General features: G+C 36.3%; 1 protein-coding gene across 2 annotated transcripts; it reads right to left on the reverse strand.

The window, feature by feature from the left end:
- Window positions 1–13,008: 13,008 nt before the first annotated feature.
- LOC149793546 (uncharacterized) lies at window positions 13,009–53,829 on the reverse strand. Of its 2 annotated transcripts, XM_089966415.1 has the most exons (9): window positions 53,688–53,829; window positions 37,348–37,424; window positions 29,204–29,521; window positions 28,740–28,879; window positions 27,889–28,063; window positions 22,291–22,425; window positions 21,389–21,436; window positions 20,000–20,059; window positions 13,009–13,318 (listed from the first exon to the last, which is right to left on the reverse strand). In XM_089966415.1, exons 1-9 carry the CDS (start codon window positions 53,696–53,698, stop codon window positions 13,056–13,058), a joined length of 1,227 nt encoding a protein of 408 aa, XP_089822541.1. In that variant the 5' UTR covers window positions 53,699–53,829; the 3' UTR covers window positions 13,009–13,055. The 2 variants fall into 2 exon arrangements, with proteins under 2 accessions (XP_089822541.1, XP_089822542.1); XM_089966416.1 differs by lacking the exon at window positions 20,000–20,059.
- Window positions 53,830–103,494: the final 49,665 nt, after the last annotated feature.

Here is a 103,494-nt window from a genome sequence, read left to right on the forward strand (position 1 = left end):
TCTAGCGACGGTGATTGCGTCTCCAATTGCCTCAAATTCTTTCACTTCCCTTTTGTTGGTGATGCCTGCCAAACCCAATTTGACACCAGTTCTTCCCCATTTGATGAACAAAGGAAACCCGAAGTCTCCAAGAACTTCTCCAGAAGAGGTGACACCCTCCTCGTCTTCAGCTGCAGTGGCTGCTGCTCACAAAGTACCTGCCCCCAAAATCAAAGTCCAAGAAAGATCGGGCATGCCAAAGAGTTTACTGGATTTGTCCAATCAAGAACTGTTCCGATTTAGTCCTTTGCGATCCCCTCCTGGACGTGTGATGCCTATTACCAAGGTGACGTAACGAAAAATCACTGCCGACGCATTCCAGTATCAAAAGAGACTTGTGACCAAAGGATGGGTCTCGGTGTTTATGTGCTCCTGAACGTCCAAAGATGTCCCTCAATGGAAAAAGAGAATGACAGGCTCATCTTCCGAAAAAACGCTTAACCATGCATCTACTTTACCCCCAGAAAAGTCACAATGGTCCAAAGAAAAATAGGAGCAGCCAAAGGGGATGATTCTTTGGAGATTTTGGAAAACACAAAGTCACCTTTTCATCAAAAAAGACAAAACAGCGTGTGCAAAGTCATCCACGTCAGTGTATTTTTGTGTGTGTGTGCCCTGGAACCGACAAACAAATATGTCACCCCCCAGAAAACATTGTACTTCACTCCTTAAAGGGAAGAAGAGGAAAGGATTTCCTCCTCGTTCAGTCGAACATGGGAACATGTTGTCCGTAATGTCCAAAGCCTCTCCACCAATACGAACCAAACTCATTCCAACAGCCTCCAAAGACGTCATCTATACCGCGGGTGAATGCTGTTTGAAAGTTTTGAAAGATACAATATCTTTGTCTAAACACCAAAAAAATGATTAGCCAAACATCGTCGAGTTCGTCGCCAAATGGTTCAAAACAAAATACCTATCCGTCAACAGAAAAAGATGTTGGTGCAACACGGATGACTTTTACCAGTGTTAAGAACTCTTGCCAAAAGAATAGTAGGACCCACGTTGGGACTCCTGACAAGTGTTCTACCCATGCTTCCAGGAAGATATATGGGACCTCTGGAGTAAAACAATCTCAGACGTGACCATTTAAATCGAATGGAAAGACGAAAACTGACTTTAGTGCCTTACAAACGATGGATGGAATGCTATCGTTGGCAAGAAAAACGGAGCCCGCATTTGCCTCCCAAAACTCATTTGACCCAGATGTCCAAGTTACAACACGAATGGCAGTCGCAACCATTTGTTCGAAACAGAAAAATAGCAAAGGTATGTTCAGCTATTGCAGACGAAACAGCACTGCCAACTCTGAACAATTTTAGGACCCTGTTGAAAAGTCCATCGAAAAACCCACCACCACCGTCCACCTCAGAGGTCAAAAAGACGCAGCGCCACGAATGCTGATGACTGAGGAAGAAGAGGTATGAGATGTCTTTCAAATTCCTAGTAAGATTGCAGCGTCCTTGTTAACCCCTTCCCCAACTCCCAAAGAGAAGAAATTAAAGCTTGGTTTAGAAAGATGATTTTCACTCCTCCTTCGACAGACCTTAAAAAGAAATTAGGGAAACCAGAAGTGAAAACAGAAGAGAAGACCAAAGCCATCTAATTAACACCCCCAACACCACCAATACCCTCGACTTCTAATCCAGTGGCACATCGGACACGTAAAGCCGTATTTAAACCACCATTTCGTCCCATCCAAAGTAGCATCAGCGACGAGTGGGTGACCTATTAAAAACGGAGAAGGTGTTAACCAGCATTTACTGCGATCCATCCCATCATGCAGGATACAAAAGAATTCAGAAATTTTATCGTGCTGCCAACATCCGTCTGAAAGTCTCCGTTTAACTAAGTGCAAAGATGGTTGCAAGAACAAGCCACGTACACTTTACACAAACCCATTCGACGAAAATTTTCCAGAAGTCGCATCCGAGTGGAGGGCATCGATCATCAATGGCAAACCGATTTAGCCGATGTCTCTCATTTGGCCACATACAATCGTGGCTACACATATTGTTTTGTGTCATCCAGGTCTTGTCCGAATTTACCTGGGTCGTGCAATAGACTTCCAAATCGAGCAGTGAGTTAGTGCGTGCCCTGAAACTGGTGTCGAATCAATGTTGTCGTCACCCTCTTCGATGGCAAAGAGGCACCGAATTTCTGAACCACGATTTCCAAAAAGAATGAAATAAACGTGACTTTCATTTTCTTACCACCGAGAGTCCCGAAACCAAAGCTTGCATGGTGGAACGTTTACACCGCACATCGAAAGAACGCATGTGGAAATATTGTACGCATCAACACACTCTCAAGTACATCGACGTATTACCGCACCTGGTCCAAGCATGCAACCAATCTTATCATCGGAGCATCGGATGTGCGCCCCAAGAAGTGACTCACAACAACGAAGTGGCCGTTTTTGAGCGCCTGTTTGGTATGTCCCCGAATTATTTCCTATCACAGGACTAGTGAGTGGCCGTCATCCTGCCGTCTATAAATTGGAAGACATGAACGGGGAAGTGTTAAAAGGAATGTTTTATTAACCCAAGTTACAAAGCATAACCAAAAAAGGAAGACGAAGTGTACAATATCGAAAGCATTCTTGAGCGAAAAACTCGAAAAGTGATCAAAAGCCGTGTCAAAGAATTAAAGCACACTTGAAAGGATATCCTCCCAGTTTGATTCTTGGATCGACGTTTCCCAATTCATTGACTATAAAAAGAAGTGACCATCATGTCCTTTAACACCGCAGTCACCCAGTTCTTCTCTGTAAGATCTACAAAAGAAACCCTTGTGAGTGTGGAGTGGAGAACGTATGCTTAAAACGCACATCGTCTTTTTCTGTCACATAATTGTGGTGTGTTGTGTCATCGGTGAGGAGATTGCCACTTTGTGTTTGCAACAAGGAGACAAAGCAATTGTGGACCATTTTAATGAGCACTTGCATCGGTTACATTTTCCCCTTATCCTTCCCTGAAATAATCCTTGAGCGGAAACAACGGGAGCATTGCGTCCAACGGAAGTTACCCTCCCAGCAGTCACCAGGTCGGCAACGACAATCCTCTTTTAGACACTCATCTCACCTCGAGTGACCCCTCGGACAGCAGAACTATTGCAATATGAACAACAACAACTAATTTTATTTAACGTTACAAAGTGACAGTTCCATGGAGGTGTTTCCCAACAACACGTTATGCTGCTTCACGGTCAGATTAACTCAGGCCATGCAAATGGATCATGAAGTCCATTGGAAAGTTGCTTTGGTGGAAATCATTCACCCTACACAAATCAAAAAATATCGTCCAAAATCAAAACAGTTTTGAGGTCGAAATCTTAAATGACTAAATTCAACAATACTTGATAGAAACAAACTACAGATGCCGCTGAGGGCACTGATGTTTCACGTCACACCTATATCTTTTTCATTCGTCCAGGCATATTATTTTAGGGGCCAACATTTGGTGCACGCAACTGCTGTCAGATTCAAGGCTGCATTTAGCAAAGACTTGGACAAATTCCAAAAAAGTGTCAGGATCGAGTACCATAAAGTGGCTGGTCGCAAATTGAAACTTCAGGATGACAAAGTGATAGGCATTACAATTTGTCCTGAACTGTTTGACATTTCGTATGGGGACATGGAGATGAGGAAGAAAGTAGACGAAAAAACCAAATTAGAAATTGTTTACGACAACATGAGTTTTGAAAAGTGGTTAAATTCCCCGGTAGAAATGAACCAATGACTCAATTTGATTTTTTTGTACTCCGACGTGGTGTAGTACAACGTGGTGGAACACACCTCCATGCCGTTTCTTTGTGTCATTCCCTTCAAAGTGGATTCTGCCACGAACGCTGACGAAGAAGGTGGAAACACCTATCACGTTCACCGCGAATTTGTATATCATCATTATTTACCCGTCAGTAAGTCGTATTTCGACACTGTCGACATTACTATAAAAGGAGATCTGGGACAAAATATTTCATTCACTAAAGGAAAAGTAACGGTGAAACTCCATTTTAGAAAACGATTTTCTAACAACTCGTTCAACAGCGAGGACATGGTTTAGGAGATATGTTGAAATCGCCGTTTCGTTCTGTGGAGCCCGTGTTGAAACCGATGGTTACACAAGGATTGCACGCATTGAATTGACGCAAGGCAAAGAATTTCACCAAAATGTCATCATCGACAAACAAAACCCCAAAGAAACTTACGTGAGAGCAGGCAAAAATGTTTTGATTCAAACGGGCAAAGACATTTTGTGTCGTAGAGAAACTCCTATAAATGCCCTGGACGCTGCCGAGTCAGACATTCCTGCTTCCCTAGCGCCACAGCAAGGACAATGGAGAAAGAGACGACGAAAACATCCTTTCAGAGGACTTCACACGCATAAACCTAGAAAGACTAGTTGGAGAAGAACTATCCGAGACTTAGACGTGTTTGATTGTAAAACAAACACACAGAGAAAAAGAAAAACAAAAATGATGCACAGAGAGTCTTACACCTATTCCTTGTCGGAACTGGATCTGTTTGCCATGCCACCCACCATGATACCGATGCGAAAATCCCAATGGGTCGAATTTCACCCCGTCTCATCTTTGATGGATTCAGCGCCCATTGAGTTTAAAATCAACGGACAACCCGAAGATTACATTAATCTGAATAGCAGTTACTTGTACCTGAATGTCAAAGTTGTAGATAAGACTTGATATAAAATGGAAACCACTGAGAAAGCAGTTCCCGTCAACCATTTTGTGCATTCCTTGTTCAGTGGAGTGGATTTATTCTTGAATAACAAACTTATCACCAGCAGCATGGATACTTTCCCTTACCGTGCCTACCTGGAAGTACCGAAAGTCGCTAAAAACACCCATCTCGATGCCTGCGTGCTTTTGGAACAAGTCGACGCGGACGAGTTGGACACATTAGCAAAAGAGATTGAAAGATTTAAAGAGCAAAGAAGCTAAATCATGAATTGGAAGAGTTTAGAATTGATAGATTGTTTACATCTGGATATGTGATAACAAGGGAAGTATTTGCTGAACAGCGTGGATATCCGCCGGAGACTGAATCGCAGCAGTGCCGCATTTCATTTGATGACTCATGCTACTGACAATCCCAGTGGTGAAATCGAGGAAGCCAGATCAAACGTGAGTCGCGTGGAAGTGTTTCCTACATTCGGAAACGACACCAGCCACACTTTGAGCAGAATGACCACCAAGTATCCGATACGACACGTGGAAATAAAAACTTTCACCATTCCCAGGAATCATCATTCCATGATCAAAGATCATCTGTTCAAAGGACAGACACCCAAACGTTTAATCCTTGGTATGGTGAGCATCGAAGCCTTCAACAGAGCCTTCAATAAAAATCCTTTCAACTTTCAGCATTTCAACGTAAATAAATCAAAGTCAATTGCGATGGCAAGACCTTGTGTTCCAGACTTTTCGAATTTAACTTTAAAGAGAAGAATTGCCTCGTGTTTTACTTGTCCCTGTACGAACCAACACCAGTCACGGTATTACGTACGACGATTATCGTGGAGGCTCTACTTGTGGCCTTTTGATTTCACTCTAGACCAAGCAACAACGAGGAACAATTCCACCCTATAAAATCTGCCCAGATTTGTGCGGAAATTTAGTTTACTGAAGCTCCAGAGGAGAGAGTGAACGTCCTCCTCTATGCCGAAATTCAGTTTGCAAACCGAGTCCCCGAAGATACAGTGAACGTCATACTTTTTGCTGAATTTAATAATACGATAGAAATCAACAGTTTGAGAGAAATCAGACTAGACTATTAGAAGCAATGGATGACGCTTATATCTCTTTGAATGGTGAAGAATCTATGGAAATGGCATTGGAGCATACTGTGGAAGAAGAACGCCAAGACAAAGACGAAAAGGACATAGTGAAGTCCAGATGGCCAGAACAAGAACAACCTTAAGTATCCTGTTTTGCCAGACACCTAGCAGAAACAAATTGCGGAATTGATCAAGAAAGAATGCTATGGATGTCAAAATGATCATGCCAGTCAAATTCGACACGATAAATATCTGATGCTGAGTCAAGAAGAAAAATTGGACGAGTATCTTGACGAAGCTAGGAGTCTCATCTCGGAAGAAGCAGTGTTGCATCCGTGGTATAAAGACTTGCGTGAATATTCCTCCCCTCCATTGATGACTCGTGATCCAACACATCGAAGAACTTTTGGCTCGGAGTGCGGAGACGACGCGACGAAACGGTTACTTCTGAGAGGTTTTCAAGCAAAACGTCAGGGTTAAATTGATGACGTATCATTACCTGTGGGGGAAAAAAACAGAAAAACAAAACAACGCAAAAATGGATATCTGGAAACTGTATTGCCTGTTTAACCACAGTTCATACACAATTTCTTGGAATCAAATAGTGTGTGCTAAAGATGAACTGCCTCGTCGCATACCTCAAGACCATCAAGCTTATGTCATCAACACGGACGACAATCATCACCCAAGACCCCACTGGGTAGCCGCCTACTTTCCTAAAGATGGTTGTGTGAAGTATTTTGATTCGTATGGATTGCTACCTTTGGAAGACGACATCATCGACTTTATGAGAAGAAATGCCCAGACGACACGATTCAATAATGTGAAATTACAAGGCACAGATTCCATGGTATGTGGATAATATTGTGTGTATTTTCTTCATCAACGCAGTCTTGGATATTTTTTAGAACATTTAGTGACTAATTTCGATCGTCACTTTTTAGAAACGATCACAAAGTAGATAGATGGTACTGTGACCATTATGGTCATATTTTGTCTTTAGTTAGAAAACGTATTGTACATCAATGACCCAATGACTTCCATCAGTGGAAGTCTAGCTCAGCTTCGGAACGTTATCAACTTTGTCAAAAATAGATTGTATTTGAAAAATGTTTGCTTGTTTGGAAAAACGTTTTATGGTAAAGTATTGGTTGTTGTTTGAATAAAAATAAAAATGTTGTGTTTTGAAAAAGTGTGTTTTTCGTTTGTTTTCAATTTGTTATCATTGTATATGCTCTTTGACTTCTCTCTATTCCTCAAGTCAACTATCATATCGTTCCAATCCAACAAAAAATCGTAGTGATATTTTCTATCGCGTCCGCGCTTGAACCATATAAAGAGATGCAGTCTCCAGTCTGACCATCTATTGTTGACTCATCCTCCTATGAAGATGTGTTCAAGACTAGCCAAGCTTACGTGAATTTACATCGTGTCAGGAAAAGCCTGATATCCACGCCTGAAGAGATAGAGAATTTCAGAATGTTGCAAGTGACTGAAGGCCTTATAGAAGAGCTCTTCAGGGATGAAATCAAGAAGTAGAAAGAAGAGTGGACGAAGAAGTACAGACTTCAGAAGCAAAGAGAGCTGAGAGAGCAACAGCAACAGGAACATCAGGAACCAGACAGAGGATTTGTCGACTGCCGTGTAGACAAGAAAGAAGCAGGCCTTATCATGTGGGAAAGCCTGTCGCCAGACGGGGACACAATTTTAGACGATAAAAGATTGCTATAACTCCCCGTCCAAAAACAACAGCCCTTTTCAGGGCTACCCCAATACTCTAGAAAATAGATACTAGTTCATTTTCTAATTGTATGTTAGTAAGTTAAACAAATACAAGTGTGTCTATAAGCACTTCGTTTCTTTGTTTTAGCTCCAACATAAACAGAAGTATGTTTATAAGCAATTCGTTTCCGTGGCTTGTCTAAACATTCTCAATATGTGTTTGTGTTTGGAATTGGTGATAGCAAGTACAAAGTGCGCGATTGTTTATTTTAGGTCCGCGCGTTCCATGTCTTTTGTGATAATATGGGTTTTGTACGTTTTGGTAACAGTGGACGTTTTCCTTCATGTCCGCGTTTCGTGGATATAAAGTGAAATCGTTCGTCAGTCTGGCTACCCGTCGTTGATTCATCAACTGAAAGAAGATGAGCAGACTCACCAAGCTTCTTCCACTCCCGATGTACCTGGATGATAGAGGAGACGTTGAACAAAGTGGATAAAGGCTTTTATTCTTATAGCCCCACTCGAGTGAGGATGGAAATAAACGACTTAAGAAAGTCAAAAGAAATGATAATATATCTCCTTAAAGAAGAAAAGGAAGAGAGGGAGGATGAAGAAGACAAAAAGAGGATATAATAATAGAATGTTAAATAGAAAAGGAAGATGAGAAAAAGATGAGGAAGACAGAGGAGGAGAAGGAGAAAAGATGAAGAAGAAAATCAAATTTACTATACTATTGAATATTTAATGAAAACAGCGTTTGATATTCGTCCAGTGAATATACAATTTACTGGAATTATTAGTATTAGGTGACTGTATCCGAATCAGGGAGTTTTGGTTCATTTGAAACGGAAAACAACTAAATGGGATAAATGTTTAGTTACAAATTGCATAAATAAAAAAAGAAGAGTATCGAAAGATGAATTTGATCAGAATGCACAATCATGAGACATATAGCATCAAAATTAAACTTGGAATTGTTATATATAATGTCAAGAGCTTTTGTTTGACAGATGCGCTGATACCTTGCATTATTCCTTTATAATATTTCATAGTGTATACAAGTTTTCCTTTATTTCATGTGGTTTCATTTACATGCCGTTTCTGCTGTAGAACCAAATAGCGCACTTGTTCTCTAAATGTTTTAATTTTGAGTTTACTTTATGTAGGATCACCAAGTGGTGTAAATGCATTTGTGTGTACCTCATGCAGTTATACTTCGTTTAGTTAATAAGTATAGAAGAACATTGTTTCTCATTCATGTTATAGAGGCCTGAAACAAATACTTTTGATTTTATCTTAAGCATGTGTCCATCTTCATGTGCAACACGAGCTACTTTGAAAATCCATTATTCAAAAACGAAAAAGTAACTGATTGTGATACATCGCGAATATAAATTAAATAATGGCTAGAAACTGCAGGGCACAAGTTCTTTCCTTCTAATCGATGTTTGACGACGTATATAGTTAAATACCATCATAAAAATCCTGATTTGATACAATGTGGAAATCGGAAGGTAACAATACATCATATCTCATTTGTTCAGTCAAAAACACTTTTATCAGTCTCATACAGTAGCTTTTTGTATTCTCTCAGGCAAAGCAATATTTTTGCATCCTTTTTAGTGTCAAGCTAGATTTGAGTGTATATATGCTTCTGTTTATATAGATTTATTTATACCACCACTTAATGTTAGAGTGTTTACGTCCTTTCCACTTCTTAAAGGCATCTGTTTACGTAGGTTTTTTACGATTAGAATGCTTTTAGCATATCATTTACATTACTCAACCTCAGTCTGCACATTATTTGACAATTTGAGGAATGTGGCATCTGCTGTAGTTTGCAATGTATTCCTCAGATCGAGTTGTCATTTACGGACATTTTGGTTGCAATGTCCCCTCTCTTTGTGGTAATTAATATTCAATATTTTCTGACTTGCAATACTGACCATTGTTACTAAAGTACGTGCGCGATTAACTGATACATTCGCGCTTTAATGCTTAATTGTTATGTTAGGCTGTATTTCTTAAAATCCTCTCCTTTTCCAGCTAAGAAGAAAAGTGTTAATGGCATTGTAATAATTTATTATTTATCCACGTCGCCCTGAATGACAACCATTATGATGTTTATGATTTGATTGATATGTGATATAAGTTCACCAACATTAGGTAAATCATCTGCTATGTATGTCACTATTTCAAATGCTTGTGCAAGAGTAGATACAGTATTGAACCTGTCTCTTATGACTGTTAACTCGTTTTTGCCTCATCAGTACAGTTGTATAGGTCTGAGGTTCTTTTTCATTATCATTTGGTTCAGTAGCTAATAATACTTTCCTGTGTTTTGTATTCTTTATCTTGGTATCTTCAGAATTATTGCTCCCAAAGGTATTAAATGTTTTGGTATCATTATCAGTTTTTGTATCAATATTCAAAGTACTAATACCTCTCAAAGATATTAGTCAATTACGTTTTTTATGATCCGAACTATTTTCATGACATGGTCGACACACACATACATACATACTTACATACATACATACATAAACATTTCAAAAATCGACAATAAGATATATTCTTTTCAATGAAATAAATTATCAATTAGATACTTGAGACGTGTTGTTCAGAGAAAGTCCCGATTGAATTATAACTCATGTTGCTTATAAATGCTGCGCCGTTTTCCCCTTAATAAAACCATACGAATTTTCTAAACATATATATTTTTCGACTGGTCCACTTTTCATTAAGTTTCTAAACATTTATTTCTAAATCCATATTTTTTCTACCTTTATGTCATTGTTACAATACTTATGTTTAACTTGTTTAACTATATTTTTCTCTTTGCGTCTGTTTTATACATTCATGAGCCTACATGTGTGCTTTCAATTTCAATACAATGAAAAGTTAATCATCAATAGTTTTCTTTCAACATTTATGAGCTGGAACAGGTTTATGCAAGGTTACAATGTTACCGTTGTATATTTATCCATACAATATTCAGTCTACATTTTTGGCTAATCTATTTTCCTGTATGTGTTTAGGTTCTGAATTGACGTCGGGATTTCGAGATGTGTAGTCATTGGCTCAATGACATTCGTGCACAGGTTTAGCTTTCATATTATGTTTTATTTACTGTTCTCTGATGTTCTTATCTAACTGTGGAAAACCATGCCTATATAAATATACCGGACGTAAATAATTGTGCATAAAGGACCTTGTTCCTCTGATCACCATTTAAATATATTTTCCACATGGTTGTTGTGTTCGTAATGAGAAATCCTTGTCCATTATTGCAAACTGTTACTTTAGATACCAAACATTTAACAATGTGTGTACAACATCTCAATGGATGACATGTATGGTACTTGGACTTGAATTTGCCATATTTTCCGTCAAATTGCTAGTCATTGTGTTCTGTTTAATCCAGTGGATGGTATCTCTTTTTAAATCTGGAACTGTAAATATCCCTTACATTCATTGATACATGTTTAATGTGGCCGCTTACAATTTAATGCATTAACTGTAAAATATCAACACAACTGTGTTGTGAAATGTAAGGATTATTTGAGCACACATTAGTCATCTCACTCAAATGATATAAACATTCATATTCAAACACACAAAAACAAAAAAAAATAAACTTTCCAAAAAATGCAGAACAAGAACATGTAATGATTTCCACGACCATTTGGGAGGTGAGAATCACAGCAGGATCAATAACATACCATACAAGAATGTTTTCGATAGAAATATAAATTAGTCTAAATTAGTTAAAACCTTAATTCACGATACGCAAATGCATACATACACAAATGCATATATTAAACTTTGGAAGAATAGTTGTATTGCTGCTAACACAAATATTAAATGTTCTGAGATTAGTTGCGAATATTCTTCTGGGCATTTATAGTCTCTAACACTGGCCAATTTTTTCTGGTAATGCGTTAATCTGTACAGTTAGCATTGATTTCTGGGTTTGCCATTGTATTCATCTGACATTGCTGGCATCAAAACTTGTAAACCATCTAAGATCGCTGAAGTGAATCAGTGGTCAAAGCATTACACTGCTGATCAAAATGCTACTGGTTTGATTCCCACCATATAATTAACCCAAATAATCATTAATAGGCTCTGATTTTGTTTTTACCTGATATTTTAATAACACAAACGTACATTCCAGGTCTGATGGAAATCTGATCAGAAATATGATCTATATAATGTTTATAATCTCAGTGTGTGTGTGACGGGATGATTTGGAACTGTAACACAGCTTCTGCAGTGTGGCAGTTACAGTGTTGTCTAGAGCTGGGGCATCATGCACCGGATATGTAGCATCATGTCCCACCCAGTCACACCAAGCCGACCAGTCCTAACAATAACCTCATAGTGCTGCGCGCAAAGCACGGCAGCTAACAGTTCCATTTGTATCGGTATTTGGTATGACTTCGCCGTGGTTCGAACTCGCGAACTCCCACGTTCGAGGTGGACGCTTTCTCTTCCTAAGCCACCGGTGCGGTTTCCATTATCTCGGCTAATCAGATTCAAGATCACCTTAATAATATTTATAGCTGTCATTCTTTATAAAACTCACCAGATGTTTTGATGTAAATGTATACACCAAATGTAATAAAATCTGATCCGATACATGTCATCCAGAGTGTTCGCAAGATCCGACAACCATTTACAAAATCAACTCATTAATGTATATCAGGTATGTGCAACCTACTGCACGCGAGCCGTGACCTGGTTTTATCCACTTACTTGCATCAAAGCGTACGGCTTTAAAAATAGAATATCCCGTCCCTGCTTTGGAACAAAATTTGAGTTCCAGATACCTGATATATATGCTGCTCATAATGAAACTCTTCAAAACTCTTGATGATGTGAACTTAGATATCAAGGCTGGTCCAAATGGGATCCAAAAAGATGCCTATAGAGTGTACTTCAATATTCAATCAAGGACAGACGGGCGACATATTACGCCCTTTAGATGGTGATACAGGGTCTATCCATTTCCCACATGGCCATTAGCCAAATGTTCTAAAATTCAAACAGGTAATTTCCTTTACTGAGGTATATCATGAGTCTTGAACCTGTCTTGACTTTGCACCAGATATTGTCCACATTCATTCATAACTCTCTTTTACGCAGCTACATGATAGGTCTGCCGATAGTAATGTACTGTTAAGTCTTTTGTTTTTGCAGTTGTGTTCAGTCCTTTATTTTTTCAATTGTTTTGTTGTTTGTTTGTTTGGTGTTTTTTGGAGGATTGTCTTTTGTTGTTTTTTTTTTTTTTTTTGCTTTTGCAAGGAATGGTATTTTGCTTAATATTAAATACTTCAGTATGAATTGATGTCATATTACGTTTACTGATTTATCATGATTACTTGATATATATTTATTTTTCGTTCTTTTTTGTCCCATTAACGACAGGAATTGTGCTTAGAAAGATTTTATTATCTTTTGCAGAATATATATATTCACCAGAACTTACAATATTCAGCCAAAACGTATAGTCATCTTGTCCTTAATTAACATTCTACAGACTGGACACCTTCTTAAGGATATGCTGCAGTTTTCACACGTCACTGCATGTTTACAAGGAATAAGAACCATATTCATTTTCTTGACAAGGCAGATCTTACAAATGGCATCGTGACGCAGTTCTTGGAGCTCTCTCGTAGTTGCAGAATGGGTACTGGGTTGATGCTTATTGGTTGCTTCTGTCTCATATTCTTCGACATTAAAGGAAGTGAAGTCATCTGCAAGATTTTAAACGTTAGAGAAACTATAATAGATATCATATTTATATCAGTATCATATATTTTAAAAAAAAAAGAGTGGCCAAAATATTAATTGATAACGCTTTATTCGTGCAAGTATAAATTGAATTTTGTAGGTTATTAAATGCGTTTCGAAAAAATCATAAGAAATATCAATGAATTGGTAAGCAAGTGAATTGTTAATATTAAAGCCATGCATCACAATGAAGACAAATATGAATGTAGCATTTTAATGCAAACCCAATGTGTCTGCATTTACAACGGACAGAGAAAAATCAGCACTGTGCAAGCATCACGGTTCACGCAATTTCGACTCGATACTATGTTTGTTGATACAGGGGACGTTATGTCATGAGACACATTAATCAAACAGGAATAAACACATTGATCAAAAAGATATATTGAACCTCAGCAACATAACCTCTACCATCTTTGTAAATACGAAAAAAATATAGTAGTGCTGCGTGTAATAGTTATCAGTGGCCTAGCTAAAGAGATGAACATATGTGTTACGTATATTTAATTTGTACTATTTAATTGACCTTTGTCCATAACTGAGGGTTGCAGTTCGGCCTACCATAATTTGTCCTTTTTTGTGAACAACATATTTCAAAGCTAATTCTTGTCTTTTATTTTACAATATATTTTCTAATCCTTATTACATTTACAGATCGTGAATACAACGTCCACTTTTTTAGACATTAAGTATGTTGTATATGGAGGGTTTGTATGAACTTTAATCCAGATTCTGCTACTGGCTTACATCTTTTTATACAGTCTTTTCTCTTCAGAACATTTCATTTAAAATCTTAACGTCAGGTTTAGTGGAATCAATTTGAGTTGTTTCCCGGTTAATATTTGAGAAAATTTTTATTTTATTATTTAAATCGATCATAAAACGTAAAAAGTGCTCATTAATATTCCATACTAATTGACTTTATTGAGGTTGATATGTTTTTTTTAAAGATATTTTGGATTAAGTCATTGTGATATAAAGAGATTGTTCGCACATGGCCCCATGCCAAGGTATTGTTAGATCAGGCATTCAAGATAGGAACTAATTTGGACTACCATTTAATTAATTCAGAACTCTATACTTTTGAACATATGATAGAACTTTTAGGACTTTTTGGAATTTAATTCAAAATACATTAAGTTCCTTTATAATGTCCTCTTTGAATTCTAGGGAAATAAAGCATTTATTGAATTCTGCAATATTTGCTGATTTTCTGTAACTTAGTTTAAAATACATTTTTTAAATAGATACATGTCCTTACAAGAACAAACAAAACATTATCGTGGTTAACATTTTATGGACACCGTTCCAGCTTATTATTGAAGAATTCAACTATTGACACCATGAATATGTCAAATGGGTATAGCTTTCCTGATGCAGAATATATAAAGAAAGAAGCATGTTGTTTCAGCTATTCCGTTTTGTATATAAAGAACATCGTTATGACTGATTTTATCCCCGTGTAGGTGGAATGGAATTTCCTTTCGAAAAATCCTATCCTCCGCCGTCTTACCACTGTACGACCTTAACTATTGACAATACCTTGTTGCAAAGATTCAAATCCAACTTAACAATGCAAAAAACATCAGTCCGTTTATTCTGAGTATATACCCTCTTCCTGGTCAAAACACAATCTGACCAAGTCCACGTTTTTGGTACTGTTTCCTAACCTCCCGCAATATGGAAATTTGATCAGTGGCTGGCTGATTATTCTTAGAGATTTCAAATTTCATTTTGAATGTCTTGGAAATATACATACATCACAACTCTAGATTATATTCAACCTCATACAGTCAGTCAGCAGACTCGCCTATATGCGTGCCCACATACTAAACATGATTCTTTTTTGATCTGGAGATGATATTCTATAGTATTCGTTGGTTTCTTATTAACTTGCATCATATAATCTCAGCGTCGTATGCTATCTAGATGTGTCAGTCACCAACCTCCTACCTTTAATCACTTAGAGAAATTTCCGTGCAATAAACAGAACCCGACAAAGGCAAAAACTCCAAGGAAACCTAGCTTATGTGTAATGTCCAACAGCTGAAACTCATGACAAGCGATTGCGTTCAATAATCAACAAACATAATCAGAGTATAGCATACTGCATATTATATATTCGAAAGTGGTCTTACAGGTATGGCAGTGTTGCAAACGATTGTCGTAATATTAGAGGTTTTACTTTCCGGTGTTTCAACCATCAAATCAGTATAACGTTAATTTCCACTGAAGTCATTCATACTAAACTAGTGAGCGCCATCTATTTGACTAGTTATAAATGTTTGTTATACTTTAATTACAGCTAAAGTACATACCATGTGTGACGCAGGCGGTATTTTATTTCCCATTGTCGTACATTTGTACGCTTATGGAGCAAAAGCTTTAACTCCTAATAGGAGAAGACTTAGTCACATTGCACCTTAGAGACGTGATCAGATATTGTACTTAGTTTTCTTTTGGCCAATAAGCAGATTTCATCGTGTTTTGTAGCATGAATGGAGAATCCTCAGCTAATAAATGTTTTATTAAAACCAGAGTGCGACTTAAAGTAAACAAGTGTAATGTTGAATATATTCCAAGCTCCTCTGCGCCGGTGCTGTCACTCCTGGCACAACTTGCACTGCGCGTCCGTATCTCTTGTCGATATTGTACCATTCGTCAGGCAGATTAGTAAGGAGATGTTAGCCTTAGAGATATTTTCCAGAAGAGATGTTGGACTCCTTCATCTTTGGATATAACAACATTATAATTCCTCTTTTAGGGCGTGATATAGATATTTAATTCATTTTGAGAGGATCTGGGGAAAGCTCCCATGCAGACCTAACCACGTTTGTGTGTTAAGACTGCGGTGTTGTCAAATAAGATTTCACTTTCTTAAATATCATTACACTTGAAACAAGCATGGGCTTCTTCAATCCCCTACTAGTCAAGAAACAAGTATTATCATTTGAGTCAGCACGTTTATCCATTGTTTGGGGTTTTGGACTGATTATTGTGATGAAAGGAGTTAACAGTAATTTCAGAATTTAAATCTGCTTTATCCGATGGTGAGACGAGAGATATGTATCAGTACCTACCTGGCAGAGAGACGGTACCTTTGGATGTTTAATTTTACCAATCCCCACGATGTAACTTTGGGAAGTACGTTGCACTTTCTTTCTGACAGCATACAACGCATTTAAATTGCTTTGATCAGCTCGGTTTCAGATTTATGTGCGTGGCTACAGCGTCCGGTGTCTAAATACTTTGCTTTCATCCCAATTTAAATCGGTACTTATCAACTCAATCGTGCACAAACGTGTTGTGCTTACAGCAGAGACGTAAAAGTCAGAGGTTTAAATTGGAATCACAAAGAAGTCCATGTGATGTTTTGGCGTTGATGACATGGTTGTTAATAACTGGGAGGTCGGACATTTGTTCCATAGTTTGAGAGATTACCTTTTAATGCGTCGGTTCCCGAATTTGTCCACATATATGGTCTGAGCTCCGCTTTATGACTCGACAATTTAGTCTAATCCTTAAAGATGTACGAAATTAAGATTGGGTTAGGCTTTGTAAGATATCTCAACAATAAAGCTGTATATACAGTAGTTCTTCTCAGTAGAAGGTTTCATAACATATGCATTGGGCTCAGTATGGACAATCTCATCAACTAAGCCTATACAGAATTGTCAACGACGTTTCATTTCGAATTGTGATTATGCTCAAAACCTACTCTGAGTAAATGCTGTTTTAGTGCGTAGAGTTATGGCACGTCCAATGATGTATTTTTCAAGTACGCTTTTTAAGCCTCGTACTTAGATCTTGTATCACCGCCTGTCTCACTCACAAGTTGTCTGGGAAGAGCCGGCGATTCATTTTACAGTGACATTCCATAAACGTTCCCTCAAGAACAATTGGACAACTATTAAAGTATTTCCTTTTGTCATTCTGAGAGACCTTTGTAGAAATGTCTGGGTTGAATCATGAATTGCAAAGTCGCCCTTGCAGGTTGAAGTTGTTTTAACTCTGAAGCCGCTGTATACATCATTAAAACTGTGTTGAGACTTAAATATGTTGCTTTTAAATTTTGTTACAATGTACGTTTATTATTTAGCCTAGTCCTGGGGTTTCATAGTTTTTCTCTGTTATGATCCTGCTGAGACTCAGTTAGCTATAAAGGTCCTCAAGCGGTGGGACTTGTCTCATTGATACGTTCCCAGCTGCATATAGGTTCATACTGGATGATGCCTCTCTTCTTTTAGAGGGTGCCAAGACTTCAGTTTATAAACTGGAGGCTGTAAATAAACTGCAGCTGCCTACTGAAAACTTCATGTACGTTTGTTATTCTGCATGACACTTATATTCACCAGAAGCCGTACAGGTTATGAATGACGAAGGATATCTTCGTTTCTTCGGTATACATGCTCTATGGGAGGCACCACACTATTTCTCTGTTATATGTCAACCGTCCCTCACGCTGTCGCTCCCCATCCAAACTTCGCAAATATAGTAGTCTTCACTTATGTTAGCCTAAGGATGGCGAACATGCTTATTTGATGTTGACTGGCAATATGTTTCTCGAAGTTACAGCTATCTCCAGAGTATCTATTTCATAAAAATATGCTATCGGTCTTAACTCGAAAACTTCCGTTAATGAATATGTCATTTGTTGTTGTATAATTTAATACAATGTCTTACATATTATCTGACTGTATAAACAAAACCTTATATACGTGCTTTATGTATGACGGTACTCTAATACTCAGAATCAGACAGGTTGGTCTATTTAACCACTCCTGTTTCTGAATCCAGTTTCTTTGATTTAAGACATAAGTATAAATTTTCATTTATCATTCATTCCATGTTTTTGCGGTTTGATCCTCATATTGGATGGGCCTTAAACTGCATTATCCTTTCTGACTTTGGGTACATGTATCACCACTTAGTCTTATTAATACGGCAGAAAATCCACAATTAATAAAATGTTATTGAAAGTGTTTAGTGGTGAATTGAGAGCTATACCATGTGTTCCAAACGTTGATAGTGAATATGATTGGGTCCTGCTAAAATGATATGGGTCGATCAAGATAGCCTTATAATTCTCTAGGCGTTGGAAGGTTTATTATGATTCCCAGCATTATAGGTTTGTTCTGTAGAAAACAGTTCTTATTTGGGTTTTGACACGAAAGGTTCTAAGCAATGCGTTATTGTAATGCGTCTCTTTGTCTGTCTGTATGTGAAATAAACTGACAACGAACACTGCTAAGCTGGTTTCTGACTAGCCTGAGCGCTGTCAACTCTAAATTAGTCTTGTTCAAAGGCAAATACCAAACACCGACAATACAAACAGGAAACGTACCTAATGATCTACTAAAATATACAAAGACAGGAAAAAGTTAATCGGATAACATTTATCCTGACCTACTATCCAGACTATCCCAAAATTAGGTAAAATCTTCCTGAAACACTGGCCGATCTTGGAAACGTGTGATACGCTAAAGTTAATCCTCCAGGCTAAACCAAGACTACCCTAATACATTAACCAAGACCACCCTTGTCATTCAGTAAATCTGGCACATTTTCTAACATAGCGACTAACGAAAAACTAAACATACATGGTCCAAACAGAATTTGCGAAACAGAGAACGTTATTTATATTTTCACATGTAAGATCTGTAGCCCTCAGTATGTCGGAGGAACTGAAAAGTTACACAAATAGGATCACTCTTTACAGATCTGATTGGATGACAAAGAAGCTGAACCACGTTCAGTTGCAGAACACTTCTCTTCCTAAGGCTACACATTTAGTGGCTTTTGCATCAAAGCGGAGACAGAACTTGCGATGGAAAATTTATGAAGTAATATTCCTTTGATACTAAAGAAAGATTTAAACAGTTGACACTCTTTGAATTTACTAGTAACACTCATATAATTGTTGACCTACATATTACAGGCACTTATCATTTTCCTCTTATAAAATAATAATTCGTGAAAATACCTAATCACATTATTAGAAACACAGTTAATCCAGTGTGCCAATTCTTTATAACAGTATGCATCTAATATTTGGATCCATAATGATATAAATAATTTACTGCATTAACATCGTTTCATATCTTACTGGGGAAAATCATAACTTGCAAAAAGGCTTCTACCTCTGATAAAATGATACATAGCATCAATACATGGGTGTAGTGTCACTGCAGTAATTTGAATATTTGAATATAAAACACAGCAATTGAACCTGGCCTGTTGCGCTAGTACATGTGAGTCAAGGGTAGTCATAATAGCTGATTTGGTATTTGGCTTTTAGCCTAGTGCTAGCAATGAACATTTTAACTTATATATTTAATCAAAGTATTAGGGAGTAAGCGTGCTTCTGCCAATGTGCATGGAAGTGAATGTCACTATTAAATTTTACAGGGATTTGTTTTGCTTTATTTTGCAAATCCACAAATTATGACCTTGCAATCAGACCACAAAACATAATATACACAAATACAGAGACTCACAGTATGTACCATATGTCAAACGATATCAAATGCATGTTTTCATACAGCAATGATCGTTAACGGGTTATACCAAAACTGCACTGGTAATGGAATAGATAACCACACATGGCATAAAATCTGTCCAAAAAGAAATTCAAAATTATTTACCAGATACTTTGATAGGTAAAGACATTGTTGCACCTTTCAGTTCTAACATCGGAGATTCTTCTGGAAAACATATAATACAATCTCACTTATAGACATATATACCTAATTATTAAACATACAATACCCCAATATTATAAGGGAGACGTTGCCTGATTCACAATTTTGTTCTAGTAGCTGGACACAGGTAAGGAGCAGGACCTGGATATGCATTTTAATCGGAGAAGACATAGTATAAACTGGCTTGGATGCACCAAAAAAAGCAAAAAATGTGCAATTTAAACAAGACCCAAGTTTTTAAATGTCAAACAAAATCCTACATTTATACCCAAATTTAATCATAGCGTTTCTTTAACAAATTGATTTTATAAATTGATTTTAAACATTATTGAAGATAAATTCTGTCTTTTAAGGAATAAAGAAACAATACTCTTAATATTGACATCGAAGTGACTTTCACTGTTATAATGATATTGGTCATTTACACTTGAATATGACATAACTGTACGATCTGAAAACGTACAAATAATAAACTTCTAAGTACTTTTCATACCGAGAACATCCTATTATTACAATGAGAATGAAATGTAATGGCTAAGCTTTCAACGATGACATATATATCATGCATTAGCCGGTGATTGTGTCCTCAATGGGGAAGCTATCTTACATTTTAAATTACAAGTGCATTCTATTTAGCACCTGATTAATCTCTACAAAGGGTTCTTGAATAAATGTGTACCTTTTATGGGAAATAAAGGTTACATCCATCCAAGTTTATGCATATGAAGAATGTATGAGCTTTCCAACAATATGGCTATATTTACGTCATCTATGAAACGGTATACAGACACTTTATTAATGTTTTTCTATTGCACGGGCTATATTTGTTTGGACAGGTGATATTTACCCAATGTATGACGTTGCTATGTTACGTGTACTCAAACAATCAACCTACCGTTTATAGAGGAAACCGTCAGAACATAATCTATTAATGACTCTGAAACAAAACGATACCGCCAGTTTATAGTGAAAACATATTTCTATCAATTGGGCATATCCAATCTTCTTAGTTTTCTTTGACCAAATTCAACATGAATAATTCTCCTTTCGAGCACTCTTGAATGCGTTTCACACCCCGTGTGTGAACATGGAAAAATGCACCCGGAACTCTGATATGGCATATATACATCCCCACGGTAGAGGGGTACCCCCAAACTCTCTGTCTCTCTGTCTCTCTCTCTCTCTCTCTCTCTCTCTCTCTCTCTCTGTCTCTCTCTCTCTCTCAATACGTTAACTGGAGAAACTGAATTATATCATATTCTTGAACACTGAGTTAACTATACTATACAAAACTCATTATATTCTATCAATAACTTTAATGTTTAATCTTACCCGTATGTATAGCTTCCTTATCTTTACGAATATCTTGTCTTTCTTCAACTGAAGTAATATATATATATATATATATATATATATATATATATATATATATATATATATATATATATATATATATATAAGGATTATGATAGTGTAAGACAAATCTAATTGTCATCTGTATAGTATATAGATATATAGAGAGACTGATAGATAGCTAGATTAATACGGACGTTTTATATGATTATACAGGAGAGATATAGAATATGAAAACATCATTGAGATTTAAGGAATAGTTTCACTTGCTGGAGTTATACATGCGTTTCTTGTAGAAATATTGATTTAATATCTACTATATTCTAATATGTGCGCAATTGTTCATACGCTGAATACGCCATCGAGGACTAATAAGTTGTAAATGTAATGTCTGTACTATTTGGTTGGAAAATGTAGATATAAGTTCTGCATTTTTTCCGAATGTTTTTATCAAATTATGCATCAAATAATAATTGTTAACGGTTACGAGTAATGTACAATAAGACACTGTTTAAATATTTGTTTGGGGTTTTTTGATGAAAAGAACAAAGCTGATTAAAACCCAGGACATTAGATGTTGGGTATACTTTGTCAGTCAGAGTGGACTATATATTTTCAAATTAATAACATTCTGATGGCCTGCAAGTTCTGTTTTAAGTATGTTTGTGTAATCTAATTGGAGTATTTAAGTCATAAAGCGATATATTAACTAGAAAAGGACAATATATTTATGTCATTTGTTTACCACAGCAAACTCAATAGAATTCACAAACTGAATAGAAATTATTGAAATTTTGATAGTTTATGGCTGTCAGCTTGAAGAACACCTTTTATAATTGACAGCCACATAGTACATTTACAGCATTCCATCGTGTTCTTACCTAATAACCTTAGTTTTCTGAAGACTAAGACAGAAAACGCTGTTGCCACGGAACTCATTATTACACCGATCACCAAAAGAATAAAACTGGTAGGGTCGAACCGTTTGCTCCAATCTGAATCACAGCTGTGGGGGTCTAAAGAAAATAAATGTTAGACCTATGAGCATCAATATCAAGTTTCGTGTAAGTACGAACAAAGCTGGGTTAGAACCATTCCTTTTGCAGTCTTAAAATTTCGAACATTATGGTGAAAGTGATGAAACAAATTAGGACCAATAGCAAAAAAAATCATTATGACTAACTCTAAGGACGCACGCCTTATTGAGATGTTCCTAGGCCATAAATTACCAGCTGACTTTTATTGGACTCTTGAGTTCAGAAACGCAAGGACATATTTGACAGATTGAAAGGTTCATAAATGTACCAAAGACAATTTGGATAACACCGCTGTTTATTTACGTTGATTTTGTGTTCTTTCTGTTCTGTATCTTCCGTATCTTAAACATTCCATGTCATCGTGTTGTTCTACGTTTGATATCTTTTATCGGACTTGATTCATTATATCCATGTGTGAAACTAAATGATTAAACGACAAACAAACAAATAGAAAGGATAAATGAAGATTCAAACAAATAACCGTTTGCAATCAAAACAGTTGAATTGCAAAATTTATTGGAACAATCTAAAATAAAGAAAGCACCAGAAGGTGAACCAGAAAGTAAAACATTTATCAGATCAAGCTGTAATCTTGTAGAATACAATGAAGATATAAATTGATAACATATATGGTAAAGGTACCATTTGCTGAGATGTTTCAGAGACAAAAATGAAACTAAACGTTTAACAACTATTGGAATGATTACAGCCAGTCTTTCTCTATGATACATTCGGTCAACGTTTCAGAAGGAGGTGTCACAAGACAAACTTGTGCTGGTGAAGGTGCGTGTGGAGGCACAATTGGAGGAACACAATTATTTAATAATACTTAGAAAAGTCTGATACTGTTTGCTTAAGCTGGCCAAGTATGAAACAGTAACATTATCAACGATACTTGACAGTGTAACAGAAGCTACTAGATAGAGAATTTTGCTCGTGACGTAACATGCAATTTCACTTATTCTATAATCATTTTACAGGTTGTGTGGCTATTTTAATCAGAGGTTTAAAAATGGAAAATATAAGTGATAGTCGTTAACAACCAATTTTAAAAATAGTAAATTAAAACAACATCTCTAACTATTAGTAAAAATATAGGGCGGCCTTATTTATTTCGTGTTCACTCTCCTTTAAATCATGTATTTTTGCAGGTACAATAATTGCATCATGTTGGTTTATCTTATCATAGTGGCTCTTTACCACGGTTTCCACTTTAATTTTTAGTTCTTGGTTTAACAACATTTTATATATTGTTTCAGGTGTTCTTATTTATTGCTAAAACCTTGCTGTTTTCATCGTGTCACAACCTTGTTCTCCTGCAATTATGTTTGTTTGTTGAACCCTAAACAGTTTAAACAGGCTAAAAAAATATTTCAAGGTTTCATTTGTAATTTTAGTACTTAGCAAGATAATAATGTACGATCCTATGATAAGCTTTAATTCTGAGGCACTTTCATATGTTAATCCTTTGACATATCTCAGAATAAATTAATCCAGACTGGTGCTACAATTAATTATTATATATAGCATCCTAACATCATACTTACATGATGCCAAATCCGTATATTTTGCGACCATTTCTATTGCTCAAGTTATATTATGCCAATTGAGGTAAATGTTTATAGTTCAATGATTACTGTTTTTCTCTAAACCGTTTCTCATTATCAAATCTCAGTGTATGACTATGTTGAATATTGTAACTGTTACAAATTAACTCGTTCTAGATATATTGCTGAATTGAAAGCTTTACCAACAATTAGGCAACGTTACATTTCTCTTACTGACTCCAGTACACATATTATCTGTTAAATGCCAGTAGGACATAAGATAACATGCTGCTGTCGTCAAGACTGCCCAATAAAGACGATGTAGCCAAATTATAATCGTATATGTGATCACTAAATCGTCGCAATCGAATAGTAATGTGCACTTATCCAAAAATGTGTTGTGGTTTCAAAGTCAATAATTTATCTCGATGTAGAATTTTTGTGCGTCTGTAAATGTTTGTGCTAAATGTCATTGGTAAATGTAGTGGTACATTGAAGTATTATATGCTCATTTGTTTCTCCGCTAACTTTACATTAACAGAATAGTTCAGTATTTTATGATAAAGCACACTTTCATATTGCATTGACGTGCATAAAGAAACTATTTTTTTTGTAGACAAACGATGGACGCAGACACCACCACTTTTGATTTTTAAACAAATTATGTGCACTCGCGTAGTGAGAGCTTTACGTTTTGTTTGATCAAAATTGTTTCCGAATGAAGTAAAGCTAATCTTTCGTGGACTGCCACATATCAGCTGTTTTGGCACATTCCGCGTTACCTTGTTTGGTACAATTTTTCGGATTTAGGCTAGCTATTCAATAGACGCCAGAAAGGGTCCTTACAAATGACATACAAGTGACAAGGCATGCACTGTCTTCTTTAGCTGGAAATAAGAATGGCAAACAAATATGCTTACAGTTTTACATCCTGAACTTCCTCAAAATGTACTTTCTTAGTTCTGCAAATCCGAATTACATAAGCCATGTCATAGGTTCTTAATCTTGATTACACATTTCGAAATTGTACTGTAATTTCGAATATAAGTGCAATTACATCCTCCTTATTGCACTCAATATGAAATAAGTAGTAAATTCCAGAGCGTTTCTTTGATAATTGCAATTGAAAGACTTCATATGTTCCCACATTATGAATTCAAACGTTCGTGGACAGAAAAAGAAACAAATCTGCAGATGTCAACACGCTTATCCCTCGCTTCTTCAATCCGATGTATTTCATTTGGAACTGTAACGTATAAATGAAGGCCATAATCACGAAATTTCGTAGAATCGACAAAAATACCAATATCTATTCATTCCACATCAAATGGAAAACTTGTTGCAATGTGCATTCGTTCACAATATGACTCAAATTTTACTTTTAAGTAGACTTAAACGCCATCTTCTTTCGACACTGATGTCTAGCGCGCGACTAAGTTCAAATATATATGGACGGAGTTATGTGCGCATTAATAATGTTGTTGTTATGCGATTATGAATCTACGCTTGTGTATTCAGTTTGTAATACGGCATAAATTCATTTACTTTATTTCCTGTAATGTATTTTGTTTAAATAATTAAGCCTTAGGTGGAATAATAAAATGTGCATATAATAAAAAAGGTTACTGCATTTGAATGGGAAAATATGAACTGGTTGTATTGGATGGATATACTGCATTCTCTGCAGTATTACAGCCGAAAAACTCGTTCATATTTCCCAATACAAATGCAGTGACCTATAATTACAAGATAATAATACTGTACAGTACGTGTTATTTGTTTTGATCTGATTAATCTTACCTAATGGCTATAACTTACTGTGTGATTGTTCATTTCAGTCGAAATAATGTAATATTGTTTATAAGTACCCCTACCAGCAAACGTGCCGCACAAAAATCAGTTATTCAATTGCATGTGTCTTTAATGTTAAAATTATTATCTAATTTGTTGTCTTAAAGTATGTTTATTTGCCTTTTTTAGTAAACTAGTATCGTGGTCACAAACAATAAGTTATGCAAGACTCGTGTACAAAATGGTTTGGTAGTCAATCCGAGGGGTAAATTGATTCGAATCTGTGCTGCTTAAATTCTTTGTAAAATGTTTCAACCCTGAAACATAATGTTTTTGTTTCTTTTCCTCGTGGGACTACTGGTCGACTTAAAACTATGGCTTAGAAACTTGGTAATATTTTTGTTTTAGTGAAAGTAATAATGACTTTACATCCCAATTCTACATACTGTTTTCGCATACGCTAGGTCCATACGTTTATTTTTCTGGATTCTTTTCCTTGAAAGGCACTATTCACTGGTGACAATGTTTGATAGATTTTCAGTTTTGATCAATCAACGAAAACCTACATAGTTAAAATGTTTTATTCATTAATTTTTTTAGAACGATGCTCATTGTATTTTCATGTCAGTTTTTTTATTGCAGGCTCTTGCCTTCCTAGTTTAACTGCGCACAAAACGTCACACAAAACTTCATTTGACTACGATAAGACTTGAGTCATTGGAATACAAGCTGTTGTTTCATATACGTAGGTTATAATCGAATAATCCTCAACAAGATGGAGAAGAATCCATCATATGTTTTTTTTTTTATGAATCTGATGGTGGATGTAGGGGAACCTGGTAATAGTAAAATTTCACTAGTTAGTCATTCAATTATATATGTGTATCCCTTGTTAACTTATCTGCTACCATCCGGCGTATATCTAGTTTCGTTTTTGTCTGGAGCTTGAGACTTCCCTTGCAAGTTACATTAGAACATTGCTAAATCTTTCTGGATTCGTAAATTAACAAGGTCGGTGAAAAGAACTACATTCGATTGCTATATTGTTACCCAGCGTATATATAAACACATTCCGAAATCTGGCTCAGTAGACATCTTAATTTTAAAAAATTGTTATATCACGCAGGAGTTTAGATCAACTAACTTTAATTAGATACATAGGTATGCATGGGTCTTTATGTTATGTTGACATCGAGAATAATATATATATATATATATATATATATATATATATATATATATATATATATATATATATATATATATATATATATATATATATATATATATATATATATATTTCCCTTTAATGTAAGCATGATTAGATAATAAATACAACCCAAGAGGATATGATTTGTGGCAGGGACTAAGTTGGAGCTCCTGTCAAAAGTATTAGACCAGGAGAGTCTGACTTTTATCCTGATTACAAACATGCTTACGGTTTCTGTTTTTACTGAAAATAATATTAGTTTTAGCATAAAGTATGCCTTGTACTTACTTGATATGCACCTCGTATGGTACATATCTCACCAGAGAATGTAGGGAATAAACATTTGCGGTAAATGATGTAATCGATGTTATTCCGTCCATCTTGTCAGTAGCGAATCGAAGTGAGCGATAACTAAGTCTGCGCAATCTATTTTCCTCTCTCCACTAAACAAATTAGAGGGAAGCTAGTCTCCTAGAGGAAGTTTTCTTTACAGATAGATGGCTCAAATTATACCCTTGAAAAGTTTACAGGAGCCAGGGGAATATGTGCGCTTCGACCATGGGCCACCACTAGGGATTCCGACCAAAAGTCTTTAACCTAATTGCTTACCAACAGCAAACATACCAGCCACTGCTAATCATATTTTGCAGTCCACACAATTTAAAGGTCATCAGTAAAAATGTATGTCGTTAAAAAAATTCTCATATTACTTTATTTATCGTTAAAGTAAGATAATTCTTCGGTTTTTGGCTATAGGTGAAATTCGAGATAAATATGTATTGTGGGTGATATCAACAGAATAATGGATAGATCGATATATATATATGTATCTATCTATGTATATATGTTTTTCTATATGCTGAAATTCTACAAGTTTCTAATTGTATTAAATACCTTGCAGCCACATATTGTTGCCGGGTTCAGATTCCCCTTCGATAGCGCTGGGAGACAAGGATGCACAAAATTGATTCGAAGAATCACCAACACAATTCATGGCTTTTCCTTGCAGACAGCAAAGTATTTCCGTACCGTAGAACGATGAATTCATCTCTATATAATTTCCTTCTCCCTGTCATTAATACAAAATTCATGCTCATTTCAGAGACTTTATATACATATTAGACACATTTAATATTACAAGTTTACGTAAGATACAAGTATGTTGTATGAAGTTCGTATCTTTATGTTTTTGATCTTTCCTACGACAACCAGTGATGTCTTAGAAATGAAATATTTCCCGAGGACGAAAAACAGTTATCGGTGGTATTTTTTCTTTTGCTTTTAATTGCCCAGTGCACATATAAAAAACATATGCAAGCAGGTCAGTCTTTAGCTTTGAATAAGCAAAGATTCAATTCTCTCTCTCTCTCTCTCTACATATATATATATATATATATATATATATATATATATATATATATATATATATATATATATATATATATATATATATATATATATATATGTGTGTGTGTGTTTGTGCTTGTGTATGCGTGCGTGTGTGTGTGTGTTTAATCTGTGCTTATTTAAAGCTATATATATATATATATATATATATATATATATATATATATATATATATATATATATATATATATATATATATATATATATATATATATATATATATATACAAGTGTGTGTGTGCGTGTATGTATGTGTGTAAACAGGCTAGTCTTTAGCTTTGAATAAGCAAAGAGTCAATTCTTTATATTTCATTTTTTATTTGATACAATTTTAATTACCAGAAAGTCGAATGTTTTGCCTCTTTTCCATACTACTGACATATGTGGTCCGCCACAATCAGATGATGGGAAGTCGCACATGAGTTTCGAGGTATTTCCCAAAACGCTGATCTTGACCATGCACAGGGCTGTCGGGGGTTCTGTACCAATTCGACATTAATATTAGAGTCTTAGAAAAATAATACTAAATATGAAAAATTGATCCAAACGTTTCACAATTGTATTACCTTGATAAAACATTGCACGAGAACTATATCTTTTGACCAGTTTGACCTTTTATAAAAACATTTATAAATACTTTTACGACACAATAGAATACGCTCTAAATAACTGCTTTTCGAGGGTTGGGCAACTTGGGTTAACCACAAATATTATTCGAAAATCAAACTAAACTGACGAAACGAATATTGACCCCCAAACCACCTTGAAACGAAAGCAACAAACAGAACCAACACATTTCTTACCTGATACTTGCAGAGAAATACTTTGCATGCTCTCGCTTGTGGACCAGGAAAGTACAGGAAGCAAAGTAAATGTTCCTTCGTCATCTAGGGATATATTTTTCAGGCGAATCCCAAACCTCCCGACTCTTTCTATTCTATCCTTATATTGAGGTTCTGCTTTAATGTCATCTTTACCTGACACGTGACAAATTAAGATGTCATTGAAATACCACTCCAGCGTTCTTATCTCTTTTCCCTTTACATCAAATTCCCAGTTCAGGTCCAAAGTATGTCCTTTGCATGTGTGCATTGTCCTTCGGGTTGAAATCCATCGTAGCTCTAAGAGGAAAATAAACTACATATTTATCGAAATAATAGTCTCCGTCACTGCTAACTATCTAAATAGTACTGATGAACAAATTTGTATCGGTTACTCTTTACAATTATAGAGGACAGCACCAAAGTAAGAAACAATTCTTAGTTGTTCCATCAGGATATGTTAATATGAGTCTCAAGCTGGATAGTAGTACGTACTTCTAAACTTACCCTCGCCAGATATGCATATGTATAATGCAGACTCTTTGCAAAACATTTGTGATAGTGCATATACTAATGTTGTATGCAGTGTTGATTTCACTTTAAACAAACATGAATTACGTAACATTTATTATTTAGCAATATTGGCTTTGGATAAGACGCCGTATTTTCGAAACAAGCTGAGCATTAAATCCAATTCAAAACGCTTTCACTTTCAGCAGAATGACAGAGAACAAATATGAGTTTTGAATAGCCTGATAATGATCATTATATTTGTATAATCAGCACGACATGATAAGTAGAGCATCAAGTAAAACACACTCTAAATACTTTAGCTTGAGAGCGTTTTGTAATATAGGCGATTATGTTCTTTTAATTCTTCAGTTATATTTTACTTCAATTTGAGTTAGGTATATATCATATTATCAAACACGTATAAGCAGAAAACATACTCGTGATTCCAGATTTATGAGTGTCGGTAAAAAAACGTAATCGCCCATCAACATGCTAATTAATACCAAACCAAAACATCGCAGATGTTATGTGCATGGTCTTAACCATAATGGCTTCTACTATTTCTTGTAAGCTGAAGGTGAAATCTCATAATTCAACTAGTAAAGTGGTATCAAGTTACTGTGTTGTCTTTTTTGCACCATATGTGGCCTTTCCACCAGTACTCGCCTCTAGCCCCATAGCAATTTTGCCCATAAGTAAGCGCTACCTGTTGATCACTTTTGATTTTGTCGTCGAGGGTGCACGCACCCCACGCCCACACTCGTGATGTGAATGAGCCATTCATGGAGAGTAGAGTCTCATAAGGATGAAAGTGCCCCTAATGGTTTCCAAGAAAGGGCAAAACATCAGCCTGCCTTAAAAAAGGCATTACATGAAAACAAAATGCAAAAACAACATTAATGAAATGATAACCATAATTAAAACAACTGCCGTTTCCAATCTTGATAAAATACCAAAATTCTAACAAGCCGTCGACCGAATTTTTCAATTAGAATGACGCATTAGCCTTCCCTTTGTATAAACATTAGTAATGTGCAACAGATAAAACAGCTCGCAGGGCAGCAGGAAACATACATACCATGTCGAATGAGAAAACCAGACAAATCGAGACCCGTACTTTTACTGAATCAACCACGACCTGTTGTCACTGCTACTTAAACAATAACAACATCAGCAACAATTAAAATTAAAAAATAAGACAATTTGCACGTAAGCATAATATCCAAATACCCACATGCGCAAGAAAAGCTGATTTACTTACGGTATTAGACGGGTATGAATAAAATCGTCCTTTTCACCTCGCATCTGCTATCGCTACGTAAGCGGCGGAGTAAGTTTATGCAAAATATACAGCAATCGCAAAGACCAGAATTCAAATTTTAAAAAATTAGTGGCGAATTGGAAAATCACCTGGCATTTATCCCACTCATTTACGCATTAGGCAAACACCCTGGACAACCATTAACAGATACGATTCCTTTTATTCTAGCGGTGTTACAAAACTTTGGTCACGCAAGAGTCAAAACAAATATTATCCTTGTTGAGCATCTGGTTTTGCCACTTATTTGTGACAAGGATGGATTTAGAACTACTTATCCTTGGATTCACAGTGGTGGTTGTGTAATCCTGAACCACAAAGACAGTATCGCCATCAGTGATGAAATTGGAGGAGACATTATAAAGATTCTCGAAACGTTCGAGAAATCTGCCAATGCGTGATCTGGATTGACTCTCCAAATATATTTGCAAGTCGAGGTCTATATAGGGCAATTTTTTCGTGGTTATATCCGGTCGGTGACAATCAAGACTTGCCTCAAAAATATCAGCTACACTTTGGTAAACACGACTTTGGTGATATCGATTTTCCAGCGCAGGTTACTAAAGCCACACGGAAGAAATTCGAAGCACTTAACCCATGTGTCGTTGTGTTTAGTTATGGCAAAGGCTTTTATCAGATGGCACTATTTCCCCATATACAAAATGGGAGACCTCGAGTTGATTTGTTGTTGCTGAGTGAAATGAAAAATCCGAGTCTTCATCAGAATCGGGATCGATATCACAATACGTATGGATAACAAATCTTTCTCGGGTAATTAACCAACACAGTATGCACGTGGGAAACCAATATTATTGCAGACGTTTAAGCATGTATTTGATACCGATGAATGTCACAGGTCATAATTTTTGCTGAGGTGGGATTAATCAAATACCAAATCGTACAATTATGCCAGAGACTGGTAAAACACTGTCAAATGTAGTACAGTGCAACGAATGATAAAGTTCCGTACATACTCGGATTTTGAATGCCTGAATGGTTCGGTAGAAATAGCTGCCTTTACAAATGTTAATTAGCCCAGCTCTGTTAACTAAAACAAATGCGCATGAAACTGAATTGTGCAAATCGCTTAACAAATCCCGTGCAGGTTGTTTTATGTAGCAGTTCGATGTGATGCAAATACAGAGCCGCCAATCCTTAATGATGTTTATTGTGCCAATGCACTAAACACAGTTGAAGTAATTGTCATATTGGTCGAAGTTACACCAAAATGGATCCGGCAGCAGATCTATTCATCATCAGACCTAATTATGATGGATGATAACATTCGTGAGTTTTCGCCAGCCACACACTGCTGGATTTGAGAAAAGGTTTTCATTTAAAACGAACTAAGTCCTCCACCAAGAACGAGCAACGACCTTCCACTAATAGAGTTTAAGTCCCGGTTCCAAAGTTCGTGGTCAGTGTCAAATTAGAGGTACGTATAAAGGCGCTGCACACAACGCATGTACTTTGAGAATTTACCTCAGTCAAACCAGAATCCCTATGTTGGTTCATAGCTTGCGTGGGTATGAAGGCCATTTCATAATGCAAGCATTGGCAACGGCATCAAAATCGCCGATAATCGTGATAACACCAATAAGAAAAATTCCACGACGTTCTGGCTGGGTCATTTGCACTTCATGAATTCTTTATAGTTTATGAATTCGTCCCTGGACAAGATAGCACTCTAATGACGGAGCATATCCAAATCACTCGTCGAATTGTCCAACCAATGCAGACCTACTGACGAAGAAAGATGTATATTCATGGAGGTACATTAACGACTGGATCAAATTTGCAGAAACTGAGTTGCCCTAGATCAATGCGTTTAATTCATCGTCGTCACCTGAATGTATTTCAGAAAATGACATGGAAAAAATGTATGGTTTGCATTCGAGTGCAAAAACCTTTGAGAATATCGCGATCGGTATGTACGCACCGATGTGTTATTGCTTACTGAATATTTGAGGAATTTCGTGATACTATCATGCAAGTGTAGAAGCCTGATTACTTCTCATCACCGGATTCGTGTTGGATGTATCGTTGTCCAAAATCAAAATGATCAGTGTCTCTTTATCGAGCAATCACTTCGTGGCAGAATATCCATGTCGAATCACAGATACGCTTATGCCACAACCCAAACGATGATGAAAAGGACCACTCTGACCCCAACAGTTACATCATGTATCTATATATAAATAACATTTACCACTGTACCATTATGCAACCACTTCCGTTTGGTGGATTTCGGTGGATCGATCCTGTACACCGTGATCTACACAAACACGTGTAAGAACATAAAAACAGTAATTATGGATACTTGTTTGAGGTTGATCTGGTATATCCTCAGCATTTACACGAGGCACGCAATGATTATATGCTGGCCCCTAAAGCGCTGTCGGTGCCCGATACATGGTTGTCCACGTTTCAGTGCTCGATTGTCGATGAGTTCGGCCGCAAATACACTGAATGCACCAAACTTACAGCAAGTCTTAGGACAAAACTCAAATAGGTGTTGCACGTGCGAATTATGTAGTTATACTTGCGACTGGGTAGGTGTTTAGTAACCCATATTTATCGAGGTTAGGATTTCGTCAGCAATCTTGGATGGCAAAGCACATGTAGACAGATACAGACCTAAGCAAAAGGCCACCAATGACTTTGAAAGGGATTGTATCATACTAATGAAGACTAATACATTTGGAACAGACAATCTTCAAAGGCTAATCGCGGACCAGGCCTAAAATTCGAGAAAAATATTTGATGGTGAGTTTATTGCCGTTCAATTTTAAAAAATAACTAATGCTGACAAAACCAATCCATGTTGGTTCGATGTTGTTGGATTTGTTGCAACTGTTCGTTTACGAGTTTTGCTATGACACGATTCAACTATTTTATCATGATTGGGTTAATTAGCATTTCAGTTGCCTAATATCCAATCATAACAGTTGTATGGTCTGGCCGAGAATAACTCATTTGTATTTTCAGTAAACACTGGCTGAGACTGGCATTCTATTGAATTCCCTCCGGCGCGTACAACATATAATCGATCAATGAAGAAATTCGATAAAGAATCAATTTGGTAATCAGCTAAGACTCCTAAATTTATATACGCGCCAATTAGCCCAGAGTCAGTTCTGTCATCGCTATTAAATCTCAGACGTATGTAATTGGCATTGCAAAGTCATCAATAAGATCAATTAAAGGCTGCCCTGGAAACTTTCCATATAATAAACGATTTATACGTGTTGGATATCATGTCGCGACTAACATCTTGAGAATTACTTCAACGACCCAGCTTAATTTAACCTGTGACGCCATCAGTGGCAGTTGCGAAAGCAGGTCTGAAACGACAGGCGTAGTTGTTCAGTGCTTTATATTTGGGTTTTCGGCATCCTTGGAATGAAGTGATTTGATACCGATTACGCCCGCAGTACCTGTGTATCTTCCATGACATAATAATCGACTGACACATATTTGTTTTTCCTTTCTAGGTCAAGGCGTGGAAATTGTTTAACTGGGCTGAGAATATTGATGTTAAAACTGTACATTAGAGATCGACTTGACATTTAATAATAATGACAACAATAAGTGGCGTGAGAGGATATATGAATCCAGTTCTGTTAGTTAAAGCGAGAAATCCTGTGTAAATGGGATATTACAGAACTGACCTCGATGACACTGTTAGTTGACAAGTTACAACTTTATCAAAGCGTGATGCCCTCATTTATAAACAAGTGGCAATGCGAGTTCTAGATAGCAAAAAAAGTGATATTGTGGATCGACCAAAATAACTGAGCTTCCATGCAGCTTCTTCGCTTCGAGATTGAATAGGGCGATTAGCAACATAAGCACCAAAAACGGTTCCAGTTATATAATCATCGACAGAATCAATGCCGCCTGCAGCTGGTAAAGATATTAATGAGGCAGGTCAACGACGATTGTCAGATTCAACGATTGCAAATCTGGCAAATGGGACTGGATTTAAACTTCGGTTGTAAAGCCTGGACAAATTGATGTGGTCAGTCGAGAACAACTTCAACGTTGTCATTTATCGCATATAACACGGACGCAAACCCATCAACTAGTATTGCGTGACCATTTACTTGACAAAAAAGTACACATCATGTTCTATCTGCACCAAAATATGTTTTTATGGAGATTCAGAATGTATATCGAGATAATAGCCAAGCCCTAGCAAAATGATAATTGACACCATTGGAGCGACTGAAGTTTCTCTGCGGTTAAACGGCCATCAGGAACCATCTGAAGAAATTCGGCGTGACTATGAAGAAGCCTCTCCTCAAACTGCAAGTGCATATCACAATATGTGGTCTTACATCGACCATCGTCAAAAATTTGACACTTGTCTGCAAATTTCCCAAGAACAAGGTACCCGACTTATTAATTTTCACTTGAACACTTAGAGTTGTTCGGTCATTACTTCGTTGGAATGGTGCTAATTAGAGATGTTATGCTGCGATACATTCTGACCAGACACTGTTGTTTGAGGATGCTTGTGGCCGAATGGGTGTGATCGATGTACTTGTGGAGAATTAATAATTTAACGTGTTACATATTTACATAATATTGGCTATCTCAAAGTGATGGCCGGCCGGCCGTACTAAAAATCAATTTTTGAAAATAAATAACGCAATCAAAGCAAGAGTGGTGTCATACTGAAATGTTTTCCATCTAAATAACTGGAAATGTTCCCGTGTAGTTGACCCAAACAAAGCTCGCTGGGCTTAATGCGACCGAACACAAAACACCTCAGTGATTTTAAAAGTATCCAAGTCAGAGGTGGCACAAATGGAAAAGACTGGTGAACTATTCTTTTCAGCAGTTCGGGACTTTTTGGCTGCAGCGGATCCAGCGGTTGTGAAATCTGCAACTTTAGGGGCTGTCGGAACTGTATCAGGAATGATATTAACAAAAAAAAAACAGGTGATCGATCCCTTGTCACCAGCTGTCGTATGAAAAAGAAAAAGCCTTCAATTACCAGGCAGTAGTCGTCGAATACCCTCGGGTAGATGTCCTCGACTCTCTGGTCTCAGTTGATCCGTCGTTGATCCGTCCATTGACTAAACTTAATCTGGTCCCCATGGCATAAGCATTTATACATGTTCGTCGCGTTTTATGCTAAATGTACTTGTATCGATGGTGCCACTGACACGTGAATCTGGCTTAGTCAATCTGAATTCATCAACAGGACCTGGCGCTCACTGGGTCGCATATATGGTGATACCTTAACATAATTGTTATTCTGACTCGTATGGACTTCCACCGCCATTTGAAGTTGATATATATTTACCCAAGTACAGGAAACTTTTTATTCAACTATGCGAGTACAAGCACCGTTGGATAGACCCAAATGTGGTCATCTTGCTATTGAAGGTTTTTACGTACTGGAGCGTTTACCAACCACCGCAAGCACTTATTGATTTCACATTAATGTGCGTTTGATATTATACAGCAATGTCTATTAACATTTACGGACGTGACTCAGATCGACGACACAGTGATGATATCGATGTTGGCTGATTTGTCAAAAAAAGTGCCAAAGGTGGACTAGTTTGAGGTTAATAGTAGTGTTGGTATTGGTGTTGATCCAGGTGAGCTTATGAGTTTTCAAGATCAAACTGACAAACTGAAAACGTGTAATGTAGACATTTAAGATATTATTATCAAGTTGAAAGGCAGCTTCGTAGTATACAACAAAACTTGGTTGAGTTAATGTAACGTCATTGGGTGCAATCACAAGAATATTAATCATAGAAGTTGCAAAATCGTACGAGACGCTACCTCCCCAATGACTGGACCACTCACGTTAGTCAAGTCACGTATGTTGGCGTGTGGTGCTTGTTTTAGTAAATATCGTGAAAGTGGCTTCATATATTTAGCAATCTCTATAATATTTGATGTGCATTTTTTATATTCATTAAAACAATTCTGACATTTGGATTGCAATTGTAATGCAATTATATAGGAGAATTGAAAACATAAATTGTTAATGACTAACGACGGACACAACACCATATAACACCCAAATGGTAATAGTGTTAAACATATCTAATCTCAGTTTAATGTCGAAATGTGTCAGAAATATGAAATATATATATATATATATATATATATATATATATATATATATATATATATATATATATATATATATATATATATATATATATATATATATATATATATATATATATATATATATATATATATATATATATATAATTTATTTTTATTTATTTATATTCTAAAGCACACAAATACGTAGCCTTACCATCTGAGGAACCAATACCCAGTGATGGAGCGATATCCACTAGAATGAAACATACAATGAGATTCGCCATGGAACGTCTGAAAAGAAACGTGTATGTATTGGATAACTTATAACTTTTGCAAAAGCAAGGAAACACCTAATCTAAAATATTAACTAGACATATGAAATTTATTTGTTGAGTGTAAAATATATATTTAAAACATAGATTTAATACTGAAAAAGATAGCGATCAAGCATCAATAAGTACATTTCGGTTCAAAACATTAAGCACGCCAATCGAAATGTGTTTATGCAACGTGTACTCATTGATATATTTATTTGCGAGTCCATGTATTGGAAATGTTAAATCTGCATGCATTACCTATTCATTTACAATCGGCGTAAAAGCACAGCTAAAAGTTATTCGAGCCCTCCTTATTGACAGCGAAAAGAGACGTTGTCTACATCGGTGAAACAGTTGCGCACTCGTATTGTTACGTGATTAATAATAGCATAGTTTCATTTATTGCTATTTAATTATTTTAATTTTTCAGGCATCGTGTGTGTAGTAAATACAAGACTATATTAAACAGAATGTTCATCAGTAGTATAGACTGGTAAAATAGGCGGATATGGGTCTACCATGTTAGAAACGGTGACAAAACTGTTGGTCCTTATTGGAATTCAACACTAGAACAGCACTTTGGGGGTCTATAGCAGCAAGATGTAATATTTACAAGCTGGTCTATAGTTTTCAGATGATTCTCTTATATGGTTCGATATGTAACAGTGTAACATGATAGGTATCTCACGAGGAACATCTGAATAGGTTAGTGTCTGCTGTTCAAATGAAGTACTTATTACGTCGTTTGACTTTGCATGTATCTACTGTCAAACTGTAATATTCTAAATAATTGCTATAGATGTTATTAACTGTAAGCTTTATTTCTATAATATTGAGTATCATGTCAGCAAATATTTAGTTGTGGTGACAAATCCATTAGCATAAAATGTCAGCTCACAATAATTTGACCATGACTTGCGATTCGGTATGGGTAGAATATACATTGTTGCAATTATCTCATCCCGAATATTAACTGTAGGTTTGATTTACGCAATGAACGGATTGAAATGTGTGTGTGTGTGTGTGTGTGTGTGTGTGTGTGTGTGTGTGTGTGTGTGTGTGTGACTGACAGACAGACAGACAGAGAAAAGGTAATGTAGTTAAAGCGTTTTGTGGAAAGAAGAGACTGACTTCCAATTTTGCATTAATCAACATTAAAATGAGCCCCGATTATATACGCGGCAATAAACAAAGAGGGAGTATCAGGAACATATATTTTGTTCATGTACAAATACCAAGAATTAAACATGAACATATTTACATGGCTGACAACGTTGTGAAGTTAGACTAGACTCTCAACAATTTAGTAATATGTCATTTTGGCACCAATGCGCACTTCGATTTTATGCTTACAAAATAAATAAAAAAAACTTATCTTCACATAACTACTTGTTTGTTTTGTCTTCTTTTCTCTTCGTTCCGAGATATATCACTTCCGAACGAAGACAGTATGTGTTATGTGGGGAATTGTCAGATTGTGTTAATGAAGATTATATATATGTACTATCATACAGGTTAGAGAACTTTTAATTCGTACTCTACGGAAATTCGAACCCAGGTCCGCGGCTAAACGTCACCCATCGCCTTGCCTGAACACACGAGCCCATATTCCCTCACGACTAAGCACACATCACCAAAAAAGTATGTTACTCAGTCGGTGTTATACCCACTCGTGTTTACCAGACACATTCGCATGGCGACCTAGTAATTAATTATCATGTATTTACACAGTCCTTCTGGATTCATATGAATGAAATTATGGTATATAAAAGTAATTATAGAGCTTTATAAATATACAATTCACAGAACACACATTAGCATATATTCCCTCACGACTAGGCACACATCACCAAAAAATGATATTACTCAATCGGTGTTATACTAACTCGTGTGTAGCAGACACACTCGCATGAAGACCTACTAAATTATCATATATTTACACAGTCATTCTGGAATCATTTGAATGAAATCAAGGTATATAGAATGAAGTACAGAGAATTATAACTAAGTGTTGTTCGTATTCAAGCTAACGTGACATCATGAGTGTATATTTCTTTTGTTCACGTGTGGTATATATGTTTTGCCGGGCTGGTTGGAAAACATCATCTTCCTTAAGCCCATAACGTTGTGTTTCATAACTTTCTTTCATTCTTTTTCGTCTAAGCTACTTAGTGTCTGCTATTGCCGTCCTAGATGCCAAATATCATCCAGTTTGTCGACGCTCGTTACTTAATAATGGTAATCTTTAGTTTTTTCTCTATCTTCACGTTGTATCTATGACTGCTGCTGTACTGGAGTGAACATATTTCTCACCTATTTCCTTGTGCTCGTATTCCATGCTCTTACTACTATATCTTCTCAATCTGTTTGTTTTCCAGAGATTTCTGAATGCAAGATGCTTTGAAGTTCCACACGGTGTAAGACATTTTTATCGTTGTCAATGTCTTTCTTCGTTGATTTGGTGACGTAAAATAAAATTCCCCACAAAGCGTATTCTCTTGTGTATGCTTTACTTATAGCTGGTTTCAAACAGTCACTTGACTGAAACATAGTACAGGTATATCTCAAATAATTAATACAGGCCCATTTAGGTTCAAAGGTTCTTCTAGCCATTTCGGAGCCATTTGGAAATTTTGACACAATGTAACTCGAAAGGATTTTGATCGATAGGTCCTTTCGGTACTGCATTGACGTTGACGCCAATCAGTAAACATTTCGGTAGTTCTCGCTGGAAATCATGATGTTTGATTTTGAATTGAAGTCAAGAGGCTATGGTATCAGTTTGGAGGACATTCAGAATATTTTCGATTAAATATTTGATGTTGGTTTCAACTTTAGATAAAACTTCCACAAATAACAAGAAAAGTCTAGCTTCTTCGAAGTTCTTTTTATACTAGTTGGCATTAGCCTCAAATGAACCAAGATACTAAGTATATTTCGTCTAACACATACATCCACGCCATTAAACATAATATTTATATTCAATCATATTGTCAAGTTCACACTGTCTATCATTTCTAAACCACGTTCATATCTGACTTTCTTTTGTTGATCGTTACATCAAACAATGCGAGGATCGTTATCTTCTGTCACAACTGAGTTGTTTAAAAAAAAACATAGTGTAAGGTTTCCACACCACTAAGCAATCCTGATGTGTTCTTGACTTCTTTACTGCGGGAGATTTTCAAAGGTCCGTAATGGTAAGTGTCCATGCTACTGCTAAATAGTTTGTTATTCAAGTACAAATGAACTTCGCAGATGAATGAATGCATGAAATCGTTGAAGGGAGCTACTTTAGCATCTCCCTCAAGATGCTTTCAGGTACAACTGTTACTCAGAATTATGTAATCTTCGGTTTACGATTTCCAGTCTGATAGGTGCTGCGGATATCAAAGACTTCACAGGATGAAATTCAAATGCAAGCGGAGGCTTGCATTTTCGTCGTCATTGATGACAAGGCAAAATAGACCGAGTTCTCGAGAGAGAGAATATCTTAGCATCATTTGCAAGCAACCTAACAAATGTTTAATCCTCAAACTGCTGTTCGTACGTTTTTACTATTCGTAGTTTTTTTGCAAGATCTAAAGAGTTTTTTACATCTTTTTTTGTCTTGTCTTCGTGGTATCCTGAAAGCGCAATCAACGCCTTCGACGGGAGCATGGGGCGAGCAAGGAGAACCCTTTCCCGCTTTGAATCAACACACTTCTTTCTGATTTCAGTAAGGCTGTTCATGATTTTGTTGGACCATAAGGACATGTTCGAGCAATTCCTCTCCATGCATAAAAAATGTATCTTTCAAAGCATTTAATCCTAGAGTTCCCATAGGTTTATAAATGGGTGCTAATGTTCTAAAAGCAGGTTGTCACATGTCTCCAAGGTCATATCCTCGTCATATCCTCGATTTTGATGTACTGCTTCGTACACATTATACATCTGTTATAATTCACTTAAACATTTAAAAAATGCAGTTACAATATTACCTTTTGCTTAGAGAACACAAAGTATTCTAGATTTCCTTTTCTACTAATATTGATACTCGCAAAATAAAATTTACTGTCAGAAAGATAATAAGGATATACAGATCCTTCATCATAATTTCCAGGAACGGTATAATACATTTTGAAAAATATTACTTCTGGTGCATTAATGTTGTATTCGGCGGCATCAGAGTACACACACATCGAAATCAGTGCTTAGTTCAGTTCGATGGAGAAATGGAACATATTTGTAGATTTGTTCGTTGCGTTGGACTTCTTTGTTAGGAAGAGATATGTATTTCGGCACAGAATGGCAACAAAAAAAAACGGACGAAAATTTCAAAGATGAAGTCAAAATTTAATTCGAGACACCGAGAAAGTACAATAACTGCCCCCATGACGCACTACACCAAATATTTAGTGCAACAAAAGACGAAACCATTTTAGGCCCACGATCTCCACACTGCACCCACAGGGGTTGGGTTTGTTACTGTTTTGGAAGCTGTAACATTTGAGTAAGAGATGCAGTAATGTTTACAGGAATGGTCACGTTTTCTAGTTCTTTTTTATAATCAATGTCGTGAACCTGACATCAAAGACTGTGAACGTTTTCAATGGACTTTGACTTCTTGAAGCCAATTTTATAGCATCTTTTAAGAATTCGAAGTTCATCACATGACTAGGTTAAATCCTTTCACTCTGCATTTATTGACGTTTTCATTGTTGGTAGCCATAACTGATATGTTCACCAAGACTCTCGTCGAGATGTGCGTTGGTTCACGCTCCCAAACGGTTGACATAATCTTGGGTAATAGTCATCAGATTCATCTATGCAATTGCATCTATAGATTCGGAGTAAAGAACATGTACTACTAAAAGTTTTTAAACGAACTACAATGTTAGATTTACCTTCACTGTCGCGTACGTCGCAATGATGACATTGAAAAACCGTTTGGTTGAAGCAAACTTCTAGGACGTTGTATTTCGCCAAAAGTTATATCTTGAATTATGACCTCCACGTGCTTAAAGGGTGTTAATTTTACACCGTTTGATTTGAGAGTTTCACTTTAGACTTATCAAGCGTTCAGGCTGTGAAAATATCGGACTTTGAACTAGTTTTCTCCACAAAAAATTCAGCGTGACTTTTGCAAACGATCGACATAGTTCGTTCTATTCCACATAATCCAAACTGATGCCGTCTAATGTTTGGCATAGTTCTTTGAATTCGTCTTTATTTTCTGGAACCTTAATTCAAAGTGAAGGACTTAATCTAGTTTCTTCCTTCAATTTTAGAAATTCGTTGACGTAGCCTTAAAATCCCTTTAAGGGAGTATTTGTCATTTAGTGCCAAATTTCATATACCTTTAACAGTTGATATCCACCATCGAGAGCATTAACCAATTCAGCACTCATTCAAATTACTGTCAAAGCGAGTTCGTGTTCTTCGTGGTGACAAGATTGGTGGCAATTACGCGTTTCATAATCAGTATGGCATAACCAGTTTTCCATGGCATTGTTGAGGTGAATATGAACCTTCAAGTTGGTGGAAAGCAAGACCTGGTGTTTTATAAAAATCTTCGTACTGGCGAATGCATTCTACTTTGATACGTTCTGTCAAAACTTTAGAGTGCCGGTATGTAGTAGAGCATTAGCACACCCGAGGATACAAATAACACGCATCGATGAATTTTATTTGCTGTTCTGAAGATTCGTCTATATAATATAGTAAGCGTGTAGCATTAGCCCGTCTCCCAAAACAACTGCACCGTGGATTAAAATGGTTCGATGTCCGCCATGTCGCATCCTTGGACGATGCATCTAAATTTTATTTTGATCACCGATCATTGTTTTGGTCCCACATTTATATCACCTGATATCCTTGAATTTCCAAATTATGGTGTCATTGGCTAACACAACTTTCATTAATGCTTCGGACAATGGATTTTGTAAATCTTGTTGTGGAAAACCGAATGATATTTCATTTTTCTTGGGTCTTTACTCTCTCGGTCCCATACCGGCAAATGGTTATGGATAGGTACTGATCTTTCGTCTGCATAGTTCCTAGATTAAGCTTATGTTAATGCCTCTATTACCGCATGCGACGATGCCAAACATCGTCCTTGCTCAGATTTGGTTTCTAGTAGGAATTGTGTGATATTTTCATGGTAACTGTCTATTAAAATATGATTTGACTAAGCTAGTTTTATTCTTTATATGGAACCATCATCTCTACATATGCCTGTGTGTGTAGCAATGCCTTGCTATACTTAAACGATGTCGTATCCACAGTGACGTGCTAAAGGTAAATAGCGCCGACGATGAAGGCCTACAAGGGTTTTGCCGTTCAAAGACCTCTGGCTCCCGTGGTCTTGGCGGCCCAAACCTCTGGCGCCCCGGTCAACCTCCCCGTCCGACCAACCGCAAACCCCGTTAGTACATTACTGTTCATCCGAATGATTAACTAAAACATAACTATATGTTTCTCTAGCATCACCTCTCGCAAAATTCACAACAAAAATATGTCGTAATCAATCTTCAGCTTGGCTTCAAAAACGTCTATCCAATATATCATGAAAAACTAAACCAACTTTCTTTCTACTATTTTCAAAACCCAGCATCAAAACATTTGACTTTACGGTTTAAAAAAATCTTAATTTCCTTCGAGTTTATTACTTTGAAAAATTAAGCAAAATATTGCTGCTCTCAAAATCAGTTCATTGGTAGTATTTTACACTAAGTGCGTTCAATGTAAAGCAAATACACACTTTTTGGAGAATTTTTTCTCAGTATATGCATGTCGATTGGTTTTGATAGATTTAACATATTATGACTTCCATAATCCTCATATGATTTCAGCCGTAGCCAGAGATGATCGCAATGAATGTTTGCTCCACACAATGAATAAGCTGAAGTTAACATCAGTTTCCAAAGTCTAGCTCATAACATGTCGTAGGACAGCAAACTGATGAATAAATAATGTTGGCACTGGATTATTTCTGGAAAACAGCTTTTTGGGTAGTGGATTTTAGTAAGAACATTTAAACAAGTTTAATAAGCTAGAAAGATTATACGCCCCTCATTCATGTGAGAATTTCACAAGAAACTGGATTTGTAACGTATGTGCATTGATGCGTGTAATACAATGGGTAATATAATATTTGCTTGGCCAAGAAAACGTAACCATGCGACCACAAAATACATGTGTGATCTGTTTTTAAGATTTTTTTTACCAAAACGGGGGAAAGTTGGCTTTATTTTTTGGTTTCTATCTACGTATGGATTCAATACACACGTACATGTAAATATTGTCTCTCTCTCTGTCCCCCTCACTCTATCTCTCTGTCTCTCTGTCTCTATCTCTCTCTCTGCCTGCATCCCTGATGGGTATATTTCACTGATATTATTAATTATGGATCTTAGTTTCAACAATGAAGAACAAAACACATTATATTGGCCTTTAGCTCTGTTAAATAATTTTATCCAAAGTATCACCAAAACTGACCTAACTAAAGTTGTATCGTGTTCCCAAAAGAATGTTATGGCATTCCTAGAGTCATTCCAAATTTTTGTTCAACAATGTTAGAAAGAAAACGCTACTGAAACAAATCATTTCATATGTAATATTTTTTACACTGCACGTGTCTTCAATATAGAACAAAGCATAAGTTTTGGAAAATAAAAGGCGGTCGGTATGTGGTATGCATGAGCAATGTATGCATGTCCGAGACGCGCTATGTCAGGAACGCGATCAGCCACAATAAACTCAGCTATCATCTCATCTATTTGTTCTATACGTGGGATGCCACTCGCCAGTTGCAGATTTAATGTTCGTTAAATTTATTTGTCCAGTTTTCATTCCACAAGCTATTTCAAATTAAGCTAAAATGCTTATGTATATAATATATGAACTCAGAATATGAAATCTTGAAATCGGACACGGGCATCAGCAGAACAGTGCATGCTGCTTTATGTGACATTTCTTTGCTGTATATTCCAATGGTTACTTGGGAACCTTCAGTCCCGCTTTTCCCAGACTGTATGAACACATACTAATGTCTGGGATATTAACGGATTGTCAGATTAGACAGTGTGCATGAATTTCAATTTTGTAATGGAATACGAAACAATTACGTTTGCATTATGCGATATAACAATGTATTTCAAATATATTATTATGGTTGTAAATGTTGCAGCCAAATTGATGTACTGTCTGGTAATTTGCTCAAGGTGGTACCATTGGGTGCTGCAATGGTAGCTCCAACTTCTTCTCCATCTTAATACCCATCTGTAACAGGGACGAATATGAACGATATGTAAGGCTTAATTTCGTTAACTTAAATCTGATAAAGGAAGGGATAAAAAAAATCTTTATTTACTGAGGGAAACAAAAATATCATCAAAATAAATCTCCAGTTCCACCGTCCTCTAGGCAATTAAATGGTTGATCTCTAGCAACAGGATAAAGTTTATTGTCGACATACAGAAATGAGATGTGTTAAACTAAGAAATGAAAACAGGTTCATGCATTTGTGGTAGCCCAAAAGGAAAGCAAAAGTTAAAGAGATATGTATGGCTGTGTAATGTAATGTTGGAGAGTGTCAGAAGGAAAATAAATAACCATACGATGAAATTCGTTTTCTCTATCGCACAGGTTCGATGCAAGTCCCAGATATAATCCAGTCATTTGTTAACAGATGTGTTGTACCTGTCCTAATTGTTGTAGTATGCGTTTGTATCATTTGTCACGTAAAGTATCGATCAGATAAAACTACACAAACGACGTTTGTGAAACATGTTGCAACATATATTGAGTTATCAGCATGTACAAAATATGTACATATTTATGCAGAGTGTCTATGTTAAAAGAAGAAAATATCTGATGAAAAATAAGTTGATATCCATTTGACATGACATATCTAAAATTATCAGCACCTTTAAATGACAACAGTGTCGAGTCCAACTGCAATCAGTAAGTTTACAACATATGTGATTGAAAAGCAGCTTCATCTATAATCTGCCTAATAGATACACTGCTTCTACAATGCACTTAAAATTCGATACATAGCACATTAGGTTTCGATCGCAGGGTGCAGTAGCAGAACGTGCCCGGAATGTTATCGCCGTCTACATATTACGGTCAAAAGAGATAATGGATAACAAGTGAGCAGAGTTTGTATGGTCAAGGATATGATATGATAACTAGAACACACCTATGTACATTACAGCATTCATCAAAACCACGTTGTGCATCTGATGCTTGCATGCAAAAAATTAATTCCATCCTTATTTCCCTTGCATATATGATTGTGATGATGCCAACGTATCCCTTCCCGCGTCCGTTTAGTGTGTGGTGTTGTAATGTAAATATTAATGTTGCTGACCATGAAAGGCATCACCTTTATTAATCCGTTTTGTTTGCAATGGTGGGTCTTGGATGACAAATAGGTATGCGATAGTAATTATATCATACCCATTGTATCCATAGAAATATTAGTTTCAAAGTTTCTGTTTGTTCAATTGTAATTATAGTTAAGTTACAATAGCATACTCTGCCTTCCCTCACCCGGGTTATTTGCAAAAGATGTTCCATTTTTTAACTTGTTGCATGTCAAGAAAGACCACTTGTATCGTCGGTATCTCAGGAGCGAACATGATTACAACTACTTTTGATTACATCGAGCGCCTGCTTTCAAGATGAAGGGGACAAACAAAAAGCATGTAAAGATCCAGTGCATCGAGCAAAAAGAAAACGATTCAGTTGCTCAAATTAAATAATACAAATATGAGGCGTAAGAGGAGTCCAAAGTATTTTTAAAACGGGTAAAATCTAAATAGCAGCTTGAAAGAAAGGCATCGTAACCATTTTAACTAAAGCTAGCAAGACGCAACTATAACAAAATGTGTTAAATACAAAGTCTTGAAGCATATACGTAAAATAGACAGCTACAACTTAATGAATTAGTTAGGAAACGACAAAGTCAAACAAATCATAATCAAACAAACTGATGTCAGAACGAAGAACGCTGTGCGTGATATTGTTAACATCTACAATCTGGTTAGAGATAATTTCAGGACATAATCATCCATTGCGATCAGATTGATCCTCACATCAAACAGACGATCAGATTTATGATAAAACCACATACATATGCGATCGTTTAACTCATTCTAAGGGCACGGTTGAGATCCTTAAGAAAATATGTAATTTGTGAGTAAAACTGAGACTGTTATATATTTTAAAGATCTATTCGTCATGTAGCAACACAATCGGACAATAGTATTTTGCAAATATAACTGAACCGCTGTCTGAAAGAAATTGGCAACGATAAACATGAGTCGTTGCTAACAAGTATATTCATTCATCAACCACATCGGATCAAAGACGCAAAGACCAGTATCAAGTTAAATAATGATGACAGCAATATTCGTCTATTTTGTTGCGGAATTAATTCTGAACCCCTAATGCACACAGAAGTATGAACTCTCACCTAGTATAATGGTTGATATGGAAGATGTCCAAAAATGATTGAAACATTGCTGCACTTGATAACGAACAATATTCTCCATTAAGTGTATGACCTTGTTAATGAAAAGGACATTAGGTAAGTCAAATCGCAAAGGGTGCACTTTACTATAAATGCGGAATTTAAATGCGTCTAGAAAATGATGACACAATAAAACAAAACAATAAAATAAAACAGAACAGCTTGACTGTCGTAACATTCACAAACGAATCCTCTTGATTTTGCGCATATTCAACGGCTGAGCACAAAATCACTACACCAGTCGTTTATAGAGTGACTGATTGCATTAGCAAGTATGCTTGCTTAGTAACATGGCCAAGAATGTGTACTCAAAGATGAGAAATAAGAAACTGATTATTCTCACCGACCAGGATGAAAAAGCATTCCACTAGAATGATGAGAGTCACATTCCGCAACATAAATATCCAAGAGTCAAAGGCAAAAAGGTTCATTTGCACTTGAAATAACAATCTCCTAAGCCATCACTCTGTTACAACTTATTAGGACACCCAAGTCAACTGGTCATCACAGAGGTGTTTATAGATGATTCTAACAATATTGTACAATACATTGACGTACGTTTAGATTATTGAACAATTTACGTTTCATGGCTTCAGCTATAGGACAACTTGCCAAAAGCCTAGATGTATCATGACAGCTAAACCATCTGTAAATATATAATGAAATATTTTTAGAAACGTTGTTTATCCCTATCAGTACTTTGGTTCATTTTACCGGTTTCATTCATCAACAGTGGCTACCACAGAGTTGTTTCATTCAAGATTAATACCGCTGAGGTCATTCACTTGCCAGGTCTCCACATGAGCGTGTCCATGCTGCGTACAGTGCTGTTCGTTAAAGGCCCGCAGGACATTTTCTAACTGGAGGTCAGATCCTTTGTTACATGAGCTTCAACCAATGTAGGTCAGCAGATCAAACGCAAAGATTTCACCGAACACTACTTTATTGTTTTAGCCTAGAGCACGTCTACCTGATGAAGCAGTCAGTCGTGGACATGCATTTTAAAACAAACCTCCACGAGTACCAACTATTGAGTCTTCGATGGTCCTCTCGCACAAAACAATGCTGGTTGAGGGGGTGGGTAACCAATGATGGTAGTTGTGGCCCCCGTCAGAGCACACCAGTCAAAGCCCACGTGGCACGCATAATCCCATGACCCAGTATAAAAGACACGATGTAACCCTCAACCAAATCCAGCTTGAAACGCTTGCCGCATCCTGGAAGGACTGGCCTATACTAACTCCGTCTAGACGTCACTGAAATCCATGGTTGCCAACCTATGATACTGAGGGTCACCCAGGACAAGCATCTGCAGACAGTCCGCAACGCCGCGCACGCCGTCGAATTATATATTTTGGATACGTCATTGAAGGCCCTGCATAAAGAAGTCCGCATATTTTCTATGTCAACCCTACTAGTTTTACGATGCCGGTCCTAGGGACCACTCGATAGGTGACGACTCTCAACGCCTGTCAAAGGACTGCTCAAATGGCCATGATCGGAGTCTCGATCGGCCGTAACGGAACAATATTAGCCTGACCTTCAAGACCTTCCTGACCTCTGTATACGTGAGAAACTGAAGCGCCTGGCCGGGATAAGCCGACACAAGGCCAGGAACATAATATCTGTCACCACAAAAACCACATGACCTACTTGGTGGCGTTGCGGTCAACGCCATGTGCATTGCTCTACGCCGATTTGTACAGCTTGGAGTCACCGCCAGAGCGCATTACTTACCTTTGCGGCGACTGTGTTGGTGATTCTGAATCTTCATCACCAGTTACCTATCCAGAAGTAGAACGATGGGCCAATCAGTGGCTTACCAGTTGTATTCTTGGGCTCGACATGCAGGCAAACATCTCAGCCTATAGCAGAAAAATGAGACTGGACAAGGAGCTCGGTACAACTCTCCCAGTACAAGACCAAGGCGGAGTTAGCTGCCTATAGAACCTGCGTCGACGCCTCTGACAAGATCCACCTGTTTGTACTTCGACAACAACGTCGAGAACCTAAAGTGTTTCGACGCGATAATATACTCGCTGATGACCGTCCCGATCAGCGTGCAGCCATCAAGCGACCTCGCCGTCTTCCAGGCCGTCGGCAGACCAATTTACAGGCCACAGACTGGTAAAACTGCCAAATGGACCATTGAAAATGTAGAATCTCCCAATTGGGCCAGAATATTCTCCGATAAAGATCTATCCAACTACAAGTAGTGGATGCATACAGGATTTAGATAATAAAGATATTTAGGTAGAAATGTACATTGATGGCCAGGACGTGGTCGCTAAAATGTACGCTGACGATACAGAAATGGCTAGAAAAGAAAACATCTCTGACCATGCTCTCCCTTTTCGGTAATATAACCGCATAGAACAAAATACAACAGCAAAAATGATCACAGGTTGGAAAACCCCGACTGGCGACAATGACGCAGAGTAACCAATACGTCTACACTGTTGCCGAAATTTTAGAAGTGAACGTAAACTTCCAGGCTATATCAATTAAATGCCGCCTATGCGGACACAATCCATCCACAATGTGGTCTCAATCTAAGAAGACTATCCAAATTGCCAAGATGCTTGAAGGCTCTTCAAGGCGGGTGATAGCGAGGCTAGCACATTGGACAGATCCTTAAATAGGGTCGAGTTCGTGGCTGAATGTTTGTGTATCCATGATGCGACAGCAAAAAGATATGTGGTTGAGCTCCTAAAGGTTTTAATGATATACACGACAATATCGGTGACGGTATAGAAAAATATATTTCTCCACGTGTGAGCTCGTGTGCTTAGAAACAATGTTTGTTTCGCTCTATTACTGAACAAATGTTGGGTTGATGCTTTGCGGCACAGCAACACAAGTATGTTATTTATTGCAGAGGAAACTGTAGTAAGGATACAACCCAGTAGCTGACACGGGATGGTTTGATTAGAGGATTAGAACTCACGCCATTTCGGTCGTAAGTCCGGCACGCTAATCACTGAGGCTACGCTAATCGCCAACTATATATATATATATATATATATATATATATATATATATATATATATATATATATATATATATATATATATATATATATTTATATATATATGCGAATTTTGAGGCTTTGTTAGCTACGTAGTGGCAAAAATCCCTTCCCTAATAAGCTGATTGAAAATGACATGGAAACATTGAAAATGTGTTGGTTGTCAGCAAGACTCACATAACTACCTAGCTCGAGATGGGTTGCTACAGGCGATAAAATATGAAAGTTTGTTTTGTAAGAACAGATTCATCCTTTGTTAGGCCTTCACACAGACACAATTTACGCAACATTGGCTCATGGAGGAGTCGACCTCCCTAGCGTATTAATATGCCATCAGAGCCAATATATCTAGTAACGCTCGCTTATTTTATATCATGCGGCTAACTACTAAGGCTTAACAAACCTGTCATTTTAAGATTCAGAGGTATGGTGGCGTCATTAATTATTCCAGTTGGAGACAAAAGCCGACCTCGCGGCTTGTGCGTCTGTGAGTGTGCTGGGGATGTACCTTATAGCCGACTACTCGGCAATCGTTTGAACAGCTGCACCATCGAAGTCATAGGAGGAAGATTAAATGTAGTGACAATCTACTGGCAGATTCGTGTAAATAATGTCTTTCAGATCAAGAACGATAGCGGCGGCCCTTCAGTGAGTTGATTGTCACAAAACGTGATAGTATGTTGAGCTGAAAGCCTCGCACAGAAAATATCGATAACAATATAATTTCATTTCTGAAGGTGAATAAGCCCATTAAAACAAACAAGTGGATACAATATATGCACGTTGAGGGCTCTGAATATAATACGCCTGCGTTACAGGCGGTCATACTCTTACCATTTGACCAAGCAAGTTTCAATTCCGCAAAAGAAATACATTGATCATAATGTTATCAAGGTCTATCGACCGCAGTGAAAAAATATTTTGAATTATCATATTATTTCTCTTGGAAATCTCTAATTCACAGAATATCATAATAAAAAATAATATGTTTACTGTTCTATACACCCATCCAATTACTACGGAAGAATGACACGTGGCTTATCATACAAATACCAACTGTGGTAGTGTAAGTTAGGGGTGGGGTGGGCAGCATTGCATTGATACAATTTGGACAAGAGTCAATGTTGTTAAAAGTTATACAAATGAATGAGATATTTTCATTCAGTAATGGCTTGAAGAAAACAAATACTGAAACAGTATGTTTGGAAAGTATGATAAAGGGCATTTTAAAGTTGTATCTGTTTTTCAATTACTTAGTTTATTTCGTAAATGCCCTTCACATATCCTAAACCTTTCTTTTAACGCTGCAATAAGTATGTAACGTCATCAATGTCAATCACGGAGTTCTAATTACTTGCTAAAATCTAATGGCCGGGAAAAGTTTAAATACATCCCCAGTCTCCATGTATATAATGTGATGACTGTTCATTATGTAATAATATATTTATGATTGTTTATTGAAGTATAAATGCCTTTGAATATCCATGTGTATACAGTCTCGTAACTAGATATGGCAGGGTATTTTCATTTATTTCCTTGTTAAACATATCAAAGTAAACCAGTCTGTATGACAGTTGTGAACCAAGCACACCATGTAGGTTTCAATAGATAAATATAAGCCTTGGTTCATTCGTGACCCACATAGCAGTGCTCTTCCGTGTGCGCTTTGGTTGGAAAATCGTGTTCCCCTTACTATTCTCTGGTTCTCAGTGACATTAGTGGTCATTATGACAAACGTCGATAGGACAAAATATTGTTTAATTTCATAATTTGACCAAAAGGTCACAGCATACAAATTATTGTGCATAGGATGAGGACGATAAAATAGTCATTTTAACATTGGTTATATTCAACAGCCACCTTCAGTTACTTTTGTTCTGTAGATAGAAGGTTGATTTGGGTACATCATACATAAACATCTATAACAAAGGAAGTATTTTAGCACGGTCCTAATGCCAACCTTTCGTGAAACCCCTGTGCGTATACATACGTCATACAATCCACCCCTGCACACATATGCAAACATTGCGATTCCTAACTAGTACATGGGACTTCAAATGACGGTTGCCCAAAAAGTACCAAAACTGTGGTGGTTGTTTCATATTGCATGACTAAGCTACTTATATTTGAGCAAGGCTCGTGTCAATATCTTTCCGTTATCATTCGCTGACCCTAAGCCCTTCCCATGTTTTGAACTCTAACCCAATCTTTACAATCTGCTTGCATAACAACACTCAATTTCGCAAACTACTTGCATAATAACACATATATCAAGTGCAAAGGAAAAAGAATGATCGAGGATAATGCAATTAGTTGATAGAGTATGGGGTTGGCGCTTGCATGTAACGCGATGGCTGCCATAACCCCCGGACCTGGGTTATAGTCTCAATGGGAACGAGTTAAAAATGCTCTAAAATGTCTGCCATTGTTCCTTTTAAAGGGAAGAGGTGATGCAATTATGAATTAACTAACAGTGTTTCTTAACTATTATTATCTATATACACATGTGTGTGTATGTGTGTGTTTGTGTTTTCATGAAAAGGCCTGATAGGTATCTGAATACGTTTTGCGAGTTTTTTTCTTTCTTCTTTCTTTCTAATCCAGTAATAAACAATTGTATCAATATGGCGAATTGACGGCAGATTGAAGAATATCCTTTATCGTTGATAGTCAAATGATCTACATACCTGTACGGCATGGCCTTTGAGTTATTCCATAAATTAGAACATATGGGTTCGCATGTTTAGACACGTACTACGTTGTTATAACTTAAATAAACATGGCAGAAGAGAACCTGTAAGACACAGTTGAACAGATAATGTTATCTAATTTTGTACCAGACTATTGAAATACAAACAAGGCGGTATCAAAAGCAATGAACAGGTGTTCTACTATTATTCTGACTATATAGTCATCCAATATGTCGATGCTATTTTTTAACACATTTTCAGTTTTTTTTTCAAAGAATTATTATGCCTGTGACTTAATCTAAATGAATAAATAAAAAGGATTGTAATGTACATTTTATCATTACAAAGTCTAACCAATATTATATTTATATTTGAAAAATATTCACATAAATGAAAACAAAAGTATATGTGTCTGTTTTGCAATCCAATCGTATGTACCTGGCCAGTAGCAAAACACATTTTGTGACTGATAAGTCAATTAGGTCATTTCCAATCAACCAGTCCCCACATCCAGTAATTTTGGTCTGATTCTTTTAATCAAAACAGCATGTTTCCAGATGCCTTGGGGCGATTAAGATATCAAATGCGTTTTATGATTCTCTGATAAGTTTACTATTTATTGTGTGAAATTGTATAAGAACGTGTAAATAGAGACTCACATGTACACGGTTTTTATCACTAACCCTATATGATTCCTGCATGAAGCAATACATAATACTCGTTCTGAATCAGTATTGCCCTTTTAAACTCACACACACACACACACACACACACACACACACCGAGGAACACCTGGCATAGGTGCATTGTACCGGACACACACTATACACATGCATTCTAATAATTGGGAGAAGTTCTGGCCCTCCTCCACTTGTACAGCTTAATTTTGTGAGATGTGTTCGTTATATCTTGTAAACTAATACAAAGGATATAACCTTTTCATGCCATCTTCCCGATTCGGCATGTTTAGCTTAAAATATTACAAACAATAATCCTGATTTAACCATCGTATCCGACTGCAAGTGCGTGAATGATTGCGATCGTTCTTTTTTAACACTAGAGAGCAAAACCGATACTATACAAGTATCAAAATTCCGGAAAGTAAAAAATATTACCTTTTGTGTTTTGTGCTAGATCAAACCAAAACCTAACTTAACGCGGACGTAAAACAAAAATAAACATAGAAATGGCCTAATACAGAGAAATATGGATGTCCGTTTGATGCCAGATGTATAAGCTAGGCCTAAAAAGGAAAGATCACGGACTATGTGTATTTCTTCTGTTTTGAAGATAACAATGTAATATCTTCCAAGTGTAACTGAGACACGGAATTGGTACTAAGATATTTTCAAATCATTAATATTGTATAAAAAAAGGGATTTAAATCGAGCCACCACTACATTGTCTAAGACGTTCTATAAAACTCATTGCAACCAACAGGTAGTCTGATTGAACGTATTGTTGTTATTTTCTCATCAATAAGAATTGCATATGAATATAAGATAACTATATGTCTATATGTAGTCCGCATAGTGGAATTAGGGCCAAAATTTATACATGAAAGGGCACCTACTACCTTCCAAAGATGGTAAAACCACCAAGATCAATGTGTATCAATTTGTATCGCATCACAGGCAGCGTATCGTTTCGATACGCGGTATGGGTGTGTCGTTTCACCCTTAGTCTTTATGGATACCAGCATTATTAAAAACCATTACAGTCTATGAACATACTTCAGCCAAACTTTGCTATGCTAAACCCTTTCTTAGACCATTCTGATATGAACCCCTTTTTCAATGTACCTAAAAAGGGACCCGTCCTAACAGTAGGAAACGAAAGAAGTAAATTCGTTTAGACGATTTCAAGGAATCTGGGGCTAGATAAAAGAGGACAGGTACAACATATGCGATGAGAAGATAATATCTTATGTATACAGTTGGGACTCCATATCCCCTCTTTAAAGAGTTCTGAAAATAGACTTTCTTTTATATTTTGTCTCTATGGGATACAGACCAAGCACGAAGGAAGTTCTGAAGAATGCTGTATATAGGACGCAACGAAACAAGGAGCGTACGAAGGATGAGTATTGAAAAAACCCGAACATTTTAATAGATTCAATCAAAGGTTTGTACCAATTGAATCTTCTATTTAGAGGATTTTATTGGAAAATATGTAGTTAAAAGCATGAAAAAAGTATAAAATAATTCATCGAGGCAACTTTCGAGAAATTCGAGGGTAAATAAAGCAAATCGATAACAACACATGCCATAAATTATATCTTAAGTTTACGTTCTGGACAATTACGTCCCCTTTTTGAAAAGTTTTTGCATGGACCCTTCTTTGATATTTTATCTCTTGGAGATATAGCAGCAGGTAACGTTTGAAGAAAATTTATCGAAGCAGTTTCGATACATTCCAGGCTGGATAAAGGATGTCGAGTACAACACATGCCGTTAAGAGTATGTCTTACGTATACATTTGGGCCATTATATCCCCTTTTCATTGAATTTTGACACGGATCATTGTTTAGTATTTCATCTCTACGGGAAAGAATCCATCTACAAAGGAAGTCCTGACAAATTTCGTCAAGGGACTCACTATGGGTACCGTTTATGAAAAGCAGGCAAATGTTAGTAAAATGTATAACTAATACTCCTACTTATAAATATTTTGATTTCATTGTCCCTTGGACATTATCTAATTAAGGACCCTTTCTAACAGCAGGAAAGGTTCGGATAAATTTTGTCTAGCCGATTTCGAGAAATTTGTGCCTTCAGAAAGGCGGTCGAGTACAACACATGCCACAGAAAGATGGTATCTTACATATACATTTGGGCCATTACGTCCACTCTGAAGAGTTTTGACATCGTTCCTTTTTTATTTTATCTCTTGTGGATTGAATCCATCCACCAAAAATGTCCTGACAAATTTTGTCGAGAGGTAACAACGAAAAATAGGAGCCCTATGGTTACACGGTGTGGAAAAAAACCGAATATTCAAAGATTTGTCTCAATAGTTTGAACAAATTGAACTTGTACTTAGAAGTTTTTGAGTTCATTGCTTCTTGGACATTTTCTAGTTAGCGTCCCGTTTGTCGAACGATGTCGAGAAATTTTCCGCTAGAGATATGAAGTTCAGTGCAACACTTGACGTAAGAAAATTTTATATTTTATGTACAGTTGGGCAATTTCCTTCCCTCCTTAGAGTTTTTATACGGACCCTTCTTTTATACATGAAGTAAGTCCTAACGAATTTCGTCGAGAGGAATCAGCGAAATAAGGTGCGCGCTAATGGTACCGGGTATTGAAACTCTGCAAATATTAATAGACTGTATCACTATTTTTTATCACTACTTTGAACTGATCATACTCCAAGTTGGAGGAGTCTCATTTCAGCGTCTCTTGAACAGTACCTCATTTGGGGCCCGATATGACAGTAGGAAAAGTCTCAAGAAAATTCGTTGAGCCAATTGTGAGAGTTAGAATCTAACTAACGGAAGTCGAGCAGAGCACATGCTGTAAAAAGATGATGTCTTACGTATACGGTTGAGCCATTACGTCCATCTTTATACAGTTTTGACATGGACACTTCTTTGATTCTTTGATATTCTATATCTAGGGGAAAGAGTACACCAACGAAGACGTCCTGTTGAATTTCGTCGAGAGGAAAAAGCGAAATAATGGGGCGCCCTTTGTGTAAGGAATATAAAAAACAAACGAATGTTAATAGATTGTAGCAATAGTTTGTACTGGTTTTACTCCAACGTAGAGGATTTTGATGTCAAGGACTCTTATTTAGTATCTAATTAGCAATTCGTCCTAAAAGTAAGAAAAGTTTGAAAGAAATTCGTGTAGCCGATTTCTCGAAATTCGCGTTCTTGAGAAAGGAGGTAGAGTACAACACATACCGTCTGAAGAAGAGATCTTAAGCATACAGTTGAGCCATTACGTCCCATCTTAGTGATTTGACATGAATTCTTCCTTGCTATTTTATCTTCTGGGCATAGGTCCATCCACCAAGTAATTCCTGACGAACTGGTTGCTAGATGAAGGAGGTCGGGAACTACACATGCAGTGAATAAATTATATGTGATGTATGCATTTGGGCCATTACATCTCCTCTGGAGAGAGTTGATACGGACCCTTCATTGATATTTTTTCGCCAGAGGATAAAGCACACCTACGAATGAAGTCCTGACAAATTGCGTCGAGAAAAATGAATGAAATAAGGTACGCGCTATGGGTACCTGGAACGAAAAACATGCAAATTTTAAGAGACCGTATCACTAGTTTGTACTGATTATACTCCATCTTAGAGGATTTGGATTTCAACGTATCTCAGACAGTATATAAATAGAGAATCGTTTTAACAGTAGGAAATGTTTCAAGAAAATTTGTCTGCCAGATTTTGAGAAATTTGTGGCTAGATAAAAGATGTCGAGCATAACATATGCCGCAAAATGATAAAATCTTAAGCATACATTACGGCCATTACGTATCCTCATTATACAGCTTTGACATGGACTTTTATTTGAAATTTAAAATCATGAGGATATATTCACCCTATGATGGAAGTCCTGACAAATGTCGTTGTGAAAGCATCAGCGAAATAAGGGGCGCCCTATATGTACTGGGTATGAAAAATCCCGCAAATGTTAACATATTGTTTGAATGGATTATACTAATTGAGCCTCTTCTGACCTTACTTTAATTTAAACACCTTTTGGACATTTTCAAGCTTGGCACCCGTTCTTACAGTAGGAAAAATTTGAAGAAAAGTCGTTGGGCTAATTTCAAGAAATTCGCGTCTTGAGAAAGGAGGTCGAGTACAGCACATGTTGTACGAAGATTGTATCTTACGTACACATTTGAGTCATTAGTGCTCTATTTAAAGTTTTGACATGGACCTTTCTTTTACATTTTATCTGCGTGGGCTAGATTCCACGTACGAATGGAATCCTAAAGAATTTTTTCTAGAGGAAACGGTGAATTATGGGGCATCCGATGGCTATCGGGTATGAAAACACGCAAATGATAATAGATTGTATCAATAGTTTTTAATAATTAAACCTCTACTTATAGAATAGTGATTTCAGCACCTCTTGGAAAGTTACTGGGCTGCCATCTCCTTCAGCTCCTCTCTTTCCAACTGACGTTACAGGCAATCCAGATGTTGGGTTTAAAGTTCGTGTTGGGATGTTAATTTTTAGCCGAGCTTGTTTGCATAAAAATTCGTCAAGCACTCCAAATGCAACAACGAAGATGTGGCTACAATATTGAGAGCAAGCTTCGATGTGGTTTGGAAATATCTGTATCCACCTTATAGACGCAAGCGGGGACATTTTAACAGCAACGCAGTTCTTGTTTAACCTCGGGAGATCTATGCGTAGGTCTGTTATATTGTAAGATAGACTCTCGGCCGTTTATTTGATTTGTGCCTACTGTGTTGGAAGTCAAAACGAGGGACCTACTTCTTCTTTGTGCAGAAACGACGGGGGAATTGTCTATGTATATCGCGGTAGAAGATGGGTAGATGAATTTCTGAGTTCGGCGTTAATCCCATCTTTTCATCTACTGCATCCTTAAAACTATACTTAGTTCACTTTATGAAGGGATCTGAGCATGAACCATCATCATATTTATCCCCAACCTCAGTGCGTAAGTTATCAGGATCGATATCAGTATAATACATCCCCGGAGGTATAGACATGCCTTGGCCGTTGTCTATTAGATTTTCACGGTACCATCCAAGACGGTAAGCCGTGAGTTAATGGCTAGCTTTATTTTCATGATATGGCTACTGACTCTGTCAGGACGGCTTTCCGAAATAAAAACCAGACCGTATGGGTATTTGGCACACGGAAGGCACTGTTGACGTCTCTACTGCCAGAGCAATGGTAATGTTAGGCGGTCGGACGAAGCCTGACGAAGCAGTGGAAGGTAAGTAAAGGAAGTCATGCGAGCATTGAACGGCATGGATCGAGAATCAGACGGCTGGACGGTACGGTGGGCAATCAATAAGGCATGACAACCGAGGTGCAGCTCGACATTATGAATATAGAGCCGAAGGGTTGGACATTACGTTTGGCGGCGGAGACGGCGTAAAATTTGAGGTGCGACTTGACTGTATGGATCTAGAGCCAGATGACTAGACGGTATGGTCGGTAACCGAGATGGCATATGATTACCTGCTAGGCCGCATTATTCATATCATGTCAAATATATCCCATGTTTCTTGATTTACAGGCCCAAAGGCCATTTCGGACATGCTGGAGGACCCACGTGTCTGGTCAGCTTACACTTATGTAGAATATTCCCGAAAAGTATCTGACATATTGGCTAATGCAAAGGAAAGGAAAGGATGAGGATAAATTGACCACAACTGATAAACTTTGTACATTTGTGTTGTTCCAATATACTCACCTGTAACTCCAGAGACGGTGTGGACGTTGGAGAATTGGAAGCATACTCCATTAGCCCAGCTGTTACAGCGTCGTCAACCAGGCTGAACAGCTACTCTGTATAAGGTGAATGTTCAAAACATCAGCACTCTCAGTGTTTTTATTTCCCATGTCCTCTCCTTTTTCTTCAAGTTTTCCTTACTTAAAACGGTCGATCATGTGTTCTCCGACCAACTGGTACACATGCTGAACGTAGCTGACGGTGTACGCTTGTACATATGAGATATGAGTCACGAGATTTGTGACTAGCTTAGCATTCCTCCATGTGGCTTACACAGTCGTTATAGTTAATTCAGATGCGACAAAGTGATAAATTAAAAAATGCAAGGTAACTGCGTTATAAACGCCAGTAAATCCACTACGCAAAGGGTGTTAAATAAATTGATAGTGTGCGCAAACACTAATTTCAACACGTTCTTTTACTATACAGTTGTACAGAGCCATGCGGTCAGAACTCAGAAATTCCCCCATACATGAAATAGTTTTACATAAGTATGCCTTATATCAAATCATGATGTATACCTCCTGTAGATTACTCGTCAATACATCCGAAAATAATAAAATCCTCAATGAATGCGATGAAAAGTTGCACAAATTTCCAATTAAGGGGAAGTGAACGATGTTGTCAGTTAACAAGCGAAAGTTTATAAATAGCGCAAGTTGTAGGAAGCAGTAAGAGGTATTGGGAAGGAGTTATTGCCTTTTGTTGATATATAATGGAGGGAATTACTGTCGTTCGTCTATATACAATGAACAGAAAAGACAAATTTTCGTCTTTGTGAAGGCTGGAATTGGGGGGTAATAGGGGTTATATTCCTAACATTAATGTCATAGGAGATTGTATTCGAACGAGAAATATAGTATCATGCCAGTGTTTCCCCATTTGGGGTATATTTCTTCAGTCAAACTTCTAAATGGTAGTTTTGAATGCTACAAAGTAATATAATACAATAGTAAAATATCTTCTGTGCGTTTTCTGTATATAATTTGGGTACACTATTTATACCTCCCAAGCAGCAGAAGTGTGTTCATTACTGAATGCGCTTTCAACCAAGAACCGGCAAGAACGCGATGAACACGCTCCTTTGTGTATTTGATGAAGGTGGACTTTTCAGCATGTTCATAGATAACATTTGGACAGCAAACTTGATCTCCTGCTAACAACCGCTGACACAAAATCATGCATAGTGAGCTGGATTTTTCCTTCCTATCGTCTACACGAAATTCATCAGGACTTCCTTTCTAAGGTGGACTCTATCTCCTAGAGATAAAATATCCATGGAGGGTTCATGTTAAGTCTGTATAAAGAGTGGGCGTAATGACCCACTTGTATATAATCTTACGCCATGTGATCTGCTTGACTTCCTTTATTTAGTAGCGACTTTCTCGAAGTCAGCTCCACGGATTTTCTATAAACTTTTTATGTTGTTAGAAAGGGACCTCATTTCAAAACAGTATAAGAGGCGTTGAATTCAAAATCCATGAGTACAAAACTGTTGATACAGTTTATTAACATTTGCGTGTTTTTATACCCGGTACCCATTAAGGCGCCCCTTATTTTCCTATTTTTGCCACAACTTCACAGCTGAACTGTTTCTCCTTATTCCATTTCCGTAACGTATCGGTAGTTTTTCACGCCTTAAAAATATACAACTCAAACACCCTATTCAAAGAACTATTTTACATGTGCTACCTCAGACCAGTCAAATCATGCTTTTAAGCCTAATTTGACTATAACCTTCCAACATATCTACCATTATAACAACAACACAAGACGTCTCCAGACAACGGAACAGTCCGTTCTGAAATACTCTATTGCACAATTTACCAGTCACCCATCACTTATACTTGACATAGACTCACATAATTGTTACATACAGGTATATTTTAATATGGAGTACTCATCTCCAGGGACATTTATGGTACTCGTACCTGAACTCACTATAAAATTAAACCATGCCATCCTGTAATCTCATCAACACTGCAATCTGTGATGTTTTCCCCTAGCAATGTGCTAATTAGTCGGGCTGAGGACACCGACTTCCCAAAATCAACCAAGTGATCACTTAAATCTATGAAATCCTTAAAATAGAGAGCAAGAACGCGATGAACACGCTCCTTTGTGTATTTGCTGGAGGTGGACTTTTCAGCATGTTCATAGATAACATTTGGACAGCAAACTTGATCTCCTGCTAACAACCGCTGACACAAAATCATGCATAGTGAGCTGGATTTTTCCTTCCTATCGTCTACACGAAATTCATCAGGACTTCCTTTCTAAGGTGGACTCTATCTCCTAGAGATAAAATATCCATGGAGGGTTCATGTTAAGTCTGTATAAAGAGTGGGCGTCATGACCCACTTGTATATAATCTTACGCCATCACAGATTGCAGTGTTGATGAGATTACAGGATGGCATGGTTTAATTTTATAGTGAGTTCAGGTACGAGTACCATAAATGTCCCTGGAGATGAGTACTCCATATTAAAATATACCTGTATGTAACAATTATGTGAGTCTATGTCAAGTATAAGTGATGGGTGACTGGTAAATTGTGCAATAGAGTATTTCAGAACGGAATGTTCCGTTGTCTGGAGACGTCTTGTGTTGTTGTTATAATGGTAGATATGTTGGAAGGTTATAGTCAAATTAGGCTTAAAAGCATGATTTGACTGGTCTGAGGTAGCACATGTAAAATAGTTCTTTAAATAGGGTGTTTGAGTTGTATATTTTTAAGGCGTGAAAAACTACCGATACGTTACGGAAATGGAATAAGGAGAAACAGTTCAGCTGTGAAGTTGTGGCAAAAATAGGAAAATAAGGGGCGCCTTAATGGGTACCGGGTATAAAAACACGCAAATGTTAATAAACTGTATCAACAGTTTTGTACTCATGGATTTTGAATTCAACGCCTCTTATACTGTTTTGAAATGAGGTCCCTTTCTAACAACATAAAAAGTTTAAAGAAAATCCGTGGAGCTGACTTCGAGAAAGTCGCTACTAAATAAAGGAAGTCTCATCAACACTGCAATCTGTGATGTTTTCCCCTAGCAATGTGCTAATTAGTCGGGCTGAGGACACCGACTTCCCAAAATCAACCAAGTGATCACTTAAATCTATGAAATCCTTAAAATAGAGAGCTATATGCAAATGGCTGATACTCCAAATTTATTACAATATAAAAGATGGGTCTGTGTAAAAACTGTATAAAGAGGGGACGTATTAGCTTAAATGTAACTGTAACATACAGTCTTACGTCATGTGTAGTGCTCCACTAACTTATTTGCATAATATCCAAGAGGCTTTGTAATCAAAATCCTCTTAGCAGAAGTTCAATTAGTACAAAAGTTTGATACAATTTATGAATATTTTAGTGTTTTTCATACCCAGTACCCATCGTTGATTCCTATCGACGATATTCATTAGGCTTTCCATCGTGAGTGGACTCTGTCGCAAAGAGATAAAATGTCAAGTTAGGTCCATTGTCGGAACTCTCTAAAAAAGAGACGTAGAGGCCCAACTATTTACGTAAGATATAATATTCTGATCGCATGTGTTGTGCTCGACCTCTTTCATTTAACCGCGAGTTCGTCGAAGTCGTCTCGATTAGTTTTCTTAGATTGGTTACTCTTTACCGACTGTCAAACAGGGGTTGAAATCAAAGTTCTCTGAGTAAGGGTTCAAGAATCGCAAAGTTTGCCTGCAATCTGTTCATAGGTTATAACGGTTTTAAATACCGTCAGCAATGCTTTTGGGAGTCAAATATATATCTGTTTAGATGTGATGAGTGATGTGATTTTGATTTTTAACGTAGCTTTAACAATTTTTCAGTCATATCGCTACGATGTATGCATTGTGGCAATTTATAGTGATGTCTAGCACTGGGACATCATGCCGCAGACATGTACATTGATGTCCCACTCAGTCACATTATCCTGACACCAGGCCGACCAGTCCTAACACTAACCCCTTAATGCTGAATGCCAAGCGAGGCAGCTGTTAGTACCATTTTTTAAGTCTCTGGTATGACTCGGCCGGGGATCGAACCCACGACCTCCCGCATCCGAGACTGACGCTCTAACCACTAGGCCACCGGAGCGGTATATCTGTTTAGAAGATATCGTAAAACAATAAATGCCAAGATCGTTTTAGTGGTGAACTGTATGAGCCAGATATGGAATGAAGAGGTAATCTGCTAATGGACTTTGTTACAACAATCATATATTTATCTCCGGATTCCAATAAATCGGGTCGACTAATTTTCTTTAAACTTTTCATGCAGTTGGAACAGATCCTTAACTAGATTTTCTCCGAGAGGCGTTGAAATCGATACATTCTAGTTAGGGGTTGAATAATAACAATATATTCAATCGATCCAAATTGTGCGTCTTTTTGATACCAGGTGCTCATAGGTTGCCCCTTTTTTCGCTGATTCCTCTTGATGACGTTCATCAGGACTTCTTTCGTGGCTCGATACTATCCCCTTGATATAAAATGTCAGTGAAAAGTCCATGTCAAAACTCTTTAAAGAGGAGACGTATTGGTCCACCTGTAAAAGTAAGATAGTATCTTCTTGCCGCATATATGCTGTACCCTCCCACCCCCCCACATGTAACCCCAATTTCTGGAAATCTGTTAAACAAATTATTTCAATGAATTTGGCTTATGTCGGAACAGATTACTGATTAGATACTGTCCATCAGAATATGCAACAAAAATCATTTAGGTAAGGCTTTAATTCATACTTTGTATTATTAGATTTGATTCACACTGAGCGTGTATCATACACCTACCCGTATGCTTGTTTACCCAGTTGCAAGGAATTCAAGGCAATATTCGATGTTAATCGAAGGCTACCTAAACCCGTAGATACTTGAAATAATTCTTCTCTAAGCACATTATGACCACATAAGGGAAATCTCCAATTTGACACTTGTATGGTTTTTGTGGTTTCACGTTTCCTTGGGTTATTAGTAAGCTTTTCTAACACAAATACTAATATTTCGTGCCATGCACAGCAAGACGCGACCCCAACATCTAACACAACCACTTAATCCTATTTCAATTTACTAATTATGTATACCCACCAATATCCTACCCCCTTCCGCCACATAGTCCGTGATTTGTCTCTAGTCAGCTTTAAATAGCTGGCACCAAAGAACACTCTTATTTCACTAGTTGGGTTAGAATAAATCCAATGTATGCCCTGAATGGCTTTTAATCTTCAATAAGTAAGTTATAACCAATTAATTATGGAACTGTTAATAAAGAATGAATAAATACCCAAAGGGATGTGAATAAGGAATCGGTAACCAACTGTATGTATAAATAGTTGAATCAGGAATAAGTAACTGGTTACTTATTCCTTATTTAATCGGTAACTTTTTACGTATTCCATGTTCAACCGGGAATAAGGAATACGTAATCAACCTTATGTCAATCTAATACAGTACATGTAATAGGCCTATATGGCGTCAGTGTGAACTGAACACATGTGGTCGTAACTGCAGAGTCATATCTGATCACACTAACTGAGACACCTGATACATGTCAGTGGGACTCATTTTCAAAATAGGCATGCATAATATATAAAAGATATGACTTAGAAACAAATCGCTTATAACAAGACTGACTGAAACTAAAACATTAAAACCATGTATAAAATCTACATCAGGTCGTTTTGATAGATGACGAAATACTTTGTTTGTCTTTAACAATTAAGTAACACACACACACACACACACACACATATATATATATATATATATATATATATATATATATATATATATATATATATATATATATATTATTTTTTGGCGTTGTGATATTGTTTATGATGTTTACGAAACACAGCTGTAGTGTGATACAGAACTCACAACAAGTGGGTAAGGGAATGTGCTAATCATGACGAAATTGCTGTACAGTTGACCTATTTCCTTCAAGAAAGTATTCCGTAACACGTAAATACATGTTTCAAATCGAACATTCAGTATACAGTTTGGATGGTTACAGAAACCTAGAATACCTGAAAGGCACGTCATTAACATCCCTGCTCACTATACTTTAAATGAGGGAAGATAGTTTAGTAGCAGTCCTGTAACTTTGCATATTCAAAGTCATAAAGGGTAAGTGGTAAATAGTTTTATGGTGTATTTACCACAGTTGCTGTTAAACGTAAAACTGAATACAAATATTCGCTGCTATTACTGATGCCTTGGTGAAGAAAATAGAGATTTACTATACAAAAACCGCAGCGCTCTCTGCAAGACAGATACATATAATTTTGTTTTCATTTTTGAATATTTTCAAAATATAAATATAATATTGGTACGTCTTTATAATAATAAAATATACATTACACTTCTTTTTATTTATTTATTTAGATTAAACCAGAGTCATACGAATTCTTAGTTAACGCAATATATGCAGCAATATGTGTAATATTTTCCAACCTCTCTAATGTAAGCACAACGTATGTGACCCTCTCTGATTTGTACAAAGAACAACTTCCAAGAACAAGTCAGACTTTATGCAAACATTATAACAACCCATGCAAATACAAACAAATACCACGTTTTCAAATGGACAAATTTAAAGGTCAAGTGTAGGATTTCTACCGTATTTTGATGTACCCGTTTATAAAATATCAACGAATGAGTTTTTATTTTTCCAAAGCCGCCTAGGACCTCTTGAATCATTTTCAAAAATATGTCACAAACCTTGAGAATACTCTAGCAAATGTAAATGAGATACTGTCCTCAAGGCAGTGAGCAAGGTTTTTCTCCGATGGCATTTCCGCAGATGTAAAGTTTTGAAGTGTCAAGTACGGACAAGTGATATTATTGATCGCTATAAAGGTCTTAAAAATGAATTACCTTGTAGACAAGATTTAGAAACGGTTTGTTTGAATGAACAACATTTGCTAATTGATCGAAAAGATAACTATCATTACATTATTGGGTTGTCCCTCGCTTTTAATTGCGAGATTTATTCATTCCACCCGGGTTGGCCTATACCAAATTTCAAGTTTGTTTAAAAGTGTAGTGCACCGGACATGGCACAAACTACCAAAGGCATTTTGAGAAATCCAAGGATGTTCAAAGCAGAATCAAGGTTTTGCTTGAAAACCCTCCTCGTCCTGGATGCAGCTATCCGAGTACGATGATCTTTGACAAATATAAAGAATAAATGAAAAAGTAATTATGTGGTATATGCATGTATGTAACACAATTATTTAGCATGTCAAGTTAAAGAAATAACTGTGTTTTTTAGATATGATGTGACATTTGAATTTTAAACAGACATTGACACGAATAAGCACTTTATTTACATATTTGTTATTAATTACAAATTTCAATCAATATACAGTGAAAACTGTATTAGTAAGTGATAACCTTATCGTATACATGAGGTCCATGGTATAAAACATCAATGCATGATTACACGTGCGCTTAAGTTAGCTTCTACAACAGAGGCTAGTTCATGTTAATTTCACCAATCACTCGCAACAGTTTTTTGCATAGATTTCTTCCTTCAACAATTGTTATCGGCGTTGGTCCTGATACAATCTTACAATATTTAATTCTCCTGATATCTCTTTCAACTCGAGTACGTCTAGAAGTCTCTCTTAATTCTTCAGCTTTTGTGAAATTGTACTTATATTACTGATATATAAAGAAATATGGGAATGTGTTCTACTCATACTAACAAACTAATTTCTTTACATGCCGGTTTGTGTGTTAATGTCATATGAAGCTTACTTTCTTCATTCGTTGAGAAAAATCAAGACAAAGAACTGAACAAACGTGTGCATGTAAATGTAGGACAATAATGTAAACAATTATGCTATCCAGTAACATTAGCTTGAGAATAAGTAAACCAATTTCATGATGCATCATTGTGAATAATATTATCATCGTTATAATTGATGTAAGATATTATGGTACGCTGTGTTAATGTTTCAAGGTGACATAATATTGTATAAAACGAGTATCCTATGTTTCGCCGGTACATTATGAACTGGCAAAATATCTCTTCTGTTTTTCATCAGCGCTAAGGAAAAGTACTGCTTCTCTCTCAATTTTTAGAATTTCCTTCATGTTTTAGATGTTGTCATAAATGACATATTGATACAATTGTCTCCACAACAGTAACCCTTTCTGACAAAATTGATCACATGATTTTACTCATCTCCGTTCTATTTTGTTTTCAATCAATACGTCGTCAAATTCATTATTTATGACTTTCTTCTCACTGTTAGATTCTTCGTCCTATGTTTTTTTTTTATTATTCTTCCACATAATGAACGTTTCTCTAGGTATGTCATATTTTATGGGACACCAATATCGTCTGATACTAAAATGGAAGAATGAGATGTGAATGCAAGGACCCTTCTAAAGTGTTTAGCAATATATGTTCCTTTACATATTAAAATGCTAAATACAGTTTACGTTTACCACAAAAGGTTTCATGAAATAAGTATATGTTTAAAAGCAAATATAAAAGCAGAATTGTTTAGTAAAGGTAACAAAATTGAAATTTTCTCTACATTGTATGAAAAGTAATCTTTCTTTAAATTACATTGAAATTAATTTTCTACTAAAAGATGTTGAGATTAAATTCATTTATTTCAGTATTACAATTATATACTATTTGATAATGATTGCGCCCTTATGGGTAAAAAGACAAAACTCTCTTGCACTATACATTTTCTCTTGTATCATAAGTCAGCAAAAAACTACACTCGGTAAGTTGTGTAGGTTGCTGAACAAATTCCAAAGATTTCCTCTAAATGGGTAAATGAGCTGACGTGGGAGACTTGTCTGTATAATGACGTACATGGACCCAGACGATAGTCTGTAAGAAACGATGAAGCCTCACTTTGAGATTCTGGCGGAACACAAGAACTAGACGCATGACTATATTTGGCTGCGTCCATAGAAAGCCAGGAGATTTGCTGACAAATTAGTCCGTTCGTCGGAATCTCAAAGAAGCTTGTATCGTTACAGTCGATCCCGAAGTACCTCCCGCTACGCCATTTTCCCCAGGATGTAGCTGTATCTACGTCGTCAAAGTGACACCTGTTTCAAGAGAGCTTGAACTTCTTCTTCTTCCTTTCTCTACCTAGCTATCTGGTGATAGTAAAGATCATTACTAAGAGTGTATGAGACTAACAGTCTCGTAAAACAAATATAAAATCATCGTGCAGTTTAAGATTCTTTCATTTTTTTAATGATGACGTCATATATATTTTCAAGAGTCTAGTAAAAAATTGTTAATATAAATAGCCAGATAATATGCTTGACTATTTCTCACTAAGATATAATACTATACTATAATTTACTTGAATGGACCCACATTAATTACCCTTTGAAACAAACTCGCAAAACGCAAGGTCGTGAAATATTTTGCACTAGATTTAAAAGTTGCTCCAGTTTCCTTTAGGAAAATACACTTGGTAATTACGCCTTTCTGCTTCTTCTTGTTTTCCTAATTAAATCTTCTAATTATTTGTAGAATTCAATGGACTTATATAAACGTTCATTGCATAAAAAGCTTGATTATACCACGAAAGATACACATTTTAATTGTATCATCTGCTATTGTTCGAAATTTTGATATTTTCCTAAACATAAAATTTAGTTTAAGGAATAAGGAAAATAGTCGAGAAAAATGCTACAATTGGATTTCAACCAATTTCGCACAGATAACCATGCAAACAATAGAACAATTTTCTGTCGGTTCAACCGTTTGTGCCACCGAACCTCCACTGCTGCAATTACTTTTCTGTTGTCTCTCATACCTCTTTTACCCACTATACTTTATGTCTTAGAACTAAACCTTTCTTATGGTTGTTTTTTCTTTTCTTCCAAAGGTCAAAGAAAGTGTTAAGTGATAAAAAACGTATGAAATAATGCTTAGTTTTAATGTTTTTGAACTGAGCATAGGACATATACGGCATAATATCATACATATTGAAATATTATATAATGTTAAAACTCATTCGTCGATCACCGAAGAAGAAACTAATTGGTCAGTCATGATAAATACATGAATAACTATTTACATTTCTTCATTCTGATATGGGGCCCAGAGTGTCTGAGTAATCTAAAGCGATCTCCGTTACGGATCACTGCCATCTCTCCTCTGTCTGCGTGGGTTCGACTCTCGGATTCGGCCAATGTGGGTATGTGAGAAAGCTTGCCAGTAGCTTCTCGAGAGTCGGTGGTTCTTTCCGGGGATTTCCCGGGTTCCTCCTCCACCATTAATACTGACCGCCATATAAAGCCTATCGTGTGCTGAAAATAAGGTTAAACCATACAACAACAAATCATTTTGATATGGGGCCCCGAGTAGCCCAGTGGTCTAAAGCGCTCACCGTTTCGGATCATTGACATTCCACCTCTGCGTGGGATCGAGTCTCGGGCTCTGCAAATGTGGGTATGTGAGAAAAGCTTGCCGGTAACTTCTCGTGGGTCGGTGGTTCTTTCCGGGGTTTTCCCAGGTTCTTCCTCCACCGTTTATACTGGCCGCCATGTAGAGCCTATCTTGTGCTGAAAATAATAACAAGAATAACATCAAAATTGTAAAATCTGTGATGTTTTCCCCTAGCAATGTGCTAATTAGTCGGGCTGAGGACACCGACTTCCCAAAATCAACCAAGTGATCACTTAAATCTATGAAATCCTTAAAATAGAGAGCAAGAACGCGATGAACACGCTCCTTTGTGTATTTCCTGGAGGTGGACTTTTCAGCATGTTCATAGATAACATTTGGACAGCAAACTTGATCTCCTGCTAACAACCGCTGACACAAAATCATGCATAGTGAGCTGGATTTTTCCTTCCTATCGTCTACACGAAATTCATCAGGACTTCCTTTCTAAGGTGGACTCTATCTCCTAGAGATAAAATATCCATGGAGGGTTCATGTTAAGTCCGTATAAAGAGTGGGCGTCATGACCCACTTGTATATAATCTTACGCCATCACAGATTGCAGTGTTGATGAGATTACAGGATGGCATGGTTTAATTTTATAGTGAGTTCAGGTACGAGTACCATAAATGTCCCTGGAGATGAGTACTCCATATTAAAATATACCTGTATGTAACAATTATGTGAGTCTATGTCAAGTATAAGTGATGGGTGACTGGTAAATTGTGCAATAGAGTATTTCAGAACGGAATGTTCCGTTGTCTGGAGACGTCTTGTGTTGTTGTTATAATGGTAGATATGTTGGAAGGTTATAGTCAAATTAGGCTTAAAAGCATGATTTGACTGGTCTGAGGTAGCACATGTAAAATAGTTCTTTGAATAGGGTGTTTGAGTTGTATATTTTTAAGGCGTGAAAAACTACCGATACGTTACGGAAATGGAATAAGGAGAAACAGTTCAGCTGTGAAGTTGTGGCAAAAATAGGAAAATAAGGGGCGCCTTAATGGGTACCGGGTATAAAAACACGCAAATGTTAATAAACTGTATCAACAGTTTTGTACTCATGGATTTTGAATTCAACGCCTCTTATACTGTTTTGAAATGAGGTCCCTTTCTAACAACATAAAAAGTTTAAAGAAAATCCGTGGAGCTGACTTCGAGAAAGTCGCTACTAAATAAAGGAAGTCTCATCAACACTGCAATCTGTGATGTTTTCCCCTAGCAATGTGCTAATTAGTCGGGCTGAGGACACCGACTTCCCAAAATCAACCAAGTGATCACTTAAATCTATGAAATCCTTAAAATAGAGAGCTATATGCAAATGGCTGATACTCTAAATTTATTACAATATAAAAGATGGGTCTGTGTAAAAACTGTATAAAGAGGGGACGTATTAGCTTAAATGTAACTGTAACATACAGTCTTACGTCATGTGTAGTGCTCCACTAACTTATTTGCATAATATCCAAGAGGCTTTGTAATCAAAATCCTCTTAGCAGAAGTTCAATTAGTACAAAAGTTTGATACAATTTATGAATATTTTAGTGTTTTTCATACCCAGTACCCATCGTTGATTCCTATCGACGATATTCATTAGGCTTTCCATCGTGAGTGGACTCTGTCGCAAAGAGATAAAATGTCAAGTTAGGTCCATTGTCGGAACTCTCTAAAAAAGAGACGTAGAGGCCCAACTATTTACGTAAGATATAATATTCTGATCGCATGTGTTGTGCTCGACCTCTTTCATTTAACCGCGAGTTCGTCGAAGTCGTCTCGATTAGTTTTCTTAGATTGGTTACTCTTTACCGACTGTCAAACAGGGGTTGAAATCAAAGTTCTCTGAGTAAGGGTTCAAGAATCGCAAAGTTTGCCTGCAATCTGTTCATAGGTTATAACGGTTTTAAATACCGTCAGCAATGCTTTTGGGAGTCAAATATATATCTGTTTAGATGTGATGAGTGATGTGATTTTGATTTTTAACGTAGCTTTAACAATTTTTCAGTCATATCGCTACGATGTATGCATTGTGGCAATTTATAGTGATGTCTAGCACTGGGACATCATGCCGCAGACATGTACATTGATGTCCCACTCAGTCACATTATCCTGACACCAGGCCGACCAGTCCTAACACTAACCCCTTAATGCTGAATGCCAAGCGAGGCAGCTGTTAGTACCATTTTTTAAGTCTCTGGTATGACTCGGCCGGGGATCGAACCCACGACCTCCCGCATCCGAGACTGACGCTCTAACCACTAGGCCACCGGAGCGGTATATCTGTTTAGAAGATATCGTAAAACAATAAATGCCAAGATCGTTTTAGTGGTGAACTGTATGAGCCAGATATGGAATGAAGAGGTAATCTGCTAATGGACTTTGTTACAACAATCATATATTTATCTCCGGATTCCAATAAATCGGGTCGACTAATTTTCTTTAAACTTTTCATGCAGTTGGAACAGATCCTTAACTAGATTTTCTCCGAGAGGCGTTGAAATCGATACATTCTAGTTAGGGGTTGAATAATAACAATATATTCAATCGATCCAAATTGTGCGTCTTTTTGATACCAGGTGCTCATAGGTTGCCCCTTTTTTCGCTGATTCCTCTTGATGACGTTCATCAGGACTTCTTTCGTGGCTCGATACTATCCCCTTGATATAAAATGTCAGTGAAAAGTCCATGTCAAAACTCTTTAAAGAGGAGACGTATTGGTCCACCTGTAAAAGTAAGATAGTATCTTCTTGCCGCATATGCTGTACCCTCCCACCCCCCCCCACATGTAACCCCAATTTCTGGAAATCTGTTAAACAAATTATTTCAATGAATTTGGCTTATGTCGGAACAGATTACTGATTAGATACTGTCCATCAGAATATGCAACAAAAATCATTTAGGTAAGGCTTTAATTCATACTTTGTATTATTAGATTTGATTCACACTGAGCGTGTATCATACACCTACCCGTATGCTTGTTTACCCAGTTGCAAGGAATTCAAGGCAATATTCGATGTTAATCGAAGGCTACCTAAACCCGTAGATACTTGAAATAATTCTTCTCTAAGCACATTATGACCACATAAGGGAAATCTCCAATTTGACACTTGTATGGTTTTTGTGGTTTCACGTTTCCTTGGGTTATTAGTAAGCTTTTCTAACACAAATACTAATATTTCGTGCCATGCACAGCAAGACGCGACCCCAACATCTAACACAACCACTTAATCCTATTTCAATTTACTAATTATGTATACCCACCAATATCCTACCCCCTTCCGCCACATAGTCCGTGATTTGTCTCTAGTCAGCTTTAAATAGCTGGCACCAAAGAACACTCTTATTTCACTAGTTGGGTTAGAATAAATCCAATGTATGCCCTGAATGGCTTTTAATCTTCAATAAGTAAGTTATAACCAATTAATTATGGAACTGTTAATAAAGAATGAATAAATACCCAAAGGGATGTGAATAAGGAATCGGTAACCAACTGTATGTATAAATAGTTGAATCAGGAATAAGTAACTGGTTACTTATTCCTTATTTAATCGGTAACTTTTTACGTATTCCATGTTCAACCGGGAATAAGGAATACGTAATCAACCTTATGTCAATCTAATACAGTACATGTAATAGGCCTATATGGCGTCAGTGTGAACTGAACACATGTGGTCGTAACTGCAGAGTCATATCTGATCACACTAACTGAGACACCTGATACATGTCAGTGGGACTCATTTTCAAAATAGGCATGCATAATATATAAAAGATATGACTTAGAAACAAATCGCTTATAACAAGACTGACTGAAACTAAAACATTAAAACCATGTATAAAATCTACATCAGGTCGTTTTGATAGATGACGAAATACTTTGTTTGTCTTTAACAATTAAGTAACACACACACACACACACACACACATATATATATATATATATATATATATATATATATATATATATATATATTATTTTTTGGCGTTGTGATATTGTTTATGATGTTTACGAAACACAGCTGTAGTGTGATACAGAACTCACAACAAGTGGGTAAGGGAATGTGCTAATCATGACGAAATTGCTGTACAGTTGACCTATTTCCTTCAAGAAAGTATTCCGTAACACGTAAATACATGTTTCAAATCGAACATTCAGTATACAGTTTGGATGGTTACAGAAACCTAGAATACCTGAAAGGCACGTCATTAACATCCCTGCTCACTATACTTTAAATGAGGGAAGATAGTTTAGTAGCAGTCCTGTAACTTTGCATATTCAAAGTCATAAAGGGTAAGTGGTAAATAGTTTTATGGTGTATTTACCACAGTTGCTGTTAAACGTAAAACTGAATACAAATATTCGCTGCTATTACTGATGCCTTGGTGAAGAAAATAGAGATTTACTATACAAAAACCGCAGCGCTCTCTGCAAGACAGATACATATAATTTTGTTTTCATTTTTGAATATTTTCAAAATATAAATATAATATTGGTACGTCTTTATAATAATAAAATATACATTACACTTCTTTTTATTTATTTATTTAGATTAAACCAGAGTCATACGAATTCTTAGTTAACGCAATATATGCAGCAATATGTGTAATATTTTCCAACCTCTCTAATGTAAGCACAACGTATGTGACCCTCTCTGATTTGTACAAAGAACAACTTCCAAGAACAAGTCAGACTTTATGCAAACATTATAACAACCCATGCAAATACAAACAAATACCACGTTTTCAAATGGACAAATTTAAAGGTCAAGTGTAGGATTTCTACCGTATTTTGATGTACCCGTTTATAAAATATCAACGAATGAGTTTTTATTTTTCCAAAGCCGCCTAGGACCTCTTGAATCATTTTCAAAAATATGTCACAAACCTTGAGAATACTCTAGCAAATGTAAATGAGATACTGTCCTCAAGGCAGTGAGCAAGGTTTTTCTCCGATGGCATTTCCGCAGATGTAAAGTTTTGAAGTGTCAAGTACGGACAAGTGATATTATTGATCGCTATAAAGGTCTTAAAAATGAATTACCTTGTAGACAAGATTTAGAAACGGTTTGTTTGAATGAACAACATTTGCTAATTGATCGAAAAGATAACTATCATTACATTATTGGGTTGTCCCTCGCTTTTAATTGCGAGATTTATTCATTCCACCCGGGTTGGCCTATACCAAATTTCAAGTTTGTTTAAAAGTGTAGTGCACCGGACATGGCACAAACTACCAAAGGCATTTTGAGAAATCCAAGGATGTTCAAAGCAGAATCAAGGTTTTGCTTGAAAACCCTCCTCGTCCTGGATGCAGCTATCCGAGTACGATGATCTTTGACAAATATAAAGAATAAATGAAAAAGTAATTATGTGGTATATGCATGTATGTAACACAATTATTTAGCATGTCAAGTTAAAGAAATAACTGTGTTTTTTAGATATGATGTGACATTTGAATTTTAAACAGACATTGACACGAATAAGCACTTTATTTACATATTTGTTATTAATTACAAATTTCAATCAATATACAGTGAAAACTGTATTAGTAAGTGATAACCTTATCGTATACATGAGGTCCATGGTATAAAACATCAATGCATGATTACACGTGCGCTTAAGTTAGCTTCTACAACAGAGGCTAGTTCATGTTAATTTCACCAATCACTCGCAACAGTTTTTTGCATAGATTTCTTCCTTCAACAATTGTTATCGGCGTTGGTCCTGATACAATCTTACAATATTTAATTCTCCTGATATCTCTTTCAACTCGAGTACGTCTAGAAGTCTCTCTTGATTCTTCAGCTTTTGTGAAATTGTACTTACATTACTGATATATAAAGAAATATGGGAATGTGTTCTACTCATACTAACAAACTAATTTCTTTACATGCCGGTTTGTGTGTTAATGTCATATGAAGCTTACTTTCTTCATTCGTTGAGAAAAATCAAGACAAAGAACTGAACAAACGTGTGCATGTAAATGTAGGACAATAATGTAAACAATTATGCTATCTAGTAACATTAGCTTGAGAATAAGTAAACCAATTTCATGATACATCATTGTGAATAATATTATCATCGTTATAATTGATGTAAGATATTATGGTACGCTGTGTTAATGTTTCAAGGTGACATAATATTGTATAAAACGAGTATCCTATATTTCGCCGGGACATTATGAACTGGCAAAATATCTCTTCTGTTTTTCATCAGCTCTAAGGAAAAGTACTGCTTCTCTCTCAATTTTTAGAATTTCCTTCATGTTTAAGATGTTGTCATAAATGACATATTGATACAATTTTCTCCACAACAGTAACCCTTTCTAACAAAATTGATCACATGATTTTACTCATCTCCGTTCTATTTTGTTTTCAATCAATACGTCGTCAAATTCATTATTTATGACTTCCTCCTCACTGTTAGATTCTTCGTCCTATGTTTGTTTTTTTTTTTTTATTCTTCCACATAATGAACGTTTCTCTAGGTATGTCATATTTTATGGGACACCAATATCGTCTGATACTAAAATGGAAGAATGAGATGTGAATGCAAGGACCCTTCTAAAGTGTTTCGCAATATATGTTCCTTTACATATTAAAATGTTAAATACAGTTTACGTTTACCACAAAAGGTTTCATGAAATAAGTATATGTTTAAAAGCAAATATAAAAGCAGAATTGTTTAGTAAAGGTAACAAAATTGAAATTTTCTCTACATTATATGAAAAGTAATCTTTCTTTAAATTATATTGAAATTAATTTTCTACTAAAAGATATTGAGATTAAATTCATTTATTTCAGTATTAGAATTATATACTATTTGATAATGATTGCGCCCTTATGGGTAAAAAGACAAAACTCTCTTGCACTATACATTTTCTCTTGTATCATAAGTCAGCAAAAAACTACACTCGGTAAGTTGTGTAGGTAGCTGAACAAATTCCAAAGATTCCCTCTAAATGGGTAAATGAGCTAACGTGGGAGACTTGTCTGTATAATGACGTACATGGACCCAGACGATAGTCTGTAAGAAACGATGAAGCCTCACTTTGAGATTCTGGCGGAACACAAGAACTAGACGCATGACTATATTTGGCTGCGTCCATAGAAAGCCAGGAGATTTGCTGACAAATTAGTCCGTTCGTCGGAATCTCAAAGAAGCTTGTATCGTTACAGTCGATCCCGAAGTACCTCCCGCTACGCCATTTTCCCCAGGATGTAGCTGTATCTACGTCGTCAAAGTGACACCTGTTTCAAGAGAGCTTGAACTTCTTCTTCTTCCTTTCTCTGCCTAGCTATCTGGTGATAGTAAAGATCATTACTAAGAGCGTATGAGACTAACAGTCTCGTAAAACAAATATAAAATCATCGTGCAGTTTAAGATTCTTTCATTTTATTTAATGATGACGTCATATATATTTTCAAGAGTCTAGTAAAAAATTGTTAATATAAATAGCCAGGTAATATGCTTGACTATTTCTCACTATATATAAGATATAATACTATACCATAATTTACTTGAATGGACCCACATTAATTACCCTTTGAAACAAACTCGCAAAACGCAAGGTCGTGAAATATTTTGCTCTAGATTTAAAAGTTGCTCCAGTTTCCTTTAGGAAAATACACTTGGTAATTACGCCTTTCTGCTTCTTCTTGTTTTCCTAATTAAATCTTCTAATTATTTGTAGAATTCAATGGACTTATATAAACGTTCATTGCATAAAAAGCATGATTATACCACGAAAGATGCACATTTTAATTGTATCATCTGCTATTGTTCGAAACTTTGATATTTTCCTAAACATAAAATTTAGTTTAAGGAATAAGGAAAATAGTCGAGAAAAATGCTACAATGGGATTTCAACCAATTTCGCACGGATAACCATGCAAACAATAGAACAATTTTCTGTCGGTTCAACCGTTTGTGCCACCGAACCTCCACTGCTGCAATTACTTTTCTGTTGTCTCTCATGCCTCTTTTACCCACTGTACTTTATCTCTTAGAACTAAACCTTTCTTATGGTTGTTTTTTTTTTTCTTCCAAAGGTCAAAGAAAGTGTTAAGTGATAAAAAACGTATTAAATAATGCTTAGTTTTAATGTTTTTGAACTGAGCATAGGACATATATGGCATAATATCATACATATTGAAATATTCTATAATGTTAAAACTCATTCGTCGATCACCGAAGAAGAAACTAATTGGTCAGTCATGATAAATACATGAATAACTATTTACATTTCTTCATTCTGATATGGGGCCCAGAGTGTCCGAGTAATCTAAAGCGATCCCCGTTACGGATCACCGCCATCTCTCCTCTGTCTGCGTGGGTTCGACTCTCGGATTCGGCCAATGTGGGTATGTGAGAAAGCTGGCCAGTAGCTTCTCGAGACTCGTGGTTCTTTCCGGGGATTTCCCGGGTTCCTCCTCCACCATTAATACTGACCGCCATATATAGCCTATCGTGTGCTGAAAATAAGGTTAAACCATACAACAACAAATCATTTTGATATGGGTCCCCGAGTGGCCCAGTGGTCTAAAGCGCTCACTGTTTCGGATCATTGACATTCCGCCTCTGTCTGCGTGGGTTCGAGTCTCGGGCTCGGCAAATGTGGGTATGTGAGAAAAGCTTGCCGGTAACTTCTCGTGGGTCGGTGGTTCTTTCCGGGGTTTTCCCAGGTTCTTCCTCCACCGTTTATACTGGCCGCCATGTAGAACCTATCTTGTGCTGAAAATAATAACAAGAATAACATCAAAATTGTAAAATTGTTTTGAAATATTTATGTAATATTCAAGGTTAACATACCCTAAATACATTGACATAGCCAGAATCCATGAAAATTTTCAAAAGTTTATCTTGTGTCTAGTATCGATCACACTAGAAAATGGCAAAACCAATCATGACATACAAAAAGGTTTACGTCCTACTTTGGTGGTTTTCCAGCGTTTCTCGTGCTACGTCATGAGGCCGGATTTCGCATGAACTGGCACACACACACACACACACACAAACACACACACGCACACACACACACACACACACACACACACACACATATATATATATATATATATATGTATATATAGCAGAAGAGTGGGCGTACAGACCACTATAGGGAATGGTCACCCTTGTTTTTAGACAACAAAAAAATAGTGACCCTTCATAGAGGTCAATACCACGTCTACGATTATTGTTTGTCCCAAACAGCAATGTAGACGAGCCCCCTCTGCTGCTATATTAATAAAAAAATTGTTATATTAAAAATAATGGTACATCCAGAATCTCATACTGCAAGAATAGCACGAGAACGATTAGAAGCAATTAAAAAATTTCTTCCTGTGCAAGAGTCATTTAGAACAAATCTACAAGCGCAACAAGAAGCACAAGTTGAGTACGAAGAAGAAACTAAACAACTGTTTAAGCCCGTCACTGCAGCTACTGAGAAAGTTACAACAGTCATCAAAGAAGATCTTCTTCCGGTATCAAAACAAACAGCAGAACAAACCGAAAAAATAGCAAGAAGAACTAAACAAACAAAGAAGATTTTACGAGATCTTCCAACTGATATAGCTGCGGCTCAACCTCCACCTGTCGGCGAAGAAATACTTGAAGGTATTGGAAAACTTCGTACTGAAGTCGCCGACGTGCAAAAAGAACATGTACCTAAATTCAAGCCAGTAAAAGAAAATATCAGATTGATTGCAAAATTTAAGGAAGGGGTTGCTGAAGAAATTAGGAATACTGAAAGAGAAAAGTTACTCGAAAAAATATTAGATTATATATCTGACAAATCTGGTATTTTAAAACCCCGTCATGAAAAAGTAAAAAATGAAGATCTTATTAAATGGATACATCGCATACTTGCAAACAAAAGACGGGTTGAAGGTAATGATTCGACATACAAGGATCTTCATAAAAAAGTAGAAATACTCCGTAGAGAGAGTCTAGAACAAGAACAAGAACAACTCTCCCAGTATCAGCTTCCTCACCTTTACAACGTAAAACATTTCTGCGCCGACAATGACATATCACCGGTAGATTCACTACATGGATTTCGAGCAAGTGACTCACCTGACATACCCCCGGTCACCACTGAAGTACTTTATCCGGTGATGCAACCACCAGTATTTAAAACATCTCAAGATGAACCTAAAACAGGATCTGGTTTATGTCCTGATAATATCATTAATGATGTGTCACGGTTAGAAGTTCTCGTAGGAGGAAAACGTGCCGGAAATAATTCACCAGAAATAATTAATGAAGCAGCTGATATTTGTCAGCGATTATTTCAAGGTGGTATCATGGATATCGGAGTTTACCGAGAACTTATCGATTAACTTGTTGATGATTATTGTGACTAATTGTTAGATAAATAACAAATAAAATAAGATGATCATACATAATAATCATCGTAAACCTGTACAGGTCAGAGCGGTAAACTCACGATTACCAATCTACAGAGCTACTTACGGAGATGGTGATGTTATTCAGGGATTATTTACAAGGATAGCTCCAAAAGCAGTACCTGTTGCAAAACAATTATCGATGAAATCTATCGATATTGTTCGTGATAAAGCTCCTGGAGCAATTGTCAATGTTGCTGGTAAGGCGTTCTCGGCGATCAAAGATAGACTAGCACGATTATTGCGACGAAAACGACAACCACCAGTGAAACTGGCAAGTACTGAGGTGATGCCCGCAGACGTAAGTAAAATAATAAATCAGGCTGCAAATCAAAAACTATCGGAATTATCTGAAGAAGCAGAAAAAAATGTAACAGCAAATTTAATAGCAGGAAGCGGTCTTCGTCGACGATGATTTAGATCATCATTTGGAGAAATGGTAATTATAATAAAAATATTCAAGCGTGAAACAGACACAGCATTTGATATGGAGGCACCTGTCCTTAAGTATGAATCTGTACGTGATTATCAGTTTTATTCCTATGACGCAAGACAACCAAATCAGCGGGGGAGAATCGAATTACAGGTTCACGATACAAGTAGATATTTCTTGCCCGCTGAGGCGTTTATTGAAGTAGAAGGTAGACTTGCAACGAATGTTGTAGCTAATACGCCATATGCCGCTAATTTGCGAGTTGGTTTTGTCAACAACGGAATTATGGCGTTGTTTGATAGCGCCACTTATATGATCGATGGAAAAAATATCAAATCGATTCAGAAAGATGTTGATGTTGCTACAACAATAATTGGTCTAGCGAGATATTCTGATGATTACACAAGATCAGCTGGTCCAACAATGATGTTTGCAAAGGATATTACTAACCACGTTGATCATGTTCAATATACTAAAATACGGACAGCACAAGATAATGCAGTTGATCCACAGCCAGTTGACTTTGAACACGCAGCCAGACCAGGTGTTGCTTTTGATATTATAGGAAGTGTTAATGCGACTTACAACTTAGGGTTTGCAACAAGCCGAGCGACGTTGTCAGGAAATGATAGAAATTTTTCAGGTGCAATTCCATTATCTCACATTTTTGGATTTTGCAGAAATGTTAGAAAGGTCATCTTTGGAGCTAAACACACAATTGTGCTCGTAAGAAAAGGTGATGATAATGATGCAATCTGGCGAGGTGCTGGTGTTGCTGATGGTAAAGTAAATATATCAAAACTTTCATTGTGGATGCCAGTAATTACTCCATCTATTACTGAAGAACAAAAATTGCTTTCTTTTATGGATCAAGGTGGTAAATCATTGCTATCATGGTTAACAGTAACCACAGATGCTATTCAAAGTTCTATTAATGGTTTATTTACATGGCATATAGCAGCACAACAAGGTGTTTCTGCACCACGGCATATTTTTATTGCACTGCAAGATAATGCTCGGACGAATAATCAAGAACTTTCACATATGATATTTGACAACCTTGGAGTTAATGAAATTTCCTTACGGATAAATGGACATCAAGAACTAGCTGAAGATATATTGTTAAATTTTGATCAAAATCATGTAGCGCGTGCATATCATCGTTTAATGTCATTCATGGGACGTGATCAAAATATAGATACTGGTTTGCAAATATCACAATTAGATTGTACAGGCCTATATCCGATTTATTATTTTTCACTAGAACATCTTGATTTATCCAAACAATCTGTCGTTGATATACACTTTCGAGCTCTTGTTACTAACCCTCCTGCTGATATACCTGGTCCACCTCTTATTCGCGGCACCTACAGAGCAATCGCGGTCATACTCAGCGATAAAGCCATGTTACTTGAAGGCGGTAGTGGTCGAATGAGAGTCGTTGATGCACCAGTGGAAATCTTTAATTATTCAGAAAAATATTATTTATATAAAAATGTCGTATAGTCATGTCAATGTTACTCTGACTCCCTGTCAGGTTAAAAAGCTTCAATCAAAAACTACCAGCAAATGCGGAACTAAAATATCACTAAAACGAGATCGGATGGGTGGTGGTCCAAACAAATTATCGTTGACAGATAATCAGATTAAACATTTCAATAACGCCCTAGAATCAAAAACCGGAGTTCAATTACATCTTTCTCCGAGCGCCATCAAAGACATGGTTAAAACGGTTGTTATATTTCCACTTCTTGCGGCTATTCCAGCGTTAATATCTGCTGCCGCTCCAGCCGTAGCAAAAGCAGCTGCGTTAGGTGCTGTTGGAACAGCTGCTGGAATGGCTTTAAAGAAATCAACAGGAAATGGATACAAAAAAGGGACGCGGCCTAAGATTACCGGGATCTCGTTTTGGAAGAGGTCTGAGGCTCCCACGTTAGATGCTCCAGCATCAAATTTTGATTTACTTGATGCTGCTAAACGATTAAAAATAAAAACCTTTAGAGGTGTTTTTATGCGAGATCAATTACCAAAACTACTAAACAAACTCGAAACAGGTATTATTAATCTCGATTCGAATTCAGGACCTGGTAGTCATTGGGCATCATACGCGGTTGTTCCACGTGGAATTGTTTATTTTGATTCATACGGGTTAGCTCCACCCGTTGAATTTATCAAGTACGTCGCACCACATCACGCAAGAACCTCTGGTTGTAAAGTTTGGTATTCAACGCTACCCACACAAACAATGACAGATCCGCCAATATGCGGCCGTGAAGTAATTAATGTACTTAACGCTATATCAAAATCATCCAAACCGCCACATAAAGTCGTGCATGATTATACAAGTAACTGATTCGTTTTAAACAACAGGTCTTATTATAATGGTTGATATTTACGGAAGATCTTCATCTACCAGTAAGAAAAGAAAATCCGACGTTGATCTATCGAAGTAGGCAACTAAAGAAGAACTCGCTGATATCATGAGCCTGGTTGGAATTGACTCAGATGAGGTTGTTATTTTTCAGGATCAGTATGGAAAACTAAAAACGAGCAACATCAGATGGAATGACATAGTTCGGCGAGTACTCGGTGCGCTTACGGATAATATTCCTGTGTTTACTGACAACGGCAAAATCAAGGATTCAAGTATATCGTTTATAACCATCAGAGATGAAATTGCAAAAAGTGTTGATAATCGCTTGAAAAACACCGGCGACACAATGACCGGTGAACTCAACATGAACGGAAATAAAATAGTAGTTTTAAGAGATCCAACCTCCGGTGAAGATGCTGCAACGAAAAATTATGTTGACACCGTAAATAATAAATTATCCACGTTACGGGCTGAATACGACGTTCACGTAAACGCGTTTTCAAATATTCGTAGAAATTTTAGAAATCATCAAAAAATCGTAGAAGAATTCTTCGGTAATCCGCTCACCGTTAACATAAATCTTTCTGATATCAAGACCAACATTGACACGATCAAACAAACACAGCAAAATATCGCAGCGGAGATTCCTGATATCGTTAACAAAACCAGTCTGATTAAAATTCCCGGCGGGGTTACCCCCGCTGATATCACAAACATCGTATACACGGTATCAGCGGGATTTTCAACATGGTCGCAGCAAAATAAAACTATCAAATATACCGCAACAGTCACTGGCGTTTACAGGCTGTCTGTGTTCAGTGCTACAAAATTTGAAATATTTACAACATTTCCATGGCGTCATTCAGCTGATAAGTTTTCCGGGGTTGTATCTGTTCTATTAAATAGCGGAACCGAAGAGGAATTTATTTTGGAAGCAGCTGATAAGAAATTAAACGCAATATCTTACTGGTGGTGTTTGGAATTTGTAGCTAAAACACCTCAATTATTTACTGCATAAAAATATATGGATGGTGCACAATACAGGTACAATCAAGCGCATAAATGGCAGGCAGCATTAAAAGATCGAGTCGAACAATATACAGCAAAAGTACAAAAATATCGACGACGTTTAGTTATCGTGGACGTGATCGTTTATTCAGTATCCTCTGCTGTTGCTGTTACCGGTGTTATATTATCAGCGGTGACAATGATGGCACCAGCAGCTGTAACTATTTGTATTTCAGCAGCAACAACTATTGCAGGTGTGCTTAATATCATCACAAAAAAAAATATGCACGTGCATGAATGAAAAATTATCCGATTACATGATAAGATTGCATACAGCGACGGTCGCATACTCGAAGTTATCCTCGTTGTTATCAGCGAGTCTCAGTGACGGAATTATATCTGATGTCGAGTTTTCAATGATGACTAAAATATACGACGAAGGCATCGGTATTAAAGATACAAGTACTAATAAGGACAGAATTACTTCAACAGATCGTGACTAATACAACTCCGCCAAAGATAACGATGATCTCGGTAAGTTCAACTAATCCTGAATTTAGTATTAACTTTCCTACTGCAATTCCAGTAAAGGAAATAGCACTAGCGCAATTACGGGTATATTACAGCTGGCCAAATATCAGATCAAAATCATTTAATGGTACACCAGCAAATAATTCGCTTGTATTTGCTAACAAGAACAAACCAGATGGTACTCCTGACTGGATAGATGTTGGAATACCCACTGGTAGTTATGAGATCGAACAAATCAATGAGGAATTTCAACGTAGAATAAAATCAATAACCGGAAAAGAAGCAAAAACATCAATTAATGTTTATGAGCCGACGTTGTCCTCGACGGTTGAAATACATTCTCCTGATTATGCCGTTGATATTTATCAATCCACGATAAGATCCGTACTAGGTTGGCCTGATGTTCCTCCAGTGTATGAAGGACTACCAGAACCAACTCTGGCTGATTTTACGTCATCGAAAAGTTTTCATCATAATATATATTAAAATGAATTATACAAGTTTCTGGTGGAACATAGAAAAACGGGTATAGGATAAACATGATCAATTTCGTCTCGAGCGAACTGGTGAATACTACTGGCTCTTACACAACGCTGATGATGGTAATAACCTGAATAATTCATTTTACGATATAAATATCAATAATGTCATTAGTATCATAAATTCAGACCATAAAGAACAACTAGACAATTTACGTGATAGTTTTCGGGAATATTTGTCTGATTTGACATCTACGCGTGAAGAAATTATTAAACGAGTAGAAATTTTAAATCACATAACTGATACTATTAAATATTTTCACAATAGAATTATAAACCTGGTTTTTGAATCATCGGGCGATCATAGAAGGTTTTTTGCAACCAAATACAAAATACCCGAAGCTGACATTGAGCAGCAGGGAAGTTCTACAGACCATACGTTCCAGACCAAATAAAGCCTCCTACGAGAACTTTCTCCGTAGAAGCCTCAGATTTCAAAAATAAAGCTTCCTACGAAAATTAATTTGCGTAAATTCGTCACCGAGTGCAATTTTTGTGTGCAAATTCCGATGATTCTGGACAAAGATTTTAGGGGGGGGGGGGGAATTTATTCATGAGATTTGCAGCCAAACTTTGCAAAATCACACCGACACCAGAATAAATTTCCCCCCCCCCCCAAAATCTTTGTCCAGAATCATCGGAATTTGCACACAAAAATTGCACTCGGTGACGAATTTACGCAAATTAATTTTCGTAGGAAGCTTTATTTTTGAAATCTGAGGCTTCTACGGAGAAAGTTCTCGTAGGAGGCTTTATTTGGTCTGGAACGTATGGTCTGTAGAACTTCCCTGCTGCTGCGGTGTCACAATAATACGTTAACACGAATAAATTTTAAGCTCATGGACCACCTTAATCGCTTAAATGACATACGTGAAGAAGAGCTTGTGATAAATCTGTATGTGAAATCTTAATTAATCCGGTAAATAGTATATAATGTACCAACACGTGATTGTTTTTATACATGACAAAGAAGCACTTGAAAACGCCATCAGAACAGCGTTTTCACAAAACACAGAGCAATTTAACGTTAATTTAGTTATTGATGAATACGGAAGCGAGGATTTCTTATTAACACAAGAACAGCTAGATGAACTCCGTCGAGAACATATTATCGAGATCATCTGTAACAGAGATCAGATTCTAAATTATACACACTCCTGTATTAAACTCGATCAACTTAAAAAAATTATATTTCAGAATAAATAGATAAATATTAAATTAAACAAATTAATCAATTTTGTACAATCTGAAATAATTTATTATTATTCTGAAATATTTTGTTTTTTATGAATCAATCGGATGGGGTAATTGGTACTGAAAATTATACAAATCAATCAGTTTGATAATTCTGATGGGGTGGTTGCTACTCAAAAGTATACAAATCAATCAGTTTGATAATTCTGATGGGGTAATTGGTACTGAAAATTATACAAATCAATCAGTTTTCCAAAAAATACTACAAAAAAATATTGTATTATTATTCTGAAATATTTTTATTATTATTCTGAAATATTTTATTTTTTATGAATCAATCTGATTGGGTGATTGCCACTTAAAAGTATACAAATCAATCAGTGTGCTAATTCTGATGGGGTGATTGCCACTTAAAAGTATACAAATCAGTCAGTTTATTAATTCTGATGGGGTGGTTGGTACTGAAAATTATGTAAATCAATCAGTTTTCCAAAAAATACTACAAAACAAATATTTTATTATTATTCTGAAATATTTTATCATTTATGTAAATTAATTTATTAATTCTGATTGTGCGATTGCTGCTTAAAAGTATGCAAATCAATTAATTTATTAATTCTGATGGGGTGATTGCCACTTAAAAGTATACAAATCAATCAGTTTTGTAATTTTGATGGGGTGGTTGCTACTTAAAATATACAAATCAATCAGTTTTCCAAAAAATATTTTATTATTATACTGAAATATTTTATTTTTTTATGTAAATTAATTATGATGTGATATATAGTGAGGGAAATTATACTACTACTCAGGGTTGCTTTGGTCGTTACCCGCTGACATAATTTTTCTTAAGTATCTTATGCGGGTACTGATTGTTTTTTTCGTTTGGTATTCGCTGGATAATCATGATCTGACCTTTTCTACTGCGACAAAAAGAGGAACAAATTCATTTACTTGATCATCGTTCACCATAGTTCAACACAGGGACTGAAACATAGCTGCCTGAATCCGCTTTATGAACTTATATTGAGATGATAGAACATACTTATTTTCATTTTTAAGTTCTTCTAACGTTTCAAAATCAGATATTATTTTCTCAGGATTTAGTTCATCAGATATATTGATTCCGTTTTCTTCTAGTTTTTTGATAACAGAAATAATGTCTTTGATATTTTCATGGTTCATTATATAATATATAAATCCTTAAAATAAAAAAAAATATCCCTATAGAACCCCTATCGAGTCTTTAGCGAGTTCGTCGGGATGTTTCAAGGTACAGGTACACGAAACACTACCCCCATGAGAGCCCCTAACCCGTCAAACAACGGTCTAGAGGCCCAAGAGGGTGTGTTTGGTGAAGACATATAATGAAATGAATATGTACAATGAATGAAGAGCCCCTATCGAGTCTTTAGCGAGCTCAGATTATGGATATATACGATGAATGAAGAGCCCCTATCGAGTCTTTAGCGAGCTCAGATTATGGATATATACAATGAAATGAATGACGGCACAACCATGTATTATGAAATGAACTTCTATTCGAGTTTTTAGCAAATTCATTAAGTATGAAATGAATATATACAATGAATGAATGAAGGACAGTACAAACATATACGCTCAGCAAAAACCCACACACAATAATCGAGCCCGTGGGTGATACGAAAATATGTATCAACCACCGGTGATATGTAGTTGAGTTTTGCTGAGCGGAGGGGCTTTTAGCTGCCGACCCCCAATTATTATAAAAATCGCAATTATGCGTACACCACCGACCAGTTGTCAGCCATGGGATTCGATCCTGGACCGCGAGCGTCACAGTCCAATACGATACCGATTGAGCTATCGAATCTTATTAAAAACATATGTTTCGGAAGTTAATATATAGCTAATAATCATTGAAAAGGAACTAATTTCAAATATTTTTGCTCAAAATACAATTCTGAATTCAAGAAATACGTTTATACAACATATTTTCACCAAACAAAGCTGAATTAAGGAATTTCCTATTTACTATACCACGCCATCTATGATTGAACATCCGGTCTAGATCATCTAACTGCTAGATTTCTCCATCCTCTCTATGACTGGTCAAAGGGAGTTTACTCGATAAATAAATAATCACACATACATACACAATCTCGCATTATATTTCTGCACTGAACAAGGAAAATGCAACTGATTTTTAATTCCAAACACTATCATGGACGTATTTCTGTAATCCAGTCAGTACATGCTGTACATTGGATCTAAAATTAACCCGCCACGATCGATACAGACTAGACGCTGGATTCTGCACTCAGTAGCCTGGAATATACATGTCATGCTGCGCTCGGTTTTCTGTAGGTTCATGTACCCTATGTGTTGCGCTGTTCTAAATGTTTCACGAATAGGGCAGAAAAATACACGAACTGTATATTTTTGTAAGTTAGAAATCATAAATCCTTTCTGTAATGCATACTGTTCAACTTGCTCCACCAGGCATCACAGACCTTGGATGTTGTATATGATTATGACCATAAATTACCTCCCTTTCGTGAGTCAAAAATAAGTAGTACAATAATGACAATTTCTGACCCAAAAAATAAATATAATTCGATGTGGTGATGATAGTTAACAATACTTTCTGCTACTTTTTGTACTGAATGCGGGTGAATATCAAAGTATTTCGCAGCAGAACATATCGAATGAAATATAATTTCTTCGTTAGTTTCTGTGTTTGTGGAATTTACCGCCCTTCTAGAAACTGTCTTACATCTTCCAGTATTACCACAACAGAGTTCACGCTTTGTGTGACAACACGAAGGTTGGATAAGGAGTTGTTCTGAGGATCCCCTTCAATATGATCAATAACAAGATCATCTTTGATCACTCCAAAGAAACACTCATACGTAAATCGATGACAATGATATTTTTTCTTCCCAACTGTAAATCTAAGATAGCCAGTATTAGAGACAACACCAACCGGTCTCTTCAACCTGCAGTGTCTGATGACACCATTACGATCCGATTCATAGTTTGTTATTGTGGGATGTGGGACAAATATATTTTGCTCCATATATGCAATAATATTATTTGTTTAATTCATTGTTTGTCTGAAATCTTGATATATAATCCTCCACGGATTTTAATGCGTTTTCAAGATTATTATTTTTTTTTGTCATAATATCTTTTAAGTTCCCTGAACCGTTTTCCACCGCACTTTCCACATAATTCTGTTTTTCCTCGCACTCCAATACCACATCGCAGACACTGTATTGGTCCTAGACTCCCCCGCCGTATGCCTTGTAAGTGCATCCAACAAAATTCACCTCTACAGGATTTGTTGCATCGATTTACTGAACCGATCATGAACCATCTGCATTGAGACATTGTATATATATATATATATATATATATATATATATATATATATATATATATATATATATATATATATATATATATATATATATATATATATATATATATATATATATATATATATATAATATTCTTTATTTAAATATTTGTTTTAATTATATGAATGAGTTTGAGAGATTATCCCAAACTAGGCCTGTTAAATAGAAATTCAACCTCGACAGACTATCTCCCGACTTACCAGTACGATATTTGGTTGATCCGAAAAATAAAAGTTTGATCAATAAAATTCACGACGCCAAGAAAGAATTTTACACAGATGGTGCATCTCATACATGGTCAACGTTCAAGATTATACGCCTTGACTCTGTCAAGGACGCTGTCAAGGACGCCACAATGAATGACAAGCGAGCGGCAACTATCATTAACTACATCACTGAATACGAGGGCAATCAAAAATATTTCTTCAGAGTAAAATTTATTGTACTAACAGAAACAGGTAGTTGGATTATCCGTGACAAATATGATCCTGTCCTTGGTAATAATAAAATTGCCATATTAAGTAAAAATTCCAGACCGGGTCTGTTGACGGGTATTGACAAACCGTATTATGAGCGAGCGTATCCTGTAACAGCGGTTATTTATGGAATCTATGAGATAAATAAAAAACCCAACGTTGGTAAACTGACACCCATGAAATTTTCAAGGTTAAATTGTGTAGCCGAACGAGTAATTGAACACTTTACAAACGCGATGCGTGGAAATGGATTAACTGATTTAAGACGTGAAAAAATAAACTCGTGAGCTGATTCAGTTAAGGATACCGGCGCTACAATAAAAGATGTTGCTGAATTAGGAAAAATATTAAAATTTCCAATAAAAGCATCAACAATAACGGGAGAAGTACTGTATGAATCGAAATATAAATCGAAAGGAGCTTCAATAAATATTATTGATCATAAAGCGCACGCATGGACCAGCGCAGTAACAATATTTCCACGTGATCGAACTGTTAGATTTTACCCCCCCCCCCCAGATATGGGGGCAGATATGTTTGATTTTATCAACGAAATAAGTAAAAACGATCCTGTATCGGTATGGTTATTTAAAAGTAATGAGGAAGGTGGATTTGATCAGTTTGTTAGACCAAACGGTGAAATATATCGAACAGAATCTCTCCATGACGAGATGAAAAATCTTGCGGAGAAGTTTTTAGAGTGCAAACACGCGGAAAATACTGACAAATTGCTAACTAATTGCTTTACCGTCCCATCTGTTGCGGCTCATTTTGCTAGAGAAAGAAATTCATGGAAACCAACACGATTTGATTTACTCGAGGACCTACGCGCAAGTTGCGTCGAATATGGATGAACACGGTGGATTATGGAATATCAAATATAATTACAATGATGTTATTTCGGTTGATATGGTTGCATGTTATCCGGGAAGTTTTCTAGGATACGGAGATTGTTCTGTGTACTTTAAAAGATTTGGTCACCCTACAAACGAGATGACGCGAGTGGCAATTAATGGACCATTACCCGATTTTGATCTGACTGGATTCGCTTGTGTTGAATCAGTCGAGCTTAATGAAAATCTTCATCAGATTTGTTATGCTTGGTTTGGCAGACATTTTTGTGAAAAACGTTGGGCACCTATAGTTTTATTACGATATATGCTAGATTGTGCTGTACTGACATCGTTGGTGGTTAGTGAGGCAATTATATCATATCACGCGCAGACCGAAGTTTGGTTGCCTATGCCAGATTCTATCAGTATTGATGAAGTTATTAAGGAATTTAAGGACAAATGTCCTGGTGTTGCCGAAGATGATATTATCAGAGAAGCTCCTAAAATTCTCGAGATTAAACTTAAAACCGCAAAAGATTTAGGTAGAAAAATTATAGGTAAGTTTACTCAGGGTGGTGCATATGATCACAAAAGACATCACGCACGATTAATTTTAGATGATGCCGAGTACGATTTTATAATCGCTGATACAACGGCGAAAACTATATTTGTAAATCAAGAAAGTGTTTATTTATCCGACGGAACAAAATTGGGTACGATCGTTAGTTATATAAATGATATCTCCCCACAGTATACTCATCTAAGATCTTCCATGTTGGCTTATGTTTCTATACATTTTTTATCGATGATTAATAGATTTCCTGAGACCGCAGTCCGAGTCGCAACAGATTCGTTTTATATCTCGAGTAAATGTTTAGAGTCTGTTATGAAATTTACAAGTAATGATGAACGACGGAGTTCGTGGAGAATAAAAAAGGAAATATTACACAATTATACAGAATCAGCAGATGTTCCAATGAGTGATTTTTATCGTAGGTGTAATAAAATATTAGAAATGTCGAAAGCGCCGTCGTTGAGCGATCCAATAACTAGATATAAGACAATATATCTCAATGGACCTGATGGATGCGGCAAAACGACTCGAGCGATTAATGTTTTTAGAAATTCAGATATGATCGTGCTGACACCCACACATAGACTTGCACGGGAGATGAAACAACGGCAAGCACAATCGTGCACGTATCATACTTTCTTCCGGTGGCGCGGAGATACATGGACTCCTGAACGAATGGGAGAAAAGTATATACCTAAAATAATTATTTGGGACGAGATAAACACGGTGTCATTGGATACATTAAACATGTTTCTTGATTGGTTGTTGACGAAAAATACTGCTATAATAATGTATGGCGATCATGGTCAACCGCCGCCTTTTGTTGGACCATCTCCACATGATTGGTTAAAAAATTTCGTTGATTATTACGAAGAAATAGATGATGATCATAGAGCTCTCGATGCATATTTAAAGGAATTAAAAAAATTAATCAGATTACAATCAAACATAATTCAGTGTGAAATAGTACGTGGAGTGATCTCAGAGACCTCAATGAACGATTTTTTAAATTTATGGAGACCCAACGATTTGATCGTAGCAAGCAGAAAAATAATCAGAGACGCTTTACAACAGCAGTTATTTCAGCTGCATAAAGAAAAATATTCAGAATTACCCGTACCGTTGTGTTATAGACCATCAGATACACGAAAACAGAATATTAATGTTGATATTCCAGGACAGACTGAGAATCAAAATCTCGTATTAAATGATATTGTCGCCGTTGATATCAGTGTGCTCGAAGATGCATTACGCGCTGACAAATCTCCATGGGTGTGGGATACGCTATGATGATCCACTCGTCTCAGGGATTAACTATTTCTGATACACGAGTCTGGATTGTAGACGATCGTATCGAGTGGTCAAATTTTGTTTATTTAGCGGTATCAAGGGTGAGAAATATATCTCAATTACGTAGAATTATAATTCCTGAAATCGTTAATAAATTTAACATCATTGATGATGATATAATAAGAAAAAAATTAATCGGATACAAACAATCTGATAAAAAAAATAAACGCGACTTTGATCTTGATATTGAATTTATTATCGAGTTAAAACAGCAGCAGAATAATCATTGCGCAAGTTGTAATTGTGTAATGTTGTGGAGGTATTCGAGTAATGATTCAAGACAATTTACCGTAGACAGAAAAGATAATAGTCGCGGTCATACACGAGAAAATGTGATGTTGACTTGTCTCGAGTGTAATCGACGTCGGGGTGCTGGTACTAGTGCTAGTTAAGTGATCGCGGTGGTAGTTGTGTATCCTCGGGAATTATCTGTAGTTGTTCACGTACAAATCCACGTTGAGGAGCAGCCGAATCTAATCTGTAGATTGCAGGTCTGCCTAAATATCTTGTCACGGTGGATATTTTTGTGTGTGGTAACACTCCAAATAGGATCAGTCGCTCTCGCGCTACCACCTTCAAGTTCACCCGGTTCATATAAATATCTAACTGTAACATCACCCAATATTTTTTGTTTTTCAACATCTTTTCGTTGTGTTGGTATATTTTTTTGTAATTGCATTAATGGGTTTCATGTTGGTTGTTCGTGTAATCTCATTATTTAATGCAGCTATCACGCTTGGTAATCTTGCAACCCACTCGCGCGATCTTTTATCTTGAATAAATTCCTTAGCGTATTGATATCCAAATAACCGCTCAGCAAGTGTTCGATTAAATCGCTCAACAATTGCCTGATCACGATGAATCGCAGTATGTCCTCGTCGTATTTTGGTATTATGTTGTTTCATCAACGATGATACTGGACCAAGAAATTCCTTACGAGGATCAACCTGTAGTAGCTGTGGCCATCGCAGACCACCTCGTTGATAAATTCGTTCAAACGCATCGGCTACTTCAGATGATGTTTTCGCTGATAGCGGTTCTGCATCTTTATATCTACTTGCAACATCAACAACGGTTAGCGCGTACTTGTACGTTTTTCTGCGACAGTATCATGTGGTAAAAACAGAATATCTGCTTGATGAACTTCATTAGGAACACTAACATCGAAATACGCGTTCTGAATTCGTTTCGGTGGTGGTAGGTAAATTTGCCATGTTGCCTGTTTGGATAACCACGCTTTAGCAGTATAATGTTTAACCGCTGCTGCATCAGCAAGTTTACTAATTGCTGCTTTGCCTCTCCAATATTCTCTTGATGAATAATAAATTGATTCCATTATATACTACCAGACCAAACGCTAATTTACTTTTCATCGCAAATCTTACTAACCAATTAGCTAATGATTCTCTAATATTTTTATTTTTTATTGAATTTAATGCATGAATTAATTTCACATCTGCAATATGACTGTCTTGTAGATTTTTACTCTTATACGCAACATCATGAACATGACAAGCTCGATCAATATCGTTTACTGGTTCCTCGCCTGGTTTTGGTTGACCTTGATTATCGAGCCTGATATCGAGTCGAGTACCAGGACCGCAATAATTATATCCTGGTAGATGTTTTTCTCCTGAGTATTTAGCCCATGGAGTACCTGGAAACTTTGACATCAAATTAGCAATATCACCACCGCGCTTATTAGGTAAAAACGAAAATTTCTTTCTACCGCACACAGAACATTTTCCACCATACGCTATTTTTTATTTTTTGTTATAACCGTGGCTAAATCAGTAGTTGGAGTTTTAGATCTACAGCGTAAGCAATATAAATTCATGTTATAATATATATGGATATAATTGATTTCTCAGCAACTCGGCAGCGAGAGCCATTTAAACACCACCCTGCGTTACCAAATTCCATCAGAATGATTATCATAGGACCATCTGGATCGGGTAAGACGCAATTATTACTTAATCTGATAATGAGATGGTTGAAATGGGATAAATTATATTTGGTAGCACCATCCGTTGATGATCAACGATGTTATGATGTACTTAAAGATTTCAATGAAAACGCAAGATTACTGGACGAAGATAATGATGTTATAGAGTTTATAACCGATATTGATGAAGCACCGTCCGTTGATGTTTTAGACGGATTTATTAATAATTTAGTTGTGTATGATGATGTGATGCTAGATAAACAATCAAATCCAGCCAGAATATTTTCTCGCGGTAGACATAAAAATACAGATATGATCTATGTTACTCAACGATATACACAAATACCAAAAGTAATCAGGGACAATTGTAATATTTTAGTTGTGTTTAATGGCGTAGACACACACACACTTAGAAATATTCATCAAACTTGGTGCAGCGGTGACATGGATATAATTAAATTCAGAAATTTCTTTTCACGAGCGCAAGCTACTCCGCATGGATTTATAACGATAAATTTACATGATCCTAGAACAAGATATCGTGTGGGTCTTGAAAAAATATTTGGATGATAAAATTAAATTGAATTAAAAAGATATCATTAATATAATGAACAACTGTGCGTGGCTGCGTCAAGGAACCACTAACAAATGTGATAAAAAATGCCGTGGAGAATATTGTAAAAAACATAATTATCTTATAAAGAAAAACCCTCATGCTGGTCCACGAAGCTGTGTTGGATGTAACAACGGCGTTAGAGGATTATATCAGATTTGCAAAATTGCGGTGGAGATCGATACAGAAGTTTAATGATATATTACAGAAAAAGAAAGAACATAAATCCAAAAATAGAAAAACCACCATCAGAACTTGAATATTACTTGAAACGTAGAACAAATTCCCAGGATTTAGATGAAGATAGCCAGGATTCAGATGAAGATTCCCAGGATTATTGAGCAGCAGAGAGGGTTCGTCTACAATTCTGTTTGGGACAAACAATAATCGTAGACGTGGTATTGACCTCTATGAAGGGTCACTATTTTTTTGTTGTCTAAAAACAAGGGTGACCATTCCGTATAGTGGTATGTACGCCCTCTCTGCTGCTTGTATATATATATATATATATATATATATATATATATATATATATATATATATATATATATATATATATATATATATATATTGCTTCTAGATCAATGATCAGTTTCCACACATTAATCATTAGTAAGGTATGAAAATAACGATAAAAAGTATTAATAATCCCTGTTTTTTAACTGAATTGAATTTGTTTAATTTGCTACACATTTTAATCACAATCCTTTCTGCTTTATGTTCCCCCTTCCCTCTCATGTATAACGGACAAACTACGTAGAAATGTCGAGTGAGAGAAAAAAAGAATTTGAGCTGGACTAAAACCTTAAAATAGAAATTATGCCAAGTAACCTACAAGAATAATGGTTCGTGGTAACGCTATGTGTGCATTTTCCTTGGGATTTATATACAGTGTTTATAAATGATACAAAGTTGCAAATTATGTCGATATTAGATGGTAAATTTTTCGGTTACATGGTACACATAATGTGATGAATGTAATGTTCTGTTGTTGTTGTTTCTTAAACAGACTATTATGTTATAAAACTCGATTTTAGTAATCAAAAATATCCAATGGTTGTTCTCTCTCTCTCTCTCTCTCTCTCTCTCTCTCTCTCTCTCTCTGGACCATCTTAGCAAGATAAGGGCTAAAATCTATGAAATGAAGAACAGAGAGGATTTTCGTTTGTGTCATCACACGATGTCTCTGGATTTATGAATGATGGTAAATGTTGAGTCAAACCAACCAAAGGATGTGTGTGTGTGTGTGTGTGTGTGTGTGTGTGTGTGTGTGTGTGAGAGAGAGAGAGAGAGAGAGAGACAGAGAGATAGAGAGAGAGAGTTTTAAAGTCAAACCTACTAGAGAGAAAGAGAAAGAGAGAGAGGTAAAGTTAGAGAGTTTTGAAGTCAAACTGACCAGATAGAGAGTGTATGGACGGTGCTACTGTTACCAAAGTTGAATAATTACTTAGATAAACTGCACATATATTAAAATAGTTTAATTATCTCTTTTTGGTTCGTCATTTCGCTTAGTTTATATTCCACATTAATTTCCATGCGCCGGTACGTGAAAGGCAAAGCGTTCAAATGGATGTCGTAGGTAACCAAGCATTGGTAATGCTCTACTTTTATCATTAAAACCAACTTTCATGTTTAAATCATAAGTGTTCATTATATTAATTTAATCAATGTAAGTAAAACTAAAAAGAAAAAAGAAAACAATCAACTTATCAATAGGCAAAGGTGATTGTGAATAGCCACAAAAGGGCATATAACTACATTTTGTAATGTACACACTCGGGGATGTGAGGAGTTATTTCACTTTGTCAATATACACCTGCCTGTAATAAATCTTAACTCCGTTTAAAGGGTAAATGCATGCATTTGTATGTGATATAACTAAAATACATGTAACGTTTTACGCTGTATGAATGATATACCATTCGTTGTATATATTTTTTATTAAAGAGAACTCGGCAAGCCTCGTTTCCTTTTGATGAAAAATGTATAGATCTCGTGGTATATCATTGAATCAGCGTACATATACATATATTGTGGGGATTCTGTTAAGTGGTTGGATTGGGGTGGAGTGCTCCCAAGATTATATTTAAACTATTATGGAAGTCTCACCCAGGATCGATTATGGTTGGCATACGGGCAACAACTGTTGAAAAGGTGATAAGACAGGTGAAATCGAAGACATTTTCATGTGATAGAATACTCGCTACAGCAACAACAGTAATCGAACCATCACTATGAGTACAGGAAAATATGTTCTGAAAGCACACCTGAATACAATGTCTTTTTGTTATAACATACGCCCTGACTGAATTACGTTATACAAAGTCTAATTTGTTGGAGACAATGAGAAATTAAGTTAATCTATATGATGACAATGGTTCAGTTATACAATATGATTAATAATGTGAGTCTGGATGGCATAAGGTAAGAAATTATTTAGTTATAATGCGTGAAGCCAGGGTGTTTTCTATCTTTCAATCAGAATAAATTACACGTCACATTCAATAAATTGACACGATGTACCAGACCAGAGACAGTGCAATAGTATTACATGGCTGAAAGAAATACATATAGGGTTGCAAAACGTAAAGTTGTAACAAACTGACCTCCCCCCCCCCCCCACACACACACACGCAATTCTGCTTCACTTGACGGTTTTGCAACAAAAAATCTTTCTGCTAGTGTGTGTTAAACGACACTATATAAACATTCAATGAGAAAATCAAATCTATGTATAGCAATGTGGCTCCACCAGCCCATTCACGACTGGAAGGGTGCACGCTATTGGACAAATCTTGGATGTAACACTTGGAAAAAAGGAGTGACTGATTCTGCCACAGTATTCGTGTGTGTGTGACTGATATAAGAAAACATGAACGTTGTTAACTTGAAATGTAAATTTGATACGGCATTAAAGAAATAACACGTACTGTGAATATTTTGTTCTACCATAAAAGGACCTTTGTTGACTTTTAAATTTGAAGAAATCATGAACTGTGTCTTTTATTATAAACAGTTGCTGTACCATGAAGAAAAAAGTTTGATCGTGTATAAAATGTCTTGCAATCTTACTGATTATTAAATAATCTTTCATGAGTAACTACTGTAACCCCCACTCCCTGTGGAAAGTTCACATCGTCAAGGCTGCGAGGCACTGCATCTTCGCCATCCCTGCAGTATGCTCATTGCTGGCCTAAATGGTCGAGGTCAACCTATTGTTTTGGTTTTACAAATAGCATTAGTCATATTACACGTTACTCCAAGAAAGTCAATGAGAATCCATTTAATTTACGATGAAAAATCGTTCAGACTCTCATAAAATTATCTTGTCACCTTCGATGACTCATTAGGAGAAGACAAAGAATGTACCCTTTGGTTGCACGAAAAGTCATCATCGTAAAGCTACTGGTTTTTACACTACTCAGAATTTATGTTTCTTAAAAGTAAAGATATCGTATCATCAGTCTCAAAATTCGATACTCTATGTTATGTATAGTTGTAGTTTGTATTTGACTTTGTCCAAAATTAAGTTCAGGGTGTACCGGACCAGTAACATTTATTTTTAAACAACATTCTTGTTTTCTTATATCAGTCACACACACACACACACACGAATACTGTGGCAGAATGTCACCCCCTGTTTCCAAGTGTTGCATCCAAGATTTGGAATACCACTGGAATTCAATTGGAACTTTAACATTAGGACTTCTGTTAGAACTTTAGGACTATTTCGAATTTAATACACAATGTCTTTTTGTAAATGTTCACTTTTGTATTCATGGTGAAAACAATTTTTTGTTGAAATTTTACAAAACGTTTTGGTTTTTGCTGTTACTACTTTTAAGACTATAGTCATAATGCTATTAACACATTTTTTTTATTTTATAAAAGCTGCATGAATATTTCTTACTACATTTAATGGTAGACTGGAATTAGTATACATTTAAAAGCCCTTTATGACGAGATGCTTTCCATAAAATGTCACAGTTCATCAGTATTTCAGAAGCCATTTAATGTTTTATTGACTGTTTGGATTATCAGTTGCCATATGTAATGGCATATTGATATCATTTGTATTAAACTGAAAGACCTTTACACGGATGATTTCTGTAAAATTTAGACAAGGTTTGTTCAGCATTGTTTTTTCCTAAGTCACTTAAACACTGTTTTAATTTCTGAGTAACAACCAACATATATGATGGTGAAAATTAATAAATAGTACAAATTTGAATGTCTTCATACTAGGATGATCTTGATAAAATTTTATCAAATAGTATTCAAAGGTTTTGAATAAGGCATGTATTTTTTATTTTTTTTTCATTTCTTTTGTATTCTTCAATTTTAGTCACAGTGGCCAAATTTGATGGCAGATTGACATTTGTACAAACTTGAAAGGTTTTCATACAAGAATGCTTTCTTTAAACTTGGTAACATTTGGAGATTTATCTATTTTTTAGTAAAATTAGCTTTATAATATTTGTATCAGTCACTATATTTAAGGACATAATTGACATAATTTTGTACAAACTTGGAAAGATTTCCTGGAAGGATGCTTACGGTAACAATTGATCAACGTCTGTGCAATGGATTGTTTGCTTTTCTGGGTCATGGCTGACACTGATGGCAGATCAGAATCATTTCTACAAAAATGAAGCACTTTGTGCCAAGATCAGTCAAAATGTTCATTCTTTTGTTTTTAAAGAATAACCATAAAATATCAGTTGTCAACAGCAGAAATATGTGATGCACGAGGGAAGCAGGCCCCTATCATACCACCTGGGCTTTAGCCATGTAAGCTAAAACAAAGGAAAAGCAATGTGCAATAATTTTACAGTTCTAATATATGTCACGATTTTATAATACAGTACAGTGAATTATGGTCAATTTTTAAGATTCTCAAGACAAGTTTCAACTTGTGCAGAGTGAGAAAGTAAACAAAAAGGCTGATTCAAGACCCCATTCTGCAAAACTCAAAATTAACAAACATCATGGATCTTTGCAAGATTTTTCAATAAACACAAAGCAATCATGAGGTATAAAAACTGCAGCATGTGATATAAATTGCAATGAAATATTTCTGTCATTAGTCCAAAGCCATACTTAATGCTCATATGCCCTTTTGCTAAGTGATTTTAGTAATTATAGGTTACTGCATTTGTATGGGAAAATATGAATGAGTTTTTGTATGGAATACTGCAAGACCTAGGGAGTGCAGTATATCCATCCAACAAAACGAGTTCATATTTTCCAATACAAATGTAACCTTTTTATTATATTTCATTTTTCTAATTCTACCTATGGCTTAATTATATAAACAAAATTCACTACAAGAAAAAAGTAACTGAATGTATGCCATATTCCAACTAAATGCACAAGTGCAGATTCATCATTACACAACATTATTAATTTGAACTTAGTCATGTGCTAGACATAACTTTTGAAAGAAAATGGCATTTTGGTCTACTTAAAATTGAAATTTAGATTCACATTGTGAATGAATGCGCATTGCAACAGCTTTTCCATTTGATTTGGAATGAATAATTTTTTTATTTTTGTCTAAATTTTGTGATTATGGACTTGATTTATCTGTGCAAACTCTACATGAAATACTTTGGACTAAAATAGTGAGGGAGAAACGTGTTGACATCTGCAAGTGTGTTTTTGTTCTGCCATTGAATATTTGAAATCATAATGTGCGAAAAACATGAAAACTTTCAATTGCAATTATCAAACAGATGCTATGGAATTTAATGTATATTTCATTTCAAGTGCAGTAAGGAGGATGTAACTGCACCTGGAATATAGTAGAAATTACAGTACAATTTCGAAACATGTAATCAAGCTTGAGAAAACATGACATGGCTCATGTTATTCGGATTTGCAGAACTATGAAAGGAAATTTAGGATGTAAAAGTGTAAGTATATTTTTTTCCATTCCTATTACCAATTAAAGAAAACAGTTTATTACTCGTCACTTGCATGTTATTTATAGGTACCCAGCAATGTTATGAAATCTGGCATCTCTCGCTTAAATTTGAAACAGTGTCTCAAAAAAGTTAATGGGGAATGTAGCAAAGCAGCTGGTATGTGGCAGTCCACAAAACATCTGCTTTTAAATTAGTTCATTCAGAAACAAATGTAATCAACCAAAACATAAACCGCCTACTACGTGTACATCATTTGTTCACAAAAAGTGATGGCAATCTGCATCCATTGTTTGTTTACGATAGAAAATAGTTCCTTTATGAGTGCAATATGAAGTTGCACACAAGTTCAGTATCGTAAAGTACTGAACAATTCTGACAATGCAAAGTTAACAGAGAAAAGAAAATGAGCATATAATAATTTGTATTTTATGTCAAAGTATCATAAATAGGTTCTGACAGTAGGCCCAAGTCAACACCCAAGTAGCCAAACCATGCTGTCCCAATGGTAAGATATTAATTCGAACAGACTTAGATGATTCCAGCATAATAATCAGCCACCATAGCTCTTTCTGAGCTAAGCAAACTACAATATAAAGTGGATTATAGTACAGAAGAATAAATACTCTCAATGATTATGTTATTCCTGATGAAAAACAAGCATGTGTTTTGATGATAATTTTATTCATAATCAACAATCATGTAACAATGATGAAATAGATGAAGATATAAATTAAAATGAATCACACCTGTTAAAAATTATCATGCGAATAAAAAGAAAACAATATTAAATTTTGTAAAATCTGTTTCAAATGTAAGTAAATATGAGCATTTAAGAAACAATGCCACAAAATAATAAAAAATATTGAACAATAAAACCTAAAACCACCTGCTAAGCAATTAATGATATTTTTAACAAATGGTTCACATTTTCAAGTATATTCTGCTTAATATTTAATTTTAATAAGTAAATGTATTAACTTTATACATCAGATGACTTCTTACATACATAACTATTTCCAGACTTCAATTCAAGAGTTACATTTAAATATAAGACATTTGGAAATACTAATATTATATATCTCTCTCCCTTTCCATCTCTCTATCTAATCTCTCAGTCTTACCCCTCAGGATAAATTTCTCAAAAATTACTGTGTGATATTTGCATGTCTGTAAAAACTTACTAATGGACAAGGAAAATCTTAGTCATGATTCTGTGTATATTCCACACAATCTGCAACTTAATTAACACATGCTTAAGATGTGAACCCAAAGGAATATGTTTTGTTGTTGAGCCATGGAGATGGA

Source organism: Sinohyriopsis cumingii, chromosome 8 (assembly GCF_028554795.1).
Source record: "Sinohyriopsis cumingii isolate HCF-2022 chromosome 8, ASM2855479v2, whole genome shotgun sequence".
In the NCBI taxonomy this organism is placed as follows: Eukaryota; Metazoa; Mollusca; class Bivalvia; order Unionida; family Unionidae; genus Sinohyriopsis; species Sinohyriopsis cumingii.

What these genes read in the sequence shown, in the direction of transcription:
- LOC149793546 (XM_089966415.1), bottom strand. An exon ending in CAACAATATGTGGCTGCAAG is followed by an intron (nt 22,426 to 27,888) that starts GTATTTAATACA and finishes TATTTTCTTTAG; the next exon opens with ACCCCCACAGCTGTGATTCA. An exon ending in TAAGGAAGCTATACATACGG is followed by an intron (nt 20,060 to 21,388) that starts GTAAGATTAAAC and finishes TATGTTTTCCAG; the next exon opens with AAGAATCTCCGATGTTAGAA.